The sequence below is a fragment of the Uloborus diversus genome, chromosome 9 (genome assembly GCF_026930045.1).
Source record: "Uloborus diversus isolate 005 chromosome 9, Udiv.v.3.1, whole genome shotgun sequence".
Classification (NCBI taxonomy): Eukaryota; Metazoa; Arthropoda; class Arachnida; order Araneae; family Uloboridae; genus Uloborus; species Uloborus diversus.
The window spans coordinates 126304787-126439406 of record NC_072739.1 but is presented as its reverse complement, the minus strand read 5'-3'; the positions used below and the strand labels follow the sequence as shown (position 1 = coordinate 126439406).

Sequence of the window (134620 nt, the reverse complement as noted above, 5' to 3'; positions counted from 1 at the left end):
AGGGGTGCGGAATTAGCCAGGTGCATATAAAAATATTAAAAATAAGGTAAAATATAAAGAGACAAAAACTCTTTAAAAAAAAAAAAAAAAAAAAAAAAGCTCAAAGTTACATGGCATCAAAATTTCGTAAAATCTTCTGCATTTAAAACAATTATTTGAATAAAATAGTAAATGTTTTACCTAAACTGAAGAGGGAGAAGAGACAGTATAATATTACATATTATAATTATTATTTTTAAGTTAAAAAAAATAAATACAATCGAGCCCGCTTAATGGAATAGGTAATTTGCCAGGAAAAATTATTCTAATAAGCGGGATATTCCATTGTCCGGGATAAAAATGGCACACTTCAACGGTGTAGTACATTGGAATTTTATTACATTAAGCAGGATATTTTATTATCCGATATTCCATTAAGCGGGTTCGACTGTATACGCACTTTTTCCCACAACAGTAGATCTTATGTTGGAAATTGAATTTTATAACGGATGTATTATGCACTTATTATTTACATTAGAAATCGAATTTTCAGTACCTAATCTGTATTAATGTTTCTTTTCCTGTGAAGTTCGAAATTTCATACTTAGTTATTAAGTTCACATAGCACAAGTTACACAAACGAAAACCAAAGAATAAAAATTAAAAAAAAGGAAATCCCCTCAAAACATAACAGTCAAGGCTGTTCTTGAAAAAAAAAAACACACAATAAGGAAATACAGTGAAACCTTCCCTTAACGGACACTCCCGAATAACGGACACCTCTAATTAACGGACATTTTTGCAAGTCCCAGTCCCTCAATATAGGCCATTCCATGTAATTCACTCTGAATAACGGACACTCCGAATAACGGACAGTTATTTCACAAAAAATTTCCCTTGCAATCGTAGCACTTCCGTTTTTTTTTCTTTTCAGAAATCAGGGTTCATACCCTTTAGGCAGAAAAAAATTCAAGCACTTTTCAAGTACTTTTCAAGGTAAAAAATTTTGTTTTCAAGGCAATATCATAAATTTGTACTAAAAATATTGTATGCAGATTTCATTTACTACAAACACATAGAAATAAGGCAATAATACAAAAAAGTAAAGGAAAACAAAATTGCTTTTTCTACAACGAGAGACACTTTGGTGAAAAATCTACTGCGTTGAAAGTTTTTCTGAAAATGTTTGAAAAGTTTGGTCATAAAGAGAAGCAGATACCAAGAGGTTTAATTTTGAGGTTTTTCAAAGGTTGCAGCAGTCAGAGGTTTGTATATTTTCTAGAATCAGCAAATTAATACTTAAAAAATTTTTTTTTCATAAGTGCTTTTAACTTTTATGGAAGAAACTAAAATACCCAAGTTCAATGGCATTGCCAGAGAGGAGTTTTTGAAGTCACTCCACCCCCCCCCCCCCCGGTTTCAACATTTATTTCCAATATCTATACAGTGGTTTATTACAATATAAGGGCGGTTAGGACAAAACACTACCCAGAAAGTTATTTCAGTTTGCACTATTAAGTTCTAAAAATATTAGGTTTGCAAATCATTTATAAGTATGCAAATCAATTATTCGTATGTATTTATTAGCTGTTCAGCCAATAAGGCATTTCAACTGTCCTCGAGTAAATTTAAAAAATAGGAAGTAAGAAAAGTTTATGAAAGTCCACAGTACAGTCTCTACACCTCAAAATATACAAAAGCAGCTTAAGCAGTGATAAATAATCTGAATGCAAACTTGAGCCTATTCAGCTTTCATTGATTAACTTGCAATAGACAATAAATGTGCAAGTTCAGATTTATAGAGCCATATTTCGAAATTGAAAAGATTCACAAGAAGTTGACATATATTATGATAAAAGTAGTTTTATTTTGGGAAAAAATGGGTTATTGTTGAAATTAGAATTTAAATTTAGAAAGGCAATAATATTCAGGTGTAATTGTGATTTGTGAGTTCATAAAAAAATTACCTGAAAGTTTCAAAGAGCAAAATGGGGCAAGGGGGGGGGGAATAATTTTTAAAACTAAGACCCCTATTACTTGAATATACATATGTACAACAATAGCTTTTGCTATGCATACAATTCATAAAATAGTTTATTAAGTCAAAATATTCTGCATAGAAATACCATGCCCAGTGCCTGTTGATAACCAGCAACAGGCACTGGGCCTAGCTAGGCTGGTACTGGTCAATTTATTAGATCCAAATGAAGATGAATAACCCTCCTTATAGCTATCTACCCCTTTGCTGATTAAAGCCTCTTTCAGTAAGCTCCAAGTATCCCAAAACCTTAATAAAGTAGTAATTTTGAACATTTGAGGAAAAGGAGAAAATTGGAGATAAAAGCATAAAAACGAACACTACTGGATTTCAAGTGAATAATCATAACACAACCACCCCTGTTATACACCTTATTTATTTTAGCAGACATAAAAAAATGATGTACTTATTAATAAAATTATATAAATCAACTTTATGTTTAAAATACAAACTTTAAGTTAATTTGTTAGGTGCTCAACTGCTGAAATTTAAATTTTTTTTTTAAAAATCTGTTATGACCAAAAATTAGGTAAAGATAATCATTCAAAATTGCAAAAATAAATAAGCAAATAATTAAACAAGATCAAGGTAATAAATTCTTTAACTCTTTAGTTATTAAAATAAAAAATAAAATAAGCTGATCTGATGTAGCAGTGTCAAAATAACTACTAATTGCCAAAAATATAAAAATATTTACAAAATGCAAACGGATTGAAATCTCAAACAAGGGAAGCAAATTTTCGCGAATTAAGTTTAATGTTGTCATGTTTCCCATAAAATAAACTTATATTTTACTGAAATTAAACATAAAATATGCTAATCTACGGTAGCAAATATGAAAATAACATCTGATTAGTGAATATATTTAAATATTTGCAAGATGCAAAAAGATTGAAATTTCAAACACGAGAAGCAATTTTTCACAAAGTCTGAGTTCGTTCGACGTGGCATGTTTCCCATGAAATAAATTTATTTGTTTTTTTATTAAAATTAAACAAAAAATATGCTAATCTAAGGTAGCATATGCAAAACTAACATTTGATTAGCCAAAATATTTAAATATTTGCAGGATGCAAAAAGATTGAAATTTCAAACACAAGAGCAATTTTCCGCGAAACCCGAGTAAGTTCAATGTTGTCATGGTTTCCAAATTAATTTCTTTGTTAATTAATGAAATCAAACAACAAATAAACTAATCTAAGGTACCATATGTCAAATATCTTTCGGTTGTAAAAAACATCAAAATATTTACAAGATGCAAAAGGATTGAAATCCCAAACACGGAAGCAATTTTTCGCGATGTTGCATACTGAACACATGTTCAGAAAATTGCATTGGTGAAATACTTTTTTAAAACTTCTAAGCACAATTCGTTGATTTTTGAGAGAATTTAAGCACTAAGAAACTTTTTCAAGGTTTTAAAACTTTTTCAAGGTATTCAAGCACTTGAAAATGAACTTTTTTTTTTCAAGCACTTTTCAAGGTTTTTCAAGGGCGTACGAACCCTGAGAATATCTTAGTAACTGCTTGTCTTACAAAGCTTTTCATCCTCCACAACTGAGATTCCCCCCCCCCCCCTCCCGTCATTTCCTTATTACTGTTTCTTGGAATTAAAAGGGTGGTAATGGGCAAAAGCAGCGATTGGGGCTTAAAAGTTGGGGGCAGAAAAAAAAAAGAACTAAAAGACATGGTACTTTTTGCGAGCAGCAAAAAATGAAAAAGAAAAAAAAGTCATAATTTTGTTACGGCTAGTTTTGAGAGTATTGAAGCAGATAAGTGAAAACTGATGTCAGTCTAACAATTAACGTACGTTTTTCTTAAGATTTTAATGAATTTTGTACACAATAACTATTCAAAAGTTAAGATAAAAAAGGGGTAACTGAGTGCTTTTTCTAACTAGGGCTCTCGGGAGATGCAATTGAGCAGACCGGCGCCGATAGTAGTCGGCTTTATGGTGCCGTGGTTTCGTTGGGTTGTTTAATTTTTAGACATGAAAAAGATTTGCCCATATTCAAGGTCATATTGCCAACTGTCAATAATGCAATAGTGATATTCCAGATAAAATAAATAAATTAACCATAAAAAGTAGAGAATTTTCGGAAGCACTGAAATACAGTAAAGAATTGAAAAACTTTTTCCTGAGCAAAGGGGACACTGAAAGACTTGCTAAGGTAAATGATTTAAATATTTATATTGAGAAACAGGCTTGTAATGCAAAAAAGAGATGTCAAACTGTTTTAACTGATTACTTTAATTGATTAAATGCTTTTTAAGACAAGTGTGTGCTGTCAGTATACCTTTATTAAGAAAAAACAGACTAATTACTCTTGACGTAAAATGTAGTAAACCTTTCGCAATTGTTTCGATTGTGTTCTACAAAGGAAACAAGAGCCCATTTTGAAAAAGGCAAATTAAGTAGTTCCTCCTAATAGCGGACACCTCCCAATAACGGACAAAACTTATAGTCCCTTGACTGTCCGCTATTCGGAGGTTTCACTGTATCTACAGGAAATAAAAAAAAAAGTCCTTTTAAAAAACATCATGCAGTACACAAGAAGCCCGAAAAATGTGCGTGGGGAGGAAACGGAATTCCTTTTGAAGAGTTCCACGGTGAAATGTTGAAATATGAATTTTTCATGTGGATTTCCCGCGGTCGACTGGGATTTAGACTGGGGTACAAATTTCCCTGGTGATAGAACTTTCGACAAAAGGACAATTGGAAAATAAAGAAGGGAGTTCCGAAAGTTAAAATAAATTTTTGATATTCAACGCAGAATCGGACATATATCGGCAGGGTGTAATTTAATCGATTTCCACATGGTGAAACATTATGGTTTGGAATGTTTCCTATCCTTTTGAGCAAGCGGGGCTGCAAAATCGTCGGCTTTTGAAAAACATATATAACCACACATGCAAAAGAAGATAAGAGAAACAATTAGATAGAATTTAAAAAAATTAATGTACTAGACACAAGTATAATTAATGCAAAATACACATGAATGCGTTTTATCATTGAACATTTTTTGTATTTTAAGAGTTAGTAAGAAGAAAAATAATTACCAGCATACGCTATTTATTTATTGTCAGAAGTTCTAACCGTTTGAAATTTTAGAAATTTATCGTGCTTTTGCATAAAACGAAACGTAAGCAGTTACTAAATACTAACACGAATAATATACAAGCTGTGGCCCCCAAAGTCTATGGAAATCGGCAGCGGTAACTCTGTTATGAGCCGTAAAAAGTTTTTTTTTCCCCCTTTCACTTAAACTAGCTTCGTTCTCAATAATGGTAAAATTATTTTTTAAAGGAAACAAAAATATTTTTAATTTTTATTACGAACAACCTAAACATACAGAAAACATAGAGAAAAGATTGAATAAATTTGTTTTCTATCTCAATTACATTTTCATGGTTTAAAATTTCGACAAATTTCAACAACTTGTGGGGGGAGAATCCGCATTATTAACATACTACTGAACAGTGCAAAACAAAGAGCCATGGAGTCATATTTCTAAAATTATTTACATTACAAAACTTTTTCAGTCTATCGTATAATGCGAAATTAGGAATGGTTTAATGAAATTTGTTTGAAACGCAATTGGAAGATTTCCAGCAGAAACCTACATAACATAATTTTACACGCATTTAATTTCCATGCGATGAGAAACATACGAAACTTCCAAGTAAAATTATTACGAAAAATGCTCTTAATTCCAGGAACACGAAAACAAACAAAAACCTTTACACGATAACACACAGGTGGTGTAAATACCAACGTTGAGTGTGGAAACAGTGATTGATAAAAAGCAAGTACGGGTGGGCTAGGAAAGACATTGCTAAGAAAAGATTTCAAAACACACAATTCTACTTAATAGATATCGTATTTCAAACTAAATTGCAAGAATGACTACCGACACAAAGAGCGTCAGATTCAAGTTCAGAGCAGGTGTTAGTAAAAATCTAATTTTAGTGATCCATTTGACTTCAACAACAAACGAGAAAAGCTTTCAGAGAAAAATCTCTCTTATGTTATTTATGGTTTCGTAAAAGTAATTGATTACACTTCATTGACATTTAATTTCCAAAAACTAAATCGACACCTCTAGAGAGACCGCAGTCAATTTTCGTTTTATTAATTTTAATAAATAGAAAATTAACATTATTTAAATTATGATTCAAATTTAACTATGAGAGGGGAGCAAGGGCACACATATAGGGGGCAAGGGGGGGGTCGAGCCCCCCCCCCTTAGAAATTAGAACTTTCTTGTTTTTAGTACTTTTTTCTTTGCAAAATTGTAAAAATATTTTTTCTCCAGCCATTAATAAATAAGTGATTAAAAATGTCCAATTTTAATCACTCTAATCTGTCCTGAAATTGGTTTTCTTGGGGAAAATATCATGCTAAAACATGGTTAAAATATCTGAGCCCCCCCCCCCCCTTACAATTTTGCATATGGGCGCCCATGGAGGGGAGTTAAAAATAGAGAAATTACGAATCTAATTTACCTTCAATGGCTGTCCTGACGAAGCTAATCGGTGCAAGATTATACTACTGTACAGAACAAAACAGGCTCGTCACTTCATTTTTTTTTCTCGATTTATTTTATATCGAAAAACAATGCATGAATATGTCAAAGCCAGGAGAGAGCAAACTGCCTTCTCCTCCACTGTTAACTTCAGCAAAAATTTTACGCTAAACATTACTACAAAATGGTGTGTTTATAGTACGTGAAACATTTTACAGTATATTTTACCGGAAAAAGTAAACTATTGCCAAAGCTAACTGTTACAGCACGTGACTTACGGTGTGAATCCCCAAACGGCCATTTAGTACAAAAAAAAAAAAAAAAAAGCGCATTTTGGTTTATGGGTTTTTTTATTTAGAAAAGTTTCATTTGATACGATAAAGCTACCGGAAACAGAGGATGCCATAGTTGTTGAGTATAAAAGCCTATTCGCAAAACAGTTCTGACTTTTTTGTTGTACATAAGTGAAGACAAACTACTTCAAGCTACCCACTTAAGTAGAAACACTGGAGAAGATTTTAAATAGAGAGAAACGGAGAGATGAGAGAGAGAGAGAGGGGGGAGGGGACTTAAGAAGTATAACAAATTACTACTTAGCTTTTTCTAAAGAGAAGAAACAGAAGATGTGAAACAGTAACATCAACTTTTTGGAAAGTCTACATTCTATTGCATCATAATCCGGTGATTAGTCAATCCGAACATCAAATATCCGAAACGTCAAAAATCCGAACCCACTTCCATGAAGTTTTAATAATTTTCCTTTATAGGTCAGTAATCTGACAGTTAATTCTTGTAAAATTTCGTTAGAAAATATAAATACATATTGTAGCGTTGTGCATTGTATTGTATTTTATGTACATGCATATTGTATAACAGCTTTATTTCACTACTAGTGGTACCCGCACGGCTTTGCCCGTAATAGAAAAATTAAAAGGTCTTTTGGTTCGCCAGTGTATTTACAAATAATGTATGGTGAGTTTTCTCGCCAATTGGCTTCTACCCATGTTACGGTTCCACGCTATGATAATTTCGTATCTCGCCAATTGGCTTGTGCCCATGTTACGGTTCCACGTTATGATAATTTCGTAATTTACTCGTCCATCTTATGATAGTTTTGTTCTTAAAATTGGAATAGAAAAAGAACCACATCGAGTTTTCAAAAAATCGTTTCGAGGTGCACATAAACTAAATTTGTGCCATATTTCATGAAAATCGGCCGAACGGTCTAGGCGCTATGCGCGCCACAGAGATTCAGACATACAGACATCCTCCGGATATCTAGACATCCATACAGAGAGACTTTCAGCTTTATTACTAGTAAAGATAAAGACAGTGCAAAGAAACCTTGAACGAACTTGAATGTTTCACTGTCAATTTTTCGTAATGCTGCGATTTCAGTTAGCAAATCCTTCATATACATATACGATCTTTCAATTCTTGCAATGTTGTAGGCAATGGTGGTGTATAAACAGTCTTTGAAGAAACTTCATTGCCAATCCTAATACAGTAGTTAATATACGTGTAAGAACTGTTGTAACTAACTGTTGGTGTAGGCGCTATGCGCGTTACAGAGATCCAGAAAGAGAGACTTTCTGCTTTAATATTTAAAAGAAAAGAAAAGAAGAAAGATAAAGAAATAAAAAACATAAAGATAAAGAAAGATAATTTTCAGAACAAATTCTTACCCATTTTATCAAATTTATGTGAAAAAGGGCTTAAAATTTTAATAAAAAACCGAACAAAATCGAATTTTTGAAAAATCGCTTCGAGGTGCACAACCTTATGCTTCAAACTAACTGTGTGTCAAATTTCATGAAAATCGGCCAAACGGTCTAGGCGCTATGCGCGTCACAGAGATCCAAACATCCATACAGAGAGACTTTCAAGTTTGTTATTTAAAAAGAAAAGAAAAGAAGAAAGATAAAGAAGTAAAGAAAAGAAAGATAAAGAAAGATAATTTTCAGAACAAATTCTTTCTCATCTTATTAAATTTCTGTGAAAAATGGGCTTAAAATTCGAATAGAAAAAGAACAAAATCGAATTTTCGAAAAATCGCTTCGAGGTACACACCCCCATGCTACAAACTAACTTTGTGCCAAATTTCAAGAAAATCGGCCGAACGGTGTAGGCACTATGCGCGTCACAGAGATTCAGACATCCTCCGGACAGAGAGACTTTCAGCTTTATTATTAGTAAAGATAAAGAAATGACATACTGTTATCCTAAAAGCTATTTTCGAAAATCCGAATTACTTATGTTCCCAAGTTGACGTTCTACTGCGCGTTTCTAGTATTTACAGACGATTATGATACACAAAACAATATACATTTAAACCTCAATTATGCGGCCCTCGTTGATCCGAATCAAACTCGTAGCCTTTTTACAAATTTTACAAAATACCATTACAATATGACAAAAAGAATACAACTTTTAGGGCACTAATCATTTGCTTTGAACTTAGATCTAATGATCAAGTGTTTGCGTTACCAAGAAAAGCCCCACGCAAGGACTGATACAAAACTTTTTCAAGGAGGGGGCGATTTATTTTTTTACTTCCCATTTTCTATTTTGTTTTTTTTTTTTCTGATCTGCACGTTCTTGAGGGGAAGGAGGCTACTGCATCACTGTAATTTAAAACAGCTGAAATATACAGATTTAGCCAAAGATGGGAAGGCAGAAGGCTGTGTCTCCCAACCTTTTCCTTTCCTTTTTCATTACCAAAGTATTCTTAAATTGCGCTTTTTGGACTTAAAATTCGAAACATTGCTGGTGCAGAGTCTTGTATCCGTCCTTGGCCGCACGTGTTTGAAACACGAGACAGTCGACCAACTCTGTGTTAAGTAAAGGTGTGCGAAGTTATATAAAAATATTTTTAACCTTGTAAAGAATGTTTTGCAAGTTTGTTAAACATTTTTCTTCTTCTTCTTCTTAAAAAAAAAAAAAAAAAAAATCATGATGGACGGTAAAGTCTGCTTATTTTAGGATTTGCTTTGCTATTATCTATGCTGCCGGGACCGCCACGAGACAACGGAGAAACAGTCCTCGTTTACTAGCGGTGGCCCCGATATTACCCGGATTGCCGCGGTTCCAGTTATTCCGAATAAACGAAGTTGTACTATAGAAATAAAAAGACTGATTATTATTATTTAATTTTTAGCCCTGTCTTTGTAAAACTGCAAAATTCAATATAAAAAACATTTTAAATCCTCACATATTCAAATATGCCTTTAGACCGTATGAACAATGCTCCACTGCATGTTCGGATACATAGATCTAGCTTGCAATAATTTTTCAAGGTTTCTGCTTACAGCATTTAATAGTCAAGTTCTCTCAGCTATCAAATACAGTAGATACTGGCTGCCACATCAATCATTGGGTGTCATTTTGCGGAGAGTTCATTGACAGTTATAATAGAAGAATGTTGAACGGCCACCACTTATGATAAGGGCAGATCGGCAGAGGAATGAACAACAAATTGAATAGCTCCAGACAGGAAATGATTATTCTAGCCTCCACGTGGGGGTCTTATTAGATTCCAGTAGATTTATTCTGGGAATTTCGAGCAAGAATTTCACTAAGGCTGCAGCGTCAAGCCAAGCCTATAATCTTACGGATTATTATTTTTTTTTTTTTGTAAAAATCATTAGTGAACGAAAGTATTTTTCAAAAAACCAATATTTGTTCTAAATAAAAATCAACACGTTTTTTAAACGTTTCATTTTCAGCACAGCAATTGCCATGGATGCTGGGAAGGAATATGTTGCTGTTGCTGCAAAAGGTCGACCATTGGAAGATGCCAACATTCACCAGAAATACTCGGTCTACAGTCGATGTCTTTGCGACGTAAAATTGGCATTCACCAGCAAATGTCGACATTTACCACGTTTCTGTCCTTTACCGAAATCAATGTACACAATTAGTTGCAGAGTAGTGCGAGAACAAGTCAAGCGAGAAAAAACATTCGAAAATCAAAGCTACTCTAATATTTGTGTACTAGTAATACAGAACACACATACACACACACACAAAAAAAAATATCCATCTTAGCATTGTTAGACGAGTTTGACTTGGACGAGTCCACTTCAAAACCGGCTGAAAAAAAGAGAAGTGAAGTTTGCTATAGTGAAGCGCTGGTGAAACATTTTTTTTTTCGTGAAGCGTAGATGTTTGGCCTCAATAAAAAATAAACTTTAACTCTCAACTCGCGCCATACTTCCCAATAACGAGCACATTGTGGAAGTTTTGCTTTGCCAATCGCGTTCACTGGCAGTCCCCATTTTCTACGAATTTAATGTTTTTGACCCTTCCGCTGAGCACCAACAATGCTGAGAAAAGCACTATACTTGTTAATCAATAAGTTTGATGCACTGTTAAAAATCCCGTTTGAATATACAAATACGCCAGATAATTTTTAGTTACAACGAAAATGCTAGGCGAAAAGTTAAGAAAATATAATAAAAACGTTAAATAATGCACAAATTGTAATAAAATTGCAGACACTTATTTCAGGTTCAAAGGTATCTCGTGTTTTGATACTAACAAATGAGTTCGAGAATGAAAAGGACTACGTCCAGAGTCAAACGTATGATTTTTGTGTCTTTAATTTTTTTGTAATTTGTGCTTTTTAAGCGAAGTTATAATGCTCTTAAAAGTACGCAAAAGAGATCTAGTCATAGCATATAACATTTAAAAGGGAAATTCAGTTAAAGTTAAAAAAAATCTTGCTTAGCATCCGGTGTTGGATATGCAAATATTGGTAGTATCAAAGAGAAAATTCACAGTTCAAATGGACAATGACACTTTAGATAGACACTTTTATAAAACTCAAATTTTTGAGATTTAACTTGTGACATAATTATTGTTTTAGTTTTATTTATAAATAATGCAATAGATTAATATTTTCAAAAAAAAAAAAAAAATCACGTTTCAAATCTTTAGTTGTTTTTACATGTCCTTTTTTTAAAAAAAAAAAAAGGTAATGAGAAAAAAAAAGTTCAAGCAAGTAGAATCACTGCTATGAATAGAGATCTCCCCCCCCCCCCCCTACAGCAATGCAACATTCAATATCTCCTCATTTCAAATCGTGGGAGGTTAAATATAACGTAAAAAGATCTGAGAGAGAATTCCTTGGAATCCACACCGCAAAATTGGAGGTGGAAGAATCGTAAATGTAATAATTGTGGCGTGGAAAATGAGATTTCTCATTATTTAATCAATGACATTAAACTGCCAGCATAAAACGGCAGGCGGGGCGATTAAAGGTTCGTCTTCGGAATACTCTAATTACAGTTTCCGCCAGGGGAAAAAAGGAAAAAGCTGTAATGTTATAAAAGAAGATAAAAGGAAGACGATTTTTTTTTTGTTTTTGGTGGACAAAAAGCGTAATTTATTGACGAATACTTTAATTACATAATTTAGTGAAATAAGTCATTCAATGCAACTTAGATCCACAATTTCTATTTTTAACTGCTCTACCAGTGGCGTAGATAAGCGTAGGAGGGTCAATCTCAATGGGGTCTGGACCCTCCCCGAAATGAGTAAGAAAATTCAAAATCCAAAATTTCTTCTTTTTCCCACACACAATTTTTATTTTCGTATGATAAAAGAAAACTGGAATTTAAGAACATGCAATTTTATATGTCTATATTATACAAATAATTTTCCTTCGCGTCGTTTAAAGTCAGAAAAATCGAACTTGAGTCCATACAATATTCTTTCCTTTTTTCACAATTTTTTTTAAAAATATTATTATTTCAGGGAAAAAAATGACAGTAAAATACACTTGAAGTACAGCTCCCGATAAAAAGTAACATCAAAGACGATGCATGGTATGAGCTGGTTTGTAGAGAGGCTTGAAGTAAAAACACTTTCAAAACCATTCAGTGATGAATTTTATGCAAAATCGCATTTGAGGAAGTCTGTTATATAGCTGAGTGTTTCCTATGAATAAATGGTCAACACTTATTAAAAAAAAAAAAAAAAAAAATGACGACGACTATCTATAGATAACCGTACTACGTTACCAAAGAATCAATACTGATTTCGTAAACAAAGCCCGAGGTTAAGCGAAATGAAAGAAAAATAAGATATATATAGGATATAAGAACCCTTTCCCGAAATGAAATCCTGGCTATGCCACTGGACGTATGGTCACTTTAGATACATGCCGGAGATTTTATGGTTTGCAAAACTAGAGTATACCATTTGTTTTAAAAAAAACCTGTATGAATTTTATTTTTTTTAGTAATAAAGTAAAAAAATCTCGCATGACTACATCAGTGTTGAAAGTGTCCGATGATGAAAATTTTCATCACTGTTATATATGGGTTAAATTTTGAGAAAAATTCGGAAAACCTATTTTACATTTTAGTCTAAGTTACCAGACATATTTCAATTTTAAGTTCTCTTCTGCAACTTTTACGACTACAAATGTGTCTCACTAAAATATACTAAGGGAACTTCTGTGTCTCACTGAAGCTAACCCCAGTCTACACCCTTGGAAATGTTTATCGTAGGAAAAAATATTCATGGGCAGTTAAAAGGTCTAAGAGATCTCGGAATGCTACAAAATATCAGAAGAGCCCGAAAACTTCTTCGCCGTACTAGATGTTGAAAACTCGAATTTATTGATAACCGCGAGCTATAAATCTTTCAATAATAAAGACTGCCCTTGAGCGGAAATTTTTTTTTCATTTCTCTATTTTCACACTTCTGCAGCATTATGCTGCCACTACAGCTCCGCGTCAACAAATGAAGCAACGAAAATGAGGATTTTTAATTTTTATTCCTCCGTGAGCATTAATTTTATTTTATCAATAAAAAAACTCTTATCTCACATTCTTGTTTCAGACACAGACACCTGCACACTTGTTAAGATCACATTCATCAATTTTTGAAAGAAAGCCGATGGTATAAATATACTTCTGATTAAGTGATATTTTCGTATGAATATAGGGAATATACCTGTAAGGTGCCATCCACAATTGATGTCCCGCTTTGGGGGGGGGGGACGTGAAACTGTGACAGTTTATGTAAAGGGACAGGATAGGAATGTGCCTGCGAGCAAGAAGTGTGATATAACACATTTCTTGTAGCAATATGTGTGAAAAAACAATATGTGTGTTATTGCAATTAGGTGAAGTATGACACTTAGTGACATTTGAGGGGGGGAGGCGAGAAGGTCAAATATGTTAAAGAAAAGCAGGGTTCGATTCATGTTTTTATTTTAGGCCCGCATTTTGTGAGAGAAAAAAAGGAATTTTTTAAAACTTTTCTCTTTTTGTGAAAAGAACTGAACATTTTTATTGTATACTATTTTGCAAAAAAAAAAAAAAAAACCCTATCACATCGTATACAGCATGTTTAGCTATGAGCTATTAGAAATCCAATTTGACACTCCGTGGAATTTAGTGAAGGGGCCGCAAAGTGGACTCGATTGGCGTCTGAATCGACCACTGAAAAGTGACATCATGAACGGACAGCCGCTAACTTAATTTATCAGCTTTTAAACGAAAATAGCAAAAAAAAAAAAAAAAGTGGGAAGGGCGTGAGTTTTTTTTAATTATTAGTTTCCTCTTACAATTTTAAAATTGACTGAACAAATTGAGTTTACCGTCGAAAATCAATCGTTATTTCCCAAAGATTTAAAAAAAAAAAAACATTCGGGGGCAAAATAAGTTTTAAAAGAACTAAGTATGGCAAAAAAAAAAAAAAAAAAAAAAACACACACACACACACACACACACACACAAATGACTTTTTTCCAATTAATCCAATTTCTCAGGATATTAAAGGAAATGACCATTTCTATTTCAACAAAATTTTAACTACACTAAATTAAACGAAACAATAAGGTTGGTGGCGCAACGTGAACGATTTAAACTACCATCCGCATTTTGTTTGCACCTACTTTTAAACAATTGGAAATGAGGTTAAAAGTACGAAAGAAACTGCGTAGAGATCCATTTTCCAACTCATTCTTCTATTGTAAGAAAACTTCCTCTTTTTTTCCGCTTTTCTATTTTGCAAAGATAATGAAGCTTTGTTTGTTTAAATACCTATCAGCTTTCCTTTAAAATAAATTCATAAATGAAAATAAAATCAAAATAAATAAATGAAATCAAATAATAAACATTCCTTCAAATGAATGATATCCAAATTCAGTAGGAAAACAGGTGATCATGCCTAGTAATTAAAAATATGATACTATTTCTGCAATAAAGAATACAGCGTGTCCGTGTTTAAACTGCATGACTTCTATTTTCACAGCCGTTAGTCCCAGATACATAACTTTCAATTGCAAAAAATGATCAAAATAGGGTTCAGAGCTAAGATATTAAAAGTTGGATGAGACAGAAAAAAAAAGGGTTCTTAGGGCCGTCACTGAGTTCCACCACTAAAAATCGATGCTTTAGTTGTCAGTGATATAAAAAAAGTCGTCAAAATCGTCGCTAGATACAAAAAAAAAAAAAAAATAGTTTCCAAATTAGTCCCCCAAATTTTTTTAAACAGCATTCATGTCATAATCCAGGGGCGGACTGGACAGGCGGTCCATCCGCCCCTGGGCCGGTGTGCCCTTCCACCTGCGCGCCTTCAGTTTTTTTTTTTTTTTTTTTTTTTTTTTTTTTTTTTTTTGCACCCTTGAACGTGTGCGCCTTCGTTATTTTCGCCTCCGACTTGAGCATCTCTTTTTTTTTTTTTTTTTTGCTCATCAAACCTGTGCGCTTTCCTTATTTTTTTATTTTTCCCTCAAATTTGTGCGCCTTCGCTTTTTTTCCGCGCTCTTTGGGAGTAAAAGTTGGCAACCTCCTGGGGGGACCCAGTCCACCTTTTTTCACAATAATACATTGATGCTTCGAATAAGTATATGTCTTAGCTGTATGCTATGAAAGCGGAATCACTCAAACCAGCGGGCTAGAAATAACGGGATGGGAGGCAATTTTCCCACAAACTGACCCATTATGGTACAATTTCCTGTTGTCTGACCGTTAGTTATAGATAGCAGTAAAAGTTTGACGACATAAAAAGTTCCAGAAACGTCATATCAGCAATCTATTTGTTGGCTTGGAAAATAGAGTTTGTTTTCAAAAAATCAACGCAATAAGGCTACTTGAAACTAAAAAACAAAATTTTATTGGCACTCCATTCAAAACAAAAACAAAAGTCAACAATAATCTTAGTAGCGGAAACGAACTCTCTAAAAATCGCGATCTCAAAGCTAACAATGTACAAAAAACGCGATCGCAGAAGCGAACCCTTAACAAAAATTGCGAGTGTAAAGGAGAAACTTTCCATTCATAAACATCACGCATTCCTGCTCGTGAATATGTTTATTAGATTTCATTTTTCTACCATTTACAAAAAAGAAAAAAATAATAATAATAAATAAGCAAAATAATAATAATAAAGAAAAAAAAGTAGACAGCAAAAGGAAGTTTTTTACGCTTTTTCACTAAAATAGTCGTTTTTTTTTTCGAATTGAATGCAAAATAGTCGCTTGTATTTTCTTTTAGACAAATATTCGCCATAGGCGCCATTTGCTTCAAAACAGCCACTTTAGTCGCCAGTGGAAGCCCTGTGGTTATGTGACTAGTACTAGTTTACACTCAAGGTTTTCAAGAGCCATGTAAGGTTCAATAAATTGGATGCGCCTCAAATTGTAGGTGCTTTCGTAGTGTGTTCTCATCATACACATCATGCACAGAGATCTTACTAAACAGCACTCTTAGTTTAGTAAGATCTCTGTGTTCAAAATGGACTCAGACGTGCAAATTCGTCGAAATTTGAAAATTTTCATAAATCCAATACTTGTTTCTAATAGAAAAAAGTAATACATGGTCACTTAATGCATTGAATTCATCTAGTTAGCATGTCATCTGTTTCGTTCGACATCAATACAATTATGAGATGTCGAAAGGAAGCATATGACGTCCTTGCTAGATGAATACGAAACTCATAAATGGTCATAAACGCAATACTAAAAAAGAACATCTATTATGTGTTTAGAACTAAGCTGCGCTTGGCCCAGAATGTCTTCTTACCTTCTTTCAACCCGAAGTTTAACCTTTCTTTCACGCTCGTGTATATGCATTGTACCCTTTAATTTTGAACGCCCAAATACGGAGTTCGTGGCCTGACCTCACTTTCGTTCGTTCTTTCTCACTCTCTCTTCTCTCTCTTTCACAGGAGCTGTTCGAGTCTCAAAACAACTATTTTATTCAGTACATTACCGCCCAATTTTTAATGAATCAATTCCATTTCATTCGGTGATAGCGAAACGGTGATGGTTATAACAGGGAAAATATTGGATCTAACACGAGAGAACGATCGACTTCAAACTCGAAAAACATAATATTGAAAAAGTTTTTGTGGTTGACACTGATCGTTCTTCTCCGTCGTCCTTCATATATTTCCCGTAAAATTAGCAAAGTGGCATTGTTCAGCCAAGTGCACCAGTTTTTAATGTGAAGTAAAAAAATGGATACTTCCACTAGTTAAACGCCTTATACTAGTCAAATAACATGACTTAGAGACATGAAAATATTTTTCTACATAGGTGTACTTGAGGAATAAAAGGAAGTTATGTGATGTTCTGATCATATTTTCTTCGATAACATGCTTGTTTGATTATAAGCACAAGAGTGCTTTATTGATCAGATTAGATCCTAAAAGCTTTTCTTAATCGCCACGAACGCTATAATAGATAGCGTCTGCTTCAAGTTTAAGGCACAGGCGTAATTCATTCCTCAAAGTTTAGTCGCACCGACCACGAAAGCGGTCACAAATCATCAAAACCCTGATGGGGCAGAATTAATTTCGGCCGTTCAGATAGAGGGCCGTTGGCAAGCAGATGTCCGAGGGAAAATTGAAAAGGATAAGCACAACAGATGTGGTCGGGGCGGATGGGTTTACCAGTATCGGATAACATCAACAGCTGCGATAAATCGTAAGAAGGATTCGCATGGAAATATATTGCCCTAAAAGCGAAAGAAACTGAAGGAAGTAAATATGTTACAATTTTTAGATCTCCATGTGCAAGCAGTAAATTCCCTGCCAGGAATCTTCACGGATGTATTAAAAGAAGGGCGGGGGGGGGGGGATCCTTTGCACTTAGTCATACAAGCTAACATTGATGAAAGATATATGAGTTAAGAAGTTAAAAGCCAGAAGATAGTAATTATCTAAGCATAAAATTAACTGTACAGTGCTAAAAAACAAAAAAAAAAAAAAAAAAAAATACTCTAAAAATTTGTCAATAAATTTATGTAATTTCATAAATGCGCAAAGCATTGACGGAATAGCTATTTTAAAGCATAGATTCAACTCAAGTAAAATAAAATATTGCTAAAGCATTTAAGTACACTAGCGACTGGACGGCACTTGGGATTCCTCAAAATATATGCATAAGACATTGCATTTTTTTTTTATTTCAGTAAAAGACATAATAAATGAGGTAAAATCCCATTGTAAAGAATTTCTAAGAGACCGAAAATTTTGTTCCTTGTAATGGAAGTGAAACAATGCAATGGCAATCAGGGCCGTAGGGAACCAAGGCAGGTAGGTCCCTTGTGAGTAGTGTCGTCGGCTTTCCCCCCCCCCCCCCCCCAAGAAAAAAAGAAGAAAAAGAAAAAGGGGGAGAAAAAAGGGGGGGAATATCAAAACTGCTTACAATACAAAACGATTAATTCTATTTTAAGTGCCACAACAGTACATACCAAAAGAGTCAATTTTACATAATCTTTAACCTTTTCTCTTGTTTAAGTCGGAGTTTTTCCTCCCTTTTTATTTCTTCCTTTCTTTTCTTCTTTCTTTCTTTCTTTTTGCATCAGTGGTGCCCCCCCTCCCCCAAGGCCCGGGCCCTTAGTTTCCGACTAGGATGACATGGCCTCTCGTCGGGCTTGATGGCAATTAAAACGGGACAGATTATTTATTTCTCTGAAATGGATATTTCTTTTTATTGGTATTTACTGTATTGAGATTTTACTGGAATTCGTTAACTTCGAGAATCAAGGCAGATAATTGGAGACTTTAAAATCATTTTCTGCTTTTTATTTGAAACTATCGGAAACAATTTTAGCTTAGGACTAATTTGTGGAATTGAAAAAGCACAGCCGCAAGTTGCAAGTGGCAGTTCTTAAAACAATGTTGATTTTAAAATTAAATAGTAGCATGAAATGCTGCCAAGAATCTCTTTCTTATTTAACATCATCACCAACTGTACACAAGCAAATTTGAAGATTCAAAAAATAATATCAATATATCTTTTTCGTTTTTGTCAAAAACGTATTTTTTTTTAACCTCCCCTCCCCCTTTTTTTCTTTTCTAAATATACACGTGCAGATACCTAAAATTGGTAAATGTCCCGTATGGAGGAAAAAAAATAAACGGTCACCTTAATCAAACTGGAACGCAACTTCAAGTTAACTAGTACAGAGGTGCTTAGGGAGCCATGGCACACCAAAGAGGTATGGGGAGTTATCCCGTATCTCATGGCGAGCAAGGTTCACACATTAAGGGGTAACTCCCAGCTGCGCTGACGCCCAGCAAGGGGACCTTCCCCGGCGCAATAAGCACCAAGACCGTCCGTAGCCTAGACGAATATCGACCGTCGCACCCAGCCGTGCGGGGGGCCCGCTACGCGGACCCCTCGGACGGTGGAACCTAAGGCTTACAGCTAAGTGGTGGGGTGTGTACGGAGAAAAGTACAGAGGTACCTACCGGGGCGGGGGGGACATGGCGCAGACTGCACTATTGAACTTTTTAGGGAGGATCGTTTTAAAGGGTATTTTTTCTTTGGGGGGGAGCTCGCACTGGGAGGTGGGGTACGCCCTTCCTATTGGAGGGAATATGCACCACTAACAACAAAATACAACTTTGTGATTTCAAGTATAAAATTGTAAACCAAAAAAAAAAAAAAAAAAATCACTATCTGTGTGATGGCTTTATTTCCACGTAATACTTCATCCTCGAAACAAGGCGACACATTTGAGACAGGCTTCTTTTAAATCTTGGATTTCGTGGAAGTTTTATCGTTTGTAAACAGACGATCCATAGTACTATTAGCAACTCATTTTCTCTTATCGTGGTAGATCTGATTACTGTGTTTAAATAACTTGTTCCAATAATACTTACTTATCACTCACAGGTCAAATGATCACTCATCGGTTTCATTACCGTCAGTACAAACATAAGCCTACAGGCGACGCATAAATTTAGGATTCTGTCTATCAATACTAGTTGATCAAAAATCGAACAAGTCGAGGATAGAAAATGGAAGCGATTATTTCCTTTTGGACGAAACAGTGCTTGCTTGCATTTCAGATTTTGCAACTACTAAAAATTTAAATGCATTTTGATACGAAACTGATTTTCTCTAGTTGTTTACAATATTGAGGAAATAAAATGATCAGGGTGGCCTGTTTTGCCATATAGTTACTTTGCATATTGCTACTGTTGAAAGATAAAGAGCAGTATCTACAAATTTATCAGTTTTCTTTTCTTTTTTTTTTTTTTTTTTTTTGCAATTTTCTCATCAATTGTATTTCAGCTTTAACGTGCGAGTTTACTTTTTCCGTTTCCGTTGGAAAAAAAAAGCACAAGAAAAAACCCCGTCTAATTCAAACATATTGCTACTTGGGGGATCCAAAACACGTTTCTTTAAATATCTGAAAAGCTCATTTCTGAAGATACTGCTCTTTACTTTTATACGACGGCAGTATATACATCAGTGGCAAAGTCAGAACAAAAATAAATAAATAAATAAACAAAAATAAATAAAATCAGAGGAGGGGGTCAGTCTCAAAACTTTATTTTCATTCTCTTTCTTTATATATATATTATTATTATAATTCAATTGTCTTATTCTCCTTTAAAAAACGGAACATTTTGACGTCCCGAAGCTGTATTCGGGGACAACGGGACAGGATACCATGAAACGGGATTGTTCCGACCAAAATAAGCCGTTTCGTCAACTCATCCAAATGTAATGACATGGCAAAACACACAGTCAGAAATATGAAATGTATGAATACATACTAAAAGACGAAAGATTTTAGAAATTAATATAATAAATGACCCTTAATTACACTACAAAATACGCTTTACTTTGGGTAGCTAACATCATCGAAAATTCCATCTACTGACAACACTTCCTGCTTCGAAATTCCTTCTTTGTCGGCTTCCGAATGTTGATATATAACGCAGACTTTTTAAGAACATTCCAAAACATTTTTCTGATGAACCATAGATTTTTTTCAATTAGTGCAGAGACAATGAGAAGTACGTGGATTCAAACACATTCAGCATAATCCATCAAAAACTTCTGAGTCACACTTTTTAGTTATCGTTGGAAAATGTAGGCACTGAATGCTTGAACACACAGACACTAACGCAGCAATTTTTATATTTTTAAAAAGTACGTTTAAAGCCGACTACATAACAGCTGGTGATTTGAGATGGAGCGAAAGTTAATGCAAAACTCAGTTGTTACCAGTGATGTTCCCATCAATTTTTCTGTGTATATTCCACGTTATGAGCTATGCAGTGGCGGCTCGTGGGAGGAGCCAGAGGGTGCCTGGGCCCCTCACTATTTTCAGACAATAATTTATATTTTTATTTATTTTACCTTTTTTTGTGTGTGTACGTGCTTGAAATTTTAAAAAAAAATGGATTTTAGTCTTTTCCTGCGCACAGTGGCGCCGACTCCATGGGGCTTGAGGGGGCCCGAGCCCCCTCAAAAATATTTTTGAGGGGGCAGAGCCCCCCCCCCAATAAATCAAGAAAATTCTAAGTTACATTATGCTTTCTAAACTCATAAATTTATCTTTTATTTTCCTTATTGTTTGAAGATAGTTTACCTTGTAAAATATATTCAGTAATGAGTTAAAACAAATAATTATTACGGTTGTGTAAGCAGGTTAACTGAAAACGAGTGGTGCGAATGATGATAGTGTTACAGTGCTGCGAGTACTGTAAAAATTTGTCCCAGTGCGCGAACTTACGGGTCAAGTCTGTTGCCAGTGGGCAGCGCTGCGGCGCGCTCACCTAAGTGTTGCTGATCTGGAAAAATATATATGAGAGTTTGATTTGTATATAAAATGGGAGGCGTGATAGTTTTGAATACTTTTGGGAATCGTGTTTAAAAGAAAACCTTCACAAAATGATGATCCTTCCCTTCCTCGGAATCGACGTGTACTAAAGAAGTATGAAAACAGTGAAGGCAGCTCGCCGCACACTTTCAAAATCCCAAAGGAAAACATTTGACTCGCGCTACTTATGCGAAATAGCTATAAACACGATTTTTTCTCCAGTATTCAGACCTAACGCGAATTCCTCACCGCAACACGAAAATTCTCGGAAGGGAATCGTGGTGTGTTCGTATCAGCTTTGTTATTGGTTACTAAAAATTTTTTTTTCATGAATGTATCTTTATCCTTTTACCATCACTGAGAGTAGAAGTTCCCTTTTCATTTTAAATGCGAAAGTTAATGAAATATAATGACACCTAAGAGCGCTGTTTCATCTAAAGTTTGTGAAGATAAAAAGAGAAAGTTTCATGACAATTAAAGAAAAGCTAGAGCTTCTTGAAAAGCTGATGGTCAACTAAAAAATGCGTTGAAGGTAGCACGAGAATTAGGTATGAGTGATTCTTCCGTACATACAATTACAAGTCAAGAAAAGGAAATCCGTAAAAATTCACCGAGTAGTGTCTTGCAAAAATTTATGAAAATGGAAACTGCCCATGTATTGTGTACGAATATCATTAATTGATCGACTGTACAGTACAACTAAAGATGCATTTGCTTTTCTTACTACATACTGTGTCTACCGTATACCGGTTTATTTTTTCTTTCTTTCCCATTAATCATTGATTTTGTACATCGTAGCAGTATTTTATGTTGAATAAAACGTTTTTTTAAATACAAGTAAACATTCAGTTCTTTATGTAAGAGACAGTAATGTACAGTTAGTTAAGAGATGGTTTTTAACAGTTTGAGGGGGTGTTTACAAGTGTCTAAAATAATTGGGTACGTTTATAAAAAATTTTACACATACCCTTTTCCACAACGCGAAAATTCGACCTACGTGAGAGGTCTTGGAATGCATCCCTCGCGTAAGACGGGAGTTGACTGTACTACAAGGCAATATACATTGAGGTTTGTAAAATGGTGCAATTTTGCATTATTGGGCGATTTACATCAACTGGACGCACACAGGTCATTGCAGTTGAACAAGAGTGCTTGCTTTTATTAAACAGAGGTGAAAGAGAAGAGAACATTTTGAAAAATCAACTGAGTTTTTCAAAAATGACCTAGACATTGAAAGACTGCGTTTACACTTGAATATGTTAGCCGATGTCACTAATGTAAAAACAACTGGTCTTAAAAAGCATGCGTAAATTAAATTTCCTTTTTACAAAAATACTGTGTGTGTTTGTATTTATTTCTTCCGTTTTTCAAAGCCAAAAAATATGTGTCGGGCTTGTCGAGTTTTCGAGGTTCTAATGTTGATTATATGATTTTAAAAAAACTTTAAAATTCACTATTTTTCATCTCAAATTTAGAAAATGTCCTGCGGCATGCCCCCTTTCCCCCGATATTTCTTAAGTCGGCGTCTCTGGCAGTGCCCTTCAATGCTAGTCAAGCGCCCTCCCTTTTCCATGCCTAGCTACGGCACTGCATAACTCCCCATAAAATAGAACAAAAAAATGTCTCTTAAGTGACATGATCTAGTTGAATCAGAAAAATTTGTATACCAATTTTTGGATTGTTTTACTTTGAAAACGCCATGCCACATACTGTTTGTTTTTTAAATTATACACACCAGAAAATATGTAAATTGGCATTTTCAAGGCACAACAATCGACCTTTATTTGGGGGGGGGACCTCCATGGGATTACATAACCCCCTAAAGCCCCGGTGATGACTGGGCCAGCCCCCCCCCAATGATTTTTGCAAGTCGGCGCCCCTGCCTGCGCATAATCCGCGAATTATCTGTTGAAAACGTGTAAAATTAATGAGGATTATGTGTATGCGATAATATACATAATATGTTATAAAATGAAATTTTTTTGAAGCTTGAGGGAATACGCTGCTATATGTCTAAAAAATGTTTGGGTTTATACGGCGTACAATGGAATATACAATATGGGAACTCCCCTGGTTTTTATATACGTTATTGCTTGTAAAATAGGAAATCCGACATTTTATAGAATGCATAGGCAGAGGCGGATACATTTGGGGGGGGGGGGTAGGATCATGCTGAAGGATATAGGTGAATTTTATACGAAAAAATTTTTAAATAAAAAGTACCAAATCAGCCAGGAAGCCAGGAATAAGACACTTAATAAAGTGTAAACGTTAGTAATTAATTTCATAATGAATGAAAGGAAATAGTGTTTCAAATAACACAATTAAACACATTAAACAATGCTTAATAAATTTAAAATATGACTGCAATCGTTTTTTTAATTCATAAACAACAGTGAAACCCCGATTTTACGTCCCCCCGAATCTACGTTTCTCCCACATCATTCGTTTTTTTTCCAATCAGGTCCCAGCTTTTCTACAATAGGGTTTATTTAACCCGGATGGAAAGTTTGTTGTAAGAACTTCCCATGTAATGAATAACATTTGATGCAATTCCAAACGAAGTCAAAAGGCTTTAGATCAGATGGAATCGTAAGATTGGTGGCTATTTCAGTATTTTCACAAGTACAGATCATGCACCTCGTCAAACGTTTTACCCCCAGGAAACGATGACTATTATTTCTTCTAAGGAGAATACAGTGAAATCTAGTTACAACGAACTTGAAGGGACCGCAAATTTAGTTCACAGTAACGGGAATTTCGTTGTATTGGAATTCAAGCAACGTAATGGAAATTAGATCGGGACTGAAAATTTATTTTGTTGAAACTGAAGTTTTGTTGCAACGAGATTTCCCTAATTTCTCAACGGTTTCTCATTTAGCTTAACGGATTTTAGAGAGACTGTTGTTAATATTCTATTGCGGATTGTTGAAACATTAAAGAACTTAATAATGCTCTCTTCGCTATTGCAGTCACGGAAAAAAAAAAAAATCGTACACGTGTAAATGTAAGAGAAAACAACCGGTCGGTCACCGCAGCGGGCGATATTTTAAATATGTTTACCACAGACAACGACCTGGGAAACCGCTAATAAAAAAAAATAAATATTTGAAAAATAAATAAATCTACTGAGGTGGAAGAAAAAAATTCACAAGGGCCGGGGGGGGGGGAGATAGGTAGTAGGACTGGAATTTCAATGATTTCGAATACAATATAACCTCGATATCTCAAATCTCTTGGGATGGGAAAAAAATTCGAAATATCGAGTTTTTGAGTTACTAAGGTTTTAAAAAATTACACTAGAAACTATCACAATTACACATACGTACGCTATATGCATTGATAAATGTACTATAAGATCACTTTGAATTACGATCAATAAAGTAGTCTTCAATATTTTACTAGATTTGAAATTTTATAATTGTCGAAAGTGCACAGAATGAGATTTTGAAATGAACAATAATTTCAACTTGGTTTTTCACCTAAATATTTAAAAATTCTTATCTTCAACTAGTAACTTCCCACGTTAAAAAAGTTTTCAGCAGCCATTTTATAGGAGTTAAAAAAGCAGAATGATGAAAATGAGGAACGCATTTTCCGTTTTCACTTGAAACTGACGGCAAAAAATCGACTCCCTTTCTTCAAAGTGGACAACATGTTCGAGAAAAATGCACAAAGATTCTAAACTCTGGGGAAAACACAGCACCCCTTTCATACCAACACTCCCCTATTATCTTGTTTCAATTCCGTAATCACAAACTTTCTAAAAAGAGAGGTGAAAACTGGTCCCTGGAACAGGTTTTACTACAAAAATTGACAAAAAAAAAAAAAAAAAGAAAAGAAACGACAACTGAAACTTGCTTCTGTGCAAAAATTTCGTCATATCAAGGGTTTCTAAAAATAAATTTCGAGTAACTATGGAAAATACATAGGGGGTTTTATGGAAAATGCAGGGAGAAAATATTTTTTCGAGACATCAAGGGTTTCGAGATAAGGAGGTTCGAGATATCAAGGTTCGACTGTACATCCTTTTCCCGGATTCGAGAACACAGCGAAGCACTGTTTTCACAAACTATTGAGTTTATTACTCAGAGGTCTATCCCTATACAATCTATACATGGAAATTCTTCACACACGAGTGAACCAATGTGATGTCATCCTTATCGTTGAAAACGTGATACACCAGACTCAGGAACATGCACAGTTATTTCACGAAGCAGGTGTAAAAGGAGATGGTGCATGCACCTGCCCAGCTGAGGAGAAAGCATTCAACACTTTCCGTACCTCATCACGATCCAAAACGAAAGCAGAAGAGGTCAAGGTGAATGCCGGCGAGGTGGAAAAAGCCGCACTTCCGACTCCAGTTCCCCGAATAAACTATTTTTCAATTTTGATGAAGAAGAAGATTAGGAATTGTTTCTAGTCACCAGTGCGAGTAAAAACTTTTTTGTTCGCCATTTCTTCTTTAATAGTCGCCGCATTTTTTGTAAACCAAAAAGAAAAGTAACATAACAATGGGGTTGTTTCCTTCAGTCGAAAGTACTACTTTTAGTCACAGAAATTGATAGAATAAGCAAAAAAATAACATGGACCCAGAAAATACTTTCATTTTCCCAACAATTATTTTTTAATTAATTTTTTAATACGTCCAATTTTTCAAACAAGGCGTGGTCTTTATGACGTCACAAATGATGTCCTTTTGGAGCATTTTTCACTGCTTTTTAACCGACTTCAAAAAGGAGGCGGTTATCAGTTCATACCGAATGTATCTTTTTTTTTTTTGTTTGTCCACTCATAGCGTCTCACCTAGTGAACCGATTTTGATGATTATTTTTTTAATGGATAGAGGATGGCTCAACTTAGGTCCCATTACTTTGTTTGACCATATTTGTTCTTTAGATAAAAAGTTATGGGCAAAAAACAGTAAATTTCCCTATTAAATGATTAAAATCATATTGTAACGAAGTTCGCTCTTTTCATCCGTGGATAACGGTGGCTCAGTGGTAGAATTCTCGTCTCCCACACGAGCAACCCGGGTTCAAATCCCGACTAGGACAAAGTGAATTTTACTAAAATTTCGTTTCTACTGTTTCCCGTATTTTCTCGAATGTTCTATTAATTTCTGTATCTTTTCAAGTCTGGAAAGTTCCAGCACTTTTTCAAGTTGTATATAAGGAGATGTAACGTTCATTCGTGGTTCTGAATAAAGATCTCGAGTTGAGACTAACGAGTATTCGCTTCATTTGGCTTTCACATTGTCTTCGCTATCTTCATCTACGCGACAATATGAAACTCATTGTTATAAAAGTTTGGTGCCATATAACTGTAACATTAATAGTAATTGTAATGATAATTTTGAATAAAGGCTTTTCTAAAGCAATACAGTGATATAGAGCCGCATTTCTTACTAGGTAACTTCTTACTTTTACTGAAATATCTACATTTACACTAAAAAGAATGAAATAAAAAAATTTTGAAAAAAAAAAAATAGAACCGACTTCAAAATTGCTCTAAAAAGTGAAAAATAATTAAACACCATCGATAATACTTTTCAGTGGCGTAGCTAGACCCGACTTTCGGGGGGGGTTACTTCTTTTATATATATATATATATATAGTATATATATATATATATATATATATATATATATATATAGTATATATATATATATATATTTAATATATATATATATATTTAATATATATATATATATATATTTAATATATATATATTTAATATATATATATATAATCGCTTGGAATTTTTTCCTTTTCTTCTTTTTTTTTTCTTTCTCTTCTCTCTTCTTTTTCTTTTTTTTTTGAGACTAACTTTTCGGGGGGGGTTTTGTCCCCAAAACCCCCCCCTTAGCTACGCCCCTGATACTTTTAAACATAATTTTTGAAGTTGGCGCGAAAACAAAAAGTAAAATCCATCGTAACCATGCTTCGTTCATATTTTTATCAAAAAATCATCCAAAGTTAGGAACGAAACATTTATATCGTTACTTAAATATGCTGTCATCAATGCGCAATGCATGTGGTAGTGAAGAAACTGGACCTGGTTAACTTTATACTTGTAGTTGAGTTATGGCTGTGAATGATTTTATCGATCGTTTTTGCGCCAACTTCAAAAATTATGTTTAAAAGTATTATCGATGGTGTTTAATTATTTTTCACTTTTTAGAGCAATTTTGAAGTCGGTTCTATTTTTTTTTTCAAATTTTTTTTATCCACGTTATGATTATCAAGCAGCGAATTAAAACTTGACTCTACGCTTGCTATCAAACATATCGTTGCCAGTACACGCGAGTAAAGATGCGAATTGAATATTCTGCTCTTCTGAATGGCAACAGTGAATGGCATTTCATCATTTTTGATGTCATCGGCAGAAGCGTTAAACAATGAAAGCACACCGATTAAAGTATAATTTTTTAAAAATATTAAACTTGGTCAAATTATTTAAAAAATGGTCAGTTCCTATGTTTTTAAACATGCTCTTTCCGAAAAAAACTTTTAAAATTTTGGAAACGACCCCACTCAGCTATTAAATTGCAAGTAAAACATAAAAATTAATAGTAAACCTTAGGCAAGGCCGGCGAGAGACCATGTCAGCCAAGTCAGAAACTAGGGGGCCCGCTTTAGAATGGGAGTCGTGTAAAGTTTAATTAATATTACGAGGAAGAGGGGGCCCGGCGACTAAACTGTCAAAGGGCCCGCCTTGGCTCTTGGCGTCCCTGAATAAATGTTGATAACTAATTTGTGGCATTAACATTATTTGAATAATGGAGTGTTAACTATGGGGATGCGGAATCAGAGTCGAGGAGTCGGACTGATTTTGGGGTAAAGGAGTAGGTCATTTTCAATCAAGGGCGCCCATACGGAGAGGGGGGGGGGGGGAGTGGAGGCTCGAGCCCCCCCCCCCCATAGAACTTAGAACTTCCTTGCTTTTAGTACTTTTTCTTCGCAAAAACGTAAAAAAAATTCTTCAGCCGTTAATGAAAAAGTTATCAAAAATGTCAAAAATATGAAATGTATGAATACATACTAAAAGACGAAAGATTTTAGAAATTAATATAATAAATGACCCTTAATTACACTACAAAATACGCTTTACTTTGGGTAGCTAACATCATCGAAAATTCCATCTACTGACAACACTTCCTGCTTCGAAATTCCTTCTTTGTCGGCTTCCGAATGTTGATATATAACGCAGACTTTTTAAGAACATTCCAAAACATTTTTCTGATGAACCATAGATTTTTTTCAATTAGTGCAGAGACAATGAGAAGTACGTGGATTCAAACACATTCAGCATAATCCATCAAAAACTTCTGAGTCACACTTTTTAGTTATCGTTGGAAAATGTAGGCACTGAATGCTTGAACACACAGACACTAACGCAGCAATTTTTATATTTTTAAAAAGTACGTTTAAAGCCGACTACATAACAGCTGGTGATTTGAGATGGAGCGAAAGTTAATGCAAAACTCAGTTGTTACCAGTGATGTTCCCATCAATTTTTCTGTGTATATTCCACGTTATGAGCTATGCAGTGGCGGCTCGTGGGAGGAGCCAGAGGGTGCCTGGGCCCCTCACTATTTTCAGACAATAATTTATATTTTTATTTATTTTACCTTTTTTTGTGTGTGTACGTGCTTGAAATTTTAAAAAAAATGGATTTTAGTCTTTTCCTGCGCACAGTGGCGCCGACTCCATGGGGCTTGAGGGGGCCCGAGCCCCCTCAAAAATATTTTTGAGGGGGCAGAGCCCCCCCCAATAAATCAAGAAAATTCTAAGTTACATTATGCTTTCTAAACTCATAAATTTATCTTTTATTTTCCTTATTGTTTGAAGATAGTTTACCTTGTAAAATATATTCAGTAATGAGTTAAAACAAATAATTATTACGGTTGTGTAAGCAGGTTAACTGAAAACGAGTGGTGCGAATGATGATAGTGTTACAGTGCTGCGAGTACTGTAAAAATTTGTCCCAGTGCGCGAACTTACGGGTCAAGTCTGTTGCCAGTGGGCAGCGCTGCGGCGCGCTCACCTAAGTGTTGCTGATCTGGAAAAATATATATGAGAGTTTGATTTGTATATAAAATGGGAGGCGTGATAGTTTTGAATACTTTTGGGAATCGTGTTTAAAAGAAAACCTTCACAAAATGATGATCCTTCCCTTCCTCGGAATCGACGTGTACTAAAGAAGTATGAAAACAGTGAAGGCAGCTCGCCGCACACTTTCAAAATCCCAAAGGAAAACATTTGACTCGCGCTACTTATGCGAAATAGCTATAAACACGATTTTTTCTCCAGTATTCAGACCTAACGCGAATTCCTCACCGCAACACGAAAATTCTCGGAAGGGAATCGTGGTGTGTTCGTATCAGCTTTGTTATTGGTTACTAAAAATTTTTTTTTCATGAATGTATCTTTATCCTTTTACCATCACTGAGAGTAGAAGTTCCCTTTTCATTTTAAATGCGAAAGTTAATGAAATATAATGACACCTAAGAGCGCTGTTTCATCTAAAGTTTGTGAAGATAAAAAGAGAAAGTTTCATGACAATTAAAGAAAAGCTAGAGCTTCTTGAAAAGCTGATGGTCAACTAAAAAATGCGTTGAAGGTAGCACGAGAATTAGGTATGAGTGATTCTTCCGTACATACAATTACAAGTCAAGAAAAGGAAATCCGTAAAAATTCACCGAGTAGTGTCTTGCAAAAATTTATGAAAATGGAAACTGCCCATGTATTGTGTACGAATATCATTAATTGATCGACTGTACAGTACAACTAAAGATGCATTTGCTTTTCTTACTACATACTGTGTCTACCGTATACCGGTTTATTTTTTCTTTCTTTCCCATTAATCATTGATTTTGTACATCGTAGCAGTATTTTATGTTGAATAAAACGTTTTTTTAAATACAAGTAAACATTCAGTTCTTTATGTAAGAGACAGTAATGTACAGTTAGTTAAGAGATGGTTTTTAACAGTTTGAGGGGGTGTTTACAAGTGTCTAAAATAATTGGGTACGTTTATAAAAAATTTTACACATACCCTTTTCCACAACGCGAAAATTCGACCTACGTGAGAGGTCTTGGAATGCATCCCTCGCGTAAGACGGGAGTTGACTGTACTACAAGGCAATATACATTGAGGTTTGTAAAATGGTGCAATTTTGCATTATTGGGCGATTTACATCAACTGGACGCACACAGGTCATTGCAGTTGAACAAGAGTGCTTGCTTTTATTAAACAGAGGTGAAAGAGAAGAGAACATTTTGAAAAATCAACTGAGTTTTTCAAAAATGACCTAGACATTGAAAGACTGCGTTTACACTTGAATATGTTAGCCGATGTCACTAATGTAAAAACAACTGGTCTTAAAAAGCATGCGTAAATTAAATTTCCTTTTTACAAAAATACTGTGTGTGTTTGTATTTATTTCTTCCGTTTTTCAAAGCCAAAAAATATGTGTCGGGCTTGTCGAGTTTTCGAGGTTCTAATGTTGATTATATGATTTTAAAAAAACTTTAAAATTCACTATTTTTCATCTCAAATTTAGAAAATGTCCTGCGGCATGCCCCCTTTCCCCCGATATTTCTTAAGTCGGCGTCTCTGGCAGTGCCCTTCAATGCTAGTCAAGCGCCCTCCCTTTTCCATGCCTAGCTACGGCACTGCATAACTCCCCATAAAATAGAACAAAAAAATGTCTCTTAAGTGACATGATCTAGTTGAATCAGAAAAATTTGTATACCAATTTTTGGATTGTTTTACTTTGAAAACGCCATGCCACATACTGTTTGTTTTTTAAATTATACACACCAGAAAATATGTAAATTGGCATTTTCAAGGCACAACAATCGACCTTTATTTGGGGGGGGGGACCTCCATGGGATTACATAACCCCCTAAAGCCCCGGTGATGACTGGGCCAGCCCCCCCCCAATGATTTTTGCAAGTCGGCGCCCCTGCCTGCGCATAATCCGCGAATTATCTGTTGAAAACGTGTAAAATTAATGAGGATTATGTGTATGCGATAATATACATAATATGTTATAAAATGAAATTTTTTTGAAGCTTGAGGGAATACGCTGCTATATGTCTAAAAAATGTTTGGGTTTATACGGCGTACAATGGAATATACAATATGGGAACTCCCCTGGTTTTTATATACGTTATTGCTTGTAAAATAGGAAATCCGACATTTTATAGAATGCATAGGCAGAGGCGGATACATTTGGGGGGGGGGGGGGTAGGATCATGCTGAAGGATATAGGTGAATTTTATACGAAAAAATTTTTAAATAAAAAGTACCAAATCAGCCAGGAAGCCAGGAATAAGACACTTAATAAAGTGTAAACGTTAGTAATTAATTTCATAATGAATGAAAGGAAATAGTGTTTCAAATAACACAATTAAACACATTAAACAATGCTTAATAAATTTAAAATATGACTGCAATCGTTTTTTTAATTCATAAACAACAGTGAAACCCCGATTTTACGTCCCCCCGAATCTACGTTTCTCCCACATCATTCGTTTTTTTTCCAATCAGGTCCCAGCTTTTCTACAATAGGGTTTATTTAACCCGGATGGAAAGTTTGTTGTAAGAACTTCCCATGTAATGAATAACATTTGATGCAATTCCAAACGAAGTCAAAAGGCTTTAGATCAGATGGAATCGTAAGATTGGTGGCTATTTCAGTATTTTCACAAGTACAGATCATGCACCTCGTCAAACGTTTTACCCCCAGGAAACGATGACTATTATTTCTTCTAAGGAGAATACAGTGAAATCTAGTTACAACGAACTTGAAGGGACCGCAAATTTAGTTCACAGTAACGGGAATTTCGTTGTATTGGAATTCAAGCAACGTAATGGAAATTAGATCGGGACTGAAAATTTATTTTGTTGAAACTGAAGTTTTGTTGCAACGAGATTTCCCTAATTTCTCAACGGTTTCTCATTTAGCTTAACGGATTTTAGAGAGACTGTTGTTAATATTCTATTGCGGATTGTTGAAACATTAAAGAACTTAATAATGCTCTCTTCGCTATTGCAGTCACGGAAAAAAAAAAAAATCGTACACGTGTAAATGTAAGAGAAAACAACCGGTCGGTCACCGCAGCGGGCGATATTTTAAATATGTTTACCACAGACAACGACCTGGGAAACCGCTAATAAAAAAAAATAAATATTTGAAAAATAAATAAATCTACTGAGGTGGAAGAAAAAAATTCACAAGGGCCGGGGGGGGGGAGATAGGTAGTAGGACTGGAATTTCAATGATTTCGAATACAATATAACCTCGATATCTCAAATCTCTTGGGATGGGAAAAAAATTCGAAATATCGAGTTTTTGAGTTACTAAGGTTTTAAAAAATTACACTAGAAACTATCACAATTACACATACGTACGCTATATGCATTGATAAATGTACTATAAGATCACTTTGAATTACGATCAATAAAGTAGTCTTCAATATTTTACTAGATTTGAAATTTTATAATTGTCGAAAGTGCACAGAATGAGATTTTGAAATGAACAATAATTTCAACTTGGTTTTTCACCTAAATATTTAAAAATTCTTATCTTCAACTAGTAACTTCCCACGTTAAAAAAGTTTTCAGCAGCCATTTTATAGGAGTTAAAAAAGCAGAATGATGAAAATGAGGAACGCATTTTCCGTTTTCACTTGAAACTGACGGCAAAAAATCGACTCCCTTTCTTCAAAGTGGACAACATGTTCGAGAAAAATGCACAAAGATTCTAAACTCTGGGGAAAACACAGCACCCCTTTCATACCAACACTCCCCTATTATCTTGTTTCAATTCCGTAATCACAAACTTTCTAAAAAGAGAGGTGAAAACTGGTCCCTGGAACAGGTTTTACTACAAAAATTGACAAAAAAAAAAAAAAAAAAAAAGAAAAGAAACGACAACTGAAACTTGCTTCTGTGCAAAAATTTCGTCATATCAAGGGTTTCTAAAAATAAATTTCGAGTAACTATGGAAAATACATAGGGGGTTTTATGGAAAATGCAGGGAGAAAATATTTTTTCGAGACATCAAGGGTTTCGAGATAAGGAGGTTCGAGATATCAAGGTTCGACTGTACATCCTTTTCCCGGATTCGAGAACACAGCGAAGCACTGTTTTCACAAACTATTGAGTTTATTACTCAGAGGTCTATCCCTATACAATCTATACATGGAAATTCTTCACACACGAGTGAACCAATGTGATGTCATCCTTATCGTTGAAAACGTGATACACCAGACTCAGGAACATGCACAGTTATTTCACGAAGCAGGTGTAAAAGGAGATGGTGCATGCACCTGCCCAGCTGAGGAGAAAGCATTCAACACTTTCCGTACCTCATCACGATCCAAAACGAAAGCAGAAGAGGTCAAGGTGAATGCCGGCGAGGTGGAAAAAGCCGCACTTCCGACTCCAGTTCCCCGAATAAACTATTTTTCAATTTTGATGAAGAAGAAGATTAGGAATTGTTTCTAGTCACCAGTGCGAGTAAAAACTTTTTTGTTCGCCATTTCTTCTTTAATAGTCGCCGCATTTTTTGTAAACCAAAAAGAAAAGTAACATAACAATGGGGTTGTTTCCTTCAGTCGAAAGTACTACTTTTAGTCACAGAAATTGATAGAATAAGCAAAAAAATAACATGGACCCAGAAAATACTTTCATTTTCCCAACAATTATTTTTTAATTAATTTTTTAATACGTCCAATTTTTCAAACAAGGCGTGGTCTTTATGACGTCACAAATGATGTCCTTTTGGAGCATTTTTCACTGCTTTTTAACCGACTTCAAAAAGGAGGCGGTTATCAGTTCATACCGTATGTATCTTTTTTTTTTTTGTTTGTCCACTCATAGCGTCTCACCTAGTGAACCGATTTTGATGATTATTTTTTTAATGGATAGAGGATGGCTCAACTTAGGTCCCATTACTTTGTTTGACCATATTTGTTCTTTAGATAAAAAGTTATGGGCAAAAAACAGTAAATTTCCCTATTAAATGATTAAAATCATATTGTAACGAAGTTCGCTCTTTTCATCCGTGGATAACGGTGGCTCAGTGGTAGAATTCTCGTCTCCCACACGAGCAACCCGGGTTCAAATCCCGACTAGGACAAAGTGAATTTTACTAAAATTTCGTTTCTACTGTTTCCCGTATTTTCTCGAATGTTCTATTAATTTCTGTATCTTTTCAAGTCTGGAAAGTTCCAGCACTTTTTCAAGTTGTATATAAGGAGATGTAACGTTCATTCGTGGTTCTGAATAAAGATCTCGAGTTGAGACTAACGAGTATTCGCTTCATTTGGCTTTCACATTGTCTTCGCTATCTTCATCTACGCGACAATATGAAACTCATTGTTATAAAAGTTTGGTGCCATATAACTGTAACATTAATAGTAATTGTAATGATAATTTTGAATAAAGGCTTTTCTAAAGCAATACAGTGATATAGAGCCGCATTTCTTACTAGGTAACTTCTTACTTTTACTGAAATATCTACATTTACACTAAAAAGAATGAAATAAAAAAATTTTGAAAAAAAAAAATAGAACCGACTTCAAAATTGCTCTAAAAAGTGAAAAATAATTAAACACCATCGATAATACTTTTAAACATAATTTTTGAAGTTGGCGCGAAAACAAAAAGTAAAATCCATCGTAACCATGCTTCGTTCATATTTTTATCAAAAAATCATCCAAAGTTAGGAACGAAACATTTATATCGTTACTTAAATATGCTGTCATCAATGCGCAATGCATGTGGTAGTGAAGAAACTGGACCTGGTTAACTTTATACTTGTAGTTGAGTTATGGCTGTGAATGATTTTATCGATCGTTTTTGCGCCAACTTCAAAAATTATGTTTAAAAGTATTATCGATGGTGTTTAATTATTTTTCACTTTTTAGAGCAATTTTGAAGTCGGTTCTATTTTTTTTTTTCAAAATTTTTTTATCCACGTTATGATTATCAAGCAGCGAATTAAAACTTGACTCTACGCTTGCTATCAAACATATCGTTGCCAGTACACGCGAGTAAAGATGCGAATTGAATATTCTGCTCTTCTGAATGGCAACAGTGAATGGCATTTCATCATTTTTGATGTCATCGGCAGAAGCGTTAAACAATGAAAGCACACCGATTAAAGTATAATTTTTTAAAAATATTAAACTTGGTCAAATTATTTAAAAAATGGTCAGTTCCTATGTTTTTAAACATGCTCTTTCCGAAAAAAACTTTTAAAATTTTGGAAACGACCCCACTCAGCTATTAAATTGCAAGTAAAACATAAAAATTAATAGTAAACCTTAGGCAAGGCCGGCGAGAGACCATGTCAGCCAAGTCAGAAACTAGGGGGCCCGCTTTAGAATGGGAGTCGTGTAAAGTTTAATTAATATTACGAGGAAGAGGGGGCCCGGCGACTAAACTGTCAAAGGGCCCGCCTTGGCTCTTGGCGTCCCTGAATAAATGTTGATAACTAATTTGTGGCATTAACATTATTTGAATAATGGAGTGTTAACTATGGGGATGCGGAATCAGAGTCGAGGAGTCGGACTGATTTTGGGGTAAAGGAGTAGGTCATTTTCAATCAAGGGCGCCCATACGGAGAGGGGGGGGGAGTGGAGGCTCGAGCCCCCCCCCCCCCCCCATAGAACTTAGAACTTCCTTGCTTTTAGTACTTTTTCTTCGCAAAAACGTAAAAAAAATTCTTCAGCCGTTAATGAAAAAGTTATCAAAAATGTCAAATTTCAATAACTCTAAGCTGCACTAAAAAGTTTCCAGGGGGGAAAATATCCTGCTAAACCATGGGGAAAATATCTAAGCCCCCACGGCTACCAATTTTGCATACGGGCGCCCTTGTTTTCAATCGAAGTCCGCAACTCTGCCAGTGCCTGCGGAGTCGAGAGTCGGACTGCTTTTGGGGTAAGGAGTCGGAGACTCTAAAGTTGTTGGAGTTGGAGCAAGTGTTTGTCATTTTCCTTTCTACTCCACAGCCTTGGTGTTGCCTATGCGAATAGAAAATTATTTCGTTTTTAAAAGGAATGTTTTCTGACATGACAACTTACAACTGTTGACTGCACAGCTGGGATTGGGGAGAGTGAGGGTGCTGACCTGGTGGCGAACAATACTAATATTTTTCGTCCCCACTTTTTTTAATTCAGTCGCCTCGTGGCTATTACTGGCGATCGCTAATCGTCATCTTTTGATTTTAAGGATGTCATTTAAGGAAGTCTCAGAATTTCAGGGCAGACAAAATGCAAACACTTGTACTTCTGTTTACAAAATGCAGCATACACTTAAGATTATAAGACACTTGTTTGGCGGGGTTTATTCTTTCTAGAGAAATTTTTAACACTCGTTTGACATAACTTTGAGAGTTGAGTTTTTTTTTCTATGGAAATTTTAGAGAATTTCCTTTTTACCAATTCAGAGTTTATTTCGCCGAATTTTATGTTTTTATCGCATTTAACGCGGTGGTGAATGCTTAATGCGGGCCCCTGGTTAATGAAAGAAATAATTAAAAAAATCGTTTTGAAAAATACCAAAAACAAATTTTAATCGAGTTGCAAAGAGAATACTAGTTGGCGACTACAAACAACTCTTCCACCATCACCTTCTTCTAGTGCATAGTCCAGAAAAATTGGGAAGTTTGAGGTCTAACTAACCCGCACGCATATCAGCGGCATCAATGCATAAGTGGAAAACGAAGCGAGAGAGAGAGAGAAAAAAAAAGAAAATAATTTCCCCAACTAAAGAGAAGCAGCACTCAGCTCAAGCCATGTGGGGCTACTCGACTTTTTCGCTGATCAATATAGCATGTGGGGTTAAAGGCCTCCCTTACACTGAAGGCGTTATCCGGGCTCTTGTTATCCCTCCTCCTCCCCGTGAGTCATGGGACATTCCAACCTGATGGATGAGTGTGACGTCATTCCAGGCAAAAAGGGTTATGGCATGACTGAAATAATTTTAAAGGGAAAAAAAGAAAAGATAAAAAAATCATCAAGTGAAATAAACAACCAGACCAAGTCAAGACGAAACGGAAAAAATCTTTTCAGATTTCTACTTAAAACAAGAACTAATATTACATTAAAAAAAAAAAAAAAGAAATGCCTGCCCAATCAGGGACGGATGCAGACTACCATTTTAGGGGAGGGGGGGTACATTGAAGAATGATCCCCTCCCCTATGAACGAACCTATGGTTTCGGGTACGAAAAATTTCTCAAACTGCTCAGGTGTCAAAACACCAAAAATACTTGATGAATTGAAAAGACTACTGTTACATTTAATTCATTAAGTGCTTGAACACAAAGTGGATATATATACTACTGTTGACGGGGGTGTCGACGGTTTTGGGGGGTCATGACACCCATGGCCCCCTCCTAGGATCCGCCACTGGTGCTGACCTCCAATTAAGATGAATCACACGGATCAGAACACACAAAAAAGTAAAATGCATTTTATGTTTTTCAGATATCATGGGAAAACACAGAAATGGAAAGTAATCAAATACAGTAGCAGACGCTTGACTATCCGGCTTAAGGAGGCGGAAGGGTAGTACTCAATTAAAAGCATACTTTAAGATAAATGAAAAAAAAATAATTAAATTAATTTATTAAGTACAGTTTTTAATTAGAGACAGAGCCCTTAAGTAGACTAAGGTCTTGCTTTTGCTTTTCAACCCTTTGACGAGGCATAATGATGATTTCATTCCCTTTCTTTTTTTTATCATTCTTCTTTCTTTCTTTCTTTTTTTTTTTTTTTTTTTTTTTTTTTTTTTGAAACTTTTTTTTATCTTTCCCAGTTTGTATGGACAGTTTTCCTCCTTCACTTCCCACAATAAGTTTTAGAAGTGGAATATTCCAGGCCTTCCTCGTTTATACTAGATCGGATAGTCCCGAGCCTATTGTACTATGTTTAGTTTGTTGCAAAAGCAGAATCAATAGGTAAAGTTGAAAATAATTTATTGTGTTAAAATCAGTTACACGTTTTTCATTTCTTAAAAAATAGAAAATGGCAACAGATAAAAATATTGGGCTTTCTGGATTTCTCTCATTGGCTGCCAACAATGAAATCGTTTCCGATTAGGAGAAAACAGTCTTAAAATTGCATTATAAATTTAATTAAGAAGGTTATATTCTAAACAAGGGCGCCCATATACGGCGGCAAGGGGGGCTCGAGCCCCCCTTAGAAAGTAGAATTACCTTGCTTTTAGTACGTTTTTCTTTGCAAAAATGTAAAAATATTTCTTCTCCAGCCATTAATGAGTAAGTAATTAAAAATGTCAAATTGAAAGGACTATCTGTCCTGAAATCTGCTTCCATGGGGAAAATATCCTGGTAAACCATGGTTAAAATATCTGAGCCCCCCCCCCCTTACAATTTGCATATGGGCGCCCATAATTCTAAAAAATTCCATCACCTGCAAAAAAAAAAAAAAAAAAAAAAAAAATTGTTCTTTCGATTGGTAGCAATATTTTAAATGTGCGAGTAAGTTTCCACAACCAAAATTGCGAAAGAAAGCTACTTGATTAAGTTTTCAATTTTTCTATTTCCGGTAAATTAAGTCCTTCAAAAATGAGACCCAACCAAAGAACTCTCGCTCAAGTCCATCTGTTATAACAATTAAACGTATGTAACTGAACATTTGAAAAAAAAAAAAAAAACATAGATCATTTAAAAATATATATTACAAAATTCACGTAAAAATATCGTATAGACGGTTTTTTTTTTTTTTTTTTTGAAAATAATTTTTTTAACGTGGACGAGCAAAAATTTCTGAGGACCGGTGCCGGTCCGCCGGACCACCAATTAAGAATCACTACTCTAATATACACGCCAAACTTTTATAATTCCATTCCTTTTTGCGTTGGAGGTCAATAAAAAGAATAAATAGGAAGTTTCTTTTTTGTTAGCATTTTATTTTTACGTAAAATAGTCTTCATATTATGTCTTTTTTGTTAGCCTTTATTTTAAGTAAAAGTCCTCATATTATGTTTCTTAATACTAAAATTCACTAATGCTGGTATCAAAAAATGAAAATACTATTGGATTGGAAGTTCATGGCCGGGAAATGAAAGAAAATATAAATTCAATTCAGCCATTTAGCCCAATGACCTCTCTATCTCTAAGCAAGATTAAAACAGAACGGACAATCTCAACTTTTTCTCGAAAAACATTTTTCTTTTAAATAAAAGCGCAAATAAAATTTTTAAAACTTCCCTATTCCTACGCGTAAGATTCAATAAGAAAATTGCTTGGGGAAAAATTTTCATGAAACAATCATTGAGTGTTATGAAAATAATTGCTACTATTGTTACATCTACAGTAGATTGAGATATCTAAGAGGAAGCAATTCTAATTAGAGATTGGGCACTTAAAGATTAGTAGTACGGTCTGATCTTTTCTTCTCCAAATTTCCAGAGAACGAACAACGAACGGTTTAAAGAAGTTTCAAACAAAAAGGTTAAAACAGCTGGCTACAACAACAAATTTAGCATGGTAATCAGAAAATTGGTCTTTTTCACTTTCAGATACGATACAACAAATATAAAATTAAAAAAAAAAAAAAAAAGAAAGAAAGAAATCAATAGAAATAGCTGTTCAAAGATCATTGCTAAACATGCGGCATAAAAATTCCATAATTTATTGTTATGCCATTGCAATTATCAGTGATGCAAGAATTAGCAGCTTGAACCTGATGATTAGTGGCATTTTCTATCATATATTTTATTGCAAAACTAAAATATTTTTTAATGAAAAGTTAATAAGAATACCAAAAATTATTCTTTTCTTGCGCATGTCATTCATACTTAACAACAATATTTGAAGCGCAAAGTAATCCATTTCGAAAATTTTTACCAGGAGAGACTAAAACATATCACGCTTTGTGCACTTCATTTGTCCAAATGATTTTCTTTTTTCGTTTGAAAACCAATCAGAGTATGTCTTCAATTAGTTTTATTTATTTATTCATTTTTTGAGTAGTATTGTCTTATTGCAAATTTCTACTCTCATTCTTTCATAATAGTTAGTCAGATCACAAAAATATGATACGTTTTCCATTACAAGGGTGGCAAAACTTCGAAGCAAACAGTCGCCTTTGATTAAGAGACGTTAAATATTAAAAATACAAATCGAAAAGTCCTAGAATAAGTTGTTTGAAACTACTGTTCTAAATTGCAATGGCAATGCAGAAATTTTTATCGAAAGGTTATTACACCGAAAAAGTTCTAACTGATAAAATTAATTTTGTTTTTAGTGCACGCTTTGTTCCAAATTTCATTGAACCATTTGGAAAACAATGGATGAAAAATCATTTTTCTTTTCCTAATTATTCAAGAAATAATTATATCGGGGGAGGGGGGAACTTTGCAATGGCATGAATGAGGAAAAGGATTGATTACTTTAACTGGCACCTTGCCATTGGTTATTAGGTCTCTTTGCTTTTACGATCCATAACTTTAATAAGGTGTGATAGAAAACTAACTCAATGAGAAAACTAGATCTTTCACTTAAATATGACTTTCGGTAAAAAGTATTTTACCTAAAATAAAGGTTTCCATACGAAATTTCCGATGATGTTAATAAGTAGCATACCAGATCGTAATTTTTACTGCCTATTACTGAAAAGTTTGGACTACTCCCAAAAAGAGTGATACTTTACAGGCGCAGTTAGCATATGATAAGCATATTAAATTCTTATCTTTTTCTACATTTTGAACCTGGTGCCTGTTTTCATACTGAACTCGTCTCAAGGGAATGTGCGAAAAAGCTACTCTTCAAACGGATCATAATAAGATTATTAATTCAAACAAATTTGACAGCCCTAACTCGAAAGGGAAAAAATATTAGACTGAGGTTATATTTTAACATTTTAAATGGTGGTTAAACCGAAAACATTCATTAGTGTAAATAAAAATTGCTTTTAGAACAATTAAGTATTTGGAGATAAAATGCTTACGATATATATAACCTTTTTCTTTAAGTTTTTTTTTAATTACGGATCTATGGTCATTTAGTTCACTATGTCAAAACAAAGTTAGATATCGATGAAATAGAACGCGAATTAGCTTTAAGAAAGGTTAAATTTGAAGAATTAGTAAAGCATGCGTGACAATATATCAGCAAAATGAAATATAATTCAATTCGAAGATTAAAATCAACAGTGGTTCGTTGGTCCGATACAACAAAAATATTCAATGAACCAGTAGAACATAAGCTGCCCGGTAGTTATATGACCAGTGATGTTCCCATCAATTTTTCTGAGGGTATACTCCCAGAAATCCACTACGCACAATATGTATATATGCGATCATACACATATTATGTATAGAAATTCTTGAGGGTATAACCCAAGGGTGATAAAGTTCCGGGTTTTCCAGGGAGAATAAAAAAACTAGTAAAAATAAAATTTCATATTTTCCTTATGTTTCGAAAATTAACTTTAATTAACTACCAATGTAGCGATTAATAACTACTCTTTATGTGCAGCTAAAAGGGGTCCCTTGATGGTAAAAATTGTAACCGGTAGCTAAATCATTTCATTGCTTTAGAAAAATTTAAAAATGCGATGACAGAATCTGAATAATAAATGAACATTTTTGCAGTTGAGAGCATACGCTATTTGTCTAAAAAATTTTTTGAGAGTATGCGGCGTATATGGACCTGCATATGACCAGTAAGCAAGGGCTGATGCAGAAAATGTTCAAGGAGGGGCTATTTTTTACTCTTTACTCGTTAAAACTTCAATTTCTAAAAAATTTCGAGAGGCTGTAGCGAACCCCATTGCTTACCTATACGTAATCTAAGGTGTCCTATAGCTGTGTTTCTTTCGAAAAATATCTAGGAGGAGCATTAGAACCCGTCTTTAATATCATCTAAGAACGTCTAAAATTGATGTTTTAGAACTTCTATTTCGAAAAATGTTCTGTAGAAAATTCCGATCCCTATTCTCGGAGTAATAAGAGATGGGTTACGACTGCATTTTCAAGACTTCAATTCTGGAGAATTTAGGGGAAGAGCTCCTTTCTCTTCACACCATCGATGATTACGTAAAATTGCTGTTTTTGGAACTGTAACATCGAAAATATACCTTAAGAAAGTTCCTGTTCTCGCTCATGGAGAGGGCGATCGCCCCCATCGTCCCACCCTTGCCAGTAAGTTTAATTCTTGTTTCGCTTTCGAAAGAAATCATTTTTTTAAAAAAAGTTTGCAGTTGTACTTGATGCGTTGAAATCTTTTGCAAGAAAACATATGCCCAAACCCAGAGTCAGCTTTCTTTTGGATTAGAACGATCATTAGATGATTACAACATACTATTGTTTAAAATGACCTTTTTTTTCCGCGGCAAACCTACGACAGACAATGATATTCTTTCAAAAATTGCCTTACCAGTGTGGATGTTACAAAACGATACCTGAGCTGGTCTTTTCTTCCACCTATCGCGCGGACATATTTAAAAATTGCCCAATTTTTTTTTTTTTTCCATTATTACCAGGAAGATCAGAAAATTTTGTATGAACTAGTGAACTGATTTTAGTTACTGCTCCTCTGAAACAGAGACTTATTCTATTTTTTATTTTCTATTACCGATTTCCAACTCATGTATGTGAGTATGCTTGAAAGGAACCTCTTTCAAAGCGTACTGTTAGAATTTCCTTTCAGTAAAAGTTTTCATCAAACACGCATTGGTAGCAAGTAATAGTGAAGTTTTATACTACAGTATGTTCATATCCAGCAATGGATCAAATTAAATGAATATAGGAAGATCTTATAAGTGGTTATACAATCAGTGGCGCAGCGAGTTGGGGGAGGGTGAACATCCTTAAAGCCATTGGTGTTAACATAACTGTAAATTCTAATACAGTAGTTTATGTATATGAAAGGGCTTTTTTGATCAAAAAATCCCTTTCAGGAAGTATTTTTGACCAAAAGACCTCCTCCTGAAGGTATTTCTGGCTGTGCTAGTGGTTATAGTTAACTATCACTTCAAATATATGGGGAGAAAAAAGAAAGGTTGCTTTTAACTTTCGGCGATTGTTTTTAAATATGCCTACCAAACATTTAGGAGCGAAAAGTCAAAACCTCCATTAAAAATAAATAAAAGTCATCAACCGTTTAATAGCAAATTTTGAATATTTATCCATACATCTCAAAACAGCTTCGAGAGAAAATTGCATAACTTTCTAAGCCATTTATTTTAAAGAATAAAAATGACAGGAAAATATTTCAAACAATGGAAAATTACTTAGAATTGTTGACTTGATCCGTGAAGGGCTCGACAATTGATATCAATTACCGTGCATGTTTTTGTACTCCAAAAAATACGTATTAGTTTTGACAGAAAAATAACTTACCGCAAAATAGAAATGTTTTCTTGAGCGATTTTTCCTCCTCTCTTTTCAAGAGGCGTGTGGGTTCATACACGCGGTGAAATGTTAAACATCTAAAAATTTAATTTTTTCTATATTACATTGTATGTTTTGCACATTTGTATATTGTTTTACCACTTTGTTTAGTTAAATGACATACTATTTTCCTTAACGGTATTTTCTTGGTGGTTTTCTGAAAAACTGAACTACCTATGGTCAAAACTAAAGCTTTGATTTTTGACGTTTAACTGTAATTAAGGTGGTAGGGAGTGAGGGGGACGGTACGGGCGTATCCAGCTCAACATGAATGTGGGGGGGGGGGCATGGGCATATTTAGCTCTCATGAAAGGGGACAGGCCCAGGGGAGGTCACTTTGACTTCCCAAAATTATCCTTATTCGGCAGATTTTTCTAATGATTCGGCAAAATTATCATCATTCGGCGAAATTTGGAGTTCCATTCGGCAAATTGAGTTTCACCCTGAAAAAGTTCGGGCCCTCCTGGGCAGGCCCACCATTTGGACAATTAGGGGGCTGGTTTATTGCTCTCCTCCTCTAAGATTTTTTAAGCAAATGTAATTCTTAAATGATAGTGGTATTAAAAAACACCAATAACTTTCCCTTTTCAATGGGCTCCCTAAAAAGATGTATCCACTCTCAAACTCAGTGACAAATTTACTGCAGCCAAACTCATTGACAAATTTAGAAATTGAATAAACTGTCCTTGGACAGTTCTCAAAAGGTGGGAACAAAAAAGTTAACTTTGAGCAATTTCAAAAATTTTCAAATTTGACATCAATTTTGCTTTTATTCTACAGCATGCATACCTAGAACACAATATATGAACATGAAAAGACAGCAGGTATTTGTAAAAATTGTTAATTACCAAATTAAATCAGCTGTCTGTAGGTAACAGATTTTAGACATTGTTGTCCTGTAGGTAACGGATTTTGGACATCATCATAATGTAAGTTTCACCATTTTTGACAATTGTTAATCTGATTTTTAACTTTTCAAATGAAAATTTTATTTACTACTTTTTGAATTTTGAAATTTAATAATAAAGAGGATATTAATGAAGTACTTGAATGGCTATACATACTGCTCTTTACATATAATAAAGTCTTGGAATGATTTTGAAGAAATTGATGAAAGGTAAAAAAAAAGCTTCATGGAAATAACTATACAAACTCGTAGCTTCTTTTATTAAATAACATTTGTATTTCTCTGGATTATTAACTTTCATTTCTGCAGATATTTTCCAAACTTAGAATGTACTTCTACCAGAACCTCACTTTTTGTTCTACTTCTAGGAGACAATCTCGTGTGAGCATTAAAATTTGCAATAAATCCTTTTGCAAATAGGTATTAAAAATCAATAATGACTTCAAAAAGCATATAAATACAAATTCCATAAAAGAACTTAATTAAATCGTTTAAAGCACTTTTTCAAAACATGTTAATTCAAAAGGCTTACTATCTCTTAAATCTCAAGATAGAATGAAAATTACCAACTAATATTTGTTTACAAATCAACTGCAGACGATTTTTTTTAACTCTAAAAAATTAAAAATAAAAAAATTGCTAGCGCAGGTGATAAAGTCGCCAAAACTGGTGCAGCTGACGATCAACTACTAGTGATGGGCATAATCGAGATCTTTTGATAATCGAGATCTCGGGAATCGAGTACTTCTGATAATCGAGTGATTGATAATCGAGATCTTTTCAAGTTGATCACTCGAGTGATTGATAATCGAGATCTTTTGAATTTGAGAACTCGAGCGATTGACTTCTCGAGATCTTTGGAATCGAGTACTCGAGCGATTGACTTCTCGAGATCTTTGGAATCGAGTACTCGAGCGATTGACTTCTCGAGATCTTTGGAATCGAGTACTCGAGCGATTGACTTCTCGAGATCTTTTGAATCGAGTACTCGAGCAATGGACTTCTCGAGATCTTTTAAATCGAGATCTCGAGATGTTTTAAATCGAGATCTCGAGATGTTTTAAATCGAGATCTCGAGATGTTTTTAATCGAGATCTCGAGATGTTTCAAATCGAGATCTCGAGACGTTTAAATCGAGTACTCAAGTAGTTCATTTTCTGAGCTTTTCCAGAATTGAGTAGACTGCTACAGGGGCGCCCCACTATAAGGGGGAGGGGGCATGATGCGGCCTGCGCCATTGGCCGGTTTTTTCAGAGTGTTTTTTATCTCATTTTCGGGTGGGGTGGGGGCATGGCGCAGCCTGTGCCATTAAAATTTTTAGGACTGGGTTTTTGAGAGGGTTCTTTAAATCTTATTTTCGGGAGGGGTCGGGGGGTTCATGGCGCTGCCTGCGAAACCGAAATTTCTATAAAAGTGGTTTTTTGAGAGGGTTTTTTAAATCGCATTTTGGGAGGGGGGAGCTCTTTCTAGACGAATGCTCCGTAACATTTGAGAAGGTGCACCATCGCCCTGCGAAGGGGGGGGGGGGATACCTTTGACTTTTGGAACAGTTGAATTCCCGAGTTGTATTGGCAGGGGTGCTCTCGAAATAGGAATGTGCCATCAAGCCTATCATTTAGGGGTATAATAAGGGGCGAACCCTCCTGGCTTTTAGAAGTTATTGTACTCATATAAATGAAATTCTTACTCTTATTCGGCATAATATGCAACTCGTAGGATACTCTTTAATCCCTCCTCCTCTCTTGTAAAGTTCGAAATAACGGGCCTGCCCCCCTCCCCCAATTCCTTGAAAAAATCTAGTTTTTACGTTTCAGTGGGTTTAGTTTTTTTTTGTTGTTGTTGTTTTCCGATAAAATGAGCAGATACACCCTTGCCCCCCTACCCTCCGGAAAAGTTCGAAACGCAAGACTGTTTTAGGGGGGTCAATTTGATAGATTTTAGTCTTCATTTAGGGGTCGCAATCCTTGGGGGATGCTGGTTCGACGAGATTCCCTGTTAGCTTGTCAGAAACTAGGAGTTCGGCATTTGGGCGACTCGGCTCGGGCTAGTATAAACTTTTATAGGTTTATTGGTAGCGGCTAGAAAACTGGCAATGTGCCCTTGACTGTTGATAGCCCTCAGGGGACGCCCCGTAGCGATTGAAATGGTATCACCCCCTCCCCCTTTCATTTCAATTTCTGTAACGGATTGATTTCTCGATTTTTTTTTACATTCATTTTGAGTGATTTATTCGAACGGTCATGTATTTAAACTAATGATTCTCAGATATCACGTGGTTATTTCAAATGCTTTCGGGCACTCAAACACAAAGTTAATAATATAAACAAGTAGGGGAATCGTTGCTCTCTCTGAGCAAAAGGACTCATTTATTCTTATTTATTGCTTTGCTTTTTTTTATGTTCTTGTTATTAGTGGAATTATATTTATCTGACTGATGCATGTGGAGGGCGGGTAAAATATTTCTGGCTGCGTTTTCCAGCAGATTGGGATTCCCGGCGCATTGAAAGTTATAAGTGTGGCTTGAATTGCATTGAAGTTCATGATTATTTTTTTTCTTTCTTGATTCGCTCTTTGTTATTTTTCTTTTTCGTTCGCTGACTTGGGGGAAATATGTGATAACAGTATAAAAGTGTAGGGAGTAAAGTTGAAATATTTCTGAGTGCATTAAAAAAAAATATGGAAGTTTGTCGTGAGGAATTAATATTAGCTTCCACTCTTTGGCCCATTTTTTTTTTAAATAAAAATAACATTTTATACAGATTTTTTTTTTCTTTTAAATTCCATACGTAAGATATTTATGACTTTTGTGCGTAGCATTTATTTTCGCGTGCGTAGTTGAATTAAAATGTTTTTCTTGTTTTACTCGCTTCTGTTTAAGTCATATTCCTTATATTTTCAATGTGATATTCCTTATATTTTCATAAATGTTGATTAGTATATTATTCACTCAACTTAAAAATTTGGAGTCAATTGATGTGCTGATTTTATGAGATTGAATAGTATCAATCGATATTGGTATTGAATAGTATCAATCGATTGAATAGTATCAACTTTACAATTGAATGATTATTGTAAAGTTGAGGCAAAACTGCTGAAAATGCTTTGGCTCGCGACGGTCCATTTCGGAACTTAGTTTCATAGCTGCGCTTGATTTTCCGTGCGTTGGTCCTCAAAAAGGTTTAAATTGATTACCAACTTTCTCTAAAAAGCAGATTACGTATCCGGTTTTCAAATCATCCGAGACGCTCGATAACCGAACATTCGACAACAAGCAATATATTAAAGAAGGATCCCCCACGATTGAGAGGGCAGAGGGGGAGGGGGGGGGGTTCATGGCGCAGTCCATGCCATTGAAGTTTTGAAGAGAGGGTTCTCCGTCGCATTTGAGACATGAATGTCATCGCCAGCGGGGAGGGGGGATGGGCACCACTGCATTTTAAACACAATGCGTTTAAACGTTTCACAAACGTTTTAACATGACTGTCACAGCGTTAACAATCGTTTTAAAACCTTTATCTCAACAAAGTTGCTCTCTGAGTAACCCCATTCGGAAAAAAGCACTTGAGAAGCTATTATTTGATTCTGAAACTTTAGAGAATGACAGGGGTGTCCGTCCGTCCCTGTGAGCAATGGCACGCATCTTATGAAAATTTCTCCCTCCCCCCTCCCCCTAAGAAACAATAATCCGAAAAAGAACCTAAGACCACCTTAAATATTCAATTACACTACTGGTTACTTACTGGTTCAATATATTTTTAACTTTAACAATTCTCAAGTTTAAACCTGCTAGTGTCGCCCAAAGACCCACCCATATTATCATTATCCCTCACTTTTTAATAAAAATTGTGCATATTTGATCTTAATAATTGTCAAGTTCAAAACAGTATGGAAAGCGTTTCTCTACCCTTTGTTTCAAGATTTCACTACCGGATCACTAAAGGGCCGGATACAAAAAACCATTTTTTGGGGGGAGAGGGGGCTCATGTTGAAGAAAGCCCCCACGCCCATGAACGAAATTCCTGTTTTTGGTACGAAAAATGTCTGAATCTGTTTGGGAGTCAATAAAAAGCACCAAATCGGTCAGGAATAAGGCACCTGATTGGCAATGAAACGAAGTAGTAGTTCAAATATTTACTTTGAAAAATAATTAATGAGCTGAAAAGATACTGTCATCGTTGACATTTTATGCATGAAGTGTTTGAACACAATGTGTACGGATACTGTTGTCGACGGTTTAGGGTGGGGGGACATGACCCCCATGATTTTCCCGTTGTATCCGCCACTCACACAACACAAACCCCTCCAGAAATCCGCTCATATGATAATTAACAATTTTCGTTCGAAAAATATCGTTTGATTATTAAGGAATCTCTCAATTATCGAAAATTCGACGCCAAACATTCAACTATAAACCCATTCGAATAAAGCAAGCGAAAAGCATTCATTGTATTTTAAAATCATTCCAAATCTATCCATCCCAAGAGCGAAGGCGCACCACCTATGAAGCTCTTCCCCAAGAGCAATACCCCCAAATGAGACAAAATCCCCTATAAATTACAATCCCGCAGTTTGCGTCAAAACTCCCCCCCCCCCCCCTCCCCTCTTATTTGCACCCATAGGAAGGAATTACACAAGAAGTAAATCACTTGTTTTATTAAGGAATAAGTAAATACCTTAGTGCCGAGAAGTAACATGAAATAACAAACGTTTTGTGTCCCAAATATACAGAGTACTGCTGAAACGTGCTTTGGAGTTTTTAAGGTACCCTTTTTTGAACAAAATAGTAAGCTTTTGCGTACAAGGAGCCATTCATTAGTTACGTAAGGATGATTTTGGCATTTTTTGATCCCCCTCCCACCATGTAAAAGTATGTAAGATTTTTCAAACTGCTCCCCCAATTCTTAGGTAAGATTGATTCCATTCCGTTTTTCAAAACAATAAAATAACGAATCTAACATCACTGGGAATCGAAATTAAATTCACTATTATTAAATTAATCCTTTTTGTGTAATGAAATATTTACTAAAAAATTGGAATCTAGACTGAATGTTTTTTCGAAATTTTTTTTTTTTTTTGTGTATGATGCGATAATTATTAAAAATAAAACATGCTATGTATAGTGCGATTCTTTTATCATGTTTTACACGGTTCATTCTTCGTAAAACAAATAAAAAACAGCTCATCCTAATAATTTTTTTATTTTCCAAACGCAAATAAAATATATAATTCCCGTCAAACCACTTGACTGCACAATTTCAAATGTAAAACATCAACTTGGAAAATATTGCGTGAGAATGGGTTTGAAGCCCCCTCCCTCTCGGGACCCTTACGTAATTAATAAATGGTCCCTAAAGATATCCAGTAATGTCCTTACATCCACAATCTCACTATTTTGCGTTGAAAAAAGGGTTCCTTGAAACCCCGAAACACGTGTCTGCAGTAATCTGTATAGTTGGGCTCTAAAACGTTTGTTGTTGCCTGTTACACCTGTATCATTACCTAATGGTATAGTCGAAGGTGGACGTAAGGGGAAAGACTTCCCTCAGGTTTTCAACTTAAGTATTCCAACTTTTTACCTGAAATATAATTATAATTTTAATGCCTCTCAAGTTGGAACCTTATTAGCGCACCCACTTCCACCAAACATATCATTAGATTACCAAAGCATCCCAAATAATCATTTGATAATCAAGCATTCGACAGCATACATTCAATTATAACACTATTCGAATGAAACATCATTAACTTTTCAAAGCTAGCCCTCTGACCCCCCTAAATGACGGATCCGCCCCTGCAACTGAAACTCTTCAGAAGCAGAGGTGCCCACCCGCCCTGAGGACAAGGGCACCCCCCTCAATATCGCATAAACCACCCCACCGCCAAAAAAAGCGAAAAATATCCCTCAAAACACCCCCCCCCCCTCAAAAAGGACATTCCCTAAAAAAGATTAACGTCCATTGAGAATTTCAATGGCGCAGTCTGCGCTATGACCCACCTCCCCTGTGGGCACCTCAGCTCAACCCGTCACTCCAAATTTTTCTGGGAAAAGGGTTAAAGGGTCTCAATGCATATCTTTTCGGAAGGCAGCAAAAACCATGACCATTCATAAATAAAATCATTAACTTTTCAAAGCCAGCCCTCTGACCCCCTAAATGACGGATCCACCCCTGCAATTGAATCACTTCAGAAGCAGGGGTGCCCCCTGAGGTCAAGGGCGCACCCCCTCAATATCACAGAGCCCCCCGAAAAATAAGAAAAATACCCCTTAAAACACCCCTTCCCCCTAAAAATGTCAATGGCGCAGTCTGCGCCACGATCCCCACCTTCCAAGGTGGGCACCCCTGTCAGAAGTCAACTATATTGAGAGGTTCATTCGATTCTCAAATCGATCAAAAATTACACTGCTCGAGTGATTGAGATCTCGAGAACTCAATATCTCGAGAGCTTAACATCTCGAAAACTTAACATCTCGAGAACTCAACATCTCGAGAAGTTCAAAGCGAGAACTCGAGCAGTTGATCGCTCGAGCACTCGGAAAGGACATACGAGAACTCGAGCAGTTGATCGCTCGAGTACTCGGAAAGTGATAATCGAGAACTCGAGAAGTTCATCGCTCGAGAACTCGAAAAGTGATAATCGAGAACTCGAGAAGTTCATCGCTCGAGAACTCGAAAAGTGATAATCGAGTACTCGAGAAGTTCATCGCTCGAGAAGTGATAATCGAGAACTCGAGATACGATAATCGAGAACTCGTGGTAATCGAGTTCTCGAATGATCTTGAATAATCGAGTGATTCGATTATGAGAACTCGATTATGCCCATCACTATCAACTACATTTGTCAAACTGGAATTCCCCTCTGGTAACCTTTAGCTTATCGTATACTGTGTTGTCGCTAACGGAGGTTTGCTTGGCGATTTTCGCGCAAAATGGCTTTCGTTCGATCATAACAAGCCATGTTTCTACTGTAATTTATGTATTGTTCAATGTGTAACGTATTAATTATGCAAAATACCAATGGATTAAAGAAGATAACATTATAATAACCATTTTTATTGAGGTTAGAAGACAGTGGGTCATCAAAAATTATGAATAAACGGACAGAATTATCGGCGTCAAGATCGTAACGCCATTTGGACATTGCACATGTATGTTTAAGAAAAATCATTTTTATTCTAAGATACTGCATAAAAGCTTATGAAAACACTTTAAAACAATTAAAAATTGATTCTGAGGATCGATAAATACCTTTAAAACGAAAACATCATATACTTAGTTCTCAAATAATAGCATTGTAAAGATCGTAACTTTTGGACATACATCAAATTTCAAACTTACGTTTTTTTAAAATTGTTTACAAAGTAAATAATCTATCTTTACTTTTGTTATTTGTGTAAAATATTAACAAAAAGTTATTCAGTGTAAGATTCATACCTTTAATTTTTGTTTGAAACGTATGGAAATAATTAAAAAAAAATTTTTTTAATGGCACATTTGCTCAGTTAACGTTTTGGTATGTCCGAAACTGTGCCTTTTAGCAAAGAAAATATTTTTTTTTAAGGGCATTTGAAGAGCATTTTTTCCATAATTTATGTCAATTCTTGTCTCTATACAGTATTATAGTTTAACTCAAAAATTTTTGAGTTAATTAAAATGAAAGTTATTTGGTGTTGAAGCTTCAAAGTTGAGGTCTGTGTTTGTACCCACCTTTTGAGAACTGCCCCCAATTGAAGCTTTTATTTTTTATTTTTAATCATTTTATTTTTTATTTTGGAATGGAGGGGGAGCAGCTGCCCTGCCTTGCCCCACTTTGGATACGCCCATGGGGTAGGGGGGCGTTAAAATAGAGCCTAACGAAAAAATCGATCGTTTACTATCAGTGGCTACTGCAAAACAACCCACTTTAAATATAGTGTCACAGACGTTCCTGCCTGTGCCAAACAGCTCGGGTCACAATCAGCAAGGAATATAATGAATCATTCGCAGGCAGAACAACTTTTACTAACGCAAACAGACCCTTGAACTATTATACGGCGGCGGGCATTCAACACGTGATTTGATTACGAGCAGCTTCATTCAATAAAGAAAATATATCTATTGAATTATTCAGTTCCGCCTGCTAAACGGGAGGAAGAAGTGGGCTGGCTCGGCTGCTGGCAAAGCCTTTGACTTTGAAAAACGCGTAGGGATTCCAGGTTTATTCCTACTTATACTGCAAAAACCGGTTGAATCTTAAAAATACATAACAAAAAAGTGTCACAGAAGCGCTACAAGAACAAGTCGGGGAATTAGGCAAAATGAGAGAAAGAAAAAAAAAGGGCTGACATGGGAGCGTTGTCTGCTGATTTTTAAAGCAGAAAGAAAATGAATGGGCTACAAAAAAGGGCGTGGTTTTTAAAGAGCGATTGAGTTGCAGTTGACGAACGCATCGGCTGCAGTGTACGCTACGGTTTGGAAGATACCGAAAAAAAAAAAAAAAAAAACACGCAAGATAATCTATGTCATTTCTAAAAACATTTCCTGCTGTTATTTTGATGGAGCAGTAGAAAATGCTTGAGGATGAAATGCTTTTGTGCATTTAAAATAATCATATGCAAGCCAGCTACTTCACTGTATTTATTTAAATGCAATTGCACAACAACTAGTCAAATAATTGCACGGAATTCACTTTAAATAACGGAAAAAAAGGGCGGGGGGAGGGGAGGTAGGATTCTGCTAAAGCAAGATAAATATAACACTGAAAAGAAATACAAATGCACTTTCTAATAATAGTATTTGATTGCGATTTGAACAACAAAAGTAATCTTACAATTAAATTTTTTCGATTATTTTACGTAGCAAAAATGATAATTAATAATTATTTTTTTATGATTTTTGCTTCTGAGTGGAAATTCAGAGCTATCCAGAAGTTAATTGTTTCGCAATAGAAATAAAATCTCACAAACGCTCAAATACAGGTGCCCCCTATCCAAGGGCGCCCATATGCAAAATTTTAAAGAAAAGGGGGGGGGGGGAGGGCTCAGATATTTTCTCCATGGTTTAGCAGGATATTTTTCCCATAGAAACCGATTTCGGTACAGATTATAGCTATTAAAATTTGACATTTTTAATAACTTATTCATTAATTGCTGGAGAAGAAATGTTTTTACATTTTTGCAAAGAAAAAAGTACTAAAAGCAAGAAAGTTCTGATTTTAAAGGGGGCGAGGGGCTTGAGCCCCCACTTGCCGCCCCTCCCATATGAGTTTTTTTTTTTTTTTTTTAAAGCTTTTTAATATTTAATCGAAAAGATAAAATGCTAAAAACAGAAAATTCAGATTTAGGCTCAAATCAAATTGTGTGGGAAATGAGCTAAAATTACACTTCAAGGCCAGGTTGAAGTTTAAAACCTATGTATTTATTTGAAAAGAGGTTTTCTAAATTTTTTTATATTTTCTGTTCATTTTCATGGGCCAGGTGCCTCCTGTGGCTTGGGGTCTTCACAGGATTTAATATCTACCAAGATAACTGCAGGAGCTTTATGGTGTCTACAACTTAGTTTTATGCATAAATAGTCTGATATTCACCTAAAATGCTAAAATTTAAAAAAAAAAAATTGAAAAGAAATGCAGGAGTGAGCTCCTATGCAAATTAAGGCCTGCTTCTGATGGCCAATTTCAGGTCCTCCAGTGAATTAGGGGGATTCGTATAGATTCAGTCCTTGATGAAGCCCTTATAAGACAAGGTCACACAAATTTAGGGCCGAACTGTCTGGCAACCCAGCAACTCTAGCTCATTCTCCTTGAATTTTTTTGCTTGAAATGCAATCACACCTCTGCTCCTAACCAATTACGAAGATTCAACCAGACACCAAAACAGCAAGTCCCAGTCACCCTGACTCCTGCTGCATGGTCAGCAGTTTCGCTGCCCCTTGGAAAAATATCTTCACCCAATAGCAGTTTTAGAAGGGCAACAGTAGGGGGGAAATAATTTATGAGCAAACAACCAACTGCTCAACTGCTCCGAGGGCAGAAAAAGGGAATCCGCGTAAATGAAAAAAGGTTTTATTTCCTCTGTCCCTCTTTTGTTTTTAATCTTAAACAGCTGTTAATATCTGGAAAAGGGATGAACAATTTCATGAATTTACTGCATCTCATGCATATTTTTATTTATTTATTTTTCTGCTTGGATACAATCGGAATAAATATGAACAACAATATGAGCGGAATTCTCGGAATTTCTGAATAAAGATTTTTTTTCAAATAGCAGACACCACAGATCAGTTGATTTTGAGTGTGGTGCTAATAAAAGTTCTAAATTTGTCAGAAACTTTTACAAAACAGCTTTAATTAGGTGAGATCTATTCAATTTTCTTCTTTGTTCTGATAGTTAGCTAAAGTATAGCGAAAGTAATAAGTATTATTTGTAAAATATGCTTTATTTCTTTTCTATGCTTAAGTATTCTATCGCGGAACAAACTTGAATTGTTTCAGTTTGACCTGGTACATCGCTTTAAGTTCTTTAAGGCATAGCGGCTACATGACCTCAAAAAAGAGATCTCAAAAAAAAAAGATCAAACTATTGATTTTTGTTTATTTAAAAACTCTTGATTGTTTCAAAAATTATGGGACTTTTAACGCTCTAGTTTAATTATTAAAAAAGTTATTGGCTTTCAGTCACTCACGCGTTTTTTAGATGAACTTCTTTTTGAGCAACCACAAACTGTTTATTGTTTTCACTTGACCCTTGAATGACATCCGTCCTTTGATTTTACTTTTCGATGCTTATAATGCAGGTGTCCATGTGCTTCGGAATTGAATTATTTCATATACAACATCAACTTCACACAATTCTTTTTTACATGAAAATAGTAACTAGCACATAACATCGAACAACCTGCCCCTGACATTTATTTGAATTTTGACGTCTTGAATTCAAATTATGGTTGTGATAAAAGCCATTAGTAGAAACAAAAAACCCAACGAGTAGGGTCCTATCGCAGTTCGAGATTGCGAAAAGCATAAGTTGAACTCAAGATTTGAAAATTTAACCCTTTTTTGTAGTTGTTGTTGTGTCTGTGTGTTTCCGTGGCATTGGAATAGCTAAGGATTTTTTTTATATTGAAGATACAGCTTCAAAGCAATAAGTTTTGTTGTCAGTACAATATATTTAACAAAATTGTGTATTGGATAAGTACTTTATAAATTATTAAAATGTTGAGACTTTATTGTATCCTTATAAACAAAACTTACCATGGGATTTTATGATTTTTTACATTATTAACGACAGAATAACTTTAATAGGATAAGCAAACGAATGCACAGCTTTTTAGAAATGATTATTATGATCATTTAAAGATTTCTGAAACATGTGCAAAAACAAAAAAAAAAAAAAGCCTTTTATAATTTTTTATAAAATTGAAATATTCTTAAGCATTTTGATTTTACATGAAATACACCGCCAGCTCAGTCATTTCGAGCCGAGGACTGCAGTTTCGTGCTTGTTAGCACTCATCAGCCCGGCATAGGAAAGTGACTGAGCTGGAGATGGAAAACCGAACCATCGCTTCGGTCACTTGTCTGGTCTGTGCTAATTCTATATTAGATACCAGTTTGTTTGGCACTCTTTTCTTCCTTAAGTGGTTTTCCATCTCCAGCTCAGTCACTTTCCTATGCCGGGCTGATGAGTGTTAATAAGCACGAAACTGCAGTCCTCGGCTGGAAATGACTGAGCTGGCGGTGTATTTCATGTATTTCTGCTTTAGCCTCGGCTAATGGGCGGTAATTTATTGAATACATTTTAATTTTGTTTAATGGCATTAAAAAAACTATTGATTAATCAGTAATAGCCCAAAAAAAAAAAAAAGCAAAAAGTAGCGTTTGCGAAAAAAAAAAAAGAAAGAAAGAAACACCTCACTATTTTAATTAAATTAAGTACGCAAATATGTAACATAAAATAGATACAGCGAAACGTCCAGCGGACAGTACAGTAACTCATCTAATTAGTGGCGAAACAAACTCTGGCCGATAAGCAATTGAGATTAAAAAGCATTATACATCTAGGACAAAAAGGAAATCCCATATCCCGTATTGAAAAGAATTCAACTCCCCAGCAGAAAAACAATGCAATTAAAGAACACGGTACATCTAGGACAAAAAGGAAACCCCATACCCCCATATGAAAAATTTAACTATTGAAAAGCAGCGAAACATTTAATCCAGACATGACGTCACAGAATGAAGAAACATTTTTCCTCTTACTCGGAACGGACGTAGAAGATAAAATGTGTCATTTTTAATTTTAAAAAATTGTAAAAAAAAAAAAAAGCTATTGTATATTTTTGAAAAATTGTTTTTTTCTGAAGAAGGTGAAATGTCTTGTCTACTGCATACTAAATTTTCAGAAAGAAATCTCTAACGCATTTTGTAGAATGGGTTTAGAAAGAATTAAACCCAGGAAAAAGCGAAAAATAAAGGTTTTTTCAAAATGTCATAAAGTTTTTTTTTTTTTAAAAAAGCTAGCGTATTTGGAAAAAATTTTCTGAAGAGGGAGACATGTTTTGACTACTCTATACTAAATTTTCAAAAAGAAATATCTAATACTTTTTGGGGGATGGGTTCAGAAAAAAATTAAACCTGAGAAAAAACGCAAAATAAAGATTTTTTCAAAAATTCATAAAAAATTTAAAAATTGGTCAATCTTCAAAATTTTTTCGATCGTCATATTTAAAATTAAATTCCTTACACTATGGTACAAAACATATTTTCCTGATGCAATTGGTTAAGGGTCTGTGACAAATTAAACACAAAAAAAGGGGATAAAAATTATATAAAACATTTAATTAAGAAAAACTAATTAGAAATTAAGAATTTGGTCTTCGAGGTGCAGACTCGAGTTACGTTAGATTTTTGTGCCAAGTTACAGAGCTGTAGGTGCTATGGGGGCTTCTGGCCATTGGGTACAAAAAAAGAAAGAAAGAAACACAGTCTGCTTTATATATAGATGCAGATACCATGTTACACAAGTTACTTCTTACTATTTTTAAAATTTATTTATTTTGAGGCAAAGGAATCTAACATTTTCACTGAAGTTAAATATGCTATTTATCATGCTCGTTTCAACAAAGAAAATGATTAATACAATCAGTCTGCTGTTGCTTCGCTCATAGTGATTTGTAAAAATAGTGCTGTAATGGCTTTTTACAAATGAAAATTGTAACTAATAAAGAAATACATCCTAAAAATTATGTGTCACTCAAATTCATTTAACATTCATTAAACTAGTTCTGTTAACACGCAGATTTTCATTGCATTTTTGGTTTCCCTTGGGGGTTCATATGCTCACGAGCAAGAACCAGTGTATCCCAAACCAGCAGATCACTAATGATTTTGAATGATGCTAAAATATTTCAGGTTAACATTTAGTTTGAAAGAAAAGAAGAGTTATTTCAAAATTAATAAGAAATATTTTAATTACTTACACATGCAGTTGACTGTCCCAGCATTATGATTAATGATGATCACTCATTATTTAGATGTTATAATATTCATATCCTAAAAAAACAACAAAAAATATAATCTAGAAACAATTGAAAACACAAAGTTAACATTTTAAAATTTAATATTAATTAATTTAATTAATTTTTAAATTTAAAATTTAATTTAAATTCAGTTATAGAGCAAATTTGAGCAGTAGTAAATTACAATTGAAAATAGGATTTTCTAAAATCAGTTTAAAAAAATAAGGGGGAGGGGGATGAATTGAAATTTGACAATAACTTTCAAAAAAGTCAAATTAAAAATAAAAAACACAAAATTAAAATTCTTACAATTAGACCTAAGAAAATCCGACTATCAGATAATTTTAAAAGAAGATATTATTCAGACCAAATAATCTATTTTTCAGCACAAAAATATAATCTAATTTTAGCTGATCAGAGATTTCTTGAAAACAAGAAAGATAAATTGAGAGGTACCAATAAATTTACATTTCACATTTCAAGAAAATTCTATTAGGGTAATACCGTTTCAATGACAAATAGTGAGCCGAGTGTGAAAAAAATAATACAAATCATCCTTTTCACTTTCTAAGCATGCTGCGCATTTCAAAACCGTCTATCTTGACAGCGGAATATTAATGAGTGAAGTGTGGGAGATATAGATCTTCAGTATATTAGAATTCATAACATGATAAGAGAGCGAATTGACAATCATCATTTTTTTTTCATGCCTAGATCTCGGGGGAAATATTTTACATTCCAGGCAAGAATGAACAGAGTAACATAGAAACCGTTTACCTGTTTTTCTAAAAGCCGATCGGTGGAAAACACAGTTCATTATAAATATAATAAGTTTGTTAGAATTGAATAATCCACGACTCTGACCGCCCATTATAGATGAAAGCAGTCTAGTCTGCTGCTAAACATAATTAAAGCGCCACCTGGAGAGCAATCAGTTATCATTTGTGCTAATATTTCTATACACTTGAGTTTTAGTTTAAAATTGAAATTATAAGGCAAAAAAGAATCTGAATCCATTTGATTTTATATAAATTTCAATAATCTTTTCGATTTTGTTAAAAAAAAGTTGTAATTAATGTGCAAAAATGATTTTTCGAGACATAAATGAACTCAGAATGGCAACGTTTGTCAATGTTTACATATGCCATCAACAAAATTTCGTAAAACACGTCGGTCAATGCAGGAACGATCCTGGGTCCCTGGTTACCATATTGGCGACTTCATCTATTTCGAGGCGAGTTCTTATCAACATGACGAACATGATGCCAAAAAAAAGTGCAATACCATAAGCAATACAATTGCAGTTTATTTTTCCTTTTTGGAAACACTTCCTGAAGGAGTATATTCTTTCCGATTTTAAGTGTACTTTTTTACATGTATTTGGTATTTTCAAGAATGGTATGGTAAACATCATTTAATGCAAATTAGTTTAAGAAAATAAACCGGTTCGTTCTGTATTCCAAAGTTATATATTTTGAGTTATAATAAAACAAACTGAATGACGTTACAGTTTTTCCGCATTTTTTATGAAATTCCATTTGCACCAGAAAAAATCTTTCCTAAATCAGAGATGCTCCTCCTAACCCTCAAAAACAATGACGTACCCTCCCCTCAAATGCATCCCCAAAATGAGATCCCCTAAAAAAAGCAAAGACAACTTTTAGCAAACCCTCCTCTCCCTAAAAATTTCAGTCACGCTGTGTGCTCTGAAGTCCCTCTCGTTGCACTTTATTTATCTATTTATTTAGAAGCTAAGCAGCTTCACATAGATAGAGGACTGCGTGCCAAGCGCCTTGCCTCCGGACACACACAGGAAAGATTTACAACAATGGAGAAGGAAATAACACTCAGGGCACAGGCGGGAATAGAACCCACGATCTCCGGCTTGGAAGACAAAGCTTCTACCACAGAGCTACGGAGGCCCCCTCGTTGTACTAACTACCTTAATTGTGATAACATATTAATTGACCCACTTGAGCACCCACCCAAGGGGGATCGTGGCACGAACTGTACCATAGAAATTTTAAAGGGTATCCTGAGTGCTGCTCCCGATTGGGGGGGAGGGGTAACTACGAAAAACGTAGATGCAGAGGGGTGCCCACCTTGGGGAGGTCATGGCGAACTGCACCATCGAAACTGTTACGGGGGGGGGGGGGGTTGTATTTCGAGTGTTATTTTCCGTGTAATGGGGGTCTTATTTTGGAGGGGGTGCACCCTTGCTCTTAAGGGGAGGGGGAAAACCCTAGATGCAGTAATTAAATGAATGCAGAATGAAAATACGAAGATTGCTAATGAACCACTAGTAAGTCCGTCGTCATTTAGGGGGGTTCGGGGTATGGGCGCCCATAAGCAAAATTTTAAGGGGGGAGGAGGTCAGATATTTTCCCCATGGTTTAGCAAGATACTTTCCGCATAGAAACCGATTTCAGTACAGATTAGAGTCATTAAAATTTGACATTTTTAATAACTAATTCATTAATGGGTGGAGAAATGTTTTTACTTTCTTGCTAGAAAAAAAAGCACTAAAAGCAAGGAAGTTCTAATTTTCAAGGTGGGGCTTGAGCCCCCCCCCCCCTCATGTGGACGAAAGGGAGAAAGGTCGAAAGTCCCCCTTGCTTTGGAAAAATAATGCTTTTTATTAGTTATAAGTGGCAAGCGGGCGTGTTTTTCGGTGTTTCCCCGAGTCAATTCCCATTGAGTGTACCCCCCCCCCTCCATGTCAAATTTCAAAATGAAGGACCACAGAAAAATATTTCTGGTTGTGCTGCCCCCTAATAGGGAATATGTTGGAATTTTTTCCCCCTTCCACTTCAAAGAAAACGCAAACCTACCTGGACTTAAGGCTACCCACCGATTTGTTACGTTAAACTATTTATTAATTTATTGCAGCGAAAATGTAAGGAGCAAGTTACTAACTACTTCATTAAGTTATTTACTTAGCCCAATTTATATAATATGTGCATATAAGTATACAAAGGGCAAATGTATGTTCAAACTAACAAACTAAAAAACTTCCTATCCTCTCCTACTCCATGATTAACAGACATTAAATTAACGTGACTAGGTGCGCACCCCCCCCCCCCCTTAGTTTAAAAATTCCCTACTCTTGATTTTCTCCTGCAATAGAAACTGAGTATTTTCCGCATCGTTCCCTTGGTTCTTTTTGAAATGACGAGCCTGTCAGGTGTTTGTACACTCAAAACAGCCTTCATTTAAAAAAAAAAAAAACTATTTATGACTTTTTAGTAATTAAAAAAAAAAAGTTTAATACAGAAAAATGTTCATATAAGCAAACGGATTAAGGAGAAAAAAAAAAAAAAAAAACGATAACACTTGCTTAAAATAGAAAAGAATTTTCCAAGTAATGTGTTTCATATGATATACATGATAGAATTCTGAATAGATTAAAATTTGACAAACTCTTAATAAAACTCGATGTGAAACATAAGGTTAAATAACAATTCTTAATAAAACTATGTAATATATAAAGCTGAATAATTTTCTTGTAAATATACAGGCGTCTCTCGTATTCGTTCCGTGTAGTATCGAAATCGTGTTATACGACACTTTTTTAAACTTATTAACATATTTTTTACACTAATTAATCATGTACATAGTAAAAATAATGTAAATATGTATCGCGTTGTACCGAAACCGTGTTATATGAGACTTAGAAATAATGTAAATCAAAGCATGTCTATCGTGTTATATCGAAACCAAGTTTCATGAAAAACGAAGTAAAACATCGAAAAATCAAACATTTACAAAATGTATTAAAGAAAAAAGAAATTTCTTCTTTATTAAAGATAACTTTCGTGTTATATCAAAACTATGAAGTATTAAATTGAAGTTCCGTACCGTGTAATATCGAAACCGTGCTGTGCAAGTAGTGTTATACGAGGGACGAATGTACCACAGTAAATTTGTTAAAATCGAAGGTCAATTACATTGATTGTATTATAAAATAAAACCTGTTAAGTGTGAAGCATATGCAAAATATAATGCTGTGGTTTTATTTTAATTTAGAAGCAAAATTACCCACTTATAATTGTAATGTGTGTTGTTAAAATGCTAACACTAAAAAAGAGAGCAAAAAGGAAATAATTCATTTATTTTAATGTAAGATATAGCTCACATTGTAAGACAATTATTAAAAAGCCTGCAATTACAGCATATAACCAAATCCAGAATAAAACATTCTTAAAAATTTGTTAGTGTGATAAATTGAGGAATGTCTCCACATGGTTTTCAGCACTTACATTCAACATGGTGCGAATATTTTTAATGCTCTTGCTCAAATGTTCTTGACATTGAAATATGAATATAGCTTAAAATTACTCCTCTGTTAATTTGAAAGAATGATATTTTTAAAAACCCCACGAAAATACATGCCGAAATGACTGTCATGCTAAACATGTTACCAAACTATGTATATTATTTTCACGATTACTACTAATATAGTGCTTTTGTAAAAAACAATCAAAGTACAAGAAAAATATATTTGACCCAAAGAAAGACAATCATTTTCTTTTTTAAGTATAGCTCTGAAATGTAATATTAAGTACATAATTGAAAGAACTATATATGTCATTGCTTTGATGGGATTTTTGAAACATATCAATAACATAAGCATATATACCACTACTAATATACACTTAAGTTTTGCTGATACCTTTTATTTAAAATGCAATGTTGATTCAATTCTCATTTTCTCTTGATTCCCCTCACTTGAATACTTTGCTTAATTCCAGCATGCCAAAGAACGTTTTGTAAATGTTTTCTTTTGACATTGATGAAACTTTTGCACCAGGAAAAACTTCAGACTACTGAGCTAACTACAGAAATAGCTTAGAGAAGCGTATTCATTCTTGGTGTGATAAAAGCAAGAATTTGTTTTAAAATAGAATAATACAGTTTTTTTTTAAAACCGGCTGTGTTACAATTCAAAGCAAAATAATTGTACCAGAAACCAGAAATAAAATGTATCTGCGATCGAGTAAAAATGTTCAAACCAAACTTTTTATCTCGAGGGAAAATTAGCTTTAAAAAATGTTAGCATTCATAAAGAGGGTTTTAGTCATAAATTAAGTGACAACATCCCTTTATATTAATTCCGTAAATGCTTTTTATTACATCAGCCACAGGAATCATATATTTACAGTCTACACTATACTATGAATGATGTTGAATGCACTTGAATTTTAACAAGTCGGTTTTAAAGCATAATTGCCAGCAAAATTAAGACTTCACAGCAGACTTTAATAAAGTAACTGTCATGCAAGGTCTAAATTAAACTAGTATTGTGCTTTAAGTTTCCATAAAATCATCCATCTTTTCGCCATTCAGGATCAAACAATTGACATCTTGGTAAACTAACATGGAGGAACCATTCTGAAAAATATACAATAAGCAAAAAATGTATTCATAATTCACAATACAAATTGAACATTCAACTTTGGGCACATTGAAATAATTATTTTTATACTTATCCCACAGAAAGTTTGTGCATCAGATGAACTTAATACTGATTTCTGACTGCAAAGCATAGACCCACCATTTCAAAGATTCTAATGGTTGTTCTTGTTCATTGCAAGGTCCAGTTAAAGCATTATTACCAGCAAAATTAAGACTTTGCAGCAGACTTTAATAAAGTAACTGTCATGCAAAATCTAAATTCAACTAGTGTCGTGCTTTAAGTTTCCATGAAATCATCCATCTTCTTGCTATTCAGGATCAAACAATTGCCATCTTGGTAAACTAACATGGAGGAACCATTCTGAAAAATATACAATAAGCAAAAAATGTATTCATAATTCACAATACAAATTGAACATTCAACTTTGGGCACATTGAAATAATTATTTTTATACTTATCCCACAGGAAGTTTGTGCATCAGATGAACTTAATACTGATTTCTGACTGCAAATCATAGACCCAGCATTTCAAAGATTCTAATGGTTGTTCTTGTTCATTGAAAGGTCAGGTCCAGTTAAAGCATTATTACCAGCAAAATTAAGATTTTGCAGCAGACTTTAATAAAGTAACTGTCATGCAAAGTCTAAATTCAACTAGTGTCATGCTTTAAGTTTCCATCAAATCATCCATCTTCTCGTTATTCAGAATCAAACAATTGCCATCTTGGTAAACTAACATGGAGGAACCCTTCTGAAAAATATACAATAAGCAAAAAATGTATTCATAGTTCACAATACAAATTGAACATTCAACTTTGGGCACATTGAAATAATTATTTTTATACTTATCCCACAGGAAGTTTGAGCATCAGATGAACTTAATACTGATTTCTGACTGCAAAGCATAGACCCACCATTTCAAAGATTCTAATGGTTGTTCTTGTTCATTGAATGGTCCAGTTAAAGCATTATTACCAGCAAAATTAAGACTTTGCAGCAGACTTTAATAAAGTAACTGTCATGCAAAGTCTAAATTCAACTAGTGTTGTGCTTTAAGTTTCCTTGAAATCATCCATCTTCTCGCTATTCAGGATCAAACAATTGACATCTTGGTAAACTAACATGGAGGAACCCTTCTGAAAAATATACAATAAGCGAAAAATGTATTCATAATACAAATAGAACATTAAACTTTGGGCACACTGAAATAAAGCATTTTTATACACATGTCCGCAGGAATTTTGTGCATCAGATCAACTTGGAACTGATGACTGACCAGTGAAAAACCCACAATCTCAAAGATTTCAATCATTGCTCTAACAATGATTGCTCACTGAAAGGTGAACTTATACTTCAAGTTCTATTGACAAATGTACCAGGTGCCCTAGAATAGTGTTTCATGCTTAAATAATTTAGCTCTTAGCAAACTACAAAAATCTTTCATTTGTTGCTAGACAAAGTTAAAGTTCAGTAGAAATTAAAAATCTGGCATATAATTTTAAGTAATGAATTAAGCAGCTAAATAGTTTAATTATGTACGGATTAGGAAATAAGTATTTTACTCATGATAAACACCTATTTGTTACACATCTATAATGCTGGATAAGAATAATACCTAAAATGCATGAAATTTTGACAGTAAATTAAACAGTATACTGATTTCTGACACCAAGAATATGAAAATTAATAAATGTTCATTTTTGGAACACACGGGAAGGCTAATAGGGAGAATATTCAACAAGAAGACAAGATATGATGGTTGAAGGGAAGGGGACTTAACAGGAAGAACCTTTACAGAGTTAATTTTTGAAGGAAATATTTTGCCGGGAAATTGAACAGTTAAAGGGCTATTCCACGGAAAACGGTAATTTTTTCCTGCATGTGACGCTTCATATATTTCATAAAAAATAATAATTTAAAAGGGTAATGAACAAAATTTTGTTGCTTAAGACATCACAAACGCATGTGTGACTTCTTTAGCAAAACTTTCTTCAAAAATCATTTCTTTTTTATGAAATACAGAAACCGTCACGTGCGGGACAAAATGACCATTTTCAATGGAATAGGCATAGACATATTTTTTTTTCAATGGTTTAAATAATTATTTCTAAACTTATGAGATGTTTCCTTTACATTGGAACCATACCTTTCAAAATCTGCAGTTTGTTTCGTCATTGCTGTATTAAGCATTGCTGTATTAATAGAGCAAAAATATTAGATTATCCACAAGCAAGTTACCAGAGGTTGACTTTAGATGTCACGCACGTGACGCATGTAAATAAATTTTAATTTAAATAACAAAATTGTTTCAGAAGTATCTTTGTATCAAATTTAAAGATTAAAAAAATTGCTTACCCCAGTTTCATTAAAATATTAAGAGATATAACGAAATGTTAATGAAATTTAAGCGCATTTTTGTCCCACATGTGACGGAAGAATGGCCCTAAATAGTTTCAACTATGCAACAGGAAAAGAAAATAAATGTCAGAATGAAGTTATTTGATGCTCAACTACACAGGAGACAGAAAGAATCCTTACTTAAGACTTGATATCTGAAAGAAAGTTAATTTTGGCAGAAAATTAAATTTGCTGCTAAATATTCCTAATTGTTCAAGGAACAAAAATGCTTTACAGTACAATTTTCAATAGCGTTCATTAGAAACACATCTTTGCACGCTAATGGCTAACAGGAGGAATCTGCCCTTAAGAATAGATGACAGGAATAAATTTAATTCTGGCAGTAATTAAATTAATTATACATCAAAATGGTTTTACTAAATGAAGGAAACTAAACAATTTACTCACGATAACAGATTTCTAGTTGACGCAGATCTACGCACGCTAAAGGCTGACAGGAACAATTCTGACAAAAGTCAACACGTCTGAGAAAAATGATTGTTAATTTTGGATAATTAAGCAACTCAGTAGCTTTAATTATGCAAGGAAAAGGGAACATCTAAATGTTTCAAAGGATAAACGTTTAATGATGTGAATATATGCACGCTTACAGGAAGAATCCTTAATGACGTCTTAAAGAAATGTACGTTAATTTAGGCGGGAAATTAAAAGAAGCCTAATAGTTTCGATTATTCAAGGGGGGGGGGGAAGCAAAAATCTCAAGCACACGAGAAACGTTTATTTAATGCACACTTATGCAAGCTAACGTCTAACAACAATTCCCATATTATATAAGATATCTGAAAGACGTCTAATTATGGCATAAATAAATATAAATTTTGTCCGGTTAGAAAGTACAGATGCACAGAATGATAATCTAGAAAAAAACCTAAGGCCTAGCCATAATAAATCTTAATACATGCTTTTAATTTCATGACCGTTGTACTGTCCAACTACAGATTGCATGGAATTTTCAAACGTCCAGATCAACGAATCTATGTGAATAAGGGGGAAAAGTAAAAATTTGATGCGCGTATTCCGCTCATTTGAATGAGACTCTGCTTCTACAAAAGCTGACATCGGTAAAAAAATAATAAATTTATCCATTTCCGGCTGTAAAACGGTGTTTGTCATTCCATACAATCCGTGGTCAGACAGTAAGCATAAATAAAGGAACATGTTCTTTTTCAAAATAAAAAAAACAAAAAGATACAACTTACTATAGTCACATCCAAGAAAATGTTTCACTTACTTTCATGCATATTTAATTGTAAAAATCTCATCATAATAAATACATTAACACATTACTCATTACTCATTCTTCAAGCCATTTTTTAAACCAAGCACGAGGTACAGGAAGAATCCTTGTCGCCAAGTCTTAGAATGATATCATTTAGCGCCAAAATATAGGGTTGCCTCCCGTTTTTCTGTCAGGATCGTTCCTGCATTGACCGATTTCCTTTCGTAAATTATGCCGCTAAAATACGAGATTCATAAGGACTTGGACTTGAAATATTTTTACGGGAGGATCTACTTTCAGTTTCAGAAAACAATATAAAAGTTTTTCTGTGGCTGTTACTTAGAATTTTACTTTTAAGTTATGTTAAACGTTAGTTTATCGAAAGTCAATCTTCAAACTTACATCATCCATCATCAAATTTACCTTCTTTTACTATAAAAAATGACTTTTAAGCCAAAGTTTTTAAAACCTGGTTTGTTTTAAGATTTATTCGGTTTTTTTTTTCTTGCTGTAATTTTGTTTGTTCAGTTACCTAAAATTCTTTTATTTACAGGGGATCTCAGTTTTGATGTTTTTGAAGAAAGGAAAGATCCATATGAGTCAGACCAACCTGTAGCATATAATCCCGATTCTTTATTATCTTATGAACAACAACGTCAGAAGCTTCCTATATTTAAAGTATTTTTTTTGTGCTTTGTGTAACTTTTCATATTTTGTTGTGCAGTGGCGGCTCGAGTTCCTGCGGAACACTGGGCAATTTATTTTCTCCCAATATTTTTGTGGGAAAAATAGCAATAAAATCTATTATATCTGACCTATCTTTCTCTGATTAACATCATAGTAAAATTCTCGGTTTAATGCATTTAACCACATATCTATTTCCTACAATTTATGTTCACAAAACATTTTTTCAAAAAATTAATTTTGTTATCCTATTCTTAGCAACTATTTTTTACCAGTTATGGTCTAAAGCAGAGGTTCCCAACCGGTGGTTCGCGAACCCCCAGGGGTTCGCGAGGTGCAGGAAGGGGGTTCGCGAAAATTTCGGTGCAATGGCGGATTTTTCCTAGTTTGGTAAAAAATTATAAAATATTCAATTTGCACACATAGTTACTAATTTTTTTTTTAATTTGAAAACGCGCCAGACTCTTGTATTAAGCTCAAAAAAAAAAAAAAAAATCTTTGAGCGGTTTTATAATCTTGGTTAAAAAGAAATTTTCTCATTTTTTTTTCGATAGACAACAAAAAGAGATATCCTTCCTTCTTTATTGCGAGGCGCCATGCAGAAACGTTGTATTAAGCTGGGGCGGGGATCACGATGACCTTAAAAAGGCGCCATCGCGTGGAGTCAATCAAACAATATACATAATATACATATGTCGAAAAAAATAAAGAATTCTCAAACAATGCATCATAGGGGTATTATTTCTAATCTGGTTGAAATATAACTCGGGAATTTCCGTCGAATTCAGTGATCGAATAGCAGACATGACAGCAAAAGGCTCCAAACTTAAAATTTATTACTGGATTTTACCCATCTGTTCGTTTTCAAAAATATATAACATCAGCATGCTCATAGTTCTGGGGAAATAGTTGTTAACAAACGTATTTAGAGATACTTTAGAGATGCTTGAAAACAAGTGATTTTGTTTGCAATTGGTTTTGCTACGTGAACTTGCTACTCTGTTTGTGAAGTTATAATCGTGTTGGTAATTTTTATGATTTGATAACTTTCTGCTGTTATGGATCGATGGTTGAAAACTGGTAGTTTGGTTGAGCGACAAATGGACAAGCAGTCAATCGATCAACCCTCAACATCAGCAGTAACTTTCGAATCAACACAGGATATTGAAATAGATAGCTGTAATGAACTGCCGCCTCCCCCGACTAAACAGAAAAGTGAACTAGGGGAGAAAAAAGGAAAAAAGCGAAAATATGATAGTGACTATTTACAAATGGGCTTTTATTTTACTGGAGAAGAGTCTGAACCTAGACCGCTTTGTCTTCTCTGCAACGAAGTTCTAGCGAACAGCAGTTTGAAACCGTCACTTCTGAGAAGACACCTCGAAACAAAGCATCCGACACACAAGGACAAACCTATCGAATATTTTAAAAGAAAATTGGAATATAATAAAAAGTGTAGCGTCTCTACGTTCCTGTTAGAATCCAACGAAGATAGTAAAATGGCCCTTGAAGCTTCATATCGAGTCAGTTATAGAATTGCAAGATCTGGACAGCCACATACAATTGCAGAAAATTTAATTGGACCGTGTGCTAAAGATATTGCTAAGTGTATGCTGGGAGAAAAGTCAGCAAAAAAAATTGACCTGGTTCCGCTATCAAACAACACAGTATCACGCAGAATTACTTATTTGGCAAGTAATGTGGAGAAAGAACTTGTGAATAGAATAAAAGGGAATAATTTTGCGATCCAGCTTGATGAGTCGATTGATGTAGCAAACGCTGCAATATTACTTGTCTATGTTAGGTATATTTTTAACGATACAATAAAAGAAGATGTACTATTTGCAAAACCTTTGAAAACCAATACAACTGGAGAAGCAATTTTCGAACTGGTCCACAGTTACTTTGAAGAAAATGGAATAGATTGGTCTTTGTGTGTGGGTGTGTGCACGGATGGTGCAAAATTTAATGACAGGAAAATTTGTTGGCTTTGTGCCACAAACTGCCGTCTATTTCACGCGCTTTGTGAGGAATTGGGAAGCCTTCATGTTACTTTACTTCTTCACACAGAAGTTAGATGGCTTTCCCGTGGCAAAATTTTGACACGCTTATTTGAATTGAAGTCAGAAGTCCAAGCATTTTTTGTTGATCATCAATTTCACTTGTCCACTTGCATATTCGATCCTCTTTGGATGCAAAGGCTTGCATATTTAGCTGACATCTTTTCAAAATTAAATGAATTAAATCTATCCTTGCAAGGTGCAGTTGTTAATATTTTCGTTGTATATGATAAAATTGAAGCTATGGTAAAAAAATTGAATTTCTGGATCCAATGCCTGGAAATGGGTGAGTTTTCTTGTTTCACTTCTCTTAGTAGTTTTTTATCAGAAAACTCAATGAAACTTGATGAAAGCGTTAAAAGAAATGTATGTGAACATCTGCAACATCTTGAACTAACTTTTGACGAGTATTTTCCTAATAGGCGTAACGTCCCTCTCTCAAACAACCGGATACGCAATCCTTTTGAAGGAAATCCATGCTTAGAGAACACCCTGACATTACCTGAAAAGGAAATGCTCATCGAGTTATCCTGTGATAATTCATTGAAAACTACCTTTTAAGAGCTCTCGTTAATTGACTTCTGGCTCAGTGTAAGAAATGACTATACCGTTTTGTCCAAAAAAGCAATTCGAATTTTATTACCATTTTGTACAACATATCTGTGCGAGAAAGGATTTTCCTCCTATACTTATCTCAAAGATAAATACCGAAGCAGATTGAATGCAGAGCCTGATTTAAGACTCAAAATGTCAGACATTGAACCAAACTTTCAGTTTCTTTGTTCCGTCAAACAGCCACAAATATCGCATTAAGGATTTTTTCCCCAATTTAAAGTATGCTTAAAAAAATAGTTGGTTTATAAAATTTCTTGTTTATAATTTTTCTTGTAGATGTAGTTTTAACTTTTTATTAATGTTTGCTCTTAATGATATTTTACAATTATATTTTTGTTTATTGCAATCAAATGCTGCAAAAAATGGAAAGCAAACATGCTGTTTTTTTATTGTTTGTTACATGTTACTAATTTCAACATCAGGGGGTTCGCGAACTTTTTTGCCTGTTCCAAGGGGTTCGCAAAGAGAAAAAGGTTGGGAACTGCTGGTCTAAAGGATAGTTTCTTCAACAGTAAGACTTATATTGCCCAGCCCTGTAGCCTCTCCTGCTGTTGTTACAATGCAGTGATTCAATGGACTAGGGCTGGACGATATCTGGATTTGCATATCGCGATATATCAGAAAGTAAACATCATGATATATCGATGTATTGGTATAATCAGCTGTATACATATAGAGGGGGACTTATCATGGCATCCCTTCTCCACACCTTAATGAAATACATATCAAAATCAGGCTCTCATTTTTTACAGGATCATACTAATAATTACTTTTTTCAATTCGAAACGAGAGTTTTAAAGAATTTCCCAACCTTTATAGGTACAGTACAAGAGCGTTACATCACACACCTTGGGATCATTTGCATCAAAGATTTTAGCATTATATAGACAATTTCTAAAATTTATAAAATACCATTCAGATACCAATCAGCCAATCACATCAGAATACAGGGCTGCCAATCGCCTCCCCCCCCCCCTTTTTCTCAATCCTTTCCCTTTTTTATTTTTTAGATCTCCTTTTTATTTCATTTATTTTTTTAAATATTTCTATATACATTATTGGTTTATTGTTATTATTTTATTAGAAAAGTTTTGTATGCTACGCCAATGACACACACTCACAAACTAAATAAATAAATGAAATAAAGTATAAACAGAACAAAATAAATATTTTAAATTAAAAATAAATAAAAAAATTAAATAAATAAAAAAATTATCCCCCCCCCCCCTCCCGGTCCAAAAAAAATTTTTTTGATGCCGCAAGTCGTGCTATACCCCCTCCTCCCCTCCCTGTGAGTACCCCTCTCAGAATAAGTTTTAACTATGTCTAACTTATAGTAATATAAATTGCATCAAACGTTTTAAAAGCATAAACTAAGAAGAAAGTTAAAAAAAGAACAATAGGAACAATAAACAACGATAATTATTTTAAAACATGTAACAATAAAGATAACTAAAAAATTTTAGTATTAATCATTATATTGATCTCTCTTTGGATTCTGCAATCTAATTTTAAGTGTAATCTTTCTTCAACTAAGAACAAAAAAAAAGTTATCACCATTTGTTGTTTGTTATACTCCTGATTGTTTTAGTATGGATCAATTTTGCAGTTCCAGAGATTTCTAAAATTCAAAAATATTTGCATTGAATAACTTGTTGATACTTACTCCCTGTGCTGCTCTTCCAAAAAAAAAAAAAAAAAAACCATGAGTTGCAAGCAGGGCCTTTGGGGGGGGGGGGGGCAATTGCCCTGGGCGCCACAAAATGAGGGGACGGTGCAAGGCACTCCTCATTTTGTGTATCATAAGAGACACACTGTCCCAGAATCATAGATATATGTTGTCCCAGCGAGGGGTGCCTCACGGCGCTTTTCAATTTCCGGGACCCCTTCCAAAAAATTATTTCAGTATCTGCCCCTGCATGCATACATGTTACATAAACACTAAAATAGGTTCATAGTATGAAAAGTCAGAAAGCTGCATTATTTTCACTTAGTTTTTAACCCCTGACACACAAAGGAAGGGGATCTTAAGTTTGAGGTATTTGTGTATGTCTGTGGCACTCTAGCACCTAAATCGATGGACCAATTAAAAAAAGAGAGAGTTGATTGAGAGTGTTCTTAGCTAGGTTGCATCTTTGGATGACATTAATCAACAAAGATATTAATTAAAAACCTCTGAAAGTTTTTTTGCAATTTTCGCAGTGGAAACATATTTAAAAATTTTTTAAATTAGTACCAAACTAAAGAGGTTTTTTTTTTATGCATCTGATGGAACATGTTTGGAACGTCCGTGTTATATATAATTTGAATTTTAACCCTTTTTTAAAGCAGATTTTAAATATGGTTAAGCCTTTATTCATGTAATTGATAACCGAATTCATTGTTGGCCGACAAGGAAATTAAAAGCAATGATTTAAAATTTTGATCCATTTGTTATCAAATAAAATACTTGTAATTGATTTTTAATGGTATAAGTATTTCAAAAGGACTTTCCATTTTCCCTGTTAATTATGCATTTGCTACTCAGTTGGAGGGGGTGGGGGTTAAAATTTTTATTTTATTAGTTACTGGTTTAATTATTGACAAGAAGAAATGATGGGCCTCACCTCTGTCTTTTAAGGGTTAAATATTTTTCATTGACAGCTCTTCCTTTTCTTTTTTTAAATTCAAGTTCTTAATTTTGTTACTTGATAAAAATCTTATATATGTTCATTTTATTTTGTAACTGTTTTGTTGGAACCTGTTTGAATATGATTGGATGCTTCTATACATTTGAGTTTTTCATTTTATTTTATTGCTTATACAGTCAAAATTGGATAATTCGAACGTCTTTAATTCGAATTCGTGGATGATTCGAAGTTTTTAGTTGGTCCCTTAAAACTTGTATGCACTTAATGCTACAAAATGTTGGTTATTTCAAAGTCCAACTTCTTTAATTCAAAGCTTTTACCCTTTCAAAAATGCCAAAATTTAGTTTCAATGCAATTATATTTTTTTTTAAAAATAAATAACTACTTATCCTATTAAAAAATTATTATAAAATCCGGAAAATAATCCTTCCATGGACTATAACCCAGCCCCCTTTTTTTTCAGAAAGAAAGATCATTCTGCAATGCTGAATGTACAAAAAAATCCCCCTTTTGTATTTTTTGCAGACTTTCTTCCTCCCCCCCCCCAAAAAAAAAAAAACACCAGAGAATATTTTCAGCTCTGCTTGTTAGAGCAAAAAAAAAAAAAGCAAGAAAAATCATAAGGGGGGGGGGATCATCCAAAAGAAAAAAGGTTGCATTCCAGCGCTTATTCCATTCACCTTATCTAGATGCATTTTGTAGCAAAGGCGCCTTTTCTTTTTGTTCTTATGTGTAAAACTATTAGGACTGCAGTCTATATCATTTGAGCTTTCTTCATTGTGCTTTTAGTTTTCATGGTACGAGTTCAGTGAGAGCATGTCATTGAGTAAGCCCTGTGTACCATATAAAACCTTATCTTTCAATTAAAAAAATTGCTGCGATTTGATTCGTGAGGTAGAAAAGGAGGTAAAGAAGAAATCTATCATCGCAAAAGAGTATGGAATACACCTAACATGCTCTCCACCTTTTTGAAAAATAAAGAAAAAGAATTGAAACCTGTTGGAAATCGCAAACAAGCTAGAGAATCCGACAATCCTGATGTCAATGAGTGTGTCTTAAAGTGATTCAAACAAGCATGGTACAAAAACATCCCTCTCAGTTAGGGGCGTCATTTCAGCATTTCATTTGGGGGTCGAGTTTCTTAAATATGAATTAGGGTAACACTTCCAGTATTGGACAGGTCACCAGTGATTGGCACTTCCAACAAAAATGTCCTAAAATGAGATTTGTATCCAATCTTTTAAAATCAGAAGGCTATATACCAATTGAATGTTCATTTACTTTAAAGATTATAACTTCAATTCATGTTACTAAATGGTAGCAGTGCATAGGAAAGAGAAACAATTGTGGCCTGTGTCAAATCAGCCATTTTTGAAGCAAAAGCTTCTTCTCTGGCTTAAGGGAAGCATGCACATCAATCTATTAAAATCAGACTTAAAATATATTTTAAATTTTCGTTTAGTTGAAAGGTGTAACTTTGAGTGGTTAGAAATATTTTTTTGCCCCTTTTCGGATTTTTGAAATAATGATGGATGCTATTTAGTGCTGCTTCAGTTATGCTAGTTTCCAGTAATTGGCACATGTGCCTATAAACACAAATGTGTTGTGTAATATGTCACTAGTTTGATTTCTGATACTTTTGCAGCAACAAAATAAAAGGGGTCTACTATTGATTTGAATCCTACAGAATACATTGTTAAATTTTTAAGAGAATCGAATAAAAAAATATTTGGCCATCAGTCAGATGTTGCGACTGTATAGAATCGTTTATGGTTTCTTAGAATCATCAGGTCAATGTTCTTTTTTCTGTGGAAACAACTATAATTTATAATATCGAAACTACAGACTAATGAAACAGCAATAATCTCGATATTTGTTTTCCATTCAACACTCCAAGTTTATTTTTATTTCTCTAAAATACTTTTTCAACGTCAAGATGTGTGATTTAACATTAATTTATGTAAAATTACCTACTTTAAATTAATATTAATTACGTTTCTTATGATGATAATACTTGTTTGTAATCTAAAAATGAAAAATGAAGTGATTTTCCAGTTCTGTTAACATGTTCCAATTACTGGATCACAAGATGTCGTACACTAGGGTATCAGGTGCCAATTACTGGTGATTTTGGTAACTTTTTAAGTATATATTTTTATAAAAATATCAATTCAAATATTTTTGATTTTAGTGAACTAAATAGATGCACAGATGGCATTCTTTAATACAAAAATATTTGCAAGTGAATATTTATTTTCTAATAATGGAAACATAGGTGAGTTAAAGGTAGTGATGTAAAATACCCGGGAATTTATTTTTAGGGGTAAATACCCAGGGCAAATACCCAAAATGGGTAAATACCCGGGTATTTATTTCAAAAATTTATATTCAACTAAAATACTTTTCTGTATGTATTCCATTATGTATATATACAATCAACAATATACAAAACAATAAATTTTTGCCCAAAAATTGTATTTTGATCACATGTTTAAAGAATTATTGTGTGAAACAGCTCAGCAATCTAATATGATATTCATATTAAATATGTTGGATATGCCTAATCAATGTTGATAGCCAAATTTCAGATATAAAAAGCCATTCTACAAAAAGTAAAAAGATTAACTGGTTACAAAAAAAGCAAACATCAATTTTTTAAGGTCCTAGTCATTTATAACCCAGTAATATGTCCCTGCATGACATCAAAATGTAAAGAAATGTCGCTCAATTTATTATTACTATTTATTTACCTATATCTTATGCAGAAATTTCCTCCAAACTTAGTTTAATTGTTCAGGTGTATTCTATATCACACACACACACATATATATACACACACACATAATATACATAAACATTTAACATTTTTAATCTTTTATTTTAGGGTTTATGTTTAAAAAACAAAATAGTCACCTTTTAATACCACCTAAATTTTTTTTTGCAAAATGCGCAATTACTAGGGGATTTACCCTGCCTTCGAATAAATACCCAAAAAAATATTTACCTTCCCACTCTACAGGGGAGCAAATGCAAATGAGCAAGGCAACAGAAAAGAATATTGTGCTTTTTTTTTTTTTTTTTTCCTTTTTAATGAGAAAACTGTTTCTATATTTTCCATGTTATCACTTAAATATCAATAAAATAAATAACACGATAGTCTTAATAACTTCTCAGTTTATTCTCCTAAACATCCCTCATGCTTCTTTTTTTTTCATTTTGGATATGACTAACCTAGATTGTGATTTTGAAATCCTGAAGTTCATAATGAATTGCTTATACTTCTCCAATTATGACATGGAAAAGAAAGATTCTTTGGTTCACGATATGTTTCTTTCATGATTTCATCAAGTCTTTCAATAAAAAAATATTATAAACTGTGTAATACATATATGTATATATCAGTTTTACCAATTATTTCATATTTAGATTTTAAAAAAAAAAAAAAACATTCACTTTTTTGCAATTTTTGTAAAATACCCAGTTTTTGGGTATTTACCCAGCCCTTGGATAAATACCCAGGTAAATACCCAAAAAATATTTACCTACCCGCTGGGTATTTACCCGATCCACATCACTAGTTAAAGGACAAACTCTTTAAGTGCCAATTACTGGGGACGTTACCCTACCTCAGCATGGAACTAAACACATATTGGATAACAGCAAGTAATCATGATATAGGTTTAGAATGAATAAAAATTAGTGTTCAAAAACAATTTAAATTTTTATGACAAAATTTGTAATTTATTTTATAATATGTTATTATACAAAGTATCTTGATACTACAGTTTTCATCTTCTAATAAAGTTTTGATGGTTGATCTTTAAAAATACGGAAGAACAGGAAATCTTGTTACTAATCCAGCAATGCCCAGTGGCATGCTCTTTTTTCAGTATTTTATTTATTTATTTATTTAATTCTTAGTTCAGTTTTGTTTAGTTATCTTTCTCTCGTTCCATTTGGCAACTAGTTCAGTAGTTCGTTTAGTTCTTTAGTTCGATTTGGCGTTCGTCAGTAGTTTGATTTCTCATCGAGTTCACTGAACTAGAAATCTAGTTCCCTGAACTAAAGCTAATTAAAGTAAGACAAAACAACGTAAGCAGAAGCACAAATTTGTAAATTACAGCAGACACGTGTTTCGGCGTTACAGGGAACGCCTTTTTCAATGCAAAAAATAATGAGCTTATGGATGAAAAGACATCCGACAAAAGTCAAAAGCTAATTGTTTAGTTCAGTATTGCATCATCTAGTTTGACCAGTTTTACTGCGTTTTTCGATGCTTGTCTCTCGCAGTGTATCTGCTTTCTTTCAGTCATTCAGTGGAGCTATTGTTTAGCAGAGGCGGGTGGGGGAATATTTGGCAAGATGATTAGAAAGACTTTCCTCTCAATTCATTCACAATGGATACGCTGTGGCGTGATTAGTGAAATATGCTGCGTATGTGCACATTATGCATGTGCACCTGTGTGTGTCCAGGGGTCTGTCCAGGATTTTTCACAAAGTCCGTTTTTTGTGAAAAATCAAATAATTTTGTGAAAAATGAATTAATTTTGTGAAAAATCAAAAAATTTCGCAAAAAAAAATTTTTTTTTTTTTTTTTTGTTAAAACGAAATTTTAGAATTTAGAGATGGCACAAACTGCATCAATTAAACTTAAAGTTGAGTGTTTTCCTCTTCTACGTCGAGAAAATCATTCTGGATTTTTTTTCTGATATTTGGCGGGGGGGGGGGGCATCGCTCTTTCAAGTATCAATATTTATCTACCATTATACATTATGTTAAATTATACTAGATATATTTCTGTACAGTACTTAAAATAATTGTAACAAAAATATAAATAAATAAAATAAAATTCAGAATAGGGTTCAGCATTCAACTTTTTGACCCAAGACACTCTTAAAAAGCACAGAATATGGTTTAAAACTTCTAAATTCCGTGATTTTAACAAAAAATAAAAAGATATTTCAATTGTTTACCTCTTAACAAAAGCGTAATAATCATTAAAAATTCGAAAAATCGGATTCCCATAGCGGATGCAAAGAGATCGCAATTCTCAAAGTGAAGGCATCAAAAGTATAAAAACAGCTTGTAAAAGAAACATTTTTGATAAAATTATTTTAAAATTGCATTTTTAGAGTCCTATAATAAACATATCATTAATATCTGTGGACACAGTTGTGGGGACCCAAAAAATAAAATAAAATAAACCATCTATTTAGCATTTTAAGTTTTGACTCATAACAGAAAATGGAATTTTGCTTTAAAAACTTGAAATGAGAGTTTAACAGAAATAAAGAGACTTTTCATTTATTTGAATCTTAATAAAGCGAAGTTAGCTTGAAAAAAAGAACAAAATGTGATTCTCATATCGGATGTTAAAAGATTGCATTTTTCAAAAATATAGACGTCTAAAGAAAAAAAAAAAAAACGGTAATTAAAAGAGTTTATTTAAAGTTAATCATCCTTGTTAGCATCGAAAAATCAAAACCCATATAATTTTCTCCCAAAATAACAATTGAACATTGCACCGCACCGTAAAAACGCAATTATTGACAAGCTGGCAAAATGATGAGAATATTTTCTAATCAAGTCATTATAAAGGTTCAACGCCAGACACTAAGTGGTGATAATTTTGAAGTTGGTAACACTATCTGAAGCGATCATATTTTTTCCTCACCCTTACTATCCCTTTGCAGTTTCTAAATTCATTTCGCAGATATATATTATTATTGTTTATTAAATCATGAGCGGAGAAAAGTGCTTACCAATGCCTTTTCAGAAAAGTTTACAAAAACACCGCTGCTAATTAGCTGTGATAAAACAAACAACCCTTATATTTATTTGGCAGTAGCCATTATTTATCGCTTGCAGGAGCATTCCAAGAGTGCCGATTTTTTTTTTTTTTCAAAATTAGCCGATTTTGTATAAGCTGATCCCTCTAATTTGACTTAAAAAAAGGTTCCAAAAATTATCGGTTTATACACAGAAATATGCGTTATTTTGCTTTCAGATTTGCTCTTTCAATAAACAATTTGACAGATCCGATCTTGTTTATCAGAATTTTGTGAAGGGTCCGTTTTGTTTGATCGGGATTTTGTGAAAGGTCCGTTTTGTTTGATCGGAATTTTGTGAAAGGTCCGTTTTGGTTGATCGGATTTTTGTGAAGGGTCCGTTAACGGACCCAAATATCCGCTGGCCAGACCCCTGGTGTCACATGCATAATGGGCGCACTTATTTCATAGAGATATTTAATAGAAATTATCTTTCTTAAAACTCATATTTTGCTCAATCGATTTGCACGGGTGTATCATTTTTTGCGCATACATTTGCACTTTCCCCCCCGAAATTTTAAGCATTTTAATTGTGATATATTCGAATAAAAGGAACCCATATGTATCACATACATCAAGCATCAACTTACTAAAAATAATTTGTGTATTTGAAAAACAATAATTTGTACGTTTTACGCCTGCAACAAACGTACGAATGATTGTCTTTAAATGGAAGAAAAATGCAATGTTTTTATAAATTGAAAAAAACTTAGCTCACTGTGTTTGAAAACTTCGCAACTGGTCAAGTTTGTTGACCGTGCCCCAAACATTGCAGTTAATAAATATTTTTTCTAAACTAATTTAGTTCAATGTTTAGTGGCGTGGGAGGGGACAATGAGTTTTATTGTTTGAGATAACGAGTGATAAGTTCTTTTATTTATCATCATTGAAGGAGGGAAGACGTGTCACATTGGGGGGGGGGGGAGGGGGAGACGGTTCTGCATCATGGACTTTACTAATATCAGTTTTTGAGCAAATAGCGTTTTCATCAATGCGAGAGCAATTAAATTTGTTTTTTTGTTAACATACTATTTTTTATTTATTAATTAATTTATTTTTTGAATTTATCTCCATAAGTCTTTTTTTTTTAAACATGTATATCATTCTGGTTGTGTTGAGTAAATTATCACTTTTCAATGCCAACTCTACAATCTTTTCTAGCCGGTGTATATCTTGAAACAGCACCCCCCCTTACAAATATTTTTTCGAGTTTTGATAAGGAGTTTGAATGAGAAAAACTGAAATGAGAAGAATTTGCTGCCCCTAAAAAGTTGCCACCTGAGGCAAGGGCCTCAGTTTGTTCCCCCACCCCCCCGAATTCCTGCACTGTCTCTTTCAGGGCAAAATTTCAACAAAGTGTACCAGGATTTAAAATATTCAAAAGGAAATGAAATAGCATCTCAATCATATCATAAAATACATTGAATTTAAAACCAATTCAATAAAACCATTTCAGTTAATACAACTCTATGGTCATAAATTGTTTGCAGAGCAGAACCAGAAAATATTCTTTGTGAATTAGTAGCGAAATGAAGGGAAGGAGAGGGGGAATACATTTCCCATGAAGAAATTATTAGCAGTAATAGAGCTAATCAAATTTTTTCTATTTGAAATTATTTTTTTCAACTTAATTATTATTATTAAATTAATTTTTACTAACGAGTGACAGGAATTGGAATTATATTACAAATCATAAAAGAGAAAACACGGAGTGAACTATTCCATTTGGAAGAAGAGTCACTTCCCCCCTCCCACGGTCTTTAAAAAGGGAGAACTACCTATCTAGCAACACTGTTACTATATTTTCCTGCCAAACAGCCCTGATTACATGAAATACACCGCCAGCTGACTGAGCTGGCGGTGTATTTCATGTATTTCTGCTTTAGCCCTGGCTATTGGGCGGTAATTTACTGAATACAGCCCTGATTAGTTCATTTAAACTAGTTCATTGAACTAGTTCACTAGGGTTGAAATGAACTAAATGAACTACCTCCCTAAAAGGAACTAAAACTTCCCTCCCTAGTAAGCTCTTTAAAGCAATCTGAAATATCTCAATATTTTAAAAGTTGTAGTTTTTAAATTTAAAATTAATAAACATATTTTATTTTTGAAATTTCTGTCATGATTGATTATTTTACGGCTTTTTTTTTTTTTTTTGGATAGTTCGAAGTTTTGCAGTGTCCCCTTGCACTTCGAATTATCCAAGTTTGACTGCATATGTTTAATGTTCAAATTAGCTGTATTTATTGCATTTCATCATGATCTTCTTTTTTAGTATCGAAATCATATCTTGTATCTTTTGGAACATTACCAAACAGTTATTGTATTAGGAGAAACGGGATGTGGAAAGAGTACACAAATTCCTCAGGTATATTTTTCATCAAAATTTAGTAAATATTTGATTGATGTGTAATGCAGAATCTCTAATTTTTTCTTATAATAACTTTTTTCTTCTAATTGTTGAATAATATAATATCTGTTTTCTTAGTATTTAAAAAGATTTTTCACCTTCCCCCTCCATCTATTTTGCTTAAAATATTTTTATTTTAAGAATTTCTAATTTTTTCCTGTAATAACTTTTTTTCTTCTTATTGTTGAATAATATACTATCCGTTTTCTTAGTATTTAAAAAACTTTTTTATGCCCCCCACCATCTGTTTTGCTTAAAATATTTCTATTTTGAATTTTTTAGTATCTGTTAGAAACTGGGTGGGCAGAACAGAATGCTGTCATAGGAGTAACACAGCCAAGGAGAGTGGCAGCAACCATGGTTGGTCTTTTTTTGTTTATTTTGTGCATTGGAAAGACATTTTTTCATTACTTGAATGGAGATCATGGTTCTTCTAATTTCGTACTCGGATAAAAATCTGTTGCAGCAGTGATAGAAATAAGAAGTTATACAAATTTTGCAACCAAATTTTTTATTTTGACTCTCAAATTTTTAGCTTATTATGCTTCTTTCTTGTCAAATGAGATTTAAGGAATATAAGTGCCAAAGTTAGAAATTTGGAAATGACTTTATAAATGACAGGAGAACCTCTCCTCTATTTTGGGTCAAGTGCTAGTACTTATTGACGTGGTTGGGGCTGCTGTACACTATGATTTGGAAAAAGTTTTTAAACCTACTTAGGATCTGAACTTTAAGCCTGTTTTCTCAAAGCTTTAAAAAGTCCATTTCCTTCATTTAGTTCTCACTGCCTCTAACTGAATGCCTGAAGTCTTGAACTGCATTGACTTTTTCTTTCCCAAGCTATTGAGATTCTGACTCATTATTGACTCAGAGGCATAGAATATAATGTTTCTTCAATTATGAGTTTTAATGCACAGGGTTACTACAAATGAGTTATTTGTTTTCAAAATGCTATTTATCCATAAGTATGGCATATTTAATGATGGGGAATATATAAAATAACCGCAAACTCATCAAGGTTTGGAATTGTTATAACCAGGTGGAAATACGAGTGCAGTATATTTGAAATGGCCACAAAATAAGAAAAGTGTTTATTTTTGAATATTTGTGGGTTTGTCTTGGTAGGGTTCGGCACCATCCTGATAGTATCCAGCGTCTTTTGATAATGGTCATCACTGCTAAATGGATGCTATCCTTGAGTTCTTCTTTTGCTTTTGGTACTGGGGGTACATAAATAAAATTATTAATGTACCCTCAAAGTATTGCAAGAGCAGATGAGCATCACACATACTGTAACAGAAAAAAAGTGTTTTTTTTTTTCTTTTTTTTTCGTTTTGTCGTTATTTTAAAAATACTGCTCTCGTATTACCACCTGGTTTTCACAATTCCTAGTCTTGATGAGTTTGTGGTTATTTTCATATATTCTTCATCATTGTATGTGCAATACTTTTGTATATGCAGCGTTTCAGGAATGATTGTAGGATTTGTGGTGATCCTGTATATATCTTGTGCTATCTTTCAGATCTTATACTTATTTGATTTATTAGAAATAGCTCCCAGATTTTTCACTTTGTGCTCTAGAAAACTAATCCCAGACATCATTGTGATGTATAAAATTTAAATCGTTATTTCTATAACTGGATATCAGACATTGAGATCACAATTTTTTGTCATTTTTTTCGCTATTGCACTATATATATTTCTCCCCACTCTGCATTTATTGCAATACATTTTTTCTTCCAGTTGGCTTCTCGTGTTGCAGAAGAAAAAGGAACCTTATTAGGAAGACTTGTTGGCTACAGTATACGATTTGAAGACTGTTTTAATCCTAAAGAAACTAAAATCAAGGTTTTGATTTTTTTGTTAAATGTTTTTCAAATTCATATTTAATGTTTAAAATTATTTTAAATACTCATGCTTATATTTTTAATTTTGTAAATGCTCTTTTTTTTTTTTTTTTTTGTCGCCAGAGCTGCTGCTAGCTCGTGTAGCACCCATGGTAAAACTATAAATGGATCTCCCCAAAAGACACACCTAGAATTTGAGAAATTAAAACTATGACATTCAAAGTCATTTATGATGTAATTATTTCTTATTTGAAAATTATTATAAACAAGTAATTTTTATTGTGTTGTGAAAATATAAAAGTTAAGTTAAAAAATTTAAAGAAAAATTTCAAATTTAAGTGCAATTTTTAAAACATTTATTATTATTTTTGCAACTTTTTTCTACTTATTATTGAATGCAAAGTTCCTCCTACTCATTTTAATCTCTACAAAATATTTGATTAGTTTCAATTTGCAGTTTTTTTACATTATTTATGCAATATGATGAGCAAAATAATGTTTAAGTTATAAATCATTTATTTGTGTTTAGGTGGGAGAATCTTGCCTGAACAATGTCTAAATCTGTATGATAATTTTGAAGTTCTTGAAATTCTTCTGTTCTTTATAATAGTTGAATATTCTAAAGATAAAAATTGTTTGGATGATGATTTCTAATTTAATAAAATTTTGTGTTCTTTTGAAGATATTCTGTTACTATTATAATCTTAAAATCTTCATAAAGAAGCTACACCATGTTTGAAGAATTTCTTATTCAGAAAAGTTTCAAATGACTCCTACAATTCAATGAGCATGACACTGTGAAGATCAATATAAAGTGAATCATACAGTGCTTCTGCAAAAGTATTTCAAATTTACAAACTGATTAATTATTGATAAAGGGCCATTCCACAGAAAATGGTCATTTTGTCCCACACATGATGCTTTTAATGTTTCATTTAAAATAATTTTCAAGGGAAATGAAATTTTGTTGTTTAAGAAGTCAGAAACCTATGTATGACTTCATAAGTGCAAAATTTAGTCATTACCTTTTAAAATTTTTTCTTTTTTATGAAAAGAGGAACCATCACATTCGGGACAAAGTGACAATCTTGAGTGAAATGGCCCCATTCATAATTTTGTATCAATGGTTTAAATTATTATTTCTTGACAAATGAGATATGTTTCCTTTACCTTGGAGCTTTAGCTTTTAGAATCTACAATTTATTTCATCATTGCTATAATAATAGAGCAAAAAATTAAGTAATGCATAGAGCAAAGTACAAGAGATTGGCTTTGGATGTCCTTCACGTGACGCATGCAAATAAAAAAAATTTAAGTATCAAAGTTATTTAATAAAAATAATACTGTGTCAGGTGTACCTTTGTATTAAATGTAAAGATTAAAAAATGTGCTTACTCCTGTTTAAGTAAACTAATAAGATCTATAACAAAATGTTGGTGAAATTATAGAGTTGGATTGTCTCGCACGTCACGGTGGAATTCATAAGGCCGTATATAAATTGTTAGTTTTGTTGTTCAGTTTTTGGTGAAATAGAAGTAAAGGAGAGGGGGGGGGAATTTTTCATAATCATCTAGTTAAATCATTGTTATAAATAACATGCAATATTTGTTTTGTAAAGTAAATATTTCAGATAAATCTGAAGTATATTTTGATGGTTATTCTTTGCAGTATATGACAGAAGGGATGCTGATTAATGAAATGATGGCTGATCCTCTTCTGCGATCTTATTCAGTTCTCATGCTTGATGAAATTCATGAAAGGTCTCTTACTGCCGACATTCTTCTTGGGTTACTTAAGAAGGTCATCAAGAAAAGACAAGACCTTAAGCTCATAATATCTTCTGCTACTTTTGAGGCAGAAACTGTTTTTAAATTTTTCAACAAGAATGAATCTCAAGACAAGTAAGCCATTGCTTTTTTATTCTTGTGATAAGTGCTTTTGCAAATGTGGCATAACCTTGTTTTTGTTTTGGAAGTTTTTTTCGCTTTGAAATAAATAGATCTGTGAATATGTTTTTGAATATATTTTGGTGGGATGCATTTTGTGCATAGATAGGATTGAGAATGCAATAGCACACCATTTATCCTAACTTTTCTTAACAAACCGTCCAATTTTTCGAATATACTCTCCCTCTTGCAGATTACTGTACACACATGTTTCAGCATTACAAGAAACTCCTTTTTCAATGCTAAAGAAGTGAGCTTATGGATGAAAAGACATTGAATGCTTTTGTTGGATATCTTTTCATCAATAAGCTCCCTTTTTTTGCATTGAAAAGGGCATTTTGAAAAAGGCTTTGTAATGCCAAAATATGTGTATGAAGCAATCTACAAGTTTTGTGCCATAATTATTTTTTTTTTTTTTATTATTTTGTTTTACTTTTCTGCAAAAGGTATTTATTTTAGCTATACTGTCTGACCATGGATAGCATGGAAAGGGAAACATCCAGTTTACAGGCAGAAATGGATGCATCTATTAGTTTTCAGATATGTCAGCTTTTGTAGATGTGTGTTAGCTTCTAAATTAAGCAGAGTCTCATTCAAATGAGCGGAAGAAGCCCATCAAATTTTGACTTTTCTCCTTCATTCAGATTGACTCGTCTTAACTGGACGTTTGTCAATTCCATACAATCCGTGGTTAGACAGTACCAGACTAAAACTCTCTTTTTAACGACCGAGTGTGTAAGGCTAAAAACATTCCCTTAATGCAAGTTTTCTCAAACTGGGAGCTACGGCACCTGGGGTGACGTAAGAGGAGGCAAAGGGTGCCATGTGGTGTCCATGATATCAAAATATGTGTATATAAACTAGTGATGGGCACAATCAAGATCCCGGGAATAGAGTACTTTTGATAATCGAGTGATTGAAAATTGAGATCTTTGCAAGTCGATCACTCGAGTGATTGATAATGGAGATCTTTTGAAATCGAGAACTCGAGCGATTGAGAATCGATATCTTTTGAAATCAAGAACTCGAGCGATTGACAATCGAGATCTTTTGAAATTGCGCGATTGACTTCTCGATTACTTTGAATCGAGTTCTCGAAAAGTTGGAATCAAGTTCTTGACTAGATCATTCATTTTCTGAGTTTTTTCAGAATTGAGTTGACTTTTACAGGGGTCTCAACAAAAAACAGTGTGGGAGAGGGGGGAGATCCATGGCACACCTACGCTATTGAATTTTTAAGGGGCGGTTTTTTTCATAAAGATTTTTTTTGTTTCATTTTCAGGGGGGTGGGGACTCTTTCTAGACGGACACTTTGTAGCCATTGAGAGTGTGCGCCATTGCCCTGCAGGGGTTGGGGGACACCCTAGACTTTTATAACAGTTGAGTTCTCGAGCTGTTTTTGCATGTGGGGGGGGGGGAGGAGGGGCAGATGCAGCCATCAAGCCTGTCATTTGAGGGGTCAAGAATTAACGACCCCTCCTCGCTTTTAGAAATTATTACATACATGAAGTTTTTGCTGTTATTAGGGTATAATATTGTAAAATTTGAAATAATGGGCCTGAGTGGTCATGATGCAGCCAGTCAAACTTCATTTGGGGGGGGGGGGGCAATTGCCCTCGCCCCCTTTCTTGAAAAATTCTAGGTTTTACATTCAAGTGATCATCTATTGTACTTTGGCTTTGTTGTACAAGCTTGCTTACTTGTTTTCCGTTGTAAATGAAGCATAAAAGCAAGTCAAACTAATTAACATTCTGAAATTTATAAAGATGGGGCCAAATGTAATTTTCCAGGCTGGGCCACAATTAGCCAGTCTTACGCTGTATGGTAATATTTACAATTATGCTTTCCTCTTCCTGGTGAAGTGTTAAAATGAGCAAGTATTTATGATATAAAAGTTCTTGTGGAACATCTTTTACTCAGTGTAGTTCAGTGTAAAAATTTTAAGTACCATCATTGGTGCATTTTGTATAAAATGTACAAAGGGATGTGAGTTCCAAAATTAAAAATTTGAAGATAGTCAGAAGAAATAGTAGGTGAACCGTTTCTCTGTTTTGGCGCAAGAGCTATTTCTAGTTGCCCTGGTTGGTGCTGCTACCTAGTATCTGAGCTTTAAACACACTTTGTTAAAAATTTGAAAATATCAACTTAGATCCCTTTGCTTTTCACTTCCTCAAATGTAATATGTTTTGTATTTTTTTTTTTTTTTTTTGTAATTTAACTAAGATTATTATTAACTACATCTACATAATTTTAGGACAAAAGATACTGCTGTTATAATCAGCGTAGAAGGTAGAAACTATCCTGTAGATGTCCATTACTCTAAAGAACCTGTCGCAGATTACCTAAAAGCCTCCGTTGACACTGTGAGTAAAATACATTTAAATGAGCCACCTGGCGATGTTTTAGTATTCCTGACAGGTCAAGAAGAGGTTGATTTTGTTACATCAAAACTTATGTAAGTTTGAGCAACAAAACGTAATTTGAAAATAATAAAAATAGTACTTCAGTATTCTCATGTGAAAAAATTAATAAATAAACGTTTAAGGAGAAAAAAGTATTTTAATGTATTTTTTCAATTTTTAAGATATATAAACTTCTTTTTGTATTTATGTCCACAAATGGTTTTATCTTCTTTTTAAGTTTATTTATTATAAATAGAAACATTGTAATGCCCCCTCAACTATCATTTAAATTAAAAAAATTGTGGGTCAGATTGAAATTCTTCATATTTATCATTGCCGTCATCGCTTGCATTATTTTTTCCTTCCAAATTAACTTGAATTCAAACTGTAATATCCTCAAAAGTATATCTCGGAAGTGATAGCATTAGCAATTGTTCAATTTCAAAACGCTTCTCTATTCCACAAATTGAAAAGAAGGGTCCTGATAATTTGTTCTCAGTGTTTAAAACTCATCAAAAGTTCTCTTTACTTCAGAATATTTAAGGAGTTGTTATAAAAAAGGATACGCTAAGCTGGAATCAATGGAACTCTTTTGAATCACAACAATATTGCTCACTTAAAGCAGAGTTTGCTCCTTATAATTGGACCAGCCAAATAGTTATGATTTTCTCTCTAAATCTGGGTTCATATTAAATCAGATCTGGTTATAATCAAGTTCTACTGTGTTATCATGTATCAGCACTGTTGGTTTAATAATCCCAGAATATGACCTTTAATGTGCCATTTACTGCTTTATTATATGAAATTAATTATTCATTAATTGTTATTTAAATATAATTTTGCATTTCTTTTTCTCTCGCCAAAGTTTGAGCTGCTAAACTGTTTGTAAAACTTCTGTTTTAATCATATGCCTCTTAAAATGGTAAAATGAAGACCGAGTATTGTTTCATTACTTGATCAATAATTTTTGTTCAAATTATTGGTTGGTGTTGATTTTATATTTGCATTGAATTAAGCATTAAGACTTTATTGTATTGAATGGATAATGCTGTCAACACTATAAGAGCACTTTAGAAAATGTTTTTCTTCCCTGGCACTTAAAATTTGTGAAAAAATCAAATTAATATTCATGACTTCTCAAGGCACTTACTCAAAGATTAACTTTTGTCCCAGTTTTGCATTGGTAAATAATCAGCACTTGCAACTGTTTTGGTATGTATGTATGTATGGCTTCTCATTATATATGGTTTACTGCCACATATAAAATAGAATCCAGCTTCTGATTCCATTCTGAAGTGCAGGGCTCATAAGTCATTTCTGGTATAAATTGTGTGTCTAGTTCAAAATGTATGTCCCCCACCCTCCCTATAGGTCCGTGCCTAGTCATATTAAAATTTTATATTTTCTGTAATGAATAATGTAATTGCATGAATTAATTTAATGTGATTTGGTAAATTTTGTTATTTGTGTTATTGATTTCATTGTCAAGAAATGCATAATGTTTTGATTTTTGCAGTGATTTTGCTAGAGACTTAAAAACCAAAAAAGATGTGATGAAATTGTTTGTAGTCCCACTTTATGGAGCACTTCCCATGTCGGAACAGGTAAGTGCCAATGTCTACTAAAGCACACATAGGGACAAGTTGCAGTGTAAATTTTTTGAAGTTACAAAGAGTTTGGCTGAATTTAAAAGTTAAGTTACATGACAAAAGGTTGTTAGAAAAGAAGCAGCTCTTGGTTACTCAGAAATTAAAATAGGGAGAAAATTGAATTGTAATAATGCTTATCAAAAATTCTCTCGGTGTTGAATGTAGAGCTAAGCGACCTAGAAGTCACCAAACAGTTTAAAATGAAAGCCAAATTAATGTAGATGGTAGTTGATAGGAATGTTGTAGAGATTGTGGGATCCACCAAAAATAGTTTTAAAAGAATTTTTTGGAAATCCTTTTGGGTACAGAATGGGTGAGAAATATTTTGATAATAGAAAAGTCCAAACATTTTATTAGTAGCCCAAACAAGTTAAGGAATTACAATGGTTAAAGAAACGTCATGAATAAAGCGGAAAATAAAAATGGTTGGGAATGAATAACTAGTTAAAAAAAGCTTTAATCTGATGTCCTTACATCCAAAAGCTCACTATTTTGTATTGAAAAGGGGGTTCCTTGAAACCCCAAAACACATGGCTGTTGTTATTCCTAATTTTGTGCTACAAAACCCCCAATCCCCATGTATATATAATAGCCAATGATCGAGTAACGCTCAGGACGTCATCAACAATAAAACTTGCGCGCCACAGAATAATTTGATGTATGTTTAACATGCAACAATGTTTAACATGCAGGGAAAGGCTTTCTTGTGACAAGGTTGAACTGGATCTGGTAACTGAAAAAACAAAAGTTGTCAACAAGGAACACTATCTACTGAAGTTTAGAGTTCACCCACTGGAGTTAGGGTTAAAATTTCAACTATCCAAATATCACCAAACTGGCAATTGCTTCGTTCAAATATAGAAGCAATTTCCCCCCGTCATATCTTGATGGGCGATTTTCTAGTTTTTTAAATAATCAAAAATATTGTGATGAAAAAATTTGCGAAACAATGTATTAGACTGAGTTTTCTAAAACTTTAAAATTTGAATAGAAGATAGTTATATGTGTTAAATCAAAAAATTCAAGCTGAATACTCATAAAAATCTTGAAACAAAATTTAAAAGTTAATCCAGATGCAATTAAAATGCTTACTTTCATGCAAAATATGAAACACATTTTATGAATGTACATGTGGCTGTATTTTATTGCATAAGCTCCCTTTTTAGCTTTGAAATTTCCTTGAAGCTTCAAAACATGTCTTCATTTTGTATTGCTGTTTGTGCAATTCAAACAGTATTATGTTCTTGATGAATCCAAATATTCATGCAAAGTTATTATCTACTTACTAGGTTGCTACCACCACCTCCTTGCTATTGCTCACCAAACCCCCGAGAACTGCAAGCAGTTCCATTCAAATCATTTCATAATGTGAACAAACTTGCTGTCCTCATTCACCAAATACCTATGTAATTTTGCATCCAATAATAGATTCATAATTAGCACTATTTTCTGGGTGCTATTTTTTTTCCTTGTGTGTTTGACTTTGTTGTTCTTGCACAAATATGAAACAATTATTGCCCAAAATTTGGCAATCAAATCTCAAATATCAAAATATTCCCACCATTCAGCTCCTACTTTAACTTGAAATTATTTTGTTGAAAAAATGCAGAACTATTATGCTACAAATTGTTACAACAGTACTGCTGCAGTGTAATTTTAATCTACTGCAAACTATTGCATTTCATTTGATCTATTTCAGCCGTTGCTTGAAGTTTCAGATGTTGATTATTAAATACAGCATGACTTTTCTAGTTTTCCATTTCAACAATTCCATTGGCTGCTATGATCATAGTGTAGTATTAACTAGATACACAACAAGAAACCAGTTCCATTGGCAATGACCTCCTCTAGTATAGACGCGCAAATGCCGAAAAGCGCAGCCATGCAACAACTTTTGCCGTAGCCTGATGAGATGCAAACAGCATTGCATCCCCGTAGGCTACACTTTTACCCATCTATTTCAAGTGTCACGTTTTCAATGGCGGCCATTGTATTTCACAACAAAGTTGTGCATCTAGTTATACTACATCTAAAGCTATGACACCATTATTTATTTTATAATAAGGTATATAATGCAAAGGCTTAGAGAAATTGTTTAAAATTAAATCTTTTTATACTAGTAAACATTAAACAATCTGTAGTATTTTATGAGCAATAATTTCTTATGACCGACAGAAAGCTAGATTCATAGATATAATTTTTTTCTGAGTTCAAACTTAATTGGTATTTCTTTTCAGATCAAGCATAAAAAAACATTACTATAAGTTTCTATAATGATTCAAGACATTATTTCCCCTGATGTTCTCTCTAAATGGTTTTAAATCTTACAGCTAAGAGCTTTGAAACCTGCTTCTAGAAGTGTAAGAAAAATTGTTGTTTCTACCAACATTGCTGAAGCTTCTCTTACTATTAATGGTATTGCATACAGTAAGTAATGGAATATTATTTTTATATTTTTGTAGTAGTTTTTTTTTTCCAACTCAGTTACTATTTAAAAATGTCAATTAGGTATTAATTTCCTTTTGTGTGCATTTTATTATGTTTCTATGTCACCATTAGTACTCTATGTCACCAAGCTTGGAACCAAACCTTGTGCACATTATAGATTTTTACAGATTATTACAAAGGTTTATATTTTATTTCAGTTTATATTTCTAAGAAACTCAACATAATTTTTATATTTTGAACGTATTTTTGGTTCACAACATGTGAACTCTCACCTCCGTAGCATGTCACACACCTGGTGTGACTGTTTATGTTACTTAATTAATTGCTTGTTTAATTAAAAGTATATACTTATTTATTTATTATTCCTTTCACAAGTGTCTCAAATACTAATTGTTTAAGTATATTTAATTCCTTAATATTGTGTTTTAGTTCGTTTAATAGGATAAGGAATCATGTCACACAATAAATACTCACCTCCGTTACCTAAACACAAAACGCCATTTCTCATTAACACGTGGCAGTAATGACATCACATTTATTTTCCATGATACAAGGTAGCCCCCTTGTTTATTTTCAGCCATAAAGAAGTTGTGAGATTTTTATTGAAAAAAAAGAAGATAGATTTTAAGATAAATAAATACCTTTGTGCTGAACAGTAGTCGGATGTCTTTTCATCCATAAGCTCATTATTTTTTGCATTGAAAAAGGCATTCCCTATAACGCCGAAACACGTGTCTGCTGTAATTTACAAATTTGTTGCTTCTTCTAACGTTGTTTTGTCTTACTTTAAGATAGATTTTGTTTGAAAAACTAAGTGTGGTTATTGTGAGTTCTCACCTCCGTGAACTTGAATTTCAGGGATGTAAATTAATATAAAAAAAACAGTGAACATGTTTTCATATTTTTAACATATGCAGATTGTAGCATCAAAGAAAAAAAAAATTTCCCTGAGAAATGTATACATTAGGCCGATATTCATGGAAAATTCCTCACCTCCAAGAATCTCACCTCCCTGACAGACCTTATCAATGTCATTATTTCTGAGGTGAAAATAAATGATGGAACTGAAATACATCAATATCAGGTATTCTACCAAAATTAAAAATTGTCATTATATTATCAAATTCAATAAATACTATTTTTAACACACATTTGAACTAAAAGAATTACTTATAGTAAAGCTGTACTTTAATTGAGAGAGCTTAATATTATATTCCCACTAATCATTAAAATAGTTCATTGTTTGCACAATTAACAAAATAACCACTTTGATATTAAACTGGCCTCAATTTTTAGACATAAAAAAGTTTTTCTTTTTTTTATTTCCGTGAACACGGCATTTTAATTTATTTTTATTTTTAAGTAAAATAATTGGAATTTAGCCGGACATGTTGATTGTTACTCCTAGTTGGTTAAAATTTTTTTGTAAGAATGAAAAAAAAGAAAACAAAAGGTTTTGAAATTGAAAAATATTTGTGTTCAAATGTTACATTTTCTTGAGAATGGCCCATAAATTCATACAAACATTTTATATACATTCTGTGCTGTTCTGCTCTTTTTACTTCTTTTGTTTGTGTATAGTTTACTCTGTGAAGTATCAAGTTATTTATTTTTAAATATTTTATCGGACACAGTTTAACTTAAGAACTTTTTGTCCGTTACTTTGAAATTTTACTTCTTACCAAAATTTAAAGTTCCAATTATTTTGACAGCAATTGCTTTTATCCATAAACACTATATTTCAATGACACAATAGTGGATTAAGAATTGTTCGGTGTTTGTACGAAAGTTTGTAACTTGGAAGAAATTGACATGATGTTTATCTATATATGTGTGTGTATATATCAGGGTTGAATTGATGCAAGAACGCATTGGAACACTGTTGTAGAACCACGTTTTTGAAAAAATAAATTCCCTTTTCACATAATATTGGTCACAATCAGTGGTGCAGCTAGAATTTTTTTGGGGGAGAGGCTTTCAAAATTGAAAATTGTTTCTTTCTTTCTTATTCATTTATAATGCGGAAATATTCAATGTACTTAATCAAAATTTTTCGATAGATTAGTAATCGTTCATTTAAAGTTCTTGCTTAAAAACAATTTAAAATTCGTGTTGATATCACTATGACTTTTAAGCAAAGAAAGTGAGGAAAAGCACAGTATATTTATCATTAGTTTTACTTGAATCTTGTATTTATTTTTTGTGTTCCTCAAGATCATTTAAAACCTCTTCCTCAAATACATTTAGTCGCCGATTTTAGAAGGGGAGGGCACAGGGGGCTCGGGTCCCTCGAAAAAGGATAAAATTAATCTAAACTATCCCATTTAGTGTTTTAAAATTCATCGCAAAAAAATAAAATGGTAACTTATTTTTTAAAAACGCACATACACGAACCATAAAATTCGTACTCGTATGAGGGAAGGGGTACACTTTTTACTGTCCGGTGCCCTCTCTATGAACTATTTCTGTACCCGCCCCTGACTACATCAATGTCTGTACAAATATCAAGTGCTAGCTAATAACGGTTTAAATCTTTCAATGAGAATTGTGAAACAGCGAGTGTGGTAGACTTCCTCTTATACCAAATTTCAAAAAAAAAAGGGGGATGTTGGGTGGCATGGCCTGGATAATTTGACATAGGTTGACCCATTATGTGTTTTATAGTGTATAAACTTTCTTTTTTTCTTATCTTCACAGTTGTAGATTGTTGCTTTGTCAAATTGCGATGCTTCAATCCGCATTCTTGTACTGATTCCTTGGTGGTAGTTCCAGTGTCCAGGGCTTCTGCTGAGCAAAGAGCAGGTAGAGCTGGGAGACTGAGATCAGGAAAAGCATTCAGGCTGTGCACTGGTGAGATCATTCAAACTATTACCGGTTTTTGTTTTTTTCCTTTTGCATTTATGTAGTATATAGGAGGCGTTTATCATAAAAATCAGCTAAATTTGAACCTTCTTTGTTTTTACTGTCATGCAACAAAGCAATTTGGAAGGAATTCCTTTTAATCAGGTTGAGAACCGCTGCCGAAAATTGGTTTTACTCCAAAGTTAGCTCAATCCATGCTTTTACCATAGGGCCAGAATGAAAACATCATGGAGGTGCTTTCTAAAAAGGAAGTAAATTTTTTACAAAATTATTTCCTTTTTAAATTGAAATTTGAGAGAATTAAAAACTTATTATTCCTTGTCGGAGCTCTTAGCAATCCGTTTCTTATACGTTTACAATTTTGATATTCCCCGGCTTTTTATTATTATTTTGTCTTTTAAATACTCATCGTCCCCCATTACCCTTCTCAAATTTATTGCCCCCTCGAGGAGCTAAATTGCCCTTTTAGGGGCGATTGCCTCCAGGTTAAGAACCACTGCTCTAAAGTACTATTATATTCTATAGTTTTTCATTTTAACGTACCAAAGAGAGAATCCAAGAAGTTAAGCTGAAATTTTAAGAAAATGAGCAATTCTTTTGCTGCTCTTTTTGCATTTTAAATCAGGGTTCAAGTTTCCCACAGTTTCCCTCTCCTGAATTATAGATCATTTCTACTATGCTTCTACATGCTTTTCGGTACAGTATTCTGTTACTAGAATTTGTCATCAACTAATACAAAGTCATTAAAATGTGTGTTTGAAGGGATATTCTTATGTGTGTGTCCCTGTATGTGTTTATATGTCCTTTTACAAAAAGCTCAGGGGTCTGTCCAGGATTTTTCACAGGGTCCGTTTTTTGTGAAAAATCAAATAATTTTGAGAAAAATCAAATAATTTTGTGAAAAATCAAATACTTTTGTGAAAAATCAAATAATTTTGCAAAAAAAATTTTTTTTTTTTGCAAAAACGAAAGTTTAGACTCTTGAGATGGTGGAAACTGCATCATTGACACTTAAAGTTGAGTGTTTTCCCTCTTTTCTGTTGAGAATATCATTCTTTAGTGCTTTTCTAGTATTGGGGGGGGGGGGAGAGGCATCGCTCACTGGGATATGGGCACCCCTCAAGTATCAATATTCATCTACCATTCTACATCATGTTAAATTATACTAGAAATGTTATTTGTATAGTATTTAAAACAACTGTAAGAAAAAAAAATTCAGTCGGGTTCAGCATTTAAATTTTTAACCCAAGACACTGTTTAAAAGCACAGAGTTTCGTTTAAAACTTATAAATTCCGTGATTTTTACAAAAATAAAAAAATATTTTATTTGTTTACTTCTTAACTAAGCGTACTAAACATCGAAAATGCGAAAAATCAGATTCCCATAGCGGATGCAAAGAGATTGCAATCTTCAAAGTGAAGGCATCAAAAGTATAAAAACGGCTTGTAAAATAAATATTTTGGATAAAATTGTTTTAGAATTGCATTTTAGAGCCCTATGATAAACATATCATTAATATCTGGACACAGTTGAAGCAAAAAAAATAATAATAATAATAAATAAATAAAATAAAAAATAAACGATCGATTCAGTATTTTAATTATTGACTCATAAAAGAAAATGGAATAGGGAAGTTGCAACCTATTAAATGTTCATATTTTGGCTATTGGATATTGTTAATTGACCCTCAAAACTAAAAAATTCACCATCGCCGAATTTTAAAACACCGTGGTTGATTTTTAATGAATTTTTAAAAATCCACGCGCAAAAGTGCGCTCTTCTGAAACATCACGAGCCTACGTCACAGGGCGCGAATGGGCAGTCTTCCGCCGAAGATCCCCTGTTTTCACTAGGGACATTTTGAGCGCGCTGATATTTTTATTTTTTAGAAATTCAATAATCCTTTTGAACACACTATGGATACCGGATTCGTTAAAGCACAATCTAAATAATCTTCCTCATGTAACATCAATGATGATATTCGAATATTTCCGAGAGGATGAGAGATTTGTAATGTTTCAGAAACGCGAGGAGTTAAATGCGAGGAGATAAGCCTTTTACGCTTCGTCTTCGAAGTCGAATGCGTGACCTTCGGCTTCTCCCCTATTGGAAGAGCGCATGACGTCATTTCCTATGCCATTTGACGTCACAAGCGCTTGAACTTTAAAAAATAATTTTAAAAAAAACTACTTATCGTATCGCAAAATTTTTTTCACGTATGATGTTCATACATGTTACTCTATCATGTAAAAATAAAATTGAAAAATCGAAAACTTCCCTATTCGGCTTTAAAAACCTGAAATAAGCTTTGTTACAAAAATAAAGAACCCTTTTCATTTATTTGCATCCTAATAAAGCGAAGTTAGCTTGAAAAAAGAATGAAATATGATTCTCATATCGGATGTAAAAAGATTTCGTTTTTCAAAATGTAGGCATCCTATAGAAAAAAAAACGGTAAATAAAAGAGTTTATTTTAAGTTAATTATCCTTTTTAGCATCGAAAAATCAAACCCATATAACTTTCTCCCAAAATAACAATTTAACATCGCACCGCCAGACGCTAATGGCGATAAACAGTTAAACATCGCACCGCTAGACGATGACGCTAAGTGGCGATTAGTTTGAATTTGGTAACCCTATCTGAAGCGATCACCTCCCCCCCCCCTTACTACCCTTTGCAGTTCAAAGTTCATTTCGCTGTATATTATTGACTATTAAATCATGAGTGGGGAGAAAAGTGCTTACTACGCCTATTCAGAGAATGTTGACGCTTTTTCAAAGAAGTTTACAACAACACCGCTGCATAAAACAAACAAGCAAAATTATAAACCAAACTGACTTTCAGCTGTTAATTTCTTTCAAAGAAACCAACAACAGGCATTATATTTATTTGGCCGTAGTAATTATTTATGGCTTGCAGGAGCATCACAAGAGTGCCGATTTTTCTTTTCTTTTGCGAAATTAGCTGATTTTGTATAAGTTGATTCCTCTAATTTAACTTTGAAAAAGGTTCCAACCATTATCTTTTTATACAGGAAATATGCTGTATTATTTTAATCTGAGATTTGCTCTTTCAATAAACAATTTGTGAAAGATCCGTTTTTGTTTATCAGAATTTTGTGAAGGGTCCGTTTTGGTTGATCGGGATTTTGTGAAAGGTCCGTTTTGGTTGATTGGATTTTTGTGAAAGGTCCGTTTTGGTTGATCGGATTTTTGTGAAGGGTCCGTTAACGGACCCAAATTTGCTCTGGCCAGACCGCTGAAGCTCTACGGTAAAATCCCTCTAATGCGGACACTAACGGGACAAATTTTTTTGTCTTCAGTAAAGGGATGTTCGCAGGACAGGGGTTTAATGTTATTTGCCTTGGAACCAGGGATTGTCCACTTAAGAGGGGTGTCCGCCTTTGAGGGGCTGCCGGTTTTCCTCTTAAACTCTTTTATAAGCTGTGTTCAAAATGCTCAGAAATGAATGAAGTGGTATCACCACATTTACTTGTCTTCTCTTACAATTTCAATAAAAGGCAAAACCTGGCTTAGAAAGACGAGCTTGTTGGAAAGGACAAACCGCATTTGTCTTCAAAAGAGGAGGAAGGGAAGATGAAATCATAGTGTTTGTAGTCGATCTATAAAATTATTAACTTGACCTTTAATTCAAAAAAAAAAAACCTTTTATTTCTAGAACAAACTATAACTTTCACTCAGTGTGATGCTTTACAAAAGCGGGAGCTATTTCTCTGAGGGTGTGTGCTTGCTGATAGGATAGTGATGTCACAAAAATGTTCAGCGACTACAATTTGCTGTTTCTAGTTTGAACTTTTTACATTGCCAAATAAATCTTTCTAGCCTTTTTACAATAAACATGTGTTACTTTTAAGAAGTATTCTCAGCATAACCATGGTGTGCTTAACATGCTGAACAAAAGAAGCATTAGTACATTTTAAAGATTTCATGTACCTTTCTAAACTGATAGAAACCAAATGATTCCTCATGATGGGCACCTCTTTGGATTTGTTGTGTTGTGTCTGTTATTAATGGTCCTCGGCTTTACCCAAGAAAAAGGTCTGTAGAGGTACCAAAAGTTATTTATACTGACAAAATTTTTGGAGGGGGATACATACCAACGTATCATCTCTTCCCAGATGAATTCCAGCCTTGGAAAAGGGAAAGTAATTTCCGGAAAGTTACTTGTTTGAGCTGGAGAAAATGTTTTACTATAGGTTTGTTCAAATAGAGCAACCCGTTGCACCAGTTGGTTGATTTGGTGAAGTCAGTGGTTATTGTGGTGAGTATCCATAGGATGTTTTCATATAGGATTGGCTAACCAGTAGCTCTATTAGAACGCTGCTGGTCAGTCATCGATTAACCGGTAGCTGTATGCGAACATACCCAATGATTGATGAAAAAGAAAGCTGTTTGGATTTAAGGAGTTTGCAAGGATATTCTTCTGACCGTCTCAAATTAAAATTGGCTTATTGAATAATTTGACTCGACAAAATTTGACTCACAGGAAAACAAATAGTTAAGTTCTATGTTCAGTTAGACACGAGCGAACCATAATTTTGGCTTATATAGTAAGTTTTTAGGCTCACGAAGGTTCAGCTTATGAAGTTTTTCTGAATTTTGCATTTTAATTTATTCTATTGACGTTAATGTTTACTCTAAGCCCTTTCCACTCAGGATAAGTGCTGCATTATATCTCCATAATATCTAATGTGTGATTGAAATATAAAGTTATAAGTAGATGTATTTTCAGAAGTGATGATATCATGAATGTAATGTCACAAAAAATGAATACATTAGTTTATTATTTCTTTTTGAAATTTGTTACTTATTCTAATTACAGAAGATGACTTTTTGAAACTCCCTGCATTCACTGTTCCAGAAATGCAAAGAAGTAATTTAGCATCCGTTATTTTGCAACTAAAGGCTCTAGGGATTGAAAATATATTACGTTTCTCATTCCCGTCTGTAAGTTGTTCTTTTTTAGAAATATACGAACATATCTATGCACTTTTGTATCTAGAATGTTTCAGAATCTGTGAAATTTAGTGAATCAAACTTCATGCCCAAATAAAATTTCTAGTAGTTGCACAAAAGCATGTACTATATGCAGAAATGAAAACAGCCTAAAAGCATAAAGGAGGAAAAATTACGCGGCTTAAAATGTGGTCATATATTTTCTTAATATTACTCAAAATTATATTATATTGATACTATAATGCCTTTTAAATATTAATCAATAGTTTTTTATACTTGGAGTAGAAGTGCTATACATCATTTACCTACTTATACTCTTTTTTTCTTTCTCTTCTTGTTTTTATTAAAGTAAAATTTTTAGACTGCAAAACTTGCACTTATTTTTCCCCTAACACATTGCGTAACTACATTTGCCTGTGTAAAAAACTGGCACTGAGATTTGAATCTTGTATGTTTCCTTCGGCAAGTTAGGGGTTAAAATCATTTAAAAAATATTTTTAAAAAGCACTATGAGCAAGATAAAGATAAATATGCTGTTGAAAAAAAAAGCGTAATAAAAGTTACTTAATATCAGTTGATCACAATATTGATTTATTGTATTAAAAAAAAAAAAGAGCTTGTAAATTATGTCCTAGTTGCTCAACAACAAATTTTTAACTTCCATTAAATTAACCCACAAGCCATTACTGCGCAACCAGTAACTCCTTTTTGATTTATCTAAGCTGGTAAAGTTCAATCCATAACTGCAAATAACATGTAATCGAATTGCAATTTTTGAGCTATTTCCAAGCATCTTACACTAAATCAACTGTAGCTCTTCAAAATATGTGTACTACTTTTCCCTATGGAGGATGAAATTCTGCCTTAAAAAAGATTAGGCGAATGGGTTTCCATCCTTCAATTAAAAGTTTATATCCCTCTTTTTCTGGGAAAAAGAAGTTTTTTTACGTAAAATTCTTTTTACTTCCTTTCACAAAAAAGGAAGTATTGTAATTGCAAAAAAATTTTCACTCAAAGATCGACCTTAATTTCCATTTTACTCACCCCCAAATGAATATTGAGTTTTTTTTTCGACTCGACCACACGTAGATAAGTGCCTAAGAACGTATAGACACGTGAAATATCCATGATGATGATTCCCGCGTTAATTACAACGAATTTTCTCGTGACGTCTGTATGTACGTATGTATGTATGTGCGTATGTATGTCGTATAACTCAAGAACGGTAAGTCCTAGAAAGTTGAAATTCGGTACCTAGTCTCCTAGTGGCATCTAGTTGTGCACCTCCCCTTTTGGTTGCATTCGGGTGTTTCTAAAGGGGTCTTTTGCCCCTTTTTGGAAGGAAATCATTGTTAATTTCGATGTAAACTCAAGTGGTGTTATTATTTGGCGGGCACTTGGCGACATATCGCCAATCTTTTGGTCGCCAAGTTTTGTCACCAACTTGGCGACAAATTAGGCGATTTTGATTTTTTAAAATCTGGTTTCAATTTGGTCACTATTGGTGATATTTAAAGAGTAAACTATTGAATCACATTAAAATTGCCAATAATGGGGAAATTACATTAAATTGGAGTAAAAAGAAGTCATGTGATGCACACATCAGCTCGTTTTTTTTTTTTTTTTTTTGAGAAGAAATCTTTTGAAAATAATGTATTATCCAGGGTTCAGTTGGAAGAAGTGTGTTACCAACAGTATTAAACCTTCAGAATAGATTTCTCATGAAATTGCAAACTAGGTTACTATAGCCAAGTTCAACTCTTTATATTTGTAAATGTGTTACTATTTCAAAAGTATATTTGCTCCAAAGCTGCTGTTTAGCTCTCACCAAATAAAGTTGTTGCTACACGAAATAGAATGTAAAAAAACCTTTTTCTACACTAAAATTTAGTTTGCTGCTATCCCCCCTCCAAAAAAAGATAGTTTACTACTCCAAAATGGAAATTTGGTTACTTTAAATTGCATTTTTTTCTGCCTTATGCCATGTTTTTCGTGTTCCACATTACTGGTATATATATATATATATATATATATATATATATATATTGAATTTTTTCCCCATAGGCTCCTCCTTCAAAACATGTCATCACTGCCATTGAGCTTTTGTATGCTTTAGGAGGTAAATTTGTTTCTAATTTATTAAAAGAATAACTGTTGTATTGTAAATTAAATGATGAATTTAGCTTTTCTTCCACCAGCATTAGATGAAGAGGGAGGTTTAACATCTCCATTAGGTACCCAGATGGCTGAGTTTCCTTTACATCCAATGTTTTCAAAAATGATTTTAATTTCAGGTATGTTTTAATAAATTTCCAATGTTTATTACATTCAGACCTTGATATCTCGAACCTTTTTGTCCTGAAACCCTTGATGTCTTGAAAAGAAAAAAGTCCCCTGCATTTTAGATTAAAAAATCTTAGGTATTTTCTACAGTTATTTTAAAATTTATTTTTCACAACTCTTGATATGTCATTGTTTTCATACAGAAATAAGTTTTAAGCTACTTTTCTTTGGCAATTTTTGTAGTAATACCATTTCTGGAGACATGCATTTATAGTTTTCCACCCCTTTCCCTGGAATGTATAAGAATAGGGGATCAGGGCAAGATAATAGGGGAATGTGCCCAGTCAGAGGGGAGCTGTAGTATTATTATTATTCCCCCCCCCCCCCCCAGAGTTTACATTCTTTGAGTTTTATTTATTTATTTATTTTTTGAAACATGTGCCCACTTTGAAGACAGGGGATCGATTTTTCGTTGCTCTGTTGACCACTTTTCAAGCGAGGACATTAAAGCATGTTCCTTGTTATTCTGCATTTTGGATTCCTACAAAATGGCTAGTGAAAAGCTTAAATTTAATGTGCTTGAAGGTAAAATAAGAACGTTGAGGTTTGTAGATGACAAAATAAAGATGAAATTTTTACTCATTTGAAAATAACTTGTCAATTGTTATGCAAAGTCCATGCATAAATATAAATACTGTATGTGTGAGTAATTGTGAGAGTTACTAGTGTAATAAACTCAACTCTCAATAAAACTGCATTAGATTTTTACCAATAGATGTTGTTAACCTGCTATGAAGCTTCTCAATATTTGAAAGACTATCAAATAAAGTGATACATTCATTGTTAAAAGAGTTTAATCACAAATGCATGTTTTTCCCTCAGTTTATTTTGTTGTGGTAGACTTTCTGATTAAACCATTGTTTCTGAACTAATTTAAGCTTTTATTGGGGCATGAAATAAGGCCAAGAAACTAATTATTAATATAAAAAAGGAAATGAAGAAAAATTGATTTCACATCTTCTAGAAAACTTGCAATTAAATGACATTATTTACAGGGTTACATTCAAAATATGTAACGATGAAGTTTTAGCAGTGATTTCAATTCAGAATTTTGATGTTTTTTTTTACATCATTATATTTAAAAAACACAGTCCAGTTACTTATTGTCTCCTCCTTTTATTCTTTTTTATCTTGAATTTCAGGTGAATTTGGATGCACTGAAGAAATATTAACAATCACTGCAATGCTCCAAGTACAAAATGTCTTTGTAGCATCACACGGAAGAAAACTAGAAGCAGTAAATCCTTTAGCACTTTTATTTTCTACTGTCAGAGTTAAATAATTTGCTAGAATTGTTTTATCTTTATATACTTAGAGGAATGTATAGAAAAATGGCTTTTAATTTTTTAAACTTTATGGCTTAAAGTTATACTACACTCATACACTTTCTAAATCTCTAGACATTCTAGTGTGCATAGTTCTCTGTGCTGTTGAGAGGGAATGTGTGTGTGTTGGAGGGGGGGGGGGGGGATTTAAAACAAAAAACAAAATTTTTAGTTTTTTGTTTTAAAAATAATGCAATGTAATCTAAATTTGTTTTGGACCACCTTCTTTAAAGGGGATTCCCCCCCCCCCCTCCAACCTTTAGGCGTATTCTCCTCAATATATATATTTTTTTACAACTGCGGCAGTTTGTAAAGTATCCCTTTTGAAAATATGTTGTTAATTTTGGATGTCTTGCACAATGTAGAGCAGGAAAAATAATTTCATAACGAATTCACAGTTGCAATTCTTACGGTTTCTGTAGGTAGTGTTCAATTTTTTCATGCATAAATAGAAATTTTCAAAATTATTTATTAAACTTGCATTTTATTTATTTTTTTTTTTTTTTTCTTGTTTCAGAAACGAAGTAAATGGAAATTTGCAGTTGAGGAAGGCGACTTATTTACCCTACTTAATATTTATAATGCATTTTTAAAGGTAAGGGTCAGGATTTTTTCAAATCTTTTTTTTTTTTTTTTTTTTGTTATTTTCACATTTGTGAGGGTTTTTGAGAGGAAATTATTTTTATTCCAAGAGTCACTTTCAAAGCAAACAAAAAACTACTTTTTATGTGAAAAAAAATTACATGGGAATTTTTTCCAAAAGGAAATTAATTTGTTTTGCCTTTTACCCCAGTGGCATATTACTTTTTCCAAAATTAAATGACATATAGCGGCATTGTACATTAACTAACCTAAATACTTATACATGGTTTCGAACTGAAAAAAAAAAAAAATCATTGGATTGTTGATTTTATTAACCTGATAACTATGACATATGAAACATAGTTTAATATTTCATTTTATTAAATGATTATGAGCAGTTTCATATGCAATGTGTGTTAAAAAGGATCACTTGTTTTAAAATTGCAAATCAGTATTTATAACTCAACATGGATGCGCAGAATTATTTATTTTTTAGTATTTTCATTTGAATAGAATTAAAAAGTAAAAATGCTTTTTCTTTAAACTACATATTTTCGTGTATGAAGTTTCATCCTTCTTCATAAAAATTTAACTGGGATACATTTTATTTTATCTTGAATTTATTTCATAAAAAATTGTCTTCATTTTATGTGATGAAACGAAAATTAGAAAGTATGAAAAGCATTACATACATTTCTATAAATTTTAAATCATATGCTATGTTTATTTATGTTATCTCTTACAGAATAATAATAAGCACTGGTGTGGTCAAAATTCATTGAACTACAAGGGCTTATTGAGAGCTATGGAAATCCGTATGCAACTTTCTAAGCTACTTAAGAAATTCAAAGTTCCTAATGTTCCACAAAAAGGTAAAAACTTTAATCATTTTTAAAAATTATTATTTATTTATTTTGCTGTTATATTTATGAATTTGAACATTTCATATATTATCATATAAAATTTTTACAATTATGAAAGGAAAGCACTTTGCCATTACCTGTTTATAATTTTAATTCAGATAGTTGACAAATTAAATAAGTTTTACGCTAAAACTTTGTAAAATGAATTATTTACAAACTCTTAATTCAGTCCATTCCACAAACTAAGCATATGAAAAAAACTTCTCCAAACAACATAGTTTCTTTGCTCTAGTAATGGCAGCATTGTAAAAACTAACTTACAAGAAGAAAAATTTCACACAATATTTTTGTCTAAAAAATAGAGTAATTCGTCTTTTTAAAAAAGAGTTTAGCACAATAAATGTTACAAGAGAGGGAAAAAAACAATTGAATCATTAAAATAACTGCTACTGTACAAATGAATCATTTTGTTTTCAAAACAGGCTATTTACATTATTTGTAATTATTTTACAAAAATTATGATACGAGGCATGTTTTTAAAGTAAGTACCGTTTTGATATAAAAAAAGAACGAGTACAGATAGAGCTAAGTAATTTAGTGCACAAAAATCTACCATCCTTACGCTATTTTTCGACATTGCTCCCGTGATTTTCCAAGCATTTGTCATAGCGTGGTGCAGGTTTTTGTATACCTATTCGTAAAAAGTTACCGCCTGTTTAGTCAACCATGAGGACTCTTACAGGGCTTTGGCTGGGGCGTTTTTGAACATCCTCTGGTCTGCCCTCACCTCGCTCGCAACATCTTTCATTTGTTTCGGCATCTAAAGTCTTTCGTAGGTGGTCTGTGGCACAACAGCAATAATGAGCTCAGAGAACATGTTATCCCATGGCTGACTACACAGGCGGCAATTTTCTATGAATAGGTATACAAAAACCTGTACCACGCTATGACAAATGCTTGGAAAATCACGGGAGCAATGTCAAAAAATAGCGTAAGGATGGTAGATTTTTGTGCAATTAATTTCTTTGCTCTATCTGTACTCGTTCTTTTTTTATATCAAAACGGTACTTACTTTAAAAACATGCCTCGTACTTTGGTTCCTAAAATTTTAATCATCTGAAGGAGATATTTCTTTTCTGGTTCATTTTGGAACCCTAAGGTTCTTTTAAAACTTGTATTTTTTAAAATTTAATGTCTTTTAAAATATTTCTATATCAAAAAATTATATACATTATAACATAAAATATTTTGATGTGTATTAAAAACTAGAAGAGTCTTTAAAGTCACTAAAGGATGAAAAGAGATGATGAGGTTATTCTTATGCTTATGTCAGCAATAATTTTCTTTCTATGTCAGAAGGTTGTGAGTTGACACCGACTCTTGTGGCAGCATGGAGATTAAATGACAAAAGCTCTGCTTATCAATTTTGTTGGTCTATAATTAAAAATCTGTTTCAATACAAAATGCTACACCTTTTGTTACTTGGCCCCTAATCAATCAAACAAAGGGCATAACTATTTGATTATATTGATGTACAACAGTGCAATTTTTTTTTGCAAAAAGAAAAAAAAACATGCACTTTATGTAAGGCAGTGAGAAGCAAAGGGATGAATGTGATAAAATTAAGAATTGGGAGATAACTATTACAAATGGAAGGTGAACCTCTCCTCTAGCTTGGGGCAAGAGATGGTTTTGGTAGCCCTGGTAGGTGCTGCTGTACAGCATGGTAGAGGAAAAAATTTCAATGAGAATTTACATGTTTTACTCAAAACTTGAAAATGTCCACTTACATCCCTTTGCTTCTCACTACCTCATATGTAAAAACACAAATTTTTCATAGCTAGGGGAGCAATTGACCCCTCCCCCTAAATAAAAGGACTGTGAACAGTAATATTTAGTATGATTTTCTGTCTATGATGTATTTTTTTGTACAGATCATAAATATGAAACAAATGAGGCATTGATGTGTTGAGCCAAAAAATAAAATCAAGTGGAATATAGTATATTGTTTTCTGAGATGCAATTTTCCCCCTTACTTTTAGGAGATGAAGATTCATTGCGAAAATGCATTGTAAGTGCTTTCTTTGCAAATGCAGCCTTCCTCCACTACACTGGCGTCTACAAAACTGTTAGAGGAGAGCATGAACTCCATATACATCCTGATTCAGTGTTACTTCTGACAAAGCAACCAAAATGGTATCTATGCCTTTCTATGCATTGTCCATGTTTCTAAAAAGGAATGCTGTCATATTTGAAATTTACTATTATTTCTTTTGTTCTTATTGCTTTTATGTATTCTTCACTACATACACCACAAAGTTTGGCACAACTTTTCAATTGAAAATATATTTTTTATAAACAAACGTTTTACAAAAAAAAAAAAAAAAACTAGGTTTGTCAGTGCTTGGAAAAAGTCGAATTCTCAATAATGATCACATTTTTCATCGCTTTTTATGAATAATTTCGGAATTTTATTTTAATTTGGAAAGGTGAACAATCTTATTTACCGAAATGATCTGACGATCTTGTCGGTTTTTGCAAGTTTTATTATTTTTGTCACACTAAAACTTGGAGAGTTTATAGTAGTTTTTGAAAATAATTGTAACCGAATCATTTTTAAAAGTGGAAGAAAATTATACTTAAGTGGAAAATTTAAAGGCGGCGTAAAAAAAGCAGGGAGCTCCTCGGGGGGGGGGGGGGGGGGGGGGGGGCGCCACACACACACACTAGATTCAGCTGGTATGCAGCCAGTTTTGAAGTGGGCATGTCCAAGGAGGTTCTTTCTGTCCATGGAACCAACAATCTTGAGGTGCACTATAACTAAAGCCTTTGTTTAAAAAATGATCCATTAACTACTCTCATAAAGACCTCTGAATTGCATTTATGTAGGGTAGTAACTATTTTTTTGTGAGAAATCATGATAACTAGTTATAAAGTATTGGGCGTGTCTGTGCATGTAAAATAAATCCTAAATGTTGCTAAAAAAGGAATTTTAAAGTGAGATAAACTTAAAATTAATTAAATGAACCTTTTTACATATGAGGCACTGAGAAACAAAGGGATGTAAGTGCCAAAATTAAAAATTTCAAGATAACCTGTAAAAATGGTAGAAAAAAATCTATCCTGTGCATTGGTGTAAGGGATATTACCAGAAGCCCTGGTAGGTTCTGCTATACAGCATGATTTAAAAAGAAAAAATTAATGAAAGCGTACCTAGGATCTAAACTTCAAATGTATTTCTCGAAACTTAAAAAAAGTCCACTAACATCACTTTGTTTCTCACTGCCACACATAGTTTTACAAATTGTTTATCTTTTGTTCCTAATAAGACCAAGTTCAATTATTCTGTCCTGTGACATTATGTTTCTTTTGAAAATACAGACATGTGCTAACTTATTAATCAGTGATATTAAAAATTATTTGTTTTGTTATGAAACGTAAAATGGTATATTTTCTCGTATTACTACTTTTACGGGTATTTAACGACAGTAAACTCCTGATTATCTGTGGGATAGGGTGGCAAGGTAACTGCAGATAAGCAAAATCGTGGATAATCCGCTAATTCGGTAAAAACGACACTATTAGATGCAACAGCGTAAAAAGATCAACAACACTCGCATACGTTTAAACTATAGCTATAACTATAACAGTGGGTGCAAAACATGCATGTTAAAGCTAAAAAGGGATTGCTCATAATTTCCAGTGGATTACACACATACGTGAGTAAATTGTGCAAACAAATTAACTGAAACAGATCAAGTTAGGTTACTCCAAAAAAGCATCGGGGTGGGGAGAGGAATTTTTTCAGGACTGGCATAGTCACTCCTTTATGCATTAGAGTAGTGTAGGTTGAAAACTCAGTAAGTAAGGTAAATCTAAAGCAGTTAGTTGCGTAGATCTAAAAATCAAGTTTCAATTAGTCAGGTTTCGGTGAACTAGGAAGGTTTGATGTCACTAGAAGGGATGGGGAGAAGGAAAGAGGAATGTCTAAAAGTACATTTTGCACTTGCTGAGTTAAAACATGTGCATTTATCTAAATTCAGTCAATTATCACTGAAAAAAAATTTTTTTTTTTTTTGAAAGTGAAAGGCCGCGGATAATTGAGAGTTGAGAGTACATTAAAAAAAATTTTTTTTGAGCAATCACAAATTGCTTATTTTTTTACTGGACCGTTTAATGACCTCCGTCCTTTAAAGGTTTCTATGCTTATAATGCAAGCGTCCACGTGCCTTGAAGGCTGATAAAAATTCCATCAATATCTTATAAAACATCAAGATATGGCAGGCCCAGAAAAATTCCTTAAGGTTTCAAAAAATAATTTAGACTTTAAATAAACTCTAAAAATTATGAGGACATTAAAAAAAAAGAAAGAAAAGGCCTGTTATAGTATGAACAACTCTACTTGTGATTTGTGTCATGGAAGACTTTGGTTCTTGGAATTAAAAGTCAACGTTTTTGTATTTAAACCTTTTAATTGATATATAATAATTCATACCACGCAAATGAAGGTGCCAAAGGTACTAAAAAAGTAGGCATGTAACATCGACTTTACACAATCCTTTTTATGCGAAAACAGTATCCAGCACGCAACATCCAGCCCCTGGCATTCATTTGAATTTTAACATCTTCAATTCAAATTATGGTTGCAATAAAAGTCATTAGTGGAAATAAGAAACCCAATGAGTAAGGCCCTACTGCAATTCATGACAGCGAAAAACATAACTTGAATTCAAACTATCTTCAAACTATATTTTTTCTTCTTTTGGAAAATAAGAAAAAAATGTCGGCTTGTCAGAACTTCTGGGTGGACTAGGATGGGGCATGAACCCGATGTTTTTGAACCACCTTCGAAACAATGAATATTTATAAATGTTTATCCTAAAAGGTCCTCTTTGCAGGTCGCTAGTTAGACCACTGACTGAAATCCATACGACTGTTATAGCGTAAACCTATAACAGCCCATTTTGTTTAGTAAGTGCCTGTTACAGGGAACAGGTTCAAATACTAACTGTGAGCTACAATAAAATTTGGATAAATTTTGTAGTTTTGTGCCGTTTAATATATTCCATTTAAGTTTGATTTTTCTTCGTAGGGTAGTGTTTATTGAGGTTCTTCATACAACAAAAGAATATATGAGAGATGTAACTGTTATAGAACCGTCCTGGCTTTACGAGCTTGCACCCCACTATTATCAGTATGGAACTGTAAGTATTTTCTATCTAGTGTTGTTATGAAACATAACCAATTTTTACAAGTTAATATTAAATTTATTTTCAAATGTTCAGGAAATGGGATGCAATGTAACATCCTAAAATTGTTTAAGTAGTCTTATTATATTTGGGATTAGAATACTTCAAGGCATCTTTTGTTTTTTCTATTTATAGTCTGGTTTGACATTTTATTTTTCATTATTTTATCTTTATGTAGGGTCTCCCTCAGGCATATTTTGATGAGCGATGTGCCTGCTCTTATTATACATTTCTCAATGCGCCCTCTTAGAATTTTTAACGATACTCCATCACCAAAGCAAGGACTTGAAATTCCCTCATTTCCTTCACAATTTGGTTTAAATGTAGGTTTTTAACAATCTTTCAAACCCAGTGGCATAACTAGCGGTTGGCAGGAGCGGCTCTCGCCAGGGACGCAGCAACCAGAGGGGCGGCATTTTGACTGATAAAAATTTTTTTCCAAGAGTTTTTTTTATCATAAAATTTGAAAAATGCTTTAAAAAATTTGAAAAAAAAAAACTCAAGAAAAAGAGCTAAAGGGAGGTGTATATATATATATATATATATATATATGTATATATATATATATATATATATATATATATATATATATATGCACATAACATTTACTGAAAAGAAACAATGGGCATCATTGAAAACAATTCTAAAAAAAGAAAATAAGAAAACAAATTACAATGCTACCTCCTATTTGTCGAATCAATTAATCAAAATGTTCAAGAAAAAGGATTTTTTTGGAGGTCACAATGACCTCTGGTGACTTCCCATTTGAGCGACCCTGGGGGGGGGGCGCAATTCCTTTAGTTTGCCAGGGGCACTAGACCCCATAGTTATACTACTGTTCAAACCAAGCAGCAAAAAGCTTTTTATTTATTACTCAAAAAGTAATTACAATAGTTGTTAACTTGTCCATGGATTGTCTAAACTGCATTGAAGGTGGTCCAGACAGCCTATTGCAGTTTTCCTCTTAAGGTTTGCGTGTGAATCATCAGTGTTCTCCAATTGCAATAGTAATTGTTAAAAATAACTATTGTTGAACTATACTTGTGTTTTGTGTGCATATAGTAAAAACAAATAAAAAAGCACCTTTTCTACAACAAAATTTCTATTAAAAATGTCTTTTTAATTGAAAGAAAGTGCCCTGCTTCTGTGATATGGGCAGGGGGGGGAACCATTATATTAATGATTTATTGATTTTAAATGACCCTTTTCTTCCATTAATGCTGTATAAGCTGTCCAAGTATTGCAATAAATAGATGGTTTAGGTTTCTAGCCTTTTTTTTTTTCTTTCAAATAAGTTGGATTTTAGGAAAAGTACATTTAGCAATGCTACACTTCTGTTTGTGAAAATTGCAACACCATGAAGGACTTACACTAGTGAGCTGAAAATTGCAGGAAATGTAAAGTAGGGCATGATATGCAAGTGATTAAAATTGCAGACTGGTAGTGCATGCTGAGCAGCGCCCTCTGAACGGCGGATCAAACCGAATATAAATAGACTGCTGTGGCGAGGCGTGTATGATTATCGGTGGGTATATGCTAGAGCAAACGTTAACAGAATCTTTACTATGCCTCTTCGACGAAAGAAAGCGAAATTTGAGCAAATTTCGGAGTTTGAACGGGGCAGAATCGTCAGCCTTCATGAAGCGGGATTGTCTTATTGTGTAGTAACCGCTTGTGTGCAGCGTAACAGCAGCACAATCATGCGTGTTTGGAAACAGGGGACGGACGAGGGTCAGACGGCTCGGAAATCCGGGAGTGGACCCCGAAATGTGACGTCAGCTCGCTATGACAGACATCTGGTTCTTATGGCCTTGACGGACCGCACAGCTTCTTCTAGACCAGGGCTGTCCAACTGGTGGCCCGCCAACTTCTTATTCAGCATCGTTTTTCGAGATTTTATGATATCAAGGAGCATCCGAGCCTACCATTCTTGGTCAAACCGGGGTTGCCGAAATTTCCTCTTGATCGCTCTTTTACTCCTCAAATTGTATTGGGAGAATGAGTTACAGGACATCTACAGGCCAAGGTCAAGCAGTCCTACCCTGCACACTGGTGTTCAAACGAATTCCTAGAAAGAGTATTGCCTCGTGTTGGCGGGGGGAGACAGGGAGGGAAGAGCGAAACATTTCAGATAAGCAAAACCTGCCTACAATTGGTTAAAAATAAAGACCCCCTTGACTGACTCTATGGCCTTTGTTGATTTCAAAATGAAAGGTTTGAAAGCATATATTTATGTGAAATTGCTTTTTCGGCGATGAGCTTCATCAAAAATCGTCACAGGAGCTCTCTGTCCGACAGTTCATTGATAGATTTTCTTCGGACTGGCAACGACAAACATCGATTGTTGACATTCCTGCCCTTGTAAAGGCGGATCGGCCTCAGTTTTCACATTAAAATGTAAGCAAATTGTTCTAGAATCCATCTCTTACACTGTTTCATAATTAATAATTCAACTATTAATTGTTATTGTATAAGAGGTAAGAGATTATTGATCAACTTTTTCAAACTGCGGCCCGCCATGTGATCAGAAACAGGAATTCTGGCCCATAGGCTCTTTGCAGTTGGACAGCCCTGTTCTAGACAATTGGCAGCACAGTGGTCAACAGCTATAGGTGTTTCATTGCGTGCTTCATCAATTCGGAGACGTCTGCTGCAGTGTGGGCTGCGCGCAAGAATTCCTTTATACAGGATTCCTCTCACGCAAAACCATCGCCGCCTGGGGCTACAATGAGCCAATATGCATAGAAGCTGGCATGCTGATTGGCAAGATGTCACCTTTTGTGACGAATCCCGCTTTAATTTGTGGCACCATGATGGCCGAATTCGTGTCAGGCGCTATGCCGGTGAACGGAACATTCCGGAGTGCATTATCGAACGCCACAGTGAACAAACACCCGCAGTTATGGTCTGGAGTGCCATAGCATATCATTGACGATCACAATTTCTATGACTTGTGGGCAATTTGAACATTACCCGATACATAAACGAAGTTTTACAGCCCCAAGCTATTCTCTTCCTGCAAGGATTGCCAGGGGCTGTATTCTAGCAGGATAATGCTCATCCACATGTCGCCAGGACTGTCAAAACCTACCTTGATTCGCAGCAGGTACAGCTTCCTTGGCTTGCATATTCCCCGGATGTGTCACCGATTGAACTTGTGTGGGATTTCATTGGGCGGCGTCTCGCTCGTGATCCTCATCCTGTTGCTTCGACAGACGAACTTTGGTTGCGCATATAAACAATATGGAATACTCTTCCGCAGGCAGATATTCAAACTTGATTTCACTCCATGCTGAGTCATGTAGCAGCTCTTATTGCGGCGGGTGGTGGCTACACAAAATACTAATTTCTATCTATTTTTACTGTTTGTTTGGTAAGAAAATGTAATCCTTTATTTGTACCATTACCACTCAACTGTGTATTAAATTTTATTCAGCTATGATGCTTCCTTCATGGTGTTGCAATTTTCACAAACAGGAGTGTATAATTTAAATTTTGGCAAGCATTCATTTGGAGAAGACAATTCAAGTTAAAAAATATTCCTAATCAGCAATTATTTCACTGGAACTTTTATTTTTGTGTTTTATTTACTGAACAATGTTTTAAATTTACAATGAAAAAAATTTGATAAATTTCCTTTTTGTATTTCAGGATCGGGAAATTGCATCAAAAAGATTATCTAAAGATAAGTAAAATGCTGAAGGAAAACAACCACAAATGTACATATAAAAAACTTTATTAATAAATTATTTTCATACAATTTCGCAGATGTTGGAGATATTTTCTTCCTGTAAAAAGACTATACACATTTTGATGAGTTCAATAACCAAGAACATTAAAATAAATACTTTTTACCTTGACATCAAAATAAATTTTAAATGCATGGAGAAAATAAATGACAAGAGGGACATACAATGGAGAAAATGTGACATCAAGCCTTTTTTTTTATAAGAAAGTTAATTACATACAGAAATTAAAAACATTATGACATGTGGCAAAGGGAACAGGGAGCATGGTAAAGTGTGAAACTTTGTGACAAAGGGGAGAGGGGTCAAAAATTTTGAAAAGTTTATTAGTCAGTTATTTCCTAAACCGTAAACATATCACAAAAACGATTTTTTTTTTAAAATTAAATTGCACTATTATTACGATGTCCAGTTTTTTTGAATGGACAATTTTTAATGTAGCAAGTACCATTTGTTCATTTGTCTGTTTGAAATTTTATATTTCTAATGGAAGAGGTCAAGGCAACTTTCTTAATAATATTAAACTTTTTAGAGGAAATATTGTTCATGAAAAAAGTTTTACGTATAACCTGAGTTTTGCAGCATCATTTCAATCGGGAAGATTTTGATAATTGGGAAATAGGCGCGTTATTATCATTCATTTGGGGGGTGGGGCGTCAAACTTTTGGCACCAATTGCAGCGCGAGAAATGTTTTTTCTTTGCATATGTAAACAAAGTGTAGGGAAATGTATATTTGCATACGGTTACCACAAAACAGAGGCTGTCCATGCAGTGGCGGATCATGGGATTGTGAGGCCCCAGGCGCAACCTAATCCGGAGGCCCTCTATTGACACAACAAAAATAATATAGTTTACTAATATAAACAATGCAGAAAATCATAACTTTGTTTTATTCTTTGAATCAACAAGATTTGGGGGAAAGGAGGTTGTTACATTCTTATTTAAAAGGGAAAAAAACGACATTTCTGACCAAAAAAAAAAAGCAAAACATTAGTGAAAAATTTTGCCTTCTATATTTTTATGTAATTTAGCCAGTATAGAGGGTGGGATCAAAGCTCCAAGCTCCGGCATCTAGTAAAATTCCAGCTTTTTTACTCTGTTTTTCAATGCAAGTGAAATTCAGTGGCGCAACTAGAAAAAAAATTTCAGGGGGGGGGGAGGCACTAGGTCAAAAAAAAAGGAAAGAAAAAACCTTTGATTTGATAGGGAAGGTAAGGGTCCGGGGGATATCCCCCTGAAAATTTTTGAAACATGTAGTTTTCAAAGACTTTCTTTGCTGATGTTAGGGGGCAAAAAGGTGCAGGGCAGGCGTCTTCAAAAATAATAGTTTCAAGTATAAATTTGTATTACTGTAAAAGCATTACTTTTCGCGAGTCGTAATTTTCACGAAAATGAATATGTTAGTGACTTCGTCTTGTTTTAAAGAAGAACATTTAGCAACTTTAAATAAGTTTACCATTCATTTTGTTTTATTTTATTTTATTTTACTTTTACATTTAAAAAACAGTTTAAAAAAAAAAAAAAGATTATAAGTTGTGATGCGACGGGGAGGAGTTCTTACTAATCTACAGGTTCATGCCAGCTCATTCAAGCATACTCATGTTTAATTACTGAGTACTAGACCAACGGTTCCCAACCTTTTCCCGTTTTCCCACTTGCGAACCCCTTCCAAACACCAGAATAACTTAGTGAACCCTTTGGGTACTAGGAAATAAGTAACAAGCAAAAAAAAAAGCGTGCACACACACACACACTCATAGGAAATAAAATTTGGGAGATATTTTTTTAGTTTGATGCTGCTGCTATACAAATTCACCAAAAAATGAACAGTGATTACTCTGTGTTGAGCTTCTATTAACTTAGTAAAACAGATTTAAATGGAATTTTTTTGGAACAAAAATGCTCAATTTTTGGTTGCAATTTTTCTGACACAAAGTTGTATTTATCTTTATCACTAAATCAGAAGTCAATCAAAAGATTATCTTTAAAATACCTTTCAAGAGCTGCATTTAATAAACTAAATGAAATTTTTTTCTTTCACTAAAATGAGAAAGATCTCTAGGTTTAATCCTTCTTGAAAAAGTCTACGAGCACGAGCCTAGCTGTTTGAAAAATTTTCTTGTAACTATGATATAAGAGCGGAGTAAAATGCGTGTATTGAAAAATAATAGAAACGTCTATTTTTCAATAAACGCATTCACTCTAATTTTTACACAAAAGGTAATTTTTAACAAAACAAATTTTTAAGATCACTAACTACAAGAGAAATTTTTTACACAAATTTTATAAATTCCTTATTTACATATAGCACAAATTAAGTTGCATGGTTAAAATCCGTTGATTTTTTTTAATTTATTTATTTATTTTATTTCTTATTTTTTTTTTTTTTTTTTACTGCTTAAACCTCACACTGCCAGACTTTCACCCACGAAAATTATTTCTAACGTAATTAATTTTCCATACTTCCTGTGGTATTTTTGAGTTGCTAGCCATTCTTTCTCTTTTTTGAGAATAAAGCTCGAAATAAATTGCAGTCTATACAGTGTGAAAATTATAGCAACAAACAACAGCGTAATCTCACTTCCATGCATTTTTGACTCAACGCGCGAGAAGCGCGATAGCTCTTCGTAGGACTCCAATGGTAAAGAAACAAAACATCAAAATATTTGAGACGTGCGCACATTCTCCATGTAATATTTTCATGAAGTTTGATCAACAATTCCAATCAAAAGCTTCTGAGGAAACAGATGCTTTCAAATTCTTTCATGTGAGGACATTGTATTCAAAAGTAGATCTTTTTCAGCATGGCTTCAGGACTATCATTCTCAATGAAAGCTCTAAAACCGGCGCTTTACAATGACAGACTAAATTCTTAAAATGTAAAATGTGTCAGCAAGTATACAAATATTTTCATTCAAAGAGTATCGAATGTGCGAGAGACAAATGAATAAAAAAAGAGCAAAATTTGCTTGAAACCGCTTGCACAAACAGGCATGTTAAAACTCCACCATTACAATATTTATTTTCGCTACCCCCCTGAAAACCTCTCGCAAACCCCTGGGGGTTCACCGAACCACCGGTTGGGAACCGCTGGACTACACCATCACCCCCCCCCCAGTAAAAGAACCCCATATTTAACTAAATAGAAAATGAAAAATCATTATTTCTTAAGTCAAATATTATTCAAAAATTCATAAAAATATGATTCTATTGAGATCCCAACTTAAAACTTTGCACAAACGAAGATAAATTACACAAAAAATTTTGAGATTAAAAAAAAACATTGTTTTCTAAGAAATTTAAATTTAAATTTCACTTTTTAAAAATGATTTTCCTTATAAAATTAGGCATGTTGCATATCATATTAAACAGCAACTCATTTTCTTTAAAATCCTTTTTACCAAATCTTTCTATCTATATGTGGTGCTGAATTATCGTCCATTTTATGTTCAAGCACTCATGAAAAAAAAAGGATTTTTCTAAAAATCAGTCTTATTAATAAAAAAATAAAAGAGATAAAAATATAAAAATGTGTACTTTTGATTACCTCGAAGAATACAATCGATGAGCTAAATTTCAAAGAAATGCAAAAATGTGAAGGAAAAAATTTCTCAAAATTTGGATCTCTTCTCAGAAATACGCTTTTTAAATATTTCCAGAGTAATTTCCTTCATTTGAGTTTTTTGAGCAATCACATTGCTTATTGCTCTCACTTGCTGGTTTTGATGTTCCTATGTTTTATTCCCCCCCCCCCGCCTCCCTCTGCAGCCCCACCGTCCCGGCCCCTCCTAATGCTGCTCCTCTAGCGAAAACCGTCTCCAGATTGCGTCCATATCCTACAAGCATACATACACACACCTACACACACACACACACTCGCGTACATACACACACCCACACACACACTCATACTCATGCATGCACACAGACACAAACCCATGCTCATACGTACACACACCTACACACACACACACACACTAATGCATGCACACCTACACACACACTCATGCCTGCACACAGACACAAACACAAACGCGTACATACATATACCTATACACACACATACACACACATCACCACACACTCATGCCTGCACAAACACACACTCGTGATTGCGAATAACACAATTTGAATTTAAGAAATCAAAATTCAAATTATTATTGTTTTTATTTATTTATTTTTTTAGTTATTTAGTTATTTATTTTTTTATTTAATTTATTTATTTATTTATTTTTTTGCCCATTCCTAAGCATTTCTGGAAAAAGAAGAAACACTTAAAATTGGTGAATCTAAGTTTAATTCGGTATCAGCTTGACGAAAGCAACACCATGCATTACGTCAACTCAAAAACGGGAAAAAAAGTTTCGAATGTAAGCAACTTGTTACGTAAATTCATGCCTTTTAATCAAGGAACACTGTATCTTGGTTAATATGATATACAAACACCCTACGCTACAGTTGAAAGCAAATTATAAAAATTTACTTCACTATTTTTTATGGATAACTCTCTAAGGGGAAAAAAACGGGTTTCCCTGTTTACGCTTCAGGGCCGATCCTAGGGTGTCGGCCGCCCGTGTGCAAAGACCTAATGTGCCGCCCCTCAAGAGTTATTTGCATATTTTGACTAATCTTTAAGTCGATATAAATCTTTCTTTAAATTTCTATGTCAAGTTCGAATTTAAAAAAGGGGGGGGGGACAGAAGAATGATCTTATAAAAAGGAAGAAGTTTTGTATAGTAAGAAACTCCTTAGGTACAATTTATATCTTTGAAAAAAGTAATAGATACCAAAATTTACTAGTCGTAGAAACGCATTTTATAGTAAGATAAATAAATACCTTTGTGCTCTTGTAAAGAAACGAAAAGTAACAACGTATAAAAAGCACAAATTCGCAGATCACCATCTGCGAATTTGTGCTTTTTATACGTTGTCAAAGTTTCCGCATTTTATAGTCTCTTCGGTGACATCAGAGAAGGGACGGAGGAAGGGGAAGCGTGGGGGGAGGTGTCAGAGGTTCAAGAGAGGATGATTGCTCCAAGAAAATTATCGAAATTGGCGTATGAAAAATATTTTTAGTTAATCTTTAGTTGTGTTTGGTTGTAAGGACAAAAGAGTCAAGTATATTCAAGGTGCATGGAAAACTTTTCGAAATTGACGTCAAATATCGCAATTTTAGGAACTTTTTTCGAGACTTTAGGTGAAAGTAATGTTGCAGTTCTTTCCTAAAATTCTTTCAAAATTGAAATCAATTTGAAGCTATTTTTTAAGACTGTAGCTTAGGAAGGATCGGCGTTCTTCCCGAAAAATCTCCGAAACTGAAATTTTAAACCCGCAATTTTGGGTTACCTTTGTTGACGTTGCAAGAGGGAGGGAGATTCAACAATCGTCTCCCATCGAAAGATTTCGAAATATAAGTTTGAAACGCAAAATTTAGGCCGTCTTTGGTGACAGTAGACGGTAGGGAATCTTGGCGCCTACCCTCCGGTAATTTCTCGGCACTATTTTTTCAAAAACCCGTTTTTGGCTAGATTTGAAAACAATAGGGGAAACGTGAAAATATTCCGAACCAAAATATTTTTTGGAACTGAAATCCATTATAGGCTATTTTTGGGAAGGAAGGATTTTGGGGCTCTTAAGCGGATACAGCAGGCGCCGCTTAAATGTGATCGCTTTGAGACAAATATAATTTGATAACAATAACCGATAAGAATCCAGGAGACACAAAATAATGATTTTTGTTCCCAATTAAGGTGCATTTATTTTGGCAACCTCAAATTAAAATCACAATGACTCAACTGAAAGCAGTTTTAAATTATTAAATTAACAGAATGGAAAAAATCTGAATTATAAAAAGTTAAAGCTAAATTATGCAATTTTTAATCACATAGTAATAGGTGAAATAAAATACGACCGTTTTCCCTGACATTCGTAAACCAGTTTCAAAGCACATTCAGCTTTTCTATCTTTTCAGCATGGTTTTGCTTGTTGTTTAAATTTCAATTTAATTTGACTTTGTTTTCAATCTCTACATAATTCTTTAATAATTTACAAAGTAATGGCAACAATAGAGGTCCTACACCAATGCCTTGCAACATGTCCAGGCGACTGAATTTTTTTCAGTGTGCAAAAGAAAGTTTTCTTAGGAGGAGTCTGATTACTGGGGACGAACTTTCTGTAGCTTCATTCCTAGAAAAAAATTTGAACTGCTATTGAAAACCATTAAATGCTACAAAGAAAGTTAGTCTCGTCAGGGGTTTGCCTATTTATTTCTGTTAATCGAGGAACAAAAACGGGGGAAAAAATTGAAAGTTAATAAAAAAGTGATAACAATAAACGAAGACGCTGATTACAATACCCGACTTTTTTAACATGTGTTAACATACAGGTGTTCCGGGACTTCATGATTCTGATAACATTAAGCGTGATCACATTAAGCAGCCCCTACTGTATTTATAAAATCGCAATTTTATATTATCTTTGGTGACGTTAACAAAACTTGGAAGCTTCTACGGATCTTTCGGATATTTTTTCAACATTAATATCTGAAAAATATAACTATAGATTTTTGTCCACCCCCACCTCGACGATTGATGAATATGCCTTAGCGCCGTGAAAAGTTACATAAGCCTGGCAGATCTCTTCCGTATTTCTTTAGAAATATAAGTCCCAAAATCGTATTTTAAGCAATAACGATGGGACTAAGAGCGGGGCGGGGGGTTCAGTGTGCCCTCACGAACTGTGTTTTTGAAACTGAAGTCAATTTCAGGCTAATTTAGGCAGGAAGCTGTGACTCTACGAAACCGTTTAAAAACGAAATTTTCAGGTATAGTGATTGTGTTGGAGAAAAGGGGGATCCGGGGTCTTTCCACAAAAGTTCTTGAAACTGATGTTTGAAAAACGCAATTTTAGTTTGTTTTTCAATACATTAAGTGAGAGGGGGTGGAATTATGGGCTCCTCTAAAGACACTAATTGCGACCTGTCCTAGGTAGTAATGTTTGCGAATGGATTTCGGGGTCCTCCACTGCAAAAATTTTGAAAAATGCTAAAGCAATTTTATATGACGTTTGATGATAGGAGGGGCTGTCGTCTGAAAACATGTTTTGGATTTTGGAGAGTCAACATTTTTTTGGCTATGTTTGATTAAGTTAAGGTGGAAGAGGTGAATCAGAGACTTAATTGGGTCCTTAAGATCGGATGGTTCAACTAACGAAATTTTCCGAAAGTAAAGTCCCAGAAACGCAATTTTAAACCTACTTTAGTTTCGTCAAGGAGGGTCATGGCATCATCTTGGTTTTGGAGCTACATTTAAATTCACTTCCCGGTGCAAGGGCCCTGTCTTCTTACCTGATCTGAAACCGCGGCAGTTCATTCAAGATTTTAATTTAAAAAAATTGTCGTAAAGAGGGAAAAGTCAAACATTTTTAGTTCGTCATTCATATATGTTACTCTCAAGGGGAGTCGCAATTTTCCACTTTCTCTCGCACCGCATCCACGATTGTTAAACACCGAGTTTGTTGCATAGTTTGCTGTTTGAAATGCTTGCGAGAGTACCCTAATCAGTATAGCTTTTTTTTAATAAATAAAATATGTCTTCATTGTTTAAGATCTATAAAAAGCTTGGGGGGGGGGGGGGTAAAAAATTAGTGGCCGCCCTCGGTGCTCCTTTTAGACGGCACCATTTCATACTTCAGAAGGGGGGCCTTTCCCCTCCCCTGTATCCATGCCTGATTACCGGTTCTGCCACAAACTTTGCAACCAAATGAAGCATGGTGTGTAAAAGAGTAGATATTAATGGACAGTGAATCAACACAATGTTCCCTAACATTCTATTTTTCTTAAACTATGCTATGCCTGTCGGGAAATCGACACATACTTTGACAATTGAACATTTAAAAATCAGGATATTTATTCTACTTATTATAAGTTATCTTGTGAGAAATTATGGAGGAATTTTGCTTGATTATAAGAACTATATGATGCGGCCTGCGGCCGCCCCTTGCTTTGGCCGCCCTTGTGGCGGCGCACACTCTGCCACACCTGCTAGGATCGCGCCCCTGTTACGCTTACATAGGGGCGAATAGTTTATATCGAAAATAGGAAAAATCTAGCATCGTAAAAAATGATGCGTAGGAGCAGTGCAATCAAAAAGAAATACGCTTCGGCTGTTTCAAAACGATTCTGTTTTTTAATTTATAACTAAACTGCTAAGTAAGGCACAACAGAAAAAAAAAAGTTTGATTGCTCACCTAAATTCCAGTGTTCTTTTATTAGAAAACTAGAAAGAAGCTAAACATTGTGACAAGACAACAAGATAACTCTAAACTGAATTGGATAGAAATGTACGAGTATAAAGAGAGGAAAATGGCTGTCGCGGTCATTTTCCCAAGGTCAAAACCCCCTGGGAGTTTTCTGGATCTACCCCCTCCCGCAATGATGAAACCGTGCAAGTGTCCCAGAAGAAGCCGCGAGGCCAAAGATTCGTGTGTGTTGCCCCGCTGATTTTTCTTTCTCGATTTACAGAAACTTTTCTTTTATCCTGACAACTGAGAACTAAATTCATCAAAGAAGTTCAAATTAGAATATATAGTTTGAAAAGTAAAATGACTAAATTTTTCTGAATATTTTCCAAACAAAAAATATTAAGGGAACGCCTTGGCCCACCTATTTCGCTGACCCTGCATTTGACACCAGTAGGCAGCAGTTACGGTACAATAAGTTAAAGAAAAGACTCTTCTCACTTGCCGATTATAGAGCACGAAACAGGCCCGGATCTGCGTACCCGCAGTGCAGGGGGGCCCCACGTCCTTAAGGGACCCAACGGCTCAAGAAATTGAAAAAAAAAAAAATCTAGCATTAAGACTTAGTAACGATGCAATTATACACTGCTGGCCTTTGGGGACAGGCCCTACAGATTTTGTTGCAGGGGGGCCCAAAATTTACAGATCCGGGCCTGGGACGAAATATGCTGCTTGTTTTGATGAAGCATTCCGGAGGAAAGAAAGAATTATATTTTGAAACTTTGAACCTCGTACACACAAAAAAACACTTTTTTTTTAAATATCCCAATTTTTCTTCTCCTGGAAAAATCCAAACAAAGGCACCTTAAGTCTGGGGGCCACCTTAAACGCAGGGGGCCCTATTGGGAGCAATCATCCCCGCGCCTAAAATCCATGACTATTTGTCAATTTCCATGAGTTTTGAGCATTTACCACTCAAAATTATGACTCTCTATGGCATATCCCTCAAAATAAATAAATAAATAAATTTGATTTCGGGGGATGTGACACTTCGCGGCTCCGAGGCCCCCTGCTTTGCTGGAGACCCCAGCACGCGCCTCATGCGCCTATGCGGTGATCCGCCACTGTGTCCATGAATGAAGTCCTGCTTTAAGGTGGGATTCATAGAAATAATAACAGTTTGTGACAAGAGAGAGGGCTCTTCATCTATTGGCGTCAAATTTTTGACACCAATTGCAGTGCGAGAAATGTTTTTTCTTTGCATACGTAAACAAAGAGTAGGGAAATATGGGGTTCACGAAATAGTGAAAGTTTGTGACTAGGGAGAGGAAAGAAATGACCAGAGGGACATACAATGGGGGAGAATGTGACAACAAGCCTTTTTTTAATAGGAACGTTCATGAAAAACAGGCGTGACATGTGACGAAAGGAAGAGGGTTATGGTGAACTGCGAAACTTTGACAAAGAGGGGAGAGGGTCAAAAATATTGAAAAGTGTGACATCAGTTATGCACCGCCCTCAACCATAAACAAATCTTAAAGATGACCTTTTTTAAAAATTGTACTATTATTGCGACCCAGGGCCGATCCTAGCAGGTGTGGGCAGAGTGTGCACCGCACAAGGGGCGGCCGAAGCAAGGGGCGGCCACAGGCCGCATCACGTAGTTCTTATAATCAAGAAAAATTCCTTAAGAATTTCTCAGCAAGATAACTTATAAAAAATCGAATAAATATGCTAAATTTTAAATGTTCAATTATCAAAGTAAGTGTCGATTTCCCGACAGCATATAGCATAGTTTAAGAAAAATAGAATGTTTGGGACCATTGTGTTGGTTTATTGTCCATTCATATTTACTCTTTACACACATGCTTCATTTGGTTGCAAAATTTGTGACAGAACCGGTAATCAGGCATGGATACAGGGGAAGGGAAATAAGGGAAATGGCCCCCTTCTGAAGCATGAAAGGGTGCCTTCTAAAGAGGAGTACCGAGGGCGGCCACTAATGTTTACCCCCCAAGCTTTTATAGACCTAAACAATGAAGACATTTTTTATTTATATAAAAAAAGCTATACTGATTAAATACTCTCATCATAAGCATGTCAAACAACAAAATCTGTGTGCAATAATCGTGGATGCGTGGGAAGAAAGTGGAAAATTGCAACTCCTTTGGGGGTCAAACATATATGAATGACAAACTAAAAATTTGTAACTTTCCCCCTTTACGGCAATTTTTTCTAATTAAAATCCCGAATGAACTTCCCGGTTTCAGATCAAGTAGGAGGACAGGGCTCTTGCTCCGAGTAGTAAGTTTAAACGTAGATCGCAAAAGGATGCCATGACCCTCCTTGACGAGACTAAAGGCTTAAAATTGCGTTTCTAAGACTTTAATTTCGGAACATTTTCACTGGTTGAACCACCGATCTTAAGGACCCAATTAAGTCTCTGATTCACCCCTTCCACCTTAACTTAATCAAACACAGCCTAAAAATGTTGGCTTCGAAATCTAAAATGTGTTTTTTAGAGGACAGCCTTTCCTAATGTCATCAAAAATTGCTTAATGACATTTTTCGGATTTCTTTTTCGAAATTTTTGCCATTACTACCAAAGACAGTCTCAACTAGCGTTTTTAGAGAAGCCGCTAATTCCACCCAGTCTCACTAAATCTATTGAAAAACAAACTTAAATTGCGTTTTTCAGACATTAGTTTCAAGAACTTTCGGGGAAGGACCCCGGATCCCCCTTTTCACCAATGCAATCACTATAGCTCAAAATTTCGTTTTTAGACGGTTCGTGGAACCACCAAACCCTTCCTACCTAAACTAGCATGAAATTGACTTCAGTTTCGAAAAACAGTTCGTGAGGGCACACTGAACCCCCGCCTGCTCTTAGTCCCATCGTTATCAAACAATGCCTAAAATACGTTTTTGGGACTTCAGTTTCTAAAAAATTCCGGAGGAGAACTGCTTGGCTTATGTAACTTTTTACCGTGCTAGTGCATACCCATCAATCGTCGAGGTGAGGTGGACAAAAGTCTATAGTTGTATTTTTCAGATATTAATATCGAAAAATATGCGTAAGATCCGCCGAAGCTTCCCAGTATCGTTAACGTCACCAACGATAGTATAAAATTGCGCTTTAGAATCATCAGCTTAGAGCCAAAACCCTTCCGTTCTAAAAAATAGCCTATAATAGATTTTAGTTATGAAAAATATTTCGGTTCGGAATATTTTGACGTTTCCCCTATAGTTTTCAAATGTAACCAAAAATGGGTTTTAGAAACAATAGTGCCGAGAAATTACCGGAGGAAAGCCGCCAGATTCCCTACCATCACCAAAGACAGCCTAAATTTGCGTTTTTAACTTCAATTTCGAAAACTTTCGATGGGAGAAGATTGAATCTCCCCTCCCTCTAGCAGCGCGTCAACAAAGGTAATCCAAAATTGCGTGTTTAAAACTTCAGTTTCGGAAAATTTTCGAAAAGAGTGCCATCTTTCCTACGCTACGGTTACAAAAAATAGCTTCAAACTGATTTCAATTTGGAAAGAATTTCAGGAAAGAACATCAACATTACTATCTCCTGAAGTCTCGAAAAAGTTCCTAAAATTGCGATATTTAACGTCAATTTCGAAAATTACTCCATACACCCTTGAGTATACCCGACTCTTTTGTCCTTGCAACCAAACACAACCAAAAATTAACTAAAACTATTTTTCATACGCCAATTTCGATAATTTCCTCGGAGTAAATTCCCCATCCCTTGATCCCCCCCCCCCGCTTCCCCCTCCTCCGTCCTTTCTCTACTGTCACCAAAGACAGACTATAAAATGCGTTAAGACTAGTAAATTTTGGTATCTATTACTTTCTTCAAAGATACAAATTGTACATAAGAAATTTCTTGCAATAAAAATTTTCTTCCTTTTTATAAGTTTATCATTCTTCTGCTTTTTTTTTCTTTCTTTTTTAAATTAGAACTTGGTATAGAAATTTGAAGAAAGATTTATATGGACGTTAAAGATGAGTCAAAATATGCAAATTACTCTTGAGGGGCGGCACATTAGGTCTTTGCACTACGGGCGGCCGACACCCTAGGATCGGCCCTGGCCACGCCGTCCCTATGTGCAAGGTCGTGCGGCGCACGACGGCGTCCGAGCCAAAAAGACGCCGAGCTCTACCAATCAAAATGCTCCAAATGGGGACGGAACGGGGGGGGGGGGGGCGAATTTCTAACCAAAAAAATAAAATTGAACTTTTTTATTATATTTTATAAAAAGTAGCGGGTGAAATTATACTGCTCATTAAAACCAAGCAATCCTCCATGCTGCCTATCTATGTGTCTTAATATGCTATTCAAAAGCGCAATCTTTTACACTGAAAACACATGATGCCTAATTAATGCATACATTAGAATTTTTCTACATATGTGGAGCCATGAATATTATTTCAGTATGTCTATAATTTCACAAGGTTGAGTAATAGAGAGGAGATGGGCACAGCCCGGAACTGAAAGAAACTGAACTAGAATTGAAAATAGGTTTCGGGCTCGAGCTCAAACTAAGATATTCAACAATCGTCAATCTCCAAGCAAATTCAAAGCAAATAAACATTTTCCTACCGTGAGAAAATGAAAGGAACACGTAAATCATTTCAATCAATGAGAAATTTTAACCAAAAAAAAAAAGAATTATTCTCTTATTTATAATATGTTTTTTTTTTTTTTTTTTTGTTTTTTTTTCGATTCCTATTGCAATATGTCATACAGTAATGCATTTAAAGTGGAGCATTTTGAGAAAATTGAGAAACGTCTGTTAATGAAGAACATTTAACAAAACATTTTTCATTAACAGAGAGATTATATCAGATTGTAGAAGGCTCAGTTTTTGTTACAAGAAAGTTTCCTTTGGGCTCGGATTTTGGCCCGAGACAATATCGCCCGGGCTCGATTACAAATTTTCAGGCTCAGGATGGCCCCGGGCTCTCAAAAATGAGCCCGAACTCATCTCTATTGAGCATACGAAGCAGCGCAAGAAATTTGCTGTTCCCCATTTTGGTTCTTGCGGTGAATACGCTAGATTATAGATAACTCGTGCAAATGTCCCGACTGTGATATTTAACTATTGTTCGTGGTAATTGCACTGCATCATCTTATCATACATTAAAAAATACGGTAAGCACATTTGCATGTTATTTACTTGTGCGTAAAAAACATATATTGTAGACAATATTTTAGATTAACTTTTTAGTTCCGAAAAGTAACGACTTGACCCTAATTACTCAGCTCTTCCCACCCCCTTTTTCTTCAACTATTTGTATATTAAAGAAGGCGCTTAGGACAGTGTGTTTGTTTTTAGATATTGAATTCAATGCCTTTTTAAAATTTCGTATTTTCGAACTATTTGTTCTACCGCCAAATTTTACCATAATGCTGTAAGCTCAATGTTTTTCAAAAATATTTACTATTGAAGGGGGGGGAAAACGCGTCTTCGGAAAATAAAGAGATTTTATAGAGAAAAAAAAATAATGATGTTGTGGTAAAACTTTCATTTCTTTAAATAAAAAAAAAGACTTCGGGTTAAAAAATTCTCAGTTTCAGCTAATTGGTCAGCTACTCCTCCTCCCCGTCCTACTTCATTTCTTTTTTACCTTATACAATTTTTCTTTTTCTAGTTCGCCTGAAAATAAGAAAAGTTTTCAAAATACTACTCGTCCGAATCCCCCCCCCCCCTCAAAAACATTACGGAGCATCTCAAATTTTGTTTACAGATCTTCAACTTCGTGAAAGCTCCTGAATATGAAACAACATCGCTTAAAACTGCGTTCGAAAAATCACTTAAAATTCGGTTTTTAGAGCTTCAATTTCGAAAGATTATCGGCCCTAATGTTACCAAATATGGTCAATCACGTTTTTAAGACTTAAATTTCAGAAAATATTCGGGCAAGGGCCTCCGAACCTCCTTCCTTTAATATCATCAAAAATTAGGTTTTTCAAACATGATTACGAAAAAAAGTTAGAATAGGCCCCTGAAAAACTTCTCTCAATATCATAAAATACTGCTTAGGTTTCTAGAGCTGCAGGATTCCCTTCTTGTAGAAATCTTCAAAGTTGTCTACAATTGCGTTTTTGGAAGTTCAATTTCGAAAAATTGGGAGGGGGAGAAAAAGAGAATTGATTTCTATGTTTTTTTTTTTTTTTTCAAAGAAAAAAAAAAGGTCGGGGTGGAAATCTCAGAGTTCCATCCCTTATTCTAACGTTAGTAAATATAGCCTATAATCACGTTTTAAGACTCCTACTTCTATAGATTTCCTCGGAGCCCCTTGTACGTTTTTTCCCCCATAACATCACAAAAAGATCGTCTAAAAAATTGCGTTTTTCAAACTACAAGTTTCAAAAATTTTCCGCGAAAAACCCCCCGGACCCCTCTTATTAAAAGATTTTTTTTTTTTTTTTAATTTGAGCTCCCTTAAAACTATTTTGTAGTTGCGTCACTGCTCCTGTTGTCATGTTTTGAAAGGCATAAAAGTCTTATTAATTGTTGATCACTTAGAGATTAGATAGATATTCAAAGTGGCTTTAACTTTAATATTAAAATATTTTCTTCATCCAAAACGCATTATTAGCATATCAGAGGAGCTGGCTGAACACGAAATAATTTCGAGACATAAAGAAAAGATGTACACCATATTATTTTTTGAAAAAATGAAATGCCAAACGTGTTTTTTTACCATTTTATATTTGTCTACAAAACCTCCCTTCAGGTGTTAACTATAGTCAGTGGCGTAGCGTAGAGGGGTGGGGGGGGCAAAGGGGGCACTCGCCCCGGGTGGGGCACTTTGCTGAGGGGCGGCAAATTCTGTAGCACTACATTAACATCGAAAAAGCTTTTTTAAAAATTAAGACTGCGCTTTTTCTAGGGATGTATCACTAAATCAACACACACATCAAAATTTATTTTTTTTTTTAACTCTTCAGCTTCTAACTTGTCTCAGGAAATTTTTCTCGTTGAGGCACGAGCACGAAATACTGTTTACTGACATGCATGAGAACCATTGTTACTGGCGCTGATATAGAAAGACGAGAAGAGCGAGGACAATTTCGTTGAGAAGAGGATTATAAGTTAAAAAGATCGACAAACAGGCGAGGGGCCGGACTGAGTTCTCCAAGGGGGGCGCCAACCATATACTACTAAATTGGCGGGAAAGAACTGAGGTTCAAAGGCGCAAAGGTTTTAAAGGTGCAAAAATAAACGAAATCGCACAGGTTTGAGGGGGAGAAAAAAAAAAAAAAAAAGGCATACAGAAGACGTTCGAGGGCGTATCGGCCCGCAGGCCAGTCCGCCTCTGCAAGCAGTCACTGCCGTAGCGTGCCTCCACGTGTTTTCCCTTGACGGGACTAAAAAACCTTATGCGAACTTTTTTTTGTGTGTGTTCTCAAACCTGAGCGGTTCCCCCCCCCCCCCCCACCTCCCACTCGAACCCTTTTTTTTTAATGTTTATTTTATTTGTGCCATCAAACGTGTGCGCCTTCGTTTTTTTTCCCTTCTTTTTTGGCGCCCTCTCTCCTCGAACCTGTGCTCCTGTTTCTTTTTGCGCCCTCAAACCTGTACGCCTTTAGGATTTTCTCTCTATTTCTTTTTCGCGCTGGAACCTTTTTTCTGTAAATATTTTATGTGTGCCTTTAAACATGTGCACCTTCGTTTTCTTTTCTTTTCTGCCCTCCCCCTCGAACCTGTGCGCATGTTTCTTTTTGCTTCCTCCAGGCGCGGATCCAAAGGGGGGGGGGGGCAATGGGGGCAATTGCCCCCTCCCCTGGGAAAATCAGAGGCGCCAGTAGGAAGGGGGCGCCGAAAGCGTCCCTAGACGAATATTTAAAATACCAAAAAGAAAGAACGAAAGATAGTCGGAAAATTTATTTGTCTCATTCACCCAGTTCTCAACCTGTGTGAAGTGGGAGCGCTTCCGTGCCCTCCCTCTAGGCGGGCGCAATATCCACAAGTTATGAGCTTTCTTTTTGAATTTGGTAGGAAAATTTTGGAATTGGGTTCAAAAGAAAGACTTTGGAAAATTTATTTTGGTTCGTTGACCACTTCTCAATGTGTGGGGGAGTAGGGCACGTCCCTTAGGGGGCGCAATATCCGCAACAAATGAATTTTCCTTCTAAATATAGGCGGGGGGGGGGGGGGGGAGTTTTAGAATTAGGGACAAAAGAAAGAAATATACTTGGAAAATTTATTTGTCTCATTTACGATTCTAAACCAATATCAAGTAGGCGCTTCCACGCCCCTCTTAGGGGGCGCAATATTCGCAACTTAAGAAATTTTCCTCCAAATTTAGGGGAAAAGTTTTGAAATTGGGACATCAGAAGAAAGATATTCTGAAAAGTTATTTGGTTCATTCACCTGTTCTCAATCTGTGGGGGTGTGGGGGCGCGTTTCCCCTAGGAGGCGCAATATCCGTAACTAATGAGTTTTCCTTTTAAATTTAGAGAGGAAGTTTTTGAATTAGGTACAAAAGAAAGAAAGATACTTGGAAATTTATTTGTCTTATTCACCGGGTTCTCAACCTCTGGGAAGCGAGTCGCTTCCGCGCTCCTCTAGGGGGACGAACTATTCGCAACTTATACAATTTTTATAAAGCGTTGAGCGATTGATTTCAATCATTCAACCTTTACTACGTATTCTCAGGCCCTGATTACCCGCACAGGCCTACTAGGCCTCTGGGGCCTGGAGCCCCCTCTTCATAAAGGGCCCCAAAATTACTTAAAGAATTATGCATGGCATTACAACTGTACAAAAAATACACACATTTTTTAAAATAATAGCCTTCAGGGAGCCTCCAAATTATTGTGGGCCTTGGGCCTCACTTTTAGTTAGTCGGGGTCGCTGCGTATCCTGGTTACACATGTTAATAACACAGGTTTAGGTCTTCAATTGTGAAACATTTCTGCTTGAGAACTTTGACCCGCCACCCCTTTTCCCCTACTATTATCGAAGATCATCTAAAATTGCGTTTTTTAACATTCAGCAATAAAAAAAAAACTGTGGGGAAGGCCCTCCTAGAGGCGGCGGCCCTCCTTTATCTTCTTTAGAGTCCCTATATAGAAGCTAGCTTCTTATATAGGGACTCTAATCCTCCTAACATGATCGAAGAGCGTCAAAAATTCCATTATTGACTTCAATTTCTAAAAATTTCCGGGAGAGAGTTTTAGAATTCCATTTCTTCGTTTATCGTTAAAGCTGGCTTGCGATTTTGTTTCTTATTTATGATTTTAGTTTTCAAAAATATCTCGAGGGAAGGGGCGAACCTCTCCCCTCTCTGCCATCACCGAAGATCGCCAAAAATTGCGTTTTTGAAACTTCGATTTCGAAAAATGTTCGCGAGAAAGTTCCAAATCCAAACTCTTTCACTAACGCCTAACGTCATCAAAGCGGATACTACAATTACGTCTTTAGAATTTTAATTTCGACAAAATTTCCAAGGGAGAGCCTCCTAACCTCTCTTTGTGAAGCATCATCGAAGAATCGTCTGAAATTGCGTTCATGAAACTTTTTCAAAAAAAAAATACACATAAACCTCATTCCTCCCTTCAACATTACGAAAGATAATTTACAATAGCATTTTTATGAATTAAGTTTTGAAAACTATCTGGAAGTAGGGGGTTTTGGAGGTGAAAACACCCCTTAGAGCCATTGGTTTTAACATAAATGCCAAATTCTAAGTACAGTAGTTTGAGCAAAAAACCACCTTCAAAAGGGTATTTTTGATTTAAAAAAAAAATCCACTTCATCAGAAAACCTCCTCCCGAGGATATTTTTAATTAAAAAATAGTCCCTCCAGATAGTATTTTACATCGAAAAACCTCCTCCGGAAGGTATTTTTTGGTTGCCGCTAGCGCAGTCTTTAATTACATTCTTACAAGACCCGTAGCCTACCCCCTGAATGCTGAGTTGATGTTTTTTTTTCTTCAGAAGTATTCTTTCTTACTGAAAGGAAGAAAGGAACATGTCTAAGGGATAGAAAAGTTATTTTTAACAAGGGAAAAAAAAATGTTAGGAAAAAACCTTAATTATTTTTAAAAGAAATCTTTAAATTAAAAACCTTTAACAGTTGCAGATTCTTGTCAGCCTAATTTGTTCTACCTCCCTTCTGAAATTAAGAATGTTGTGCACGAAGCTCACTCCTTCCCCATCGAAAATTATTACAGATAGTCTCAAATTTTGTTTCCTGGTCTTTAATTTTGTAGAGATTATTCAGGAGGAAGAGCCTCCTGAACACCCCGCCATCTAACAACACCGAAGAATCGTCTCTGGAGTAGCAATTTTGAATCTTCAATTTCGAAAAATTACCATGCCCTTAACCTTATCAAATACAGCCTACAACCGCTATTTTTAAGAGTTCAATTTCGAAAAATTCCTGGGGAGGGGCCTTTGAAATCCGTCCCTCTAATATCAAGAAAGAATGACGGAAATTGTTTTTTAAAGCTACAATTTTGTTAGTTTTAAGAGGATGAACCTCTGAATTTTTCCCTCTAACATCATTGAAAAGAAAGTCTAAAAACCTTTGTTTTAAGGACTTCAATTTCGAAAAACTTCCAGAGGAGAGTCCCCCCCCCCTTGAACTCCCCCTCTCCTCAATATCTTCAGATTGTCAAAAATTTCGCCTTTTGGAGCTTTAATTTTGAAACATTGGTTGGGGGATGGTAAAATCGACTCAAAAAATCGGGTATTATAGTAGTTCAAAAATTCTTGAAATTCTAGGGCTTTTTTACCGTTTGATAATAGCCTTATTTGCATCGATGACACTTCCTAAACCCCAGTTCTTTTTTTTAACATCCCACAAATGCAATCCTATAATTACGTTTTTAAGATATAAATTTCAAAAAAATTCTGAGGAGAGCCTCCGAACATTTTGCTTTCTTTAATATTACCAAAGATCATCTCCCAGTTTTGACCTCCCAACGGTCCTGTTTAGTTTTTGTATATGTGTTAATATACTACATATAATACCCATATGCCTGAGGGGAATTTTCTTAAAGTGCATCCCCCTCCTTCCCCCCTTTTTCAAACGAAAAAAAAAAAAACTATTTTCAAATTGTGCCCCCTGCTCTTCTTTTAACTTCAGATGGAATGCAATCGCGTTTTTAAGACTACAATTTGAAACCTTTTTGAAGGATCCCCATCCTCCTTCCGCTAACTTCATCGAAGATGGACTGAAATTGCGTTTATGGCAGGTGCCACATGTCCCTCAAATTATCACCTTCATCGCCTCTCCCTTGCATACGCGCTTACATTTTTGCATTTTGCTATTTAAGGCTATACTAAAACAATTGTTTACACTGAAAATGTTATGCGCATCAATTACTTTTATTGCAATAATAAAATCACAATACCTTGTTGTATTTTTTTCTTGATAGAGCGAGTGGGGGGGGGGGGGCACCACAAATAATAACGTCTCCTAGGTGTCACCCGTTCTGATAACTCCCCACTATAAAATCCTATTAGTTTATCCGACATTAATCCTAATTAATTATCCTAAAATCCTACATTAGTTTATTTAAATTATTTTTCGCTTCCAGTAGCAATGCATTTTTAACTTAATATTTTTTTTTCCCTAGCAGGAGAATATCCGAATGTTCAAAAGTAAAGAAGATGTGGATAAACAAACAAAAATGTGATTTTTCCTCTTTGTGAATTCATTTGGTGGTGGGGGGGTGGGGGGGGCGCCAGGTGTTGTCGGGGCGCCGAAATTTAAAAAAAAAAAGTGTCCCCTCCTGAGCGAATTTTGGAAACCGCGCCTGGCTTCCTCAAACCTGTGCGACCTTTTTATATTTTTATTTGGCTCTTTGAACTTGTGCGCCTTTTTTTTTTTTTTTTTGCGCCCCTCTTGAGAGTCAAAGGTTGGCACCCTTTTTAGGGGATCTTTTTTAGTTCGGCCCAGGTAGAAAAATTTATTTTTTGGGTTCAAAACGTAAATTTCGAAGGAAAAAGGAACTATTCATCGAAATATTTTTGAAAATGTCTAATAAACCTTTCCAGCACTAACCAAGATAAACTGAAAATTTTAACGAAATCGGTCCGAGTAGTTTCTGAGTTTACCACCGTACATATACATTTGGATTTTGTGTTTTATTTGCTATAAAGAAGATATAAATGCTAAATTATAGGCACACTTAATTTTATTCCTTAATCTTCAGTGTGATCGTAACTTCAATAAATATACATAATCCGGGCGCTAGTAGAAGGTTTGTGACTCGAAAATCTGCGATGCGACTTCATATATATGCAACTTACGGTGCTTCAAGATTTATTATTTTTACTTCCTTTTACAAAAAAGGAAGTATGCATTCGCGAAAAATTTTTAACTCAAAAATCGGCCCTTAATTTCCATTTTT

At 34.3% G+C, this 134620-nt stretch overlaps 1 protein-coding gene across 3 annotated transcripts; it reads left to right on the top strand.

The window, feature by feature from the left end:
• Positions 1–67755: 67755 nt before the first annotated feature.
• LOC129229453 (probable ATP-dependent RNA helicase DHX35) lies at positions 67756–113966 on the top strand. Of its 3 annotated transcripts, none has more exons than XM_054863766.1 (19): positions 67756–68001; positions 68083–68207; positions 81622–81714; positions 82039–82116; positions 83500–83604; positions 85272–85504; positions 87804–88004; positions 89468–89555; positions 91931–92027; positions 94746–94898; positions 99758–99879; positions 101953–102007; positions 102072–102182; positions 103374–103468; positions 104074–104151; positions 104884–105010; positions 107044–107197; positions 110094–110205; positions 113902–113966. In XM_054863766.1, exons 1-19 carry the CDS (start codon positions 67971–67973, stop codon positions 113941–113943), a joined length of 2100 nt encoding a protein of 699 aa, XP_054719741.1. In that variant the 5' UTR covers positions 67756–67970; the 3' UTR covers positions 113944–113966. The 3 variants fall into 3 exon arrangements, with proteins under 3 accessions (XP_054719741.1, XP_054719742.1, XP_054719740.1); XM_054863767.1 differs by having other exon boundaries at positions 99755–99879; positions 102087–102182; XM_054863765.1 differs by having other exon boundaries at positions 99755–99879.
• The last annotated feature ends 20654 nt before the right edge of the window (positions 113967–134620 follow it).

Bases quoted from the DNA above. Each gene is read 5' to 3' on its own strand.
- LOC129229453 (XM_054863765.1), top strand. From the start codon at position 67,971: ATGACTTTTAAGCCAAAGTTTTTAAAACCTG. The intron at 68,002-68,082 runs GTTTGTTTTAAG...TTTTATTTACAG, and splicing joins GCCAAAGTTTTTAAAACCTG to GGGATCTCAGTTTTGATGTT. The intron at 102,008-102,071 runs GTAAATTTGTTT...TGATGAATTTAG, and splicing joins GCTTTTGTATGCTTTAGGAG to CTTTTCTTCCACCAGCATTA.